The sequence below is a fragment of the Oncorhynchus gorbuscha genome, linkage group LG06 (genome assembly GCF_021184085.1).
Source record: "Oncorhynchus gorbuscha isolate QuinsamMale2020 ecotype Even-year linkage group LG06, OgorEven_v1.0, whole genome shotgun sequence".
In the NCBI taxonomy this organism is placed as follows: Eukaryota; Metazoa; Chordata; class Actinopteri; order Salmoniformes; family Salmonidae; genus Oncorhynchus; species Oncorhynchus gorbuscha.
The window spans coordinates 17,127,791-17,271,969 of NC_060178.1; the positions used below are offsets into that span (position 1 = coordinate 17,127,791).

Below are 144,179 nucleotides of genomic sequence, written 5' to 3' on the forward strand. Positions count from 1 at the left end.
TTTTTATTGAACTTTTTCTGATTCATTTATATAGTTATTAAATGTGCCACTGGTTTGAGTCTATTACAACATCTTTACAAGAACAAAACGCTCAGAATAAGTACAGTTCTAAAAGCAAGATAACTACTTCAATGAAAAACCCAAAAAGTCAACCAAAATATCCTTCAGAAATACTTAGTTATTGTTCAGTCAGTGTCTCAACTCTTCAAACAACAGCTATGGACAAGTATGTCACACAAAGTATGCCATTTTAAATCAAATAAATAATTAGTAAGTGTACTGTCATGTACTAAAAACGACTAAACAAAATAACAAATATCATTCTATACACCAGGGGTTCTCAAACAGGGTAGGTGGACCCCTAGGGGTCCCTGGTGTAATGGCAAGGGGTCCATGAAATAGAAAAGTGTAATGAACGTATTCAGCAGCACAAGGATTCCACTAACTTTACATATAATATAGAGGGGGTGGAGGTCCCTGAGGACCACTCAAAACCTTGCCTGCCTTTCATCAAAATATGCAGGGGTTCCAGTACTTCAAAAAAGGTTGAACCACTGCTATACACACCACTGAACAAAAGAACCGAACCTATGTTTGAGGGTTTCAATGGATCCAACAAATTGCTGGCAGATATTTTCCCTCAAGACTGTCCAGCCTGTCTTCATGTACATTACAGACAAAATTCTGATCAGCACCTCAACTTGGTCAACCAACCCCCGCACCTCCACTGGAAGCCTCCTGAGGACCTCTGCTGCCTCAACTGCTGCTACAGGGGTATTTGTTGCGAAAGAGAGGCAACTGCACTGAAAGAGAATCTATGTTCAGCTCAGGGTACTGATATAGAGACTCATCCAATTCCCCCGTGAGAAGCACTCTTTCCAACTTTTACAGAATATTTAGAATGTCCTGGTCAAAACGGTCGCCAAAATGAACCTCCACACCATCCAGCACTTTAAAAAATTCTGCCCTATAGTGATCCACTGCTTTGCCAGCAAATCTTCTTGAGTGTGTCTCAATGGATTCAATCAATGTTGTTGCTTTCTCATACAGTGCAAGGTAGCTTTTGTCATTTCTGCTGTTTACCCCACACGCTGGATAACTGGACACTGATTGGATTTAGCTGATGTGCTGTTGCAGTTACACAGTGGCGGTGGGTTTGGCAGTTTTGATGTGCTGTGCATTTTACAATGGCTTTTCTCCAGTTCCTAAATCCTGCACTAATGAAGGCAGCATCTGCTCTTTGGCCAAAAGATGGCTGGCTTAAAACCCGTGGCTACAGTGAAAACAACACTCCTTTTATTGATGGATTATAATGTAGCCGGGGGAAATCGCGAAACCATCTCTCTTGAAACGTCAACACTCTGTTGGCAAGAGTTTGCGGTTCTATAAATTGTGGGTGTGGCTGATATGGTTTTGTGCCATCACTGAGGTAACTGGACAATTCTGTGCCACTGTCCCCTATACTGGTGCTGCTGGCAACAAGGTTGACACCTGGTCCTGTCGTGGCTGTGCCACTGTCCTCTATACTGGTGCAGCTGGCAACAAGGTTGACACCTGGTCCTGCCGTGGCTGTGCCACTGTCCCTTATACTGGTGCAGCTGGCAACAAGATTGACACCTGGTCCTGCCGTGGCTGTGCCACTGTCCCCTATACTGGTGCTGCTGGCAACAAGGTTGACACCTGGTCCTGCCGTGGCTGTGCCACTGTCCCCTATACTGGTGCTGCTGGCAACAAGGTTGACACCTGGTCCTGTCGTGGCTGTGCCACTGTCCCCTATACTGGTGCAGCTGGCAACAAGGTTGACACCTGGTCCTGCCGTGGCTGTGCCACTGTCCCCTATACTGGTGCAGCTGGCAACAAGGTTGACACCTGGTCCTGCCGTGGCTGTGCCACTGTCCCCTATACTGGTGCAGCTGGCAACAAGGTTGACACCTGGTCCTGCCGTGGCTGTGCCACTGTCCCCTATACTGGTGCAGCTGGCAACAAGGTTGACACCTGGTCCTGCCGTGGCTGTGCCACTGTCCCCTATACTGGTGCAGCTGGCAACAAGGTTGACACCTGGTCCTGCCGTGGCTGTGCCACTGTCCCCTATACTGGTGCAGCTGTCAACAAGGTTGACACCTGGTCTTGCCGTGGCTGTGCCACTGTCCCCTATACTGGTGCTGCAGGCAACAAAGTTGACACCTGGTCCTGCCGTGGCTGTGACACTGTCCTCTGAAGTCTCTCTCCCTGGCTCTTTCCCTTTTACCACCCTCACTGCCTCACAGTCTGTCTCCTAGAAAATAAATAAGGTGTTTTCCGTACTCCTAACTACCAGTACCCAAAACTGCACAATTAATCACAACATAAATACCTTTGCCTTAAACAAATTTTAGTTCAGTCACCAGTTTAAGTTGAGAGTGGGGGTATCCATGGCATTTTCCAACTATGTGTTGATAAAAGGTGAGATGTTTAGGTGAGCGAGTCGGTCAAGGATCAGTTCAGACGAGGAGCTAAAGTTTAACAATCTGCAGTTTATTCAGAGTAAAAGTATTGTGTACAGCGTATACGGGCTCTGTTCTTTGAACTCAGAGGGAGTCAGAAAAAGAGAGCCCCTAATTTAGACAGCATACATGTTTTATACAGTACAGAAAGTAGGTTGATTCTGGAAGGTCTGGTCCTCGGATTGGTCCAAACCCGGACGTTGTCTCTCCTTATTGGTCCAAGGTTGTTGTTGCCATTGTCTCAGAATGTTCCTGCTTAATGTCTGTTTTGTGTTGCTCAATAGTTTGCATGTGTCAAAAAGCAGATACGCCCAAGATCCCTTGAGGCTTAATGCTGGGTGTGTGGTTCTAAAAGATCCCTTGAGGCTTAATGCTGGGTGTGTGGTTCTAAATGTGAATGTATCTGGGTGGGGTGTGTGTGCTTGTGTCTGCAAGTCAAGGCTGTGTCTCTTCCTCCCAATGTGTGGGTGTATGTCTTATCTGTGTGTCCTCGGCAGTTAGTGTGTGTGTGTGTGTGTGTTCCTGTCATCAGCAGTTATGTCCTCACGAGATGCAGCTTCTCCAGTCTTGTGGTTTGGCCCTCTTCCTGTTTTCGTGACTATGTGTGGAAACATTTGCAGAGGCGCACCCAAAACAGTTTACAGCAACATTATAGCAAACATATTAGTAATCTCCGTTTGTTTATGCCCTTTGTTACTAAGGTCTGAAGCATTAGGTATAGAGGCCTGTCACGGCCTTCAAGCATATGTATGGTTATCAAAGTATTATTTACATATGTCCCTATTTTACAAGTCAAAAAAAGGTAGAACCTTTTATAATGTTGCCAAACAAAGACTCAAAAAACTTACCTGAGACTCCCTGTCTCTGCCCATCTGTCCCCAGCTCTGCTGTCTGTGTGCCCTCTGTTGCCTGATCTGCCTAATAACATCATTGTGAAACGTTACCATTAGCATTTCACTTCTTTCTAATGAACATTTGATCAACTAGTCTTAGGCTACTAGGGTTCTTGCTTTGCGTTTTGGTGTACCGAAAAATAATCTGATGTCTGTCTTTTTACTTTTTTCTGACATTTTTCTACCTGGCAGGCTGGCTATCTGCGCAAACACACACACAGTGTGTAGGTTATTTACAGTAGGAGATGGGCTTATATCATTTTATCTTCTATCATTCTATATGGGCTTCGATCTAAAAGGTAGCTAGCAAATGTGAAACGGATTGCAGTGACAAGAGTTGACAGCTGTATGAGTTCATGAGTTCACCATTTACACAACATATGCTGCAACCTTTTGTAATTTTAATATAGTTTGTTTCATATTGTCTGGCTTCCAACAATAGCTGAATTTGCAAAGCTAGCGAGCACCAATTCCGCATCTGTGATTCCATCTTTGACGACGCCACATAATTGGAATAGGTACTAGCTAGTTTAATAGTTCATGTTTGCCCGCCAGCTCTGCAAATTCAGCTAGTGTGTGTGTAAACCCTGCCAACATAAAAAACATTGCTATGGCGCGATTGACTGGAATAACTTCACGTCAGTTACATGCATTGAGTGCCTTTCAGGAAGTAGATACGAACTCTCTGTTACCTGCCAGATAAGGAACTGGCAGTGGATCAAACCATTGTGAGGCAAAGGGCGGTGGTCGCAATCCTTTGAAACTTAAAAACACGCTATTAAGTGTCTATAATCAGCACAGGTGCTTTCATTGCGTTTTATTAATTTAATTGAAATTACATAGTTATGCTTACAGTGATATATTGGGGGGGACAAATCATATTTTTCCCAGGATGGGGGGTTGTGTCCCCCCCGTCCCCACTAGGATTTCCGCCTATGTGTGGCTTGAACCAAACCTTCCCCGTTTTTCAACTGGTCTTTCAGTACAGCCAAATATTATGACTATACTAACAAGCATTTCGCTTGTATGCAACCAATACAATTAGTTGGCTCCCGAGTGGCGCAGCGGACTTAGGCACTTACAAGCACCCTGGTTAGAATCCAGGCTGTATCACAACTGTCCGTGATTGGGAGTCCCATAGGGCGGCGCACAATTGGCCGAGCGTCTTCCGGGTTTGTTACTAATTGAGCTGCTGAGTTAAATAATGTGACGACCCTGGGTTTATAAGCGCGGAAATCGACTCTGCCGCATGAGCATACTTTTGCGGCACAATCGATAGCACGCCGGACCTCGGGCTAGAAGGTCGAGAGTTCGAGACCTGCTCCCTGCCTGTTTCAATAAAATAAAATATTTTAAATTTGAGATACATGTCTCTCCCAACATACATGGCAAGTCAAGAAAAGTCATTGTAACTTGTCCACACTGCAAAATGAAGTTATTAAATAAGAAAAACTTCAAAACACATTTACGAAGAAAGCATACAGGTTGCTTTGAAACAGTGTCCAAGGAAAGAGTTTTGGCATGTGAGTGTATTGATGTGAGAAATGGTGTGTTTGAAGTTGAAAATACATTTTATGGACCAGCAACATCCATACATGTGAAAAATACTTGGGCTAATTCAGTTCCAACTGTGTTCAAAACTGTTATGCATGCTGGAGTATAAAAAAGGTGTTGAATTTTACTTTTTCTTCACTTTCACATACACTGTGTTCACAGAAACATTGCTCGGATCTTGTCCCCTGGACCTTGGAGGACTTTTGGTGTGGATGATGTTCAGGTTAGATATTCCTTTAAATTATTCCACTGAACTGTACCATTTGATTGTCATTCCAGCTCACAGATCACTGCACCTGTTCATCGCCCATCTGTATACAGCCCATGTAATCAAATCAAATCAAATTGTATTTGTCACATACACATGGTTAGCAGATGTTAATGCGAGTGTAGCGAAATGCTTGTGCATCTAGTTCCGACAATGCAGTAATAACCAACAAGTAATCTAACTAACAATTCCAAAACTACTGTCTTATACACAGTGTAAGGGGATATAGAATATGTACATAAGGATATATGAATGATGGTACAGAGCAGCATAGGCAAGATACAGTAGATGGTATCGAGTACAGTATATACATATGAGATGAGTATGTAAACAAAGTGGCAAAGTGGCATAGTTAAAGTGGCTAGTGGCTAGTGATACATGTATTACCTCATCCCCATACTTTATTTATTTATTTTGCTCCTTTTGCACCACAGTATCTCTACTTGCACATCCATCTTTTGCACATCTACCATTCCAGTGTTTAATTGCTATATTGTAATTACTTCACCACCATGGCCTATTTATTGCCTTAACTCCCTTATTTTGCCTAATTTGCACTCACTGTATATAGACTTTGCCTTCTTTTTTTTCTACTGTTAGAGTCGTTTCAATTCGAATCTGGTATCAAGATAAATATGACAATGAATCACCGATTGTATACTATGTATTTTTTATTAGCTAAGCAATAAGTGGTAAATGCAATTTTTGTATATACGGGCTCTCTGTCCCACCTCGCAGGGCAAACAGAGAACTGACTAAATATACCCTGACAGAAATAGTTCCTGCTTCCGAGCCGGCCTGTCAGAGTAGAGACTGGGCGTGGTTTAAACTCACCCAGCCTATCGTTGATTGTTGGTGCAGTGGCTCGTCCCAGCCCCCTAAGCTCTTCAGTTGATAGATGTAACTGTTGCTGTGAAGAATATCTATGTGCTCATGCTCGATACCGTTATCTCGTTCCTGGCTCCTGTCATCTAACAAAAGACTGTTTGTTCTCGCAACACTACGTTCTGAATGTGCCCCCCAACTCATTGCACAGTTCCTGTCTTCATGTTATTCTGTATTTTTCCATCATGAGAAAGGCCCATGGCTCTGAAACTGTTAACAATGTTTCAAGTCAGCTATGTTGCAAAACACATACATACATCCACACAAGCCAACAGCAGATAATATTCAATCACATATATGGTAACGGGCTATAGTGCATAACACAGAATCCTCATACTACTGTGTTATTGACTGAATGTTTTGTTCATTCCATGTGTAACTCTGTGTTGTTGTATGTGTCGAACTGCTATGCTTTATCTTGGCCAGGTCGCAGTTGCAAATGAGAACTTGTTCTCAACTAGCTTACCTGGTTAAATAAAGGTGATATAAAATCAAATAAAAAATTGAAAATTGTACCTTGTTCACACCACAGGGCCTACCAAAGCAAGGTTTCTCAAACAACTATGGGGTGTTTGTTGTGATGGTAAGATGCTATTCAGTATACTATTTTCTGTTGAAACATATGAAAAGTTATTATTATTTCTGTGCTTGCAGCATGCAAAGCACACAATTGTTCATACTTTTTCTTGTTTATTATTTTTGACACTTTTTGGGACCTGTTTTTACGCTACATACACAATTCATACATCAACCTCCTGCAGAGCTGGACGCTGATGTGACATGCTGTGACTTCTTGGGGGCGAAGTCTTCTACACCCTGAAATATACAGTGGAGCAAAAAAGTATTTAGTCAGCCACCAATTGTGCAAGTTCTCCCACTTAAAAGGATGAGAGAGGCCTGCAATTTTCATCATAGGTACACTTTGTCATGTTTTGTCATTTATTATCTTGTCTTGTCCCTGTGCTTCCCATTCTATTCGTTTCCCTCTGCTGGTCTTATTAGGTTCTTTCCCTCTTTCTATCCCTCTCTCTCCCCCTCCCTCTCTCACTCTCTCGCTCTCTCTTCTCTCTATCGTTCCGTTCCTGCTCCCAGCTGTTCCTATTCCCCTAATCATCATTTAGTCTTCCCACACCTGTTCCCGATCCTTTTCCCTGATTAGAGTCCCTATTTCTCTCCTTGTTATTCGTTTCTGCCCTGTCGGTTCCTTGTCTAGAATTCACCGTGCTGTGTTTGTGTATCGCCCTGTCGTGTCGTGTTTTCCTCAGATGCTGCGTGGTGAGCAGGTGTCTGAGTCTGTCTGGTTCTAGTGCCTTCCCGAGGCAACCTGCTGTTCACCTGCTGTTCAAGATCGAGTCTCCAGTTTGTCCTCGTCATTTCGAGTGAAAGTTGTGTTTTTTTGATTGTATTTACTTTACTGGATTAAAGACTCTGTTTTCGCCAAGTCGCTTTTGGGTCCTCTTTCACCTGCATGACAGAAGGAACCGACCAAGGAATGGACCCAGCGACTTCAGACGCTCGTTACACTGCCGTCGAGATCCAAGGAGCCATGCTCGGCAGACACGAGCAGGAATTGTCTGCTGCTCGCCATGCCGTGGAGAACCTGGCCGCTCAGGTTTCCGACCTCTCTGGACAGTTCCAGAGTCTTCGTCTCGTGCCACCTGTTACTTCCTGGCCTGCCGAGCCTCCAGAACCTAGGGTTAATAACCCACCTTGCTACTCCGGGCAGCCCACTGAGTGCCGCTCCTTTCTCACGCAGTGTGAGATTGTGTTCTCTCTCCAACCCAACACATACTCTAGAGAGAGAGCTCGGGTTGCTTACGTCATTTCACTCCTTACTGGCCGGGCTCGAGAATGGGGCACAGCTATCTGGGAGGCAAGGGCTGATTGCTCTAACAAGTTCCAGAACTTTAAAGAGGAGATGATTCGGGTTTTTGACCGTTCAGTTTTTGGTAGGGAGGCTTCTAGGGCCCTGGCTTCCTTATGCCAAGGTGAACGGTCCATAACGGATTATTCTATTGAGTTTCGCACTCTTGCTGCCTCTAGTGAGTGGAACGAGCCGGCGCTGCTCGCTCGTTTTCTGGAGGGACTCCACGCAGTGGTTAAGGATGAGATTCTCTCCCGGGAGGTTCCTCCAGATGTGGACTCTTTGATTGCTCTCGCCATCCGCATAGAACGACGGGTAGATCTTCGTCACCGGGCTCGTGGAAGAGAGCTCGCATCAACGGTGTTTCCCTGCTCCGCATCGCAACCATCTCCCTCCTCTGGCTCAGAGACTGAGCCCATGCAGCTGGGAGGGATTCGCATCTCGACTAAGGAGAGGGAACGGAGGATCACCAACCGCCTGTGCCTCTATTGCGGAGTTGCTGGACATTTTGTTAATTCATGTCCAGTAAAAGCCAGAGCTCATCTGTAAGCGGAGGGCTACAGGTGAGCGCAACTACTCAAGTCTCTCCATCAAAATCCTGTACTACTTTGTCGGTCCATCTACGCTGGACCGGTTCGGGTGCTACATGTAGTGCCTTGATAGACTCTGGGGCTGAGGGTTGTTTCATGGACGAAGCATGGGTTCGGAAACATGACATTCCTTTCAGAGAGTTAGATAAGCCTACGCCCATGTTCGCCTTAGATGGTAGTCATCTTCCCAGTATCAGATTTGAGACACTACCTTTAACCCTCACAGTATCTGGTAACCACAGTGAGACTATTTCTTTTTTGATTTTCCGTTCACCGTTTACACCTGTTGTTTTGGGTCATCCCTGGCTAGTATGTCATAATCCTTCTATTAATTGGTCTAGTAATTCTATCCTATCCTGGAACGTTTCTTGTCATGTGAAGTGTTTAATGTCTGCCATCCCTCCCGTTTCTTCTGTCCCTACTTCTCAGGAGGAACCTGGCGATTTGACAGGAGTGCCGGAGGAATATCATGATCTGCGCACGGTCTTCAGTCGGTCCCGAGCCAACTCCCTTCCTCCTCACCGGTCGTATGATTGTAGTATTGATCTCCTTCCGGGGACCACTCCTCCTCGGGGTAGACTATACTCTCTGTCGGCTCCCGAACGTAAGGCTCTCGAGGATTATTTGTCTGTGTCTCTTGACGCCGGTACCATAGTGCCTTCTTCCTCTCCGGCCGGGGCGGGGTTCTTTTTTGTTAAGAAGAAGGACGGTACTCTGCGCCCCTGCGTGGATTATCGAGGGCTGAATGACATAACGGTTAAGAATCGTTATCCGCTTCCCCTTATGTCATCAGCCTTCGAGATTCTGCAGGGAGCCAGGTGCTTTACTAAGTTGGACCTTCGTAACGCTTACCATCTCGTGCGCATCAGAGAGGGGGACGAGTGGAAAACGGCGTTTAACACTCCGTTAGGGCATTTTGAGTATCGGGTTCTGCCGTTCGGTCTCGCCAATGCGCCAGCTGTTTTTCAGGCATTAGTTAATGATGTTCTGAGAGACATGCTGAACATCTTTGTTTTTGTCTATCTTGACGATATCCTGATTTTTTCTCCGTCACTCGAGATTCATGTTCAGCACGTTCGACGTGTTCTACAGCGCCTTTTAGAGAATTGTCTCTACGTAAAGGCTGAGAAGTGCTCTTTTCATGTCTCCTCCGTTACTTTTCTCGGTTCCGTTATTTCTGCTGAAGGCATTCAGATGGATTCCGCTAAGGTCCAAGCTGTCAGTGATTGGCCCGTTCCAAGGTCACGTGTCGAGTTGCAGCGCTTTTTAGGTTTCACTAATTTCTATCAGCGTTTCATTCGTAATTTCGGTCAAGTTGCTGCCCCTCTCACAGCTCTTACTTCTGTCAAGACGTGTTTTAAGTGGTCCGGTTCCGCCCAGGGAGCTTTTGATCTTCTAAAAGAACGTTTTACGTCCGCTCCTATCCTCGTTACTCCTGACGTCACTAGACAATTCATTGTCGAGGTTGACGCTTCAGAGGTAGGCGTGGGAGCCATTCTATCCCAGCGCTTCCAGTCTGACGATAAGGTTCATCCTTGCGCTTATTTTTCTCATCGCCTGTCGCCATCTGAGAGCAACTATGATGTGGGTAACCGTGAACTGCTCGCCATCCGCTTAGCCCTAGGCGAATGGCGACAGTGGTTGGAGGGGGCGACCGTTCCTTTGTCGTTTGGACAGACCATAAGAACCTTGAGTACATCCGTTCTGCCAAACGACTTAATGCCCGTCAAGCTCGTTGGGCGTTGTTTTTCGCTCGTTTCGAGTTTGTGATTTCTTACCGTCCGGGTAGCAAGAACACCAAGCCTGATGCCTTATCCCGTCTGTTTAGTTCTTCTGTGGCTTCTACTGATCCCGAGGGGATTCTTCCTTATGGGCGTGTTGTCGGGTTAACAGTCTGGGGAATTGAAAGACAGGTTAAGCAAGCACTCACGCACACTGCGTCGCCGCGCGCTTGTCCTAGTAACCTCCTTTTCGTTCCTGTTTCCACTCGTCTGGCTGTTCTTCAGTGGGCTCACTCTGCCAAGTTAGCTGGTCATCCCGGTGTTCGAGGCACTCTTGCGTCTATTCGCCAGCGCTTTTGGTGGCCGACTCAGGAGCGTGAAACGCGCCGTTTCGTGGCTGCTTGTTCGGACTGCGCGCAGACTAAGTCGGGTAACTCTCCTCCTGCCGGTCGTCTCAGACCGCTCCCCATTCCTTCTCGACCATGGTCTCACATCGCCCTAGACTTCATTACCGGTCTGCCTTTGTCTGCGGGGAAGACTGTGATTCTTACGGTTGTCGATAGGTTCTCTAAGGCGGCACATTTCATTCCCCTCGCTAAACTTCCTTCCGCTAAGGAGACGGCACAAATCATTATCGAGAATGTATTCAGAATTCATGGCCTCCCGTTAGACGCCGTTTCAGACAGAGGCCCGCAATTCACGTCACAGTTTTGGAGGGAGTTCTGTCGTTTGATTGGTGCGTCCGTCAGTCTCTCTTCCGGGTTTCATCCCCAGTCTAACGGTCAAGCAGAGAGGGCCAATCAGACGATTGGTCGCATACTACGCAGCCTTTCTTTCAGAAACCCTGCGTCTTGGGCAGAACAGCTCCCCTGGGCAGAATACGCTCACAATTCGCTTCCTTCGTCTGCTACCGGGTTATCTCCGTTTCAGAGTAGTCTGGGTTACCAGCCTCCTCTGTTCTCATCCCAGCTTGCCGAGTCCAGCGTTCCCTCCGCTCAAGCGTTTGTCCAACGTTGTGAGCGCACCTGGAGGAGGGTGAGGTCTGCACTTTGCCGTTACAGGGCACAGACTGTGAGAGCCGCCAATAAACGCAGGATTAAGAGTCCAAGGTATTGTTGCGGCCAGAGAGTGTGGCTTTCCACTCGCAACCTTCCTCTTACGACAGCTTCTCGTAAGTTGACTCCGCGGTTCATTGGTCCGTTCCGTGTCTCCCAGGTCGTCAATCCTGTCGCTGTGCGACTGCTTCTTCCGCGACATCTTCGTCGCGTCCATCCTGTCTTCCATGTCTCCTGTGTCAAGCCCTTTCTTCGCACCCCCGTTCGTCTTCCCTCCCCCCTCCCGTCCTTGTCGAGAGCGCACCTATTTACAAGGTACATAAGATCATGGACATGCGTTCTCGGGACGGGGTCACCAATACTTAGTGGATTGGGAGGGTTACGGTCCTGAGGAGAGGAGTTGGGTTCCGTCTCGGGACGTGCTGGACCGTTCACTCATTGATGATTTCCTCCGTTGCCGCCAGGATTCCTCCTCGAGTGCGCCAGGAGGCGCTCGGTGAGTGGGGGGTACTGTCATGTTTTGTCATTTATTATCTTGTCTTGTCCCTGTGCTTCCCATTCTATTCGTTTCCCTCTGCTGGTCTTATTAGGTTCTTTCCCTCTTTCTATCCCTCTCTCTCCCCCTCCCTCTCTCACTCTCTCGCTCTCTCTTCTCTCTATCGTTCCGTTCCTGCTCCCAGCTGTTCCTATTCCCCTAATCATCATTTAGTCTTCCCACACCTGTTCCCGATCCTTTTCCCTGATTAGAGTCCCTATTTCTCTCCTTGTTATTCGTTTCTGCCCTGTCGGTTCCTTGTCTAGAATTCACCGTGCTGTGTTTGTGTATCGCCCTGTCGTGTCGTGTTTTCCTCAGATGCTGCGTGGTGAGCAGGTGTCTGAGTCTGTCTGGTTCTAGTGCCTTCCCGAGGCAACCTGCTGTTCACCTGCTGTTCAAGATCGAGTCTCCAGTTTGTCCTCGTCATTTCGAGTGAAAGTTGTGTTTTTTTGATTGTATTTACTTTACTGGATTAAAGACTCTGTTTTCGCCAAGTCGCTTTTGGGTCCTCTTTCACCTGCATGACACACTTCAACTATGACAGACAAAATGAGAAAATAAACTCCAGAAAATCACATTTTAGGATTTTTAATGAATTTATTTGTATATTATGGTGGAAAATAAGAAATTGGTCAATAACAAAAGTTTCTCAATACTTGTTATATACTTGTTATATACCCTTTGTTGGCAATGACAGGTCAAACATTTTCTGTAAGTCTTCACAAGGTTTTCACACACTGTTGCTGGTATTTTGGCCCATTCCTCCATGCAGATCTCCTCTAGAGCAGTGATGTTTTGGGGCTGTTGCTGGGCAACACGGACTTTCAACTCCCTCCAAATATTTTCTATGAGGTTGAGGTCTGCAGACTGGCTAGGCCACTCCAGGACCTTGAAATGCTTCTTACGAAGCCACTCCTTCGTTGCCCGGGCAGTGTGTTTGGGATCATTGTCATGCTGAAAGACCCAGCCACATTTCATCTTCAATGCCCTTGCTGATGGAAGGAGGTTTTCACTCAAAATCTCACGATACATGGCCCCATTCATTCTTTCCTTTACACGGATCAGTCGTCCTGGTCCCTTTGCAGAAAAACAGCCCCAAAGCATGATGTTTACACCCCCATGCTTCACAGTAGGTATGGTGTTCTTTGGATGCAACTCAGCATTCTTTGTCCTCCAAACACGACAAGTTGAGTTTTTACCAAAAAGTTATATTTTGGTTTCATCTGACCATATGACATTCTCCCAATCTTCTTCTGGATCATCCAAATGCTCTCTAGCAAACTTCAGATGGGCCTGGACATGTACTGGCTTAAGCAGGGGGACACGTCTGGCACTACAGGATTTGAGTCCCTGGCGGCGTAGTGTGTTACTGATGGTAGGCTTTGTTACTTTGGTCCCAGCTCTCTGCAGGTCATTCACTAGGTCCCACCATGTGGTTCTGGGATTTTTGCTCACCGTTCTTGTGATCATTTTGACCCCACGGGGTGAGATCTTGCGTGGAGCCCCAGACCGAGAGAGATTATCAGTGGTCTTGTATGTCTTCCATTTCCTAATAATTGCTCCCACAGTTGATTTCTTCAAACCAAGCTGCTTACCTATTGCAGATTCAGTCTTCCCAGCCTGTTGCAGGTCTACAATTTGGTTTCTGGTGTCCTTTGACAGCTCTTTGGTCTTGGCCATAGTGGAGTTTGGAGTGTGACTGTTTGAGGTTGTGGACAGGTGTCTTTTACACTGATAACAAGTTCAAACAGGTGCCATTAATACAGGTAACGAGTGAAGGAAGAAAAATAAGAAGTTACAGTTCTGTGAGGTCTGTGAGAGCCAGAAATCTTACTTGTTTGTAGGTGACCAAATACTTATTTTCCACCATAATTTGCAAATAAATTCATTAAAAATCCTACAATGTGATTTTCTGGATTTTCTTTTCTCATTTTGTCTGTCATAGTTGAAGTGTACCTATGATGAAAATTACATTCCTCTCTCATCTTTTTGAGTGGGATAACTTGCACAATTGGTGGCTGACTAAATACCTTTTTGCCCCACTGTATGTATAAATAGTGAAATTCTCATCACTAGTGGATGTGTGGTGGTGGTGCCTAGTTGGTGCCAAGTTCTCCTGCAGAACTTTCCCATGCCATTACTCTTGAACGTTATAAAAACGTTTAATTTACATCCTTAAAATCACTTGTTTCACTGTAGCCAGACTGACCTGAATATATTTTCATATTGAATGTACATGTATGTCATTCACTCACTAAGGTCTGAAGAAGAGAGGTTGACAGATCGAAAAAGACGGCAAATACAAAACACACTACAGGTAGGAGGTATCACACGATGAGTGGTATAGTCATAAACCAATGTTGACCAATGTAAACCAATGACTTCATTGTAAAGGGTTTAAACACTGTTTCCCATGCTTGTTCAATGAACCATAAACAATTAATGAACATGCACCTGTGGAACAGTCCTTAAGACACTAACAGTTTACAGACGGTAGGCAATTAAGGTCACAGTTATGAAAACTTAGGACACTAAAGAGACCTTTCTACTGACTCTGAAAAACACCAAAAGAAAGATGCCCAGGTTGCTTGCTCATCTGCGTGAACGTGCCTTAGGCATGCTGCAAGGAGGCATGAGGACTGCAGATGTGGCCAGGGCAATACATTGCAATGTCCATTCAGTGAGATGCCTAAAACAGTGCTACAGGGAGACAAGACGGACAGCTGATCGTCCTCACAGTGGCAGACAACGTGTAATAACACCTGCACAGGATCGGTACATCCGAACATCACACCTGTGGGACAGGTACAGGATGGCAACAACAGCTGCCTGAGTTACACCAGGAATCAATTTTTTTTATTTGTCACATACATATGTTTAGCAGATGTTAATGCGAGTGTAGCGAAATGCTTGTGCTTCTAGTTCCGACAATGCAGTAATAACCTACGAGTAATCTAACCTAACAATTCCACAACTACTACCTTATACACACAAGTGTAAAGGGATAAAGAATATATACATAAAGATATATGAATGAGTGATGGTACAGAACGGCATAGCCAAGATGCAGTAGATACATATGAGAGTGCAGTATATACATGAGATGAGTAATGTAGGTTATGTAAACAAAGTGGCATAGTTTAAAGTGGCTAGTGATACATGTATTAAATAAAGATGCAGTAGATGATATAGAGTACACTATATACATATACATATGAGATGGGTAATGTAGGGTATGTAAACATTATATTAAGTGGCATTGTTTAAAGTGGCTAGTGATACATTTTTTACATCAATTTCCATCAAGTTAGATTAACAATGATCCAGGGTTTTACCAGCCCTGGTAGCACAATCGATGTGTTGATAGAATTTAGGGAGTCTTGTTTTCAGATTAGCCTTGTCAAAATCCCCAGCTACAATGAATGCAGCCTCAGGATATGTGGTTGCCAGTTTACATAGAGTCAAATACAGTTTGTTAATCGATGTGTCTGCTTGGGGGTAATATATACGGCTGTGATTATAATCAAAGAGAATTCCCTTGGTAGATAATGCGGTCAACATTTGATTGTGAGGAATTCTAAGTCAGGTGAACAGAAGGACTTGAGTTCCTGTATGTTGTTATGATCACACCACGTTTCGTTAATCATAAGGCATACGCCCCGTCCCTCTTCTTACCAGAAAGTTGCTTGTTCCTGCCGGCACGATGCATGAGGAAACCAGCTGGCTGCACCGACTCTGATAGAGTTTCTCGAGTGAGCCATGTTTCCGTGAAGGAAAGAACGTTACAGTCTCTGATGTCTCTCTGGAATGCTACCCTTGCTCGGATTTCATCTACCTAGTTGTCAAGAGACTGGACATTGGCGAGTAGTATGCTAGGGAGTGGTGCGCGATGTGCCCGTCTCCGGAGCCTGACCAGAAGACCGCTTAGTTTTCCTCTTTTACAACGTCTTTGTTTTGGGTCGCCGGCTGGGATCCGATCCATTGTCCTGGGTGGAAGGCAAAACACAGGATCCGCTTCGGGAAAGTCATATTGCATTGACGTTGCTATTATATTCAGTAGTTCCTCCCGACTGTATGTAATGAAACCTAAGATTACCTGGGGTACCAATGTAAGAAATAACACGTAAAAAAAACAAAATACTGCATAGTTCCTAGGAATGCGAAGCGAGGCAGCCATCTCTGTCGGCGCCGGAAGTACCGACAGAGATGGCCGGAGCGCACAATCCCTCCATCAGTGCTCAGACTGTCTGCAATAGGCTGAGAGAGGCTGGACTGAGGGCTTGTAGGCCTGTTGTAGTAAGACAGGTCCTCACCAAACATCACCGGCAACAACGTCAGGTCCTCACAAACCCACTGTCGCTGGACAGGACTGGCAAAAAGTGCTCTTCTCTGATGAGTCGCTGTTTTGTCTCACATGGGGTGATGGTCGGATTTGCGTTTATCTTTGAAGGAATGAGCATTACACCGAGGCCTGTACTCTGGAGCGGGATCGATTTGGAGGTGGAGGCTCCGCCATGGTCTGGGCCGGTGTGTCACAGCATCATTGGACTGAGCTTGTTGTCATTGCAGGCAATCTCAAAGCTGTGCGTTACAGGGAAGACATCCTTCTCCCTCATGTGGTACCCTTCCTGCAGGCTCATCCTGACATGACCATCCAGCATGACAATGCCACCAGCCATACTGCTCATTCTGTGCGTAATTTCCTGCAAGACAGGAAGTCAGTGTTCTGCCATGGCCAGCGAAGAGCTCGGATCTCAATCCCATTGACCACGTCTGGGACCTGTTGGATCGGATGGTGAGGGCTAGGGCCATTCCCCCCAGAAATGTCCAGGAACTTGCAGGTGCCTTGGTGGAAGAGTGGGGTAACATCTCACAGCAAGAACTGGCAAATCTGGTGCAGTCCATGAGGAGGAGATGCACTGCAGTACTTAATGCAGCTGGTGGCCACACCAGATACTGACTGTTACTTATGATTTTGACCCCCCCTCCCCCTTTGTTCAGGGACACATTATTCCATTTCTGTTAGTCAGATGTCTGTGGAACTTGTTCAGTTTATGTCTCAGTTTGTAACGTCGTTCGTTTGTTGTATGAAGAGAGTCAGACCGAAATGCAGCGTGTAGGTTACTCATGACTTTAATGAAAATAATCGCGGTACATGAAATAACTGTATATGAAAATAACAAACGAAACGTGAAACCTATTACAGCCTATCTGGTGACTACAACACTAAGACAGGAACAAACACCCACAAAATACAACGCGAAAGACAGGCTGTCTAAATACGGCTCTCAATCAGAGACAACGACAAGCACCTGACTCTGATTGAGAATCGCCCCAGGCAGCCAAGCCTAACTAGACACACCCCTAATCAGCCGCAATACCAATTACTACAAACCCCAAAACGAAACACAACATATAAACCCATGTCACACCCTGGCTTACCCAAACATATACCAAAAACACAAAATACAATGACCAAGGCGTGACACAGTTGTTGAATCTTGTTATGTTCACGCAAATATTTACACGTTAAGTTTGCTGAAAATTAACGCAGTTGACAGTGAGAGAACGTTTCTTTTTTTGCTGAGTTTATGTTTATCAGCATCATAAAGCTGATTGTAGCCTATTTCAACCACATAAAAAATAATCCAAGCGCGGAACTGAAATCTTATTAGAAACATGTTGGTTAATTTCCACACCTTTCTATTTCCTTACAACCGGTCAAACAGATATAATTTGGAAATTTTGCTCATAATATGTTTCCCCCCTTTTTTTGTGCATTTTCTCCCCGGTCCCTAAACATTTTTGCTCTGTGAAAGAAGCAGAGATGACAGAGCTTTATGAATGTAACGTATAAGCTGGGAGTCAGGAAGCAGGTGCAGTAGGGGAGTTTAATAATGAAATGAACCGATGAACAAACATTCTCTTTATTTTCAACTCTCAATTTTTAAGCATTTCTCTTATTGAATTAAACGGTTGACATTGTTCTGTTTGCCTCCATGGATGGAAGGATTTTTTTCTGCCCATTCTCAAAAGCATTTGGCTATTGATGTGTAGGCTATTTGGTGCTTGTACAGTTAGGCCCTAAAGTTTAGGCTTACAGACTAATGCCAAATAGTCTAAAATAATTAAAGGAAAAACTTCAATGTAGCCTATCGATATAAATTGCAGAAGAATGATACATTTATTGATTTTTTTAAAGTTATTGTTTTCTATTTATTCAACCCACCCTTCATCCACACATTTATTTGTTATGAGTAAACCCGTGCATCACTACTGCCTGCCTCACCTGGAACAACTTTAGATATCCCCGTTTTTTTACTGTCAAAAGACAACAATAGCCACAATTTCTGCTTAAGATGGAGCAAACTTTATATATAACATTTATATATAACATGTATTAAATAATTTGCTTTTCACCGCTCTGCGTTTCATAATCGTCTTTTAATTCGCAAGTGGCTGAATGTATCTCACCGAAGAAAGAATCATAGTGAGCCCATCTATCTGATGCTGTCTGGTGTTGGATTCGGGGTAAACTTTGAACATTGAGATATTAAAGACATGATAGATCAGATGCATAGTATATAAAGGAGTGAGATCTGTAGAAAGACACATTCCACAGCCACTGTGGAATGTGCTGGGTGGACGGGAGAGAGTCACGGGAGTGCGATAGGAGATACGAGAGGACACCTGTGGATTAGGCAAAGGAGGGGTTGAGGTCAGTAGGTCAGATCAGATCCCCTGAAGGGAGAAATAATGGTTTATTATCCTGTTACCCTCTTCATTTCAAACCATAAGATGTAAGGATTGGAGAGAAGGATGGGTGTCTAAAGTTGAGTATCCCCATTTTTTTACTGTCAAAAGACAACAATAGCCACAATTTCTGCTTAAGATGGAGCAAACTTGTGATGATGGGAACATGTCTTTGTCTGAATTACAGCTGTAATGGGCCTTTGGGAAGATTTAAACTTGGTTAGGCTTCTCTAGTGTCTGTGAGTTATTTACTCTGAAAAATTAGAACCTGACACTGGTTAAAAAGAGTATGACATTGTTGCCGCCTGTAGCATTGAATTCAATAGCAAGGGAAGCCAGTGAGCATTTGACCTCTCTTGATAAAAAAGTATTAAATAATAGCCAATCAGCATTGAGCTAAACTGCATGAGTTCAACTGTGAATGGTCTTAGTCCGCCCCCCAAAAAATGTCAAGGGAAGCCTGTTTGGTTTTGGCTTCACACCAATCACATGACATCAAAAGCAAAACGTCATTAACAGAAAACAACGTGAATTGTTGCATCTTGTTGTGTCGTTGTCCTCCGGTGGCTAGCTAACTTTCTAAAATCATCCGTTTCCTAAATAAGCCATGGATGGAGATAGGGATTTGGACTTGGTGTTCCGGCCAATGATTTTAACGGCGATTCTGATCCAACCATAAAATCCTTGATTGTGCCCCTTACCTGAGAGGATGGAAGTTCAATATGTAGCAAGATGTAGTAGTACAATGTTAACTAGCTAGCTGGCTCATCGTTCCCTATGAAAGTAAGCTAGGCTAGTTAACCAGCCTTTTAGTCAGGTAGCCTAGTCTAAGACAACAAAAATTAAAAGCGTGGAGACTACTCTATGACAGTCATATACCGTTTTGGCAACATGAAAGAGAGGAGGATGGTATTGGCATTCCTCTACAAGTAGAGTGAGTCAACATGTTTTTTCTACACATATGCACACATACACACAGAAATCACTACCATGGACAGCCACATGATATTTAGGTTATGTTGATTGAACTAAATTGTTTTTGTTATCTTTAAGTTGTCCATGTATTATACTCACCATAAGTGATTTGATGATGTTGAAATGTTGAAGTTCAAATGGTACTGGAATGATGTTTATGGAGGCAACTCCGTTTTTTTTCTACTTGCGGTAACTACATGGTTCTAAATCAATAGTTGTTAAGTAGTCCGAAAATTCAGAAACATTAAGTTACGTCATGACACGTCACAATTTAACATACAGCGTCAGAGGAGTCAGTTTTTTTTCTAAACGTTTCTCTAGTACTATCGGGCCATTACCATGGCAATCAACACTTAAATAGAAACGTAGTTCACACCCCAGATGGTAATGCAACACAATCGCTACAGTCCTATTAGTTTTAATTGCAGCCTCGTTTGAATGCTGCGGTTGCGCAAATATGTACAGAATGGGGTTAGTCAACATTACATGTCTAAACAAAAGACCCCAAGTTAAGCATACTGTTTGACAGCTAGCTGACGTTATGTGGCTGGCTCAGTAGCTGACATTACGTGTATGACTTGTGTAGTAATATTATCTCAGAAAGCCATTTGCATTGCTAGTTAAAGCCTCATTTTAACTAGCTAACGTTGAACCTATTTGGTTAACTTTAGCTAGCTACGACAATTGCTTTGTATTGCTGGTACTCTATGAATTGGGATTATGGTTCATTGTTTAGCTAGCTAGCTAAATAGCTAGCTACATGTTTAAACAAAAGACTCCACTTCGCCAGATGATTACATGACCCATCAAGTTAGCCAGGTGTGTCTGACGGTGATTACTGCCATCCATTTTATTATAATGTTAAAATACATGTATCTGGAATTTGTCGTTCAGCATCAGTAGAACACGTATGACTCTCTTCCACCAGTCATACAAGGAGAATGGTCTAATGCCTTCCATCAAAAATACACACCATACATTGCTGCTACTATTTTTTTTCCTGCTGCTCAGCTACTTTACCCCTTATTGTATGCACCTGATCTATCACCAGTATCACTGATATGGTTATTGATATTGTTCTTGTACATACTGCATTTTAAGTATTTCTTTCCCCACTGGCATTGACACTTGTTCTTTTTTTCTGTTTACCTGGAATTTCTCCTTATTGTAGGCTACTACTTTTACCATTTTTAGTCTTAATATTTACTACACTACTCTCTGTTTAGCATGTGACCTCACATGTGAATCCTTAAAGAGATGGGTGGGGCTAAAGTTTAAGAGGGTGTGAACAATGCTGAATGGGTGTAGACAAAGAAGAGCTCTCCAGTAGGTGTACCAAAACATTCAAGGGCCATGTTCTCAGAAGTGACGTTACAAGTTTATCAAAGCAGACTTTCCCATTGTTCCTCAAATGCAGTGTATGATATACCAGTTTGTAGCTCTATGTCTCTGGATAAAAGAAATGTAAAAAACACCATTTCAAATTTTGCTATATAAGACTGAATCAAGGAAAGATGTTGCTCTCTGGTTTTGTGATGAAACAAATGTGTGATTGAATTTATTCTGTCCACTGTGTGACTGTTGTCTTCTTGTTGTCTCAGCCTTATATATCACGGTTGCATATAAACTAACGGATTATAGAGCAGCAAATTATTATTATGTTTTTTCCTTCCCTAATGATTTTACCCACTGCTACAGCAGGATGCGATTGTATCTACTTTAAAACATGGGTCATGTTTGAGAGCATCAAAACCGTGATGTATCATGGGTAAATTGTGACTGACTAACTACAAATAATACAAATAATAATGAGTCGTTATTTATGATGCAAGGTGATTTGTTGATCAGTCGGCAGTCTTCTCCACTGTCGAACAAGCCCATGGTTTTATATTATGGTGCTCTGCCCACAGAGGGGCTCTGTTCCTAGTGGTTTACCCCCCTACCTAGGTATCCAATAGCTGATAAGAATACCATACATGCTCCCCAGCCATTGGGAGCACAGGGCTAGACCCTACAATCAGCCCCCGTTATCTTCAGCTCGACTGATTGATAACAAGAACTACACTCAAGACGATCTCCTCCACTGCTGAATTAATCTTCACTGTGCCGTCTAAATGAGCAAGTTATTTCCTCCTCCAAAAGCCCTCTCATGTGCTTCGGACCCCCACAACTTAAGTTTCGTGTTCCTCGGTGTGCAGCATGCTCGAAGTGTAGTGGCGGACCACTACAGGCCGGCCTGTGCCCAAATGCTGTTAAAAGACCGGCAGCAGCGGCTAGAATGGATACGGGAACTGGACACCACTGTCAATGAACCCGTTCTTAGCTCAGGCTAAACGTCAATGAACCCCAACTGTCAATGAACCCGTTCTTAGCTGAGGACTCTGGCGCTGATGGTGAAATTGATGACCGTGATGGGAATGCCGGTGATGTCCAAACGGATGACTTACCGCCACTGACCCAAGTACCCAGGCCCTCCTCCACCTTCAGGCAGCCTGTATGGCCAGTAGAACAATGAGCGCTCTGACATCTTCATCCCAAAAATAATTTCTGCACTCATTTGAGATCATTTCTACACTGCCTTGTAAGGGCTGCACGATAAGGGCCAAAAAACGAGGCCTTTTTTTTAACCAAATGATGCAATTGCAATTTGACTTGAGATTTAGATCAAAACACCTGGGGGAACTGTTGGAGTCATGGAAATAGAATGGTTATTATAATTCTATAGTTAGAAGATAATAGTGGATACAGTGTTGTTTGACATTACAACAAATTAATATGCATGAGAAGAGTTATTGTGACAGGGCAAGAACCAAAGTGTTGGTCAGTGTCTCCTAGGGGACCCTATAATCTTTGGCTACATTCAATGTTTTCTTTGAGCTACTTCATGTAGCTGACTTATTTATGCTTTGCCTATTCCAATTTGATTTACAAGATACTGTTGCAAAAACAACATGTTGATTTAGGTCGACACCATCACTGGTATCAGGTTGCCTCGTCTGGTTCACCAACTACTTCTCAGATAGAGTTCAGTGTGTCAAATTGGAGAGCCTGTTGTCTGGACCTCTGGCAGTCTCTATGGGGGGCCACAGGGTTCAATTCTCGGTCGACTCTTTTCTCTGTATACATCAATGATGTCCATCTTGCTGCTGGTGATTCTTTGATCCACCTCTACACAGTCGACTCCATTCTGTATACTTCTGGCCCTTCTTTGGACACTGTGTTAACCTGTCTGTTAACGGGGTTCTGCTAGCGGAACAAACGTTACTCGCTCTGAGACTTGGTGTAGTTGTTTCCCTTGCTCTGCAAGGGCCACAGCTTTTGTGGAGCGATGGGTAACGATGCTTAAAATGTGGCTGTTGTCGATGTGTTCCTGGTTCAAGCCCAGGTAGGGTCGAGGAGAGGGACGGAAGCTATACTGTTACACTGGCAATACTAAAGTCCCTATAAGAACATCCAATAGTCAAAGGTATATGAAATACAAAGGGTATAGAGAGAAATAGTCCTATAATTCCTATAATAACCTCAACCTAAAACTTCTTACCTGGGCATATTGAAGACTCATGTTAAAAGGAACGACCAGCTTCCATATGTTCTCATGTTCTGAGCAATGAACTTAACCTGTCTAGGACTGGGAACCCCTCGCCAACAGCCAATGAAATTGCAGGGTGCCAAATACAAATCTCATAAATCTAATTTCTCAAACATACAAGTATTAGGCACCATTTTAAAGATACAATTCTCGTTAATCCAGCCACAGTGTCTGATTTCAAAAAGGCTTTACAATGAAAGCTCCACAAATGATTATATTAGGTCACCACCAAGTCACAGAAAAACACAACCATTTTTGCAGCCAGAGAGGAGAGAGAGGAGTCACAAAAAGCACAAATAGAGATAAAATTAATCACTAACCTTTGATGATCTTCATCAGATGACACTCATAGGACTTCATGTTACACAATACATGTATGTTTTGTTCGATAAAGTGCTTATTTATATCCAAAAATCTCATTTTACATTGGCTTGTTATGTTCAGTAGTTCCAAAACATGCAGTGATTTTGCAGAGAGCCACATCAATTTACAGAAATACTCATTATAAATGTTGATGAAAGTACAAGTGTTATGCATGGAACTTTAGATACAGGGCTTTCTCCTATAGAGCTGCATTCTTATGGAATGGTCTGCCTACCCATGTGAAAGACACAGACTCGGTCTCAACCTTTAAGTCTTTACTGAAGACTCATCTCTTCAGTAGGTCATATGATTGAGTGTAGTCTGGCCCAGGAGTGTGAAGGTGAACGGAAAGGCTCTGGAGCAACGAACCGCCCTTGCTGTCTCTGCCTGGCCGGTTCCCCTTTCTCCACTGGGATTCTCTGCCTCTAACCCTGTTACGGGGGCTGAGTCACTGGGTTACCGGTGCTCTTCCATGCCGTCCCTAGGAGGGGTGCGTCACTTGAGTGGGTTGAATCACTGACGTGATCTTCCTGTTTAGGTTGGCACCCCCCTTTGGTTGTGCCATGGCGGAGATCTTTGTGGGCTATATTCGGCCTTGTCTCAGGATGGTAAGTTTGTGTTTGAAGATATCCCTCTAGTGGTGTGGGGGCTGTGCTTTGGCAAAGTGGGTGGGGTTATATCCTGCCTGTTTGGTCCTGTCTGGGGGTATCATCGGTTGGGGCCACAGTGTCTCCTGACCCCTCCTGTCTCAGCCTCCAGTATTTATGCTGCAGTAGTTTATGTGTCAGAGGGCTAGGGTCAGTCTGTTATATCTGGAGTACTTCTCCTGTCTTATCCGGTGTCATGTGTGAATTTAAGTATGCTCTCTCTTATTCTCTCTTTCTTTCTCTCTCTCGGACGACTTGAGCCATAAGACCATGCCTCAGGACTACCTGGCATGATGACTCCTTGCTGTCCCCAGTCTACCTGGCAATGCTGCTGCTCCAGTTTCAACTGTTCTGCCTGCGGCTATGGAACCCTGACCTGTTCACCGGACGTGCTACCTGTCCCAGACCTGCTGTTTTCAACTCTCTAGAGACAGCAGGAGCGGTAGAGATACTCTTAATGATCGGCTATGAAAAGCCAACTGACATTTACTCCTGAGGTGCTGACTTGTTGCACCTCGACAACTACTGTGATTATTATTATTTGAACATGCTGGTCATTTATGAACCTTTGAACATCTTGGCCATGTTCTGTTATAATCTCCTCCTGGCACAGCCAGAAGAGGACTGGCCATTCCTTATAGCCTGGTTCCTCTCTAGGTGTCTTCCTAGGTTTTGGCCTTTCTAGGGAGTTTTTCCTAGCCACTGTGCTTCTACACCTGCATTGCTTGCTGTTTGGGGTTTTAGGCTGGGTTTCTGTACAGCACTTTGAGATTTCAGCTGATGTAAGAAGGGCTTTATAAATACATTTGATTTGATTTGATAGTATACAAGAATGGTCTGAATGAGAAATCATAATTTAGACCTTGAGGATGAATGGTATTTAATCTATGAATCCAAAACATCTCTTATTGTGAGAGCATTTTTTAGGGAGGTTGCCACCTCTGGTGGATGTAACCTGTTCTAGGCCCACAAAGTGCAAAGAGGAGAGTGGACCTTGTTTGGCTTTGTTGTAACGAGAGCCCGGGGATGATGTTACATTCCCGGGCCAAGATTTACAGTTATATTATTGACGGCACCCCCTTACAAGCTATCCCAAGAACAAATAACCTGCTCTCCTTTTGCGACTGGGATGCCCTGACAGGGGGTCAGGAAATGGAAAACAGATGCCTTGTGCAAATCACCAGACTGCCTGTGTATTCCAGGTGAAGAGAAGTCAGGAATTTGAACTATTTGTAACAAAGGAAAATGGTGCAAATAGCACAAGGACAATTATACACGGTTTATGAACAATGTACATTTGAAGTCAGAAGTTTACATACACCTTAGCCAACTACATTTAATTTAAACTCCGTTTTTCACAATTCCTGACATTTAATCCTAGTAAAAATTCCCTGTTTTAGGTCAGTTAGGATCACCACTTGATTTTAAGAATGTAAAATGTCAGAATAATAGTGGAGAGAATTATTTATTTCAGCTTTTATTTCTTTCATCACATTCCCAGTGGGTCAGAAGTTTGCATACACTCAATTAGTATTTGGTAGCATTGCCTTTAAATTGTTTAACATGGGTCAAACGTTTCGAGTAGCCTTCCACAAGCTTCACACAATAAGTTGGGTGAATTCTTTTATTTTTTAAACTTTTATTTTACCTTATTTATTTTACCTTTTTACCTTACCTTATTTAACCAGGCAAGTCAGTTAAGAACACATTCTTATTTTCAATGACGGCCTAGGAACAGTGGGTTAACTGCCTGTTCAGGGGCAGAACGACAGATTTGTACCTTGTCAGCTCAGGGGTTTGAACTTGCAACCTTCCAGTTACTAGTCCAACGCTCTAACCACCCATTCCTCCTGACAGAGCTGGTGTAACTAAGTCAGGTTTGTAGGTCTCTTTGCTCGCACCTGCTTTTTCAGTTCTGCCCACACATTTTCTATTGGATTGAGGTTAGCGCTTTGTGATGGCCTCTCCAATACCTTGACTTTGTTGTCCTTAAGCCATTTTGCCACAACTTTGGAAGTATGCTTGGGGTCATTGTCCATTTGGAAGACCCATTTGCGAACAAGCTTTAACTTCCTGACTGATGTCTTGAGATGTTGCTTCAATATATCCACATAATTTTCCTGCCTCATGGCGCCATCTAGTTTGTGAAGAGCACCAGTCCCTCCTGCAGCAAAGCACACCCACAACATGATGCTGCAAGCCTCCCTCTTTTTCCTCCAAACATAACAATGGTCATTATGGCCAAACAGTTCTTTTTTTTTGTTTCATCCGACCAGAGGACATTTCTCCAAAAAGTACGATCTCTGTCTCCATGTGCAGTTGCGAACCGTAGTCTGTCTTTTTTATGGTGGTTTTGGAGCAGTGGCTTCTTCCTTGCTGAGCTGCCTTTCAGGTTATGTCGATATAGGACTCGTTTTACTGTGAATATGGATACTGTTGTACCTGTTTACTCCAGAATCTTCACATGTCCTTTTGCTGTTGTTCTGAGATTGATTTGCACTTTTTACACAAAAGTACATTCATCTCTAGGAGACAGAACGCGCCTCCTTCCTGAGCGGCATGACAGCTGCGTGGTCCCATGGTGTTTATACTTCGAATCAAAATCAAATCAAATTTATTTATATAGCCCTTCGTACATCAGCTGATATCTCAAAGTGCTGTACAGAAACCCAGCCTAAAACCCCAAACAGCAAACAATGCAGGTGTAAAAGCACGGTGGCTAGGAAAAACTCCCTAGAAAGGCCAAAACCTAGGAAGAAACCTAGAGAGGAACCGGGCTATGTGGGGTGGCCAGTCCTCTTCTGGCTGTGCCGGGTAGAGATTGTAACAGAACATGACCAAGATGTTCAAATGTTCATAAATGACCAGCATGGTCAAATAATAATAAGGCAGAACAGTTGAAACTGGAGCAGCAGCACAGTCAGGTGGACTGGGGACAGCAAGGAGCCATCATGTCAGGTAGTCCTGGGGCACGGTCCTAGGGCTCAGGTCCTCCGAGAGAGAGAAAGAAAGAGAGAATTAGAGAGAGCATATGTGGGGTGGCCAGTCCTCTTCTGGCTGTGCCGGGTGGAGATTATAACAGAACGTGGCCAAGATGTTCAAATGTTCATAAATGACCAGCATGGTTGAATAATAGTAAGGCAGAACAGTTGAAACTGGAGCAGGAGCATGGCCAGGTGGACTGGGGAAAGCAAGGAGTCCTCATGTCAGGTAGTCCTGGGACATGGTCCTAGGGCCCAGGCCAGTTGAAACTGGAGCAGCAGCATGGCCAGGTGGACTGGGGACAGCAAGGAGTCATCATGTCAGGTAGTCCTGGGGCATGGTCCTAGGGCTCAGGTCCTCCGAGAGAGAGAAAGAAAGAGAGAAGGAGAGAATTAGAGAACGCATACTTAGATTCACACAGGACACCTGAATAGGACAGGAGAAGTACTCCAGATAAACAAACTTGCTCACTATACTATACTTGCTCACTATTGTTTATACAGATGAACGTGGTACCTTCAGGTGTTTGGAAATTGCTCCCAATGATGAAACAGACATGTGGAGGTTTACACATTTTCTTTTGAGGTCTTGGCTGATTTCTTTTGATTTTCCAACGATGTCAAGCAAAGAGCCACTGAGTTTGAAGGTAGGCCTTGAAATACATCCACAGGTACACCTCCAACTGACTCAAATGATGTCAATTAGCCTACCATAATCTTCTAAAGCCATGACATCATTTTATGGAATTTTCCAAGCTGTTTAAAGGCACAGTCAACTTAGTTTATGTAAACTAATGACCCACTGGAATTGTGAAACAGTGAATTGTAAGTGAAATAATCTGTCTGTAAACAATTGTTGGAAAAATTACTTGTGTCATGCACAAAGTAGATTTCCTAACCGAATTCAATTTGAAATTTGACCGAGATTAACAGATGCCTTGACACCTACAGTATACTTGTTAAACGTGTTAACCCTCGCAAGGCTGCAGGCCCAGACGGCATCCCCAGCCGCGCCCTCAGAGCATGCGCAGACCAGCTGGCCGGTGTGTTTACGGACATATTCAATCAATCCCTATACCAGTCTGCTGTTCCCACATGCTTCAAGAGGGCCACCATTGTTCCTGTTCCCAAGAAAGCTAAGGTAACTGAGCTAAACGACTACCGCCCCATAGCACTCACTTCCGTCATCATGAAGTGCTTTGAGAGACTAGTCAAGGACCATATCACCTCCACCCTACCTGACACACTAGACCCACTCCAATTTGCTTACCGCCCAAATAGGTCCACAGACGATGCAATCTCAACCACACTGCACACTGCCCTAACCCACTTGGACAAGAGGAATACCTATGTGAGAATGCTGTTCATCGACTACAGCTCGGCATTCAACACCATAGTACCCTCCAAGCTCGTCATCAAGCTCGAGACCCTGGGTCTCGACCCCGCCCTGTGCAACTGGGTACTGGACTTCCTGACGGGCCGCCCCCAGGTGGTGAGGGTAGGCAACAACATCTCCTCCCCGCTGATCCTCAACACGGGGGCCCCACAAGGGTGCGTTCTGAGCCCTCTCCTGTACTCCCTGTTCACCCACGACTGCGTGGCCACGCACGCCTCCAACTCAATCATCAAGTTTGCGGACGACACAACAGTGGTAGGCTTGATTACCAACAACGACGAGACGGCCTACAGGGAGGAGGTGAGGGCCCTCGGAGTGTGGTGTCAGGAAAATAACCTCACACTCAACGTCAACAAAACTAAGGAGATGATTGTGAACTTCAGGAAACAGCAGAGGGAACACCCCCCTATCCACATCGATGGAACAGTAGTGGAGAGGGTAGCTAGTTTTAAGTTCCTCGGCATACACATCACAGACAAACTGAATTGGTCCACTCACACTGACAGCGTCGTGAAGAAGGCGCAGCAGCGCCTATTCAACCTCAGGAGGCTGAAGAAATTCGGCTTGTCACCAAAAGCACTCACAAACTTCTACAGATGCACAATCGAGAGCATCCTGGCGGGCTGTATCACCGCCTGGTACGGCAACTGCTCCGCCCTCAACCGTAAGGCTCTCCAGAGGGTAGTGAGGACTGCACAACGCATCACCGGGGGCAAACTACCTGCCCTCCAGGACACCTACACCACCCGTTGTTACAGGAAGGCCATAAAGATCATCAAGGACATCAACCACCCGAACCACTGCCTGTTCACCCCGCTATCATCCAGAAGGCGAGGTCAGTACAGGTGCATCAAAGCTGGGACCGAGAGACTGAAAAACAGCTTCTATCTCAAGGCCATCAGACTGTTAAACAGCCACCACTAACACTGAGTGGCTGCTGCCAACACACTGTCATTGACACTGACCCAACTCCAGCCATTTTAATAATGGGAATTGATGGGAAATGATGTAAATATATCACTAGCCACTTTAAACAATGCTACCTTATATAATGTTACTTACCCTACATTATTCATCTCATATGCATATGCATATGTATATACTGTACTCTACATCATCGACTGCATCCTTATGTAACACATGTATCACTAGCCACTTTAACTATGCCACTTTGTTTACTTTGTCTACACACTCATCTCATATGTATATACTGTACTCGATACCATCTACTGTATGCTGCTCTGTACCATCACTCATTCATATATCCTTATGTACACGTTCCTTATCCCCTTACACTGTGTATAAGACAGTAGTTTTGGAATTGTTAGTTAGATTACTTGTTGGTTATCACTGCATTGTCGGAACTAGAAGCACAAGCATTTCGCTACACTCGCATTAACATCTGCTAACCATGTGTATGTGACAAATAAAATTTGATTTGATTTTTGACCGTTGCATATTGTCTGTACAAGTGTCTGTAGCACATCTGAGCCACTGCTAATTGCGTTGATTAGTTCAGGTTTTAGTTTTGTTTGGCATGATGACCTTAGCCTATTCGTTTGAAAAGATTTGAGCATGCACTTTTTATTACTTTAACCACAGCCAATCGCTTCAGAACAAGGTTACTCAATTGAGGGTGGTTGAGGAGTAACCACACTTGATCGCTTCAAAATAAGGTAACTCGATATAGTGCAGTTATTACAATGGGGGTTGCCATAGAAGATAGCAACTTGATTATGAAAGGGAAGAGTAGAGTGTAATAAATACACGATGAGTAACGATAACTTGGCTATATACATGGGGTACCATTATACATGGGGTACTAGTACCATGTCGATGTGCATGTGTACAAGCTAGTTGAGGTAGATATGTACATATAAGACATATAGGCCATCCATATACACTGCTCAAAAAATAAAGGGAACATGAAAATAACACATCCTAGATCTGAATGAATGAAATATTCCCAGATGTGCTCAATTGGGTTCAGGTCTGGGGAACGGGCGGGCCAGTCCATAGCATCAATGCCTTCCTCTTGCAGGAACTGCTGACACACTCCAGCCACATGAGGTCTAGCATTGTCTTGCATTAGGAGGAACCCAGGGCCACCCGCACTAGCATATGGGCTCACAAGGGGTCTGAGGATCTCATCTCGGTACCTAATGGCAGTCAGGCTACCTCAGGCGAGCACATGGAGGGCTGTGCGGCCCCCCAAAGAAATGCCACCCCACACCATGACTGACCCACCACCAAACCGGCCATGCTGGAGGATGTTGCAGGCAGCAGAACGTTCTCCACGGCATCTCCAGACTCTGTCACGTCTGTCACATGTGCTCAGTGTGAACCTGCTTTCATCTGTGAAGAGCACAGGACGCCAGTGGCGAATTTGCCAATCTTGGTGTTTTCTGGCAAATGCCAAATGTCCTGCACGGTGTTGGGCTGCAAGCACAACCCCCACCTGTGGATGTTGGGCCCTCATACCACCCTCATGGAGTCTGTTTCTGACCGCGGACGCAGGCTCAGTTCCTGTTTTCGTGTTCTAACCTAAAATTAACTGTTTGCAACACTTCTTCTATGCATGTGTCAATGGTCTAAATACCATTTACGCCTAAGATTAACCACAGCCTCTCAGCTAGTCACGCTACATGTTGCACAACCTGTATTTCAGCTTCAGCTCAAACAAAAACCTGAATAGCAAACAAAACATATTTTCAATTCCCACAATATCTATAGATGAAAGTTGAGGGGTTCGATGGAAGTGAAGGGAGAATTGTGAGGAGGGTAATTCAGTACCTGCTGTAGCACTGTACAAGATTGAGTGTTAATTTAATCCCAAGGGAAGATATGGGGATCATCACATTACACAACTATATCCCCATCTCTCCAGTATGCTATTGTGAATGTGGTGATATATATGTCTGTGTGATTTTAATGATAATTCTAATTATAAACTGGGTGGTTTGAGCCCTCAATACTGATTGCCTGACAGCCGTGGTATATTTACATTTACATTTAAGTCATTTAGCAGACGCTCTTATCCAGAGCGACTTACAAATTGGTGCATTCACCTTATGACATCCAGTGGAACAGTCACTTTACAATAGTGCATCTAAATCTTAAAGGGGGGGGGTGATACTTATCCTATCCTAGGTATTCCTTAAAGAGGTGGGGTTTCAGGTGTCTCCGGAAGGTGGTGATTGACTCCGCTGTCCTCGCGTCGTGAGGGAGTTTGTTCCACCATTGGGTGGCCAGAGCAGCGAACAGTTTTGACTGGGCTGAGCGGGAGCTGTACTTCCTCAGTGGTAGGGAGGCGAGCAGGCCAGAGGTGGATGAACGCAGTGCCCTTGTTTGGGTGTAGGACCTGATCAGAGCCTGGAGGTACTGAGGTGCCGTTCCCCTCACAGCTCCGTAGGCAAGCACCATGGTCTTGTAGCGGATGCGAGCTTCAACTGGAAGCCAGTGGAGAGAACGGAGGAGCGGGGTGACGTGAGAGAACTTGGGAAGGTTGAACACCAGACGGGCTGCGGCGTTCTGGATGAGTTGAAGGGGTTTAATGGCACAGGCAGGGAGCCCAGCCAACAGCGAGTTGCAGTAATCCAGACGGGAGATGACAAGTGCCTGGATTAGGACCTGCGCCGCTTCCTGTGTGAGGCAGGGTCGTACTCTGCGGATGTTGTAGAGCATGAACCTGCAGGAACGGGCCACCGCCTTGATGTTGGTTGAGAACGACAGGGTGTTGTCCAGGATCACACCAAGGTTCTTAGCGCTCTGGGAGGAGAACACAATGGAGTTGTCAACCGTGATGGCGAGATCATGGAACGGGCAGTCCTTCCCCGGGAGGAAGAGCAGCTCCGTCTTGCCGAGGTTCAGCTTGAGGTGGTGATCCGTCATCCACACTGATATGTCTGCCAGACATGCAGAGATGCGATTCGCCACCTGGTCATCAGAAGGGGGAAAGGAGAAGATTAATTGTGTGTCGTCAGCATGGCAATGATAGGAGAGACCATGTGAGGTTATGACAGAGCCAAGTGACTTGGTGTATAGCGAGAATAGGAGAGGGCCTAGAACAGAGCCCTGGGGGACACCAGTGGTGAGAGCGCGTGGTGAGGAGACAGATTCTCGCCACGCCACCTGGTAGGAGCGACCTGTCAGGTAGGACGCAATCCAAGCGTGGGCCGCGCCGGAGATGCCCAACTCGGAGAGGGTGGAGAGGAGGATCTGATGGTTCACAGTATCGAAGGCAGCCGATAGATCTAGAAGGATGAGAGCAGAGGAGAGAGAGTTAACTTTAGCAGTGCGGAGCGCCTCCGTGATACAGAGGAGAGCAGTCTCAGTTGAATGACTAGTCTTGAAACCTGACTGATTTGGATCAAGAAGGTCATTCAGAGAGAGATAGCGGGAGAGCTGGCCAAGGACGGCACGTTCAAGAGTTTTGGAGAGAAAAGAAAGAAGGGATACTGGTCTGTAATTGTTGACATCGGAGGGATCGAGTGTAGGTTTTTTCAGAAGGGGTGCAACTCTCGCTCTCTTGAAGACGGAAGGGACGTAGCCAGCGGTCAGTGATGAGTTGATGAGCGAGGTGAGGTAAGGGAGAAGGTCTCCGGAAATGGTCTGGAGAAGAGGGGAGGGGATAGGGTCAAGCGGGCAGGTTGTTGGGCGGCCGGCCGTCACAAGACGCGAGATTTCATCTGGAGAGAGAGGGGAGAAAGAGGTCAGAGCACAGGGTAGGGCAGTGTGAGCAGAACCAGCGGTGTCGTTTGACTTAGCAAATGAGGATCGGATGTCGTCGACCTTCTTTTCAAAATGGTTGACGAAGTCATCTGCAGAGAGGGAGGAGGGGGGGGGGAGGATTCAGGAGGGAGGAGAAGGTGGCAAAGAGCTTCCTAGGGTTAGAGGCAGATGCTTGGAATTTAGCGTGGTAGAAAGTGGCTTTAGCAGCAGAGACAGAGGAGGAAAATGTAGAGAGGAGGGAGTGAAAGGATGCCAGGTCCGCAGGGAGGCGAGTTTTCCTCCATTTCCGCTTGGCTGCCCGGAGCCCTGTTCTGTGAGCTCGCAATGAGTCATCGAGCCACGGAGCGGGAGGGGAGGACCGAGCCGGCCTGGAGGATAGGGGACATAGAGAGTCAAAGGATGCAGAGAGGGAGGAGAGGAGGGTTGAGGAGGCAGAATCAGGAGATAGGTTGGAGAAGGTTTGAGCGGAGGGAAGAGATGTTAGGATGGAAGAGGAGAGAGTAGCGGGGGAGAGAGAGCGAAGGTTGGGACGGTTGGGTGAGAGCGAGAGGGAAAAGGATACAAGGTAGTGGTCGGAGACTTGGAGGGGAGTTGCAATGAGGTTAGTGGAAGAACAGCATCTAGTAAAGATGAGGTCGAGCGTATTGCCTGCCTTGTGAGTAGGGGGGGAAGGTGAGAGGGTGAGGTCAAAAGAGGAGAGGAGTGGAAAGAAGGAGGCAGAGAGGAATGAGTCAAAGGTAGACGTGGGGAGGTTAAAGTCGCCCAGAACTGTGAGAGGTGAGCCGTCCTCAGGAAAGGAGCTTATCAAGGCATCAAGCTCATTGATGAACTCTCCGAGGGAACCTGGAGGGCGATAAATGATAAGGATGTTAAGCTTGAAAGGGCTGGTAACTGTGACAGCATGGAATTCAAAGGAGGCGATAGACAGATGGGTAAGGGGAGAAAGAGAGAATGACCACTTGGGAGAGATGAGGATCCCGGTGCCACCACCCCGCTGACCAGAAGCTCTCGGGGTGTGCGAGAACACGTGGGCGGACGAAGAGAGAGCAGTAGGAGTAGCAGTGTTGTCTGTGGTGATCCATGTTTCCGTTAGTGCCAAGAAGTCGAGGGACTGGAGGGAGGCATAGGCTGAGATGAACTCTGCCTTGTTGACCGCAGATCGGCAATTCCAGAGGCTACCGGAGACCTGGAACTCAACGTGGGTCGTGCGCGCTGGGACCACCAGATTAGGGTGGCCGCGGCCACGCGGTGTGGAGCGTTTGTATGGTCTGTGCAGAGAGGAGAGAACAGGGATAAACAGACACATAGTTAACAGGCTACAGAAGAGGCAAAGGAGATTGGAATGACAAGTGGACTACACGAGACTACACGTCTCGAATGTTCAGAAAGTTAAGCTACGTAGCAAGAATCTTATTGACTAAAATGATTAAAATGATACAGTACTGCTGAAGTACTGCTGAAGTAGGCTAGCTGGCAGTGGGTGCGTTGTTGACACTACACTAATCAAGTCGTTCCGTTGAGTGTAATAGTTTCTACAGTGCTGCTATTCGGGGGCTAGCTGGCTAGCTAGTAGTGTTGTTTACGTTACGTTGCGTTAAAAGAACGACAATAGCTGGCTAGCTAACCTAGAAAATCGCTCTAGACTACACAATTATCTTTGATACAAAGACGGCTATGTAGCTAGCTATGTAGCTAGCTACGATCAAACAAATCAAACCGTTGTACTGTAATGAAATGAAATGAAAATGTGATACTACCTGTGAATGCGACCGGGTTGTTGAGTTATATTCAGAAGACGTTGGCTAGCGTTGGCTAGCTGTTGGCTAGCTAGCAGAGTCTCCTACGTTAAGGACGACAAATAGCTGGCTAGCTAACCTCGGTAAATTAAGATAATCACTCTAAGACTACACACTCTAAACCTAAACAACACAATTATCTTGGAACGAAGATACGAAGACAGCAAAGACAGCTATGTAGCTAGCTAACACTACACTGATCAAGTCGTTCAGTTGAGTGTAATAGTTTCTCCAGTGCAGCTAATCAGTGGACGTTAGCTAGCTGGCTAGTGAAGATATCAGACCGTATACCACAGGTATGACAAAACATTTTATTTTTACTTCTCTAATTACATTGGTAACCAATTTATTATAGCAATAAGGCACCTTGGGGGTTTGTGGTAACTCCTTCTGTAATAAATAATTGCCAAGTATGTACTGAAAAATTCACAATAATAAGCCTATGTTTATTCTGCTTATTGCTCTGAGATGCATAATACATGAACTGGAAAATCTCCCATAATGGCTACTTACTTACATGTCAAAATGTGTAGAATTGTAGGAAGTTAGCGGTTTCCCCGGGGGAAAAAACGATCTGGATTATACCTCTACTGCTATTCAATAAAATTAGACTGGTTTGGGTTTCTCCACGACCAATATGGCTGCCATTTTCACTCCATTCTGGAACTTTGAGGGTTTATGACATAGTAATTTAATAGGATCTGTCACGTCCTGACCATAGAGAGTCCTTATTTTCTATGGTGGAGTAGGTCAGGGCGTGACTGGGGGGTTCGTCTAGTTTATATTTTCTATATGGGGTTCTAGTTTTGTTTTCTTTGTTGATGTTTGATGTCTGGCTATCGTTGTCTCTAATTGGGGATCATATTTAAGTAGCATTTTGTTTTAGGCCAATTCTGGCTTTTGAAGCTACCATCCTCTCATCGATGGAAAGGTTCTGGGCAGGCTGAAAATAGGTATTGCAGGCCTCAACGATGCTGGGGTAGAGAGGTTTTATTTTGCAGAGCCTATCAAACTTTCCTGTGCCTCTCGTCTTCTCGTTGTCATCATCAACTTCTGGGTCACTGATATGAAGCGCCCGTGAGATTGTCAGAAATCTTTTGCATGACATGACAGTGGAGGGGAAAGGCAGTTGATAAAGGGGAGCAGTTTTCCAGTAGTCTTTCAGGGTTTTCAGCTTCACAAGACCCATGTAAATGACCATTGACAGGTAACAAAAAAGATCTGACATGGAAATGGGCTTCCATCCCTCTTTCTTGCCTTCCTACTTCTTAGCTCCGTACTTATTTGTGTTCAACACCAGGGAATCAACAACTGCCGAGGTGAAAAACAACTGAAAAAGTTGCATGGGGCTGTACTTGGAGGTCATGTCCAGCTGAGGTCCTGATGGCCTTTTTGGTCTGAATACTGGAAGTGGTGGGGCCACATTTATCTCTTCCCCACCTCCGCTTCTTTGTCACAGACTTCACACCTGGCAAGGCGGGGTAGGTGTGGATCCGGAGACAGCAGGGGTCCGGCTAGATGATCCAGCTCCTGTGGGGAATGGGCACCGTGGCAGTGGGGGCTCCCAATCAGAATTGGAGGGACTGTGAAATAAAGACACAGACAGGCAGATTATATATAGGGTAGGGAACCTAAATCACTAAGGTGAGGTGCTGTTCCTTTCCATGTTTAGATAAAATACATGTAAAAAATATATAATATATACAGACACAGACACATATTATATAGAGTAGGGAACCTAAATCACTAAGGTGAGGTGCTGTTCCGTCCCATGTTTAGATAAAATACATGTAAAAAATATCTAATATATACAGACAGACATACACACACCCACAATTTAGAGCCATGTGTACTTCACACATTTCATTACTGATTATATATATGTCAAATAAAATAAAAATATCTCCATAACAACTCAAATGAATAATATTTGATATTATTAATTTCAAACAACGGCATGAGAGTTACATACCAATCGAGAATTGGGTCTTCTCCATGCAAAAACATTTCTTCAAATTGGGAGTTCAAACTTGTCTCACAATCTGACAAATCTTCTAGTAACTCTGTCACTTTCTCTATCATTTTCGTCAATAATATCATGTAGATCTGTATACCTGGACTTTGCCTTTGATTTTCCAGATTTACTCGCCATAATTCTTTCAATAAAATAGCGGAAAATGATCTCGACTCAATACTGCTACGTGCAAACAAAGTGGCTCCTTCAGGTAGAAATTTCAATGGCGAATGGCTGTGTTACGCTCGACTTTCGTTCAAGAGCTGGCCTTGCCAGATATAACCATTAGATATTGCCGTTTTCCTCAGCTCATTGGCTATCCACCAAGACAGATTTCAAGACGATTAGTGGTCATTGGGCAGAAATACAGTCAATCAATCAAAGAAGCACCAGTCATATCATCGGCGCGCAATGAGGTCATTGTTTGGTGTGTTCAAATCAGTTCCTTTCGGTCAATACGTCCTGTAAAAAGAATCATCAGGTATGGTTGTGTTACTAACAGACAGAGGATTGCAATGAAACCATGACTAGATAAACGTAAATTTAGTGTGAGTAATTACATTGAATGTTTCGTTGAAAGTTGAAGGATACGTAATTCATGACACAAGCCGTTTCCAAAATGCTATAAAATATGATTTCATCAAACAAAACGACCATTTATTGTGAGGATTGGACCTCTTGTATTGCCAAAAGAAGAAGATCTTCAAATGTAATGGATTATTTCTGACTTTGTGACGCTAATGCTTGGTTGGAAAATGCTAGTAATACTTGTGTGTGCGGCCCGCTGTCGTCAGATTTTCGTATGGTATGCTTTCGGTGAAAATAATTTTTGAAATCTGACACAGTGGTTGGATTAAGAAGAAGTTAAGCTTTTAAATTATGTTAGATACATGTATTTACAAGAACGTTTAATATTACGAATGGTGTATTTAGAATCTTTGCGCTCTGCTATTTCACCGGATGTTAGCCAGGTGGGACGCTAACGTCCCACCTAGCCTAGAGAAGTTAATGGATTTCACCTTTTGAGTTGTCTCGCTGAAAATGTCTTACTCTTTAAAATGACTGCTCGACTTGTTGACTGCTCGATCCACAGAACAGACATTGTGGGCGAGGTTAGGAAGGCAGTGCTGCACGTGTAGCGCAAAATTTTATGTGGCGTCATCACGTCATGTACCTACATTATATACATCGGTTTTGCACATCGCCGTTAAATTAAACATCGGGCCGATACCGATGTTGGCATTTTTAGCTAATTTCAGCCGATTCCGATATGTTCACCAATATATTGTGCATCCTTAATTCAGATGCAAACCTCAAAATTGAGAAGTGTAGACAAACGGAGATACAGTTGTGGTTCTACAGTCTTTAATGTCACAACATAAAATGCAGGTAGACATGAGGCAGGGTTCCTACACCTTCTTAAACATCAAATTCAAGGACTTTCCAGGCCCAATTCCCTCAAAACGAAAATGGCATAGTTTGAGACACAGATCAAGGTTAATTAATTATTGTTACAACACTGACGTCCGTGCTGAGGTTGAGAGCATTTATGTCATCGGTCTTCTAATCTTCCCTTTAAGTTCATCTATTTAAATCTATCAATTCTTTCCTCCTGTTTTTTTGCTCATCCATTCCTCTGTCTCTGTTCTTCTTGATGTGTCACGTACCTCTATCAGCAGAGGTCTGTCAATGCACACATTATGTATGCCACCCACCCCTCTTATATGGTCAACTATACATCTCTGTGCTACATATGAATCTTCCTTCAAGTTCTCCACTTCAATCTGCCGATTGATGGAGAATCCACTCCCTACTGAGGCTTGTCCATGTGACAGTAAGAGGCGTTAGAGGAAAGTCTCCGTAGATTTCTGAGCTCTTTGTCCTTTGACATATACTCAGCTAAAAATGTGTCCACGATCTCTTGGGCGGGATCAACCCTTTACAAACTGAGTGTTTGGGCTTGGACAATGTCATCAATAAAATATGAGTACTGTCAAATAATGTCATCACAATCTTCTTCCTTCACCCGATGACTCCTTACAAGGTAGGCGAAGGCCTTAAATTTGGCTGTACACGGCATATTTCCATTTGTGCCTGCCATTTCCCTTGGAACCAAGAAAGATGCGAGACCAGAGATTACTTCAATGGAGATCTCAATGAGTTTGTTAACCGTTGTGAGCATACACTTCTTGCAAACGATTTTGAAGTCCATCAATGTTTCTGTCCAATTTTCTTTCCTGCATTCAAGTCTCACAATTCTTCGAGTAACAAAGCCGAAGTCGATGTGATTAGACGACTGGCTCACCTCAACATCAAGATGTTTTTGAGGGGTCTTCGCTTCTTTCATGAGGTCTGGCTTTAGGAATCTGCTCATCAAGCTCTTAAGCAGCTTGAACAAGTCTGCAGAGAAAAATGGCACCATGGGCTTCAAATCAAATGTATTTGTCACATACACATGGTTAGCAGATGTTAATGCGAGTGTAGCGAAATGCTTGTGCTTCTAGTTCCGACAATGCAGTAATAACAAACGAGTAATCGAACCTAACAATTCCACAACTACTACCTTATACACACAAGTGTAAAGGGATAAAGAATATGTACATAAAGATATGAATGAGTGATGGTACAGAACGGCATAGCCAAGATGCAGTAGATACATATGAGAGTGCAGTATATACATGAGATGAGTAATGTAGGTTATGTAAACAAAGTGGCATAGTTTAAAGTGGCTAGTGATACATGTATTACATAAAGATGTAGTAGATGATATAGAGTACACTATATACATATACATATAAGATGAGTAAATGTAGGGTATGTAAACATTATATTAAGTAGCATTGTTTAAAGTGGCTAGTGATATAATTTCCATAAATTCCCATTATTAAAGTGGCTGGATTTGAGTCAGTGTGTTGGTAGTAGCCACTCAATGTTAGTGGTGGCTGTTTAACATTCTGATGGCTTTGAGATAGAAGCTGTTTTTCAGTCTCTCGGTCCCTGCTTTGATGCACCTGTACTGACCTCGCCTTCTGGATGATAGCAGGGTGAACAAGCAGTGGCTCGGGTGGTTGTTGTCCTTGATGATCTTTATGGCCTTCCTGTGACATCGGGTGGTGTAGGTGTCCTGGAGGGCAGGTAGTTTGCCCCCGGTGATGCGTTGTGCAGACCTCACTACCCTCTGGAGAGCCTTACGGTTGTGGGCGGAGCAGTTTCCTGTATCAAGTGGTGATACAGCCCGACAGGATGCTCTCGATTGTGCATCTGTAAAAGTTTGTGAGTGCTTTTGGTGACAAGCCAAATTTCTTCAGCCTCCTGAGGTTGAAGAGGCACTGCTGCGCCTTCTTCAGGACGCTGTCTGTGTGTGTTGACCAATTCAGTTTGCCCATGATGTGTACGCCGAGGAACTTAAAACTTGCTACCCTCTCCACTACTGTCCCCTCGATGTGGATAGGGGGGTGCTCCCTCTGCTGTTTCCTGAAGTCCACAAGCATCTCCTTTGTTTTGTTGACGTTGAGTGTGAGGTTATTTTTCTGACACCACACTTCGATGGCCCTCACATCCTCCCTGTAGGCCGTCTCGTCGTTGTTGGTAATCAAGCCTACCACTGTAGTGTCGTCCGTAAACTTGATGATTGAGTTATAGGCGTGCATGGCCACGCAGTCATGGGTGAACAGGAAGTACATGAGAGGGCTCAGAACGCACTCTTGTGGGGCCCCAGTGTTGAGGATCAGTGGGGTGGAGATGTTACCTACCCTCACCACCTAGGGGCGGCCCGTCAAGAAGTCCAGTACCCAGTTGCACAGGGCGGGGACGAGTTTGGAGGGTACTATGGTGTTAAATGCTGAGCTGTAGTCGATGAACAGCATTCTTACATAGGTATTCCTTTTGTCCAGATGGGTTAGGGCAGTGTGCAGTGTGGTTGAGATTGCATCGTCTGTGGACCTATTTGGGCGGTAAGCAAATTGGAGTGGGTCTAGGTTGTCAGGTAGGGTGGAGGTGATATGGTCCTTGACTAGTCTCTCAAAGCACTTCATGATGACGGAAGTGTGTGCTACGGGGTGGTTGTCGTTTAGCTCAGTTACCTTAGCTTTCTTGGGAACAGGGACAATGGTGGCCCTCTTGAAGTATGTGGGAACAGCAGACTGGGATAAGGATTGATCGAATATGTCTGTAAACACACCAGCCAGCTGGTCTATGCATGCTCTGAGGACGCGGCTGGGGATGCCGTCTGGGCCTGCAGCGTTGCGAGGGTTAACACGTTTAAATATGTTACCCACTTCGGCTGCAGTGAAGGAGAGTCTGCAGGTTTTGGTTGAGGGCCATGTCAGTGGCACTGTATAGTCCTCAAAGCGGGCAAAAAAGTTATTGTTATTTAGTCTGCCAGGGAGCAAGACATCCTGGTCCGTGACGGGGCTGGTTTTCTTTTTGTAATCCGTGATTGAATGTAGACCCTGCCACAAACCTCTTGTGTCTGAGCCATTGAATTGTGACTCTACTTTGTCTCTATACTGATGCTTAGCTTGTTTGATTGCCTTGTGGAGGGAATAGCTACACTGTTTGTATTCGGTCATGTTTCCGGTCACCTTTCCCTGGTTAAAAGCAGCGGTTCGGGCTTTCAGTTTCACACAAATGTTGCCATCAATCCACGGTTTCTGGTTTGGGAATGTTTTAATTGTTGCTATGGGAACGACATTGTCAATGCACTTTCTAATGAATCAGCGTATTCGTCAATGTTGTTGTTGGAAGCAATGCGGAACGTATCCCAATCCACAATCGAAGCAGTCTTGAAGCGTGGAATCAGATTGATCGGGCCTGTGTTGAACAGACCTGAGAGCAGGAGCTTCTTGTTTCAGTTTCTGTCTGTAGGCAGGGAGCAACAAAATGGAGTCGTGGTCAGCTTTTCTGAAAGGAGGGCGGGGGAGGGCCTTATATGCGTCACGGAAGTTAGAATAACAATGATCCAAGGTTTTACCAGCCCTGGTTACGCAATCGATATGCTGATACAATTTAGGGAGTCTTGTTTTCAGATTAGCCTTGTTAAAATCCCCAGCTACAATGAATGCAGCCTCAGGATATGTGGATTCCATTTTGCAAAGAGTCAAATAAAGTTAGTTCATGGCCAGCGATGTGTCTGCTGGGGGGGAATATATACGGCTGTGATTATAATCTAAGAGAATTCCCTTGGTAGATAATGCGGTCAACATTTGATTGTGAGGAATTCTAAGTCAGGTGAACAGAAGGACTTGAGTTCCTGTATGTTGTTGTGATCACACAACGTCTTGTTAATCATAAGGCATACGCCCCCCGCCCCTCATCTTACCAAAGGATGTTTGTTTCTGTTGGCGCGATGCGTGAAGAAACCAGCTGGCTGCACCGACTCCGTTAGCGTCTCTCGAGTGAGCCATGTTTCCGTGAAGCAAAGAACGTTACAGTCTCTCATGTCCCTCTGGAATGCTACCCTTGCTCGGATTTCATCAACCTTGTTGTCAAGAGACTGGACATTGGCGAGTAGTATGCTAGGGAGTGGTGCGCGATGTGCCCGTCTCCGGAGCCTGACCAGAAGACCGCTTCGTTTCCCTCTTTTACGACATCGTTGTTTTGGGTCGCAGGCTGTGATCCATTCCGTTGTCCTGGGTGGAAGGCAGAACACAGGATCCGCTTCGGGAAAGTCATATTCCTGGTCGTACTGATTGTGAGTTGACGTTGCTCTTATATTCAGTAGTTCTTCCCGACTGTATGTAATGAAACCTAAGATTACCTGGGGTACCAATGTAAGAAATAACACGAAAAAATTAAATAAATACTGCATAGTTTCCTAGGAACGCGAAGCGAGGCGGCCATCTCTGTCGGCGCCGGAAGTTGTTGTTAAGGTGTACATCAAAATCTAGGTGGGACTATGAGTAAAATGACTAATTTATATTTGGTCCCATCCATGGAGACCTGAACCATGTTTTTCTTTGGTAGATCTTCGGTGCTCTTCTCAGACCGCTTTAAGGTCCAATGCGGTTGCATATCCCATAAATTTAGAATCATAAAAACTCGTCACAACTGTCCTCGTCCCATAAACGGACGTGGAATTCACACTGCTTTGACTGTTTTCCTGTTAAGGCTCTTGTCAAAGAGAGATAGTCCTCCTCCCTAGTATTTTTAGACAAGTGTTTGAAATGAGGAGCCAAGCCATGTGTGCACATATAGCTGGACTTTCTTGCCCTGCATGTGAAGGTCTTGGCTATTGCACTGTCTGGGAACGTCGCTGAGAACAGCACACCTAACAGTAAAAATAAATAAAATATTGAAATCAAACACATTTCTGTTTCTAGCGTGTGTGTACGTGAGTTTCACAGAGAGAGAATATGAAATATAAAAACAAATATAACATGCCCATAAAATGTATTTAAAGTTACAGGTGAGTTTAAAAACCATGCCACTCACCTGTGTGTTCACTACAGTGGAAAGAGTAGTGAGACTCCATCATATTCAGACACCACAATGTCTCAGCCCACAATGTGTCCTCTTTGGGAACGCCAGTTATGACAGACTGTCTTGAGGTGGTGAATGTGGTAGTAGTTGTAGAAGATTGTCTAGGTGGTGATGTAGATGACGATGACTTTCCCACATAGTTCAATAGAGTGGGAGCTATAAGAAAATTAATGTCCAAGTCTGATGAATGACTAGCTAACTGGCATTAGTCATGTAACGTGTCACTAATGATTCTAGTTAACGTCCTTTAACTAAATGTAAACTTTCAGCTAACGTTAGCAAACTGTAAATCATTTGAAATGTTCACTGTCCAGCTCTGCTTGCCGCAAGTTGGCTAACTTAACGTGAACTGAGCTAACGTTAGCTAGCTAGCACTATATTGACAGGTGTGATTCTGTGGGAGAACTGACTGACACATCTAGATAACAACATAGCAAACGTTAATTTGACCAAATAATTCTGTAACGTTAAAGTTAATTTACCCAACCACGAAGAGACGGAATAATCTAGCTAACTAATTAACGTTTAGTTACAAAGTATGGTTGTTGTATTCCTTTCTACATGTTACCAGGGGTAGGACTTTTAACTTCGAGTGCCATCCTGTGTGATGCTCTAGCAACATGGCTCGTCACAGTTGCTTTTGCCCATAGCGTGAACTTTTATTAATTTTATGCAGGCTCTGCATCGATCCATATGGATGTCTTTAACATATGGATGATCTTTAACATATGGATGATCTTTAACAAGCCAGTCTTTGTAAATGTCTTTGGTGAGCAACGAGTCCTTGAATTGACATTTTCCAGGCATAGCTGAAGGTTCACTTAATGTTAGATTTCTCGCTTGCTTGCCACTGTTTAACCTGGATGATTGCACGCACGTGACTGTCACACTTTCTAGGCAGGTGACACGTGAAACAAGGATGCACAGAAGGCGGGAGACACATGCAGACAGTGCAACGTATCCTATTACTGACATTACGTTAACAAAAAAAATCGAATAAGAACTTCAATTTCTATTCTTGCACAAAATATATCAATTAAAGCCCTTTCAATGGCCAAAGTATATTTATATTTATTTTCAAAAACCTTCAAGGCCTTTGATTTTTTTCACAAACATTCAAGGACCCATGGGAACCCTGATCCATATTCTCCAATTTTGGTGGGAAAAGACCCTTTGTTATACTAATATCTCTCCCTCCATACAGCTTGGCAAGGGAAGGTATTTATGATCATCATAAAACTGGCCAACAGACCCAGGAGAGGGGGGTCTTCAGACCTTTGCCTAGCGGGAACCCCCAATCTCCATTTTAGGACTGGCAAGTATGAGGTTTCTGTGTTATGCACTATAGCCCGTTACCATATGTGATTGAATATTATCTGCTGTTGGCTTGTGTGGATGTATGTATCTGTTATGCAACATAGCTTACTTGAAACATTGTTAACAGTCTCAGGACCATGGGCCTTTCGCATGATGGAAAAATACAGAATAACATGGAAGACAGGAACTGTGCAATGAGTTGGGGGGGGCGCATTCAGAGCGGGGTGTTGCGAGAACAAGCAGTCTTTTGTTAGATTACAGGAGCCAGGTGCGAGGTAACGGTATCGAGCATGAGCGCATGGATGTTCTTCACAGCAACAGTTATATCTATCAACTGAAGCGCCAAGAGGCGGGGATCCGCCTGAGCGCCTGCAATAGGCTGAGCAAGTTTAAACCACACCCAGTCTCTACTCTGACAGGCCGGCTCGGAAGCCAGAACTACTGTCATCAGGGTATATTATAATATCTTTGTCAGGAACAAGTCAGTTCTCTGTTTTGCCCTGCGAGGTGGGACAGAGAGCCCATATATACAAAAATTGCATTTACCACTTAGCTAATAAAAAATACATAGTATACAATCGGTAACTCATTGCAATATTTATCTTGATACCAGATTCAAATTGACGCAACTCTAACACAAGTCATGACAATAATGCAGTGTCTTAAGTGGTGCTGTATTATTACATGGGTGGAGAGATTAGGGTAAAAACTTTTGAAAAAACTAAATGGAGACTGGCATCACGCTTACATTTTTATTAAAAGGACCAACAGAATAACTTTACAGAAATTATAAAATAGTTAAATAATTGCATGCCACTTACAATTGTTTACAACAGAGTTTAGAGTACAGATGTCAACATTCAACTACTTTTGTTTTTATTGCTTTACAAGGTCGTCAAAGAGGTCACCAATTCCCTAGACAGACATTTCAGCTTATATTCATCCCCCCCATAAAACAAAGATTGTAGTGATAGACAACATGGAGGGGGGAAAAGGATAACACTTTATTTGGATAGTCTCTAGAGCATCTACAGATGGACTATCAGTAACATTTCAAATATCTACTAACCCTAATCTTAACCCTTACCTTTGCAAGCGGTTACTTATCAACCATGTATGTTGTTTCCCTCTTGTAAGTGTAGTGATGGCCACGGTTATTCCAATAACTGAACGGACGTTAGAATTAGATTACTTTGAGAGTATTAATTTTTGATAAAGAAAATAGGCAACACAAAAAGTTAAAGGTTTGGTCTAAAATGAACATTGTTACATAGCCTACAATGATTTTAATAAACAAGTTATGACAGTTAATAGTGCGCCCCATAAAAAAGACACTGGTAGCCAACGTGAAGCTTGTTGTTATTGTTGTTGGTCAATCAAAGCGGCGCTATAGTCAGAGGCTCTATGTAGCAAGAGATTTATAATCAATGCAAAATGGAATTAACATCACAGAATTAAGTTGGCTAAATGAAGAGTCCTCTACAACGAGCAACCATCAGGTAGGCTGTGGAATCTGAAAGGAGTTGTCGATAATTAGCTTTGCTACTTTAGCTAGCTTTTTTACATCGATTTTATGGATTCAAGACAGGCACTACCAGATGGTATGACAGACAAGCATGTTGCTGCCATAGGTTATCTAACCTGCGTCAGTCTGTTTGGCTACTCGCTCTCCCGCCGTGCCACACAGACTGCCACAAACACACACCAGTCCCTGCCGCCCCAACAGGCTCTCGAGTCGCACGAGTAAGTCTCCATTGAAGTTTTAAAATATATTTTTCTTTAAGCACATTTATTTAGACTATCCAGATATTATTCGAAAACTGAAATAATTTAAAATGCCTTCCCTGCTGTAGAGCATATGCAGATGGACAATACAGACTATCCAAATAAAGTGACTGAAAATCTTCAATTAACAAAAAAGCCAAATAACTTGTCTCCTATTCAGTTCTTTATCGTGACCAGAACATAAAACTGATTCTGATTCAAACCCACCTATGCAAGTTCTGCATACACTCCCCTCTCTTTCAGTCTTCCCATCACTATCTTTTGACCTGAGTGTACAGTAACGCTGTAATCTCTTCCCCACTTCAAACGTGTTCCGATTGCAAACGGGGGAATTCCGGAACCTACTCAAGAGAACTGGATCTGCTGCACTCCGGGAATCTGGAAGAGGGAAATGAGGATACCTAGTCATTTGCACAGCTGAATGCTTTCAACCAAAATGTTTATTCTGCATTTAACCCAACCCCTCTGAATCAGAGGTCAGGGGGGGTTGCCTTAACATCAACGTCATAGGTGCAGTTATTGTTGGGGGTTAACTGCCTTTCCGGCTCAGGGTTTCAACCTTTCGGCTACTGGCCCAACGCTCTTAACCGCTAGGCTACCTGCCGCCCAGAGAGAGAGAGCAGAACTAACATGTAGAGATCTTTGTTTCTCACTTCTTTATTGTCAGCTGCAAGCCATGTTTAGACATTTATGATACGATTTATTGATTAATCATGGTTTAACAAGTCCCGGGGTGCACAGTTGTGTGTACTTGTGGTGGTGAGTCAGATGGCCCCTGTGCACATGGTTGTGTCCCCACAGAGGTGCGGGACGGGACGCCTGTGCCACTGCAACCAGCGCCCGCCTGATGGTGCAACTCATCACTCTCACGTGTTTGGTCTTAATGAGTACATGAAGCGTGGAGAGTAGACTCAGGAGCACGCTTACCTGTTGGTACGAGGTGGTGTAAACCATGACATTCTGTTGTTGTCCATCAGCAGTTATTATTCCAGCAGGCAACTGGTTCGCTGCAAAAGGAAACAGATTTATACTTCAGATTATGCAGTTACCAATTCCATTAAGTAACATTCTGTCAATCACTGTTACCCACTGTTAGACATTAATCAAATACATTTTAAACAGTGTAAAGTACTGCATAAATTCTGATATGATAACATGAATAAGTATATTTCAAGATAGAATCCAACAGGAGTGTACTGTTGGATTCTAGCTTGAAATATACTTATTCATGTTATCATATCATAATTTATGCAGTGCTTTACATGTATAAGAAACATACAGTACCAATCAAAAGTTGACACCTACTCATTCAAGGGTTTTTCTTTATTTTTTTTACTATTTTCTACATTGTAGAATAGTGAAGACATCAAAACTATGAAATAACACACATTCAATCATGTAGTAACCAAAAATATGTTAAATCAAAACATATTTTATATTTGAGATTCTTCAAAGTAGCCACCCTTTGCCTTGACAGCTTCGCAGACGCTTGCCATTCAACCAGCTTCATGAGGTTGTCACCTGGAATGCATTCCAATTAACAGGGGTGCCTTGTTAAAAGTTAATTTGTGGAATTTCTTTCCTTCTTAATGCATTTGAGCCAATCAGTTGTGTTGTGACATGGTAGGGGTTGTATACGTAAGATAGCCCTATTTGGTAAAAGACCACATCCATATTATGGCAAGAACAGCTCAAATAAGCAAAGAGAAACGACAGTCCTTTACAATAATTCATGAAGGTCAGTCAATCTGGAAAATCTCAAGAACCATTAAGTGCTATGACGAAACTGGCTCACATGAGGACTGCCACAGGAAAGGAAGACCCAGAGTTACCTGCTGCAGAGGATAAGTTCATTAGAGTTACCAGCCTCAGATTGCAGCCCAAATAAATGCTTCACAGAGTTCAAGTAACAGATACATCTCAACATCAACTGTTCAGAGGAGACTGCGTGAATCAGGCCTTCATGGTCAAATTGCTGCAAAGAAACTACTATTAAAGGACACCAATAATAAGAAGAGACTTGCTTGGGCCAAGAAACACAAGCAATGGACATTAGACCGGTGGAAATCTGTCCTTTGGTTTGATGAGTCCAAATTTACATTTTTGGTTCCAATCAACGTGTCTTTGTGAGACGCAGAGTAGGTGAACGTATGATCTATGCATGTGTGGTTCCCACCATGAAACATGGAGGAAGTGTGATGGTGCTGGTGTCAGTGATTTATTTAGAATTCAAGGCACACTTATCCAGCATCGCTACCACAGCATTATGCAGCGAAACGCCATCCCATCTGGTTTGCGCTTTGTGGGATTATCATTCGATTTCATCAGGACAGTGACCCAACACCACCAAGCTGTGTACAGGCTTTTTGAGGAGAGTGATGAGTGCTGTATCAGATGACCTGGCCTCCACAATCACCCAACCTAAACTCAATTGAGATGGTTTGGGATGAGTTGGAACACAGAGTAAAGGAAAACAAGCCAACAAGTGTTCAGCACATGTGAACTCCTTCAAGACTGTCATCAAGTCAAAGGGTGGCTACTCTGAAGAACATAAAAAATATATTTTGATTTATTTAACACTTTTTGGTTACTACATGATTCCATATGTGTTATTTAATAGTTTTGATGTCTTTACTATTATTTTACAATATAGAAGTAAAAATAAAGAAAATCTTGAATGAGTAGGTGTATCCAAACATTTGACTGGTACTGTCAAGGAAGGGTAAAGAGGAACTTAGTGTGTGGAAAGTTACTGAGTGAGAAAAAGGAAAGTGCAGAAAGTTCATATTCAGTTCAAATACACAGTAGTCAGGAAGTATTCATACCCCTAGACTTTTTCCTCATTTGTTACGTTACAAACTTCTTTTTTTAAATGTCCTTAATCTACACATAATGACAATGCAAAAACAGGCTTTTAGAACAGGCTTTCCCAAAAATTTTTTTTTTTTTTTAAATAATATGTATAGAAATATCACATTTACATAAGTATTTAGACCCTGTACTCAGTACTTTGTTGAAGCACCTTTGGCAGCGATTACAGCCTTGATTCTTCTTGGGTCTGACAATACAAGCTTGGCACACCTGTATTTATGGAGTTTCTCCCATTCTTCTCTGCAGATCCTCTCAAGCTCTGTCACGTTGGATGGGGAGCATCGCTGTCCCAAAGCCACTCCTGTGTTGTCTTGGCTGTGTGCTTGTTGTCCTGTTGGAAGGTGAACAGTTGCAGTTTGATGTAATGAGAGCTCTGGTGCAGGTTTTCATCAAGGATCTCTGTACTCGGCTCCGTTCAACAACACTTCTCTGGTCTGAAAAGTCCTTTAGGTGCCTTTTGGCAAACTCCAAGAGGACTGTCATGTGCCTTTTACTGAGGAGTGGCTTCCATCTGGCCACTCTACTAAAAAAGCCTGATTGGTGGAGTGCTGCAGAGATGGTTGTCCTTCTAGTCTACAGTCGTGGCCAAAAGTACCACGAAATTGGGGTGAAAAATGGTATATATAAAAAAAAAAATTTAAAAAAAGTTTGCTGCTTCAGTGTCTTTAGATATTTGTCAGATTTTACTATGGAATACTGAAGTATAATTACAAGCATTTCATAAGTGTCAAATGCTTTTATTGACAATTACATGAAGTTGATGCAAAGAGTCAATATTTGAATTGTTGACCCTTCTTTTTCAAGCCCTCTGCAATCTGCCCTGGCATGCTGTCAATCAACTTCTGGGCCACATTGATGGCAGCCCATTCTTGCATAATCAATGCTTGGAGTTTGTAATAATTTGTGGGTTTTTGGTTGTCCAACTGCCTCTTGAGGATTGACCACAAGTTCTCAATGGGATTAAGGTCTGGGGAGTTTCCTGGCCATGGACCCAAAATATTGATGTTTTGTTCCCCGAGCCACTTAGTTATCACTTTTGCCTTATGGCAAGGTGCTCCATCATGCTGGAAAAGGCATTGTTCGTCACCAAACTGGTCCTGGATGGTTGGGAGAAGTTGCTCTCGGAGGATGTGTTGGTACCATTCTTTATTGATGGCTGTGTTCTTAGGCAAAATTGTGAGTGAGCCCACTCCCTTGGCTGAGAAGCAACCCCACACATGAATGGTCTCAGGATGCTTTACTGTTGGCATGACACAGGACTGATGGTAGCACTCACCATGTCTTCTCCGGACAAGCTTTTTTCTGGATGCCCCAAACAATCGGAAAGGGGATTCAGAGAAAATGACCAGTCCTCAGCAGTCCATTCCCTGTAACTTTTGCAGAATATCAGTCTGTCCCTGATGTTTTTTCTGGAGAGAAGCAGCTTCTTTGCTGCCCTTCTTGACACCAGGCCATCCTCCAAAAGTCTTCGCCTCACTGTGAGCGCAGATGCACTCACACCTGCCTGCTGCCATTCCTGAGCAAGCTCTGTACTGATGGTGCCCCGTTCCCGCAGATGAATCAACTTTAGGAGACGGTCCTGGCGCTTGTTGGAATTTCTTGGGTGCTTATGACAGTCACACAAGACAAGTTTGTATCAGTAAAAAATACTAGCATATAACAATGGATAATTATTTATGTAAAAAACAGCATAGTATGTAATTAATTTCTTCCATATATAGCAAGTATTTCAAGCTAGAATCCAACAAAAGTATTACAATGTGGAAAAGGGGAAGGGGTCTGAATACTTTTCAAATGCACTGTATTATTGTTGAATATGAATGTCCGAGGGAGGCAAAGTGCAACAGTCTAGTTTCAGTTCTTGATTAGGCAGGCCAGTTGCTGCGGAACCAGGACTATGGGTTCTAGGGACTAGGGATGAGGAACTCAACTCGATTGAAGGTCAACAGATGAAGAGAGAAGATACTGCTGGAAAGGGGCCCACATTGAAGAACATCTGATTACAGTCCTATCGCACACATACATACTCACTTCCACGAGGGTCCTAGAGTTAGGCAGGGCTATAACTCCAGTAAGAGGAACCTACTGTGGTTCTAACTAACACCAAAGAAGGACATGTTCTCTTAGACATGAAAGGTCCTTCCGCCTAGTCGGAAGGTATAAAGATGCGTTTGTGTGACTTGTATGTCGTCTTTGCAGCTGTATGACCCAGTGGTTGTATAAACTTGGTTTGAGCTTTTTTTATTCGTCCATGAGTTTTTTACTGTTTGTTGAAAACTTAACAATCCTCAGGTTAAGAAATTGCCTGGGGCCCAGGGAACTGCAGTAAATAAGGCCATCATGGCAACTAGACCATAAACTAGCTGATGATCCTGTAACATGAATAACAAAAGAGTACATGTATGCATTCAGCACCTCTCATCTAGGACTAATCCTAGAGCTTTTAACAGTGTTGGGGATAACAGCAAATGTTAATGAATTCTATTGGGATTGAGACCCCATTTACCGAAGCTGTCGTCTGTGAGTTCTTCTCCGAGTCCCTCTGTTACAGATATGCCGCCGATTCCCTTCTCCCCTTTCATCGCCTACAAAGAGAGAGAGAGAGAGAGAGAGAGAGACACATTGAGAACTTGCTAGGGTTATGAATTGAGCTGTATTTCCACCTAGAAAAGACACAGCGATAACAAGACCTTTGTGTTTGAGCCAAGGCCCAAGCATAGTGCATAGCATAAGAACTCATACACACCAGTCTGGAGAGCATGGCATAAGCTATTGCACTTGGCGCACACACACTTCCTCTCACCTCTCTGAACTTCTGTAGGTAGAGTTTGAGTGGCTCCACGTACATGTCGAAGCCCAGGGTGGACATGGCAAACAGGATGTCCTCTCCGTTGATGGTCTTCCTCTTCTCCTGGTGACAGCGCTCACTGGCCTCCGACGTGATGAAGCTGATGAACTCGCTCACACACTCCTGAACACACTCCTTGGCATCTTTCGCTATCTGGACAGGATTAATGGGGGAAGGGGGATTTAGGTTAACATGCAGCCAAAGGTTGATGTGGATACTACATTCAGGGCCGGTTTCCTGGACACAGATTAGGCCCAGTCCTGAACTAAAAAGCATGGTCATTGGAGAATCTCCGGAAAGTGTGTCCTGGGAAATCTAACGCAGTGTTCACATATAAATCAATATTAGGCTTTACAATAATTTACAAAAATACCTGTTTAAAACGACAAAACATTTGATATAAACAACAAGCAAGCGTCTTTAAAAAGAACTTGCAGTGTTTTGTGTTGGGATTTCTGTATCTGTGTCTGTTGATGGATTTGGTAAAAAAAAAAACAGATGGCCCGGTCAACCCGTCCTGTGCAATTTATCAGGCATTGAAGATGAACTAAAGTTGGCAGCAAACCTTTGAGATGTTTACCACCTGTAACTAGGGAGTACCAAGAGTTTCAAGGACATGTAGCCTACTGTATGAAGTAGAATCCACAGTAACTGGAAGGGTGTGTATTATCAGTGTGACTGGTTGATGGCCAAGAAATGGACACAGCAATAAACCCTTTGTGTTTGGGCTAAGGCAGAGGAGAAATACATCCACACTGGCAAGTATTCAGCCTTGAAAGATGATACAAATGCAGTGCGTCCTTGGTGACTTGAAAGGCGCTTCTGTGCTTATCAAATGGAGCATTTCCATACAGGATTTACCCCAGTGTTTTACCCAAAAGGCTCAGACTTTTCCGTTTCCATCTACGCGGGCCGGCTCCCGTGTCTCACTGAGCCATGGCTCCGGCTGACCTGCTTTAACTTGGCTCTAAAGGCAGGCCACTGGTACTAGGGCTGGGTGGTATACTGTATTTTATGATATACCGGTATTGATGCAGGGACTGGTTTGAGTTTTTACTTTACCTTCTATACCGGAATTTAAATGTTTGGTTTGTTAAATGTGATTCGCCATGTGTAATGTCCATTTTTATAGTTTACTTCGCTACTTGAGACACCTCTCTCCTCGCCACTCTCCATACAGACCTAGCCACGCCCCTTGTCACTCAAGGAGCGCATTTGATGTTCCTCAACCACGAGACACTTGCGTTCAGGCTACATGGTCAATGCAGCAAATGCAACAATGTTGATGACAATAATGCTGTTTTCACTTTGCTTCTTAATATAAATCCACTAGCGTTCTATACTGACACTATTAGTTTGTGTTTCTTTACATCAGCAAACAGCTAGTTTGTCTTTTCTTAGCAAGTTGCCCTTGAATCTTGTGAGACGCTAATTGTTAGCCGCTAATGCTAATATCTAGCTAGCTAATAAATGTACTGAGTAAGAGCAAACATAGATAGCTAATACAGCCTGATAATACCAGTGATGGTGTAGACCTAAATCAGTACGTTGTTTGTGCAACAGTATCTTCTAAATCAAAGAGGAATCGGCGAAGCAAGAAAATGTTAGCTAAATGAAGTAGCCAAGAGAAAACAAATCTATCTAGCCAAAGCTTATAGGGTCCCCTAGGAAACACTTATCACAAAAACTCTCCCTGGCATTTGTGTTAACAATGTATTCAAAGTACCCACTATTATATTCTAACTATAGAATTATAACAGTCATCTATTTCCACGATTCCAACAGTTTTGCTCGAATTCGCAAGTCAAATCACAATTGCAACATTTGGTTAAAAATAAGTCCAATATTATTTGCCCATATCGTGCAGCCCTACGTGGCAGTGTGGAAATTCTCAATTGAGCAGTGGCGTAAAGTACTTAAGTAAAAATGTTAAGTCGTTTTTTGGTGTATCTGTACTTTACTATTTTGGACAACTTTTACTTCACTAAATTCCTAAAGAAAACACTGTACTTTTTACTCCATACATTTTCCTTGACACCTAAAAGTACATTTGAATGCTTAGCAGAACAGGAAAATTGTCCAATTCACTCACTTGTCAAGAGAACATCCCTGGCCATCTACTGCCTCTGATCTCTGATCACTAAACACAAATGCACAAATTATGTCTAAGTGTTGGAGTGTGCCCCTGGCTATCTGTAAATAAATAAATAAATAAATATATTTAAAAAATGGTGCCATCTGGTTTGCTTAACATAAGGAATTTGAAATTATTTATACTTTTACTTTTGATACTTAAGTACATTTCATCAATTACATTTACTTTTTCAACCAAATACTTTTACTCAAGTAGTACTTTACTGGGTGACGTTCACTTTTGTAATTTTCTATTAATGCATCTTTACTTTTACTCAAGTATGACAATTGGGTACTTTTTCCACCACTGCAATTGAGTGCAGGAAATGCAGAAATTATAAAAGTGCTAAAATTGATTTTGGTTGAAGTTGAATTGAACAGTATAAAACAATCATAATGGAGACAGACTCAGAGAAATAACTTAGAATGTATGTATGCTTTGCCACCCTAGGATCACTCACTACTCAAAGCAAACTTTGAACTTTTATTATTCAAAATCCCAAAATACCGTCCAATGGTCCAATTTTTTTTTTTTTAAACACCATGATATAATATTTTGGCCATATTGCCCAGCGTTAACTGGTACTTTCACCTATCATTTACATAACAATGGCTAACTGTGAACTAACACCTTCTCACAGAGCAACCGTTTTAATTATGCAGAGGTTGTTGATTCCGCTCTGTCGTGGAAATATTTGCTCAATCATATTTCTCAGATACCGGAACTTGTGAATACAAATAGACTTTATTACAAAGTAACAAGCCAAGCTGGTCCACGATCAACCAACTTTCCAGCCTCGGCACACACTTTCTATAGTTTTCATCCTTACGTCACACACATAGTAACTCCTCTTTATGTTAATGACTCATCCCCTCTGGCATTTAGCCACCATTATCTTTTTGCCTTGCACTCACTTCAGCTTGGTTTCCATGTTCTTATTGGCACAGACATTAGGGCATAGATTATATTGGTGGCATAACCATAGCAATAGTGCAAAAATAAACAGACATGCACAATCCCAAGAAACATGCATGTCTAATGGTGCTGAAGTAATACAAACCTTTGCTCCTAATGCATGTCTAATGAATCTCACTGGACTACATAATGGTTTCTTATAGCCTAATGACCCACACACACATATAATGGTTAAGCTTGCATTGATTCTGCTTAAAGTAAGATGTATAATGTGCACACATGTACTAGAAAATTACCAATACTCTTCACAAGTCCTCACTTTCAGCCCCATCTATGGAAACACAATTTCACTAGTATAACATAAGGGTGGTATAACAGTCAAAAAGCAGCAACGGTGTACTCAGTCTAAGTGTTTCCTCTACCATTGCATAGGTCGGATGAGTCCCTCTCACTTCAAAATACTTAGCCTCAAATTGGTTATGATAGTAATTAAACGTGTTAAATGTTAGCCGCCAAAATACATGACCAATCATGCTTATCGGTATATAGGTTAATTTGCATCATTTTGTGGAATTAAATTGGCACGTGCATTTTCGTTAGTCATCATGCATTTCATTTATCACACGCACACAGCATACAGAGCCTAGTTTGAGGAGTAGAATAGTCTACCACCTGTCAGACAGCGTAAGAGTAGCTCCTCAAAAAGCCTGTAGGCTACTGGAGTGAAACCTTCTTTTGTAATCCCAGTCATTGCGCAACAAATAACAATTCTAAATGCAATCGGGTGTTAAAAACACGATTAAAAGGAGCTATTTTATTTCTCAATCTCAACGCTCCTTCCATTCGGATGCATAGGCTATAGCCTGCCTACCGTTGACCTTCACCGCGTCACCCACCACTTCGCAATGGGAGAAGTTTAAGGCAGTATAATTGTTTGAAACCTGAATTTACTTCACTTCAAAAAAGGAAGCATGTCATACCTTGCTTCAAAGTAGCATTGTGAAAAATCCATCCATAGAAAACAGAGGGAATTATTTTATAAAGACTTCCTAATGCCATTAACCAGAATTTATCTCCTGTTCTATTGACTTTCTTTTGTTGTCCAGAAGCTAAAAGGCACAATCCTAGACATATTAGCAACCCATCATAGCAGTTGCTAGTAGATTCCCCCTCTTTCTACACGGAACTAAATGCATCGTGTAAAGTGTTGGTCCCATGTTTCATGAGCTGAAATAAAAGATCCTAAAAAGGTTCCATGAGCATAAAAAGCTTATTTCTCAAATGTTGTGCAGTTTTTTTATTTTTTACATCCCTTTTAGTGAGCAGTGAAGCTGATTAAACAGGATGGTCATTACACAGGTGCACCTTGTGCTGGGGATAATAAAAGAACACTAAAATGGGCAGCTGTGGGAGCGTGCAATTGGCATGCTGATTGCAGGGATGTCTGTGGCGGAAAATTAGTCATGCTATCCCGTGTTTTATTACTTAGAGAATATTCTCATTATATGCAAGTGTTTTTTTCTAACCTGATACAAACTTGTCTGTGTGACTTAGGCATAAGACTGGGCGTATAGCTAAGATCTGTTTGGAATCGCCCGCAACAGGTGACAGATCCTGTGTTTTTACTATCTGCAGAAAGTCAGCTGTAAGGGAAACTTGCAGAAAGAAGCACATTTTAGTGTGATCTGTGGCAAATGCAGTTACAGTTGAGCCCTCGTGCCATCTTAATCTGCAGACAAACCAATCGCTTTTTACACACTATGTTCTGCCCGTTTCCACACATCTGCTAAACTGCCACGAAGACAAATAGGTTGTACTTCCTATAAAAGCCGAGAGCAAACTCTGCAATATTGAGTGATTGTTGATTGCTTCATTTTTGCTAATCTTATAATAAAGTTAGTTTCTGTTTGAGGAATCTAAGTCTCCCTCTACCTTTTATATAATTTTTTGACAATAGGCATGCTATTGTTTTTTGATGTTTCCATTAAGCTCTTAATGAAAAATGTCCGGTCCTTGTAGTATCAGAGAGGAAGAAACCATGCGAAAGGTTTTACTCTTGCCCAAATCTGTCCAAAATAAGAGCAATGCGTTTCTATGGGAATATTTTGGGCCTAAGCTTCACCTGCCTTCCTGCCTTGGGACTCCCCCCATTGTTAGGGCGGAAACATAAGCATCTCGTCATTATATACAGATCTGCAATAGTATTCTCTGTTGGTCACGTCATTTGACTGTTTGAAAAAAAAAAAAAAAAACATTGACTGTTTAATGAGGGTCAGTCTGCAGCAAAATTATACGAAATTTGCATCCCTAATAGTCATTTAGGGGTGTTGGCAGCCCTAGATGAGTCTGTGGTCTATGTATCTGGCTTTGTTGCTGTTTCAATCTCGAATTATGTAGATTTATGGACTCACAGAATCCAAATAAATACCTGTTAAAAGTTAAATAAAAAGCAAAAAACAAGCAAAGCAAGTCACGCTCCATACCTTTCCTGTCTGTGGAACAGCGTTCTTCATGATGCGAGCCACGTTAGCGATGGGGAGGTAGATGTCCTGCTCGCGGAAGTTTTCCTTGCTGCCGTTACCTTCCTCATGGTCATGCAGGCTCTCATCACCGTCATCTGTCAGGGAGAGGGGCATGTTACATCTACATATTCTGCCTATAAAAATCTTCTCTACCTCTATTCACCAAGCAAGTTTAGTCTGATTGAGATCAAGTCTACATGGGACTTAGTCAATGTCAAACATTGTCATTTAGAATTACTACAGTAAGTAAGCCTGATTATTTGTGAAGCGTCTTTGAAAGGTGGGAGTGCCCATGTCCGTATCTTTATATAGGGGTGCTCTGATGGTGTCCTGTATCATTGCGATAGCATGTTATTCTGAAAAGGGGGTTGGGGACTGTGCGCGACGACTGTGGGAGGGGTGTACCTCCGACTACAGTCAGTGGTTGTATTTGATTAACATTGTATTAAAAAGTAAGGGATTCCATCAAACAGGCCGTGATTGGGAGTCCCATAAGGCGGCGCACAATTGGCCCAGCGTCGTCCAGATTTGGCCGGTGTAGGCCATCATTGTAAATAAGAATTTGTTCTTAAAACTGACTTGCATAGTTAAATAAAGGTTAAATAAAAAATAACAGGCATGCAGAGGACAGAAAAAAGGAACACAGTGGACAAACAAAGGAACACGGCAGTGGAGGCTGCTGAGGAAGGACAGCTCATAATGGCATGGAAAGGAGTGAATGGAATGGCATCAAACCAATGTTTGATTCCGCTCCAGCCATCACCACGAGCCCGTCCTCCCCAATTATGGTGCCACCAACCTCCTGTGGTACACAGTAAGGGTTTAAGAATTTCAATTTTTAGAAGTATAGCCTGACAGCGACTGCATGTAGTCGGAGATACAGTCCACACACTCGCCTCCACTAAATTCCATTAATGTAGAGTTGAGAGACTCAGCTAGAGAAGAGGGTGCTTCTGTTCTATATCGCGGAGCTCCGCCCAACAAGGGGAGCTCTGCTCCTAGTGGTTTACCCTGCTGCCTAGGCAGCGAACAGCCTGAGAGAAAATTATGCACACACCTGCAGCCAATAGGAGTACAGGTGTCCCTATATAAGGGGATGCTTCCCCACAATCAGCCTCCCATAATCTTCAGCAACAGGACTGGACTGAAGAAGCCTAGAAGAGAGAAGTCTCAGGACGAACCCGCTGTCGATATCCTGGTCTCGACGTCGTCCTTTATGAGCATGCCTTATCCACCCCCCAAAAGCTATTTTAAGAGCTCAGTGTCGCTGCTCCACTATGGCAGCTACAGACCCACACAACTTATGTTTTGTGCGCTTGGGTTCACAGCACGCTAGGGGCAGCCTCACAGATTCCCCGGAATGCCCTTGCTGTGCCCTCCTTTCTTTAAAAGTGAAGAAACAGCAGTGGGCGTTTATCAGGGTAGAACTCCCTCTGGAGGACGCCATGTCTGTGCTAGCCTCAGGTTCTGAAAAAAGGCACCCTACTGACCGAGGCTGAAATGATTCATAAAGAAAGTGTTCCATCTGACTTTGTCACAAGAGAACCCTGGCTAAGCCGGACGCTGGAGAAGGGTTACACCATCCTATTCTACAGAACTCCACCCCCATTTACGGGCGTGGTGGAGACAGTGACGAAGAAGTCAGAGAAAGTAGTCGCTCTTGTGAAAGACATTACGGAACATTTGGCGAAGGAGGCAGTCACAGTAGTTCCAAGAGCAAACGAACAGCGGGCTATAGTCGCTCTACTTCCTAGTGCCAAAGAAAAAAAAGACGGGAGGAATGAGGCCAATATTGAATTTACGTACTCTCAACGAGAGCGTAGCCAAACGAACCTTTAGAATACTTACGACAAAACGTCTGCTGGAATGTATCCACAACAAGGACTTTTGTATAAGCGTAGACCTAAAGGAAGCATACTTTCATATGCTGGTGCATCCACGTCACAGGAAGTTTCTGCATTTCGCCTTCCAAGGGGTGGCGTACGAGTATGCGAGGATGCCATTCAGGTACGCCCTGACACCTCCCATCTTTTCCAAATGCATGGAGGCGGCATTGGAACAGTTGCGTCATTCAAGGATAAGGCTACTAGTCTACCTAGACGACCTACCGGTTCTCGCCCCGTCAGCAGAGCTGGCGATCGCACACGACACAGACAGTGATTAATCTCACAAGTCTGGGGTTCGCTGTGAATTGGGAGAAGAGCGCGCCTGGGCCCAGTCATCAGATTGTCTACCTGAGCTAGACACTGACCATGAAGGCTCGAATTTCGGATCCTCGATGGGCTGCCTTATTGCTAGCCCTACAAAGGTTTGATCCGAACCGCACGGTGACTGCGCATTCCGTCATAACACTTGGGTCTCATGTCGTCTGCCCACTCGGTGGTTCCGCTGGGACTTCTGCACATGCGCAGAACACAGCGATGTTTTGCCCAACTACGACTGGACCCAGTGAGGCACCAACATCAGTTGTCGCTCAGTTCTCGCTCAGAGCGGACCTGAACTATTGGAGATCTGTGTGTCCCGGCGCAAGTGGCCCCAATGGGCAGTGTGTCTTCCTACATTCCAGTGTTTACAGAGGCTTGTCTGACTGGATGGGGAGGGACATGTCAAACTCGGGCGGTCGGAGGTGTGTCCCCTCCCTCGGGACACCACATCAACCTCCTGGAGTTGGGGACAGTTCTACTGATTCTGACCCATTTTATGTCTACCCTATGGATTCATGACGTGTTGGACTGGTCAGACAACCGAACCAGAGTAACCTACATAAATCGCCAAGAACGAGTGAGGTCTCCTGCACTCCACTGGCTGACGGAGGAATTGAGGCTGTGGGCTCACGAGCACCTTCACTCGTTGGCAGCAGCACACATTCCAGGCTATCAGAACATTGGAGCAGACCTCATGTCTCGAGGGGTTCCTAGAGATGACGAGTGAGCTGCACCCCAACATTGTTCTCCAAATATGGGAACGGTTTGGGAGAGCCGAGGTGATCTGTTCGCGTCACGTGTGAACCAGCAGTGTCCCCTATGGTTATCCCTACGAGCCCAGGACAAACTGCAACTAGATAGACGCCTTTGCGCACCAACCGTGGCCAGGTGTTCTCCTGTATGCATTTCCACCACTGTCCTGCATTCTCCCACTGCTAGCCTGTGTGAGAACAGGAGGCTTGTCAATCATATTGATAGCCCCCGATCATCCAGGGGCTTCGTGGTAAGCAGAGATGACTCAAATGTTGATTTCGCCATCATGGCCAATTCCACCGAGAGGATGCGATGTCTCAGGCGGGAGGCATGATAGAGAAATTGCCTCTAATCGGCCAACCACCGAGGGTCTGGCCTGAGAGGGACAGGTTAGAGCGCTGTGGGTCATCTGATTCAGTAATCAGAACCAAACAGGGCCCGCGTGCCAGTTCCACATCCAGGATGCATGCCAGCAGATGGTGTGCCAGAGAATGGGGATCCTGTATGCTGTCAGGTCGAAAGCATGCCCTCTTTCCTACAGTTCATGTTTGACAAGCAGCGCTCACCCGCTGCCATTAATGTGTTTGCGGCAGCGCTTTCAGCTTGTCATGAGGGGTTTGGCAGAGACACCATCTTCAGCCACCCTCTAGTGCAGGGGTGTCAAAGTCAAATGGACGGAGGGCCAAATAAAAAATTTAGCTACAAGCCGAGGGCCGGACTGTTCGAATGTTCATTGAAATTTTTTTAAATGACGCATATAGTCTAGTGAACCTAATTGAACCTACTGAAAACCTAACAAATATATTCCAATATGATCAGATAAATAAAGCAATATTTTCTTATGGCTCTGTCAGTAATCTTTAATTTTCAACAGACACAAAAGACAAATTTCCTTTATATAAAAATCCCCATAACATGAACATTAAATGAAAGAAACCGGTATTCAAGGCACCATCAGTAGCCTATATTTTCTATTTTAGCAAAAGTGGGCTAAATTTACTTCAAAGAAAAAAACAATAATAGCAATTTTCTATCATCCACTCAACTGAAATATTTTAAAAATATAATTGGATTGAAATACAATAAAATAAAGTGCAAAAATCTATTAATCAAAAACAACACTTTGTTTAAGGAGAAGTAACATGCAGTGAAAACAAATATTAAACTTTAACTTTTAAACTTGAACTGAGTAAAAACTCTAAATATGTGATTGCACAGTAATGTTCACTTGTTTGAGGTTGAGGGTGATACTTGGTGGTGTCCCATCTTTTCCACAAGTTCATCAATGTTCGGGGTAAGGCTCTGAGCTGAGGAAATCCTCAGAATTGAGTGGAGGTGTTCAGCAGTAAGTCGACTTCTGTGTGATGTTTTGTTCAAGTTCATCAAAGAAAACAGTGGTTCACACAGGTATGTGCTGCCAAACATAGACAACGTTTGAGCAGCCTGGATGCGCAGCTGGGGCATTGTGTCGGGGAGGAAACGGGCGAACTCCGCAGCACCCACTGCCGCATATTTTGCCCTCAGTGCATCATTGCATTGGAGGTCAATCAACTCCATTTGGAGGTTTGGTGGTGAGCTTTCCACGTCAACAGCAAATGGGTTACCGAGCAGTTCCAACCTGCTTTTTTGTGCTTCAAAGTCAGCAAATCGGCGTCGAAAGTCAGCGGCAAGCATACCTATTTTATCAGCCAACTGTGCGCTCGGGAACGCACTGGTAGAGAGCTTCTCTTTCATGGTCTGGCAGCTGGGAAAGTGGCTCAAATTTTCTTTCCGCATCTGCGTCTCCCACAGAGTCAGTTTGGTTTTAAATGCCTTCACTGTACTGTACATATCAGAGATGACACGATCCCGACCCTGCAGCTGCAAGTTCATTGCATTCAGATGACTCGTAATGTCACACAGAAAAGCCATTTCACACAGAAACATTTAGTCTCGGAGTTGTGTTGTGTCTTTCCCTTTGCTGTCCAAGAACAGACAAATCTCCTCACGAAGCTCGAAACATCTTTGAAGCACCTTTCCCTGGCTTAGCCATCGCACCTCTGTGTGATAAGGCAAATCACCATGCTCCGTTTCTAACTCCGTCAGAAATGCCTTGAACTGGCGGTGATTCAAACCTTTGGCTCTGATAAAGTTAACTGTGCGCGTGATGATGCTCATTACATGCTCCATTTTCAAGGCTTTACCGCACAACGCTTCCTGGTGTATGATACAATGATAAGCTGTCAGCTCACCTGTCGCGTTTTCCTCTTGCATCTTTTCCCGTATCTTCGCAACCAGTCCGCTCCTGTGTCCACACATCGCAGGTGCTCCGTCGGTTGTCAAACCCACGAGTTTTTCCCAAGGCAGCTCCATCTCATTTACACATCTTGACACCTCTTCATACAAATCATGCCCCGTAGTTGTGCCATGCATAGGACGTAAAGCCAAAAACTCCTCTGTCACGCTTAGGCTGGAGTCCACTCCGCGGATGAAAATTGACAACTGGGCAATGTCAGAAATGTCGGTGCTCTCATCCACAGCCAAGGAATATGCAATGAAATCTTTTCCCTTTTTCACAAGCTGCTCTTTTAGATTGATGGACAACTGGTCTACTCTCTCGGCAATGGTGTTTCTGCTCAGACTCATATTTAAAAAGAGTTGCCTTTTTTCTGGGCAAACTTCGTCACAAACTTTAATCATGCAGTTTTTGATGAAATCCCCCTCCGTAAATGGCAGGGCTGATTTAGCGATCTCTTCTGCCAAAATAAAACTGGCCTTGACAGCAGCCTGGCCTTGTGATTTGGCTTTTTTGAACAGAGCCTGTCGAGATTTGAGGCCTCGTTTTAATTCCTCTGCCTTTTGTAGCCTTTGTTCCATGTCCATATTCTTGTTTTTGTCCGCGTGTTTCGTTTCATAATGTCGTCTCAGATTATACTCTTTCAGTACCGCCACACTTTCTCCACACAGAAGACACACAGGTTTTCCAGCTACCTCCGTGAACAAATACTCCGACTCCCACCTTGTTTGAAACCCCCGGTTCTCAGTGTCCACCTTCCGTTTTGCCATTTTTGATGGGTATCTGAAAGTTAATTTTACTGTGATGCTGACAACTGCTGTGCCAATAAATATTGAAATGAAGCAGCCTACTGCTCGGTGCGTCACCGTTGCATTGTGGGAAATGTAGTATTGGTGCGTGTAAAAGATCTGCGGGCTGCCGGCTTGCTGCGGTCTGCGGGCCGTTTCTAATAATAAATCAAGATCATCCCAGGGGCCGTAAAAAACCTTCTCGCGGGCCGGATGTGGCCCGCGGGCCTTGACTCTGACATATGTGCTCTAGTGAAACGGTTTCCATTGGGAACGCCGCGATTTAGGTCAACACCTAAAGCCACGCTGCCCCAGTGGGAATTAACTTTGGTACTTGAGACACTCTGTGAGACGCCGTTCGCGCTATTGAATCAAATCCCCCTCAAGATAATATATAATAATAATAAATGCCATTTAGCAGACGCTTTTATCCAAAGCGACTTACATTCATGTGTGCATACATTCTACGTATGGGTGGTCCCGGGGATCGAACCCACTACCCTGGCGTTACAAGCGCCATGCTCTACCAACTGAGCTACAGAAGGACAAGATGTTATCTCTAAAGACAGTGATGTCACTTGCTTTGACTACAGCCAAGCGCGTCAGTGATTTTTGTGCTCTTTCGACAAGACACGACTGCCTTGCCATCAATAGCGATTTGAGCGGAGCGGTGTTAAGTCCCAACCCAGCATTTATGCCGAAGGTTATTAAGAGCTCATAAAGTTCACAGACTGCTGAGCTGTCGGCCTTCGCCCTCCTCCCCATGCAGAGCAGAGAGGAGAGGCTTCATTGACTGTGCCCGGTACGGGCCTTGGCGTGCAGCACATAGTGATGATTAGGTCATCGCCTCAGTGTTTATGTCACTGTGCTAGTACACCACTTTCAAAACAGCGGCTGTCACATTGGCTTCGCAAAAGCATTGAGACTGCTTATGAGGCGCAGGGCGACCACTGCCTCAGGGCGTAAGAGTAGCGGCGTCTACGGCCCTTTTCAGAGGAACCTGGGTACAGGATAATTGTGCAGTGGTCGTCACCGTCTCCTTTTATCCGATTCTACCTGTTAGACGACATCTCTAACTCTCTAGCTTGTTCTGTACTCAGCGTGGCTAAAGGGAGAACTTGAGTTAAGAAAAGATGCAGAACGACTGGGCATGGTTCCCATTAGGTCCACTCTTTTTGTCAAGGAGAGAGACATGTGCGACATGACCTTTGTCTGACACTGTCAGTACAGCTGGGAATATCTAGACTGCCCAACAGAGTATCACTGTGTTGGGGCGGAGTGAAGAGGCAAATGGCACTGTAACTAGTATTACTTCACTATTAAACCGGTCAATGAATTTGATAAGAATATTGAGGTATCATCCACCTGCTGAGGCAGAATAGTTGGCCCAAATTCAGTTGTTATCTGCCCACGAATCACTGGCTTAACTGGTGTTACAGTACTATTAGACCCATATTTTAATATTGACAGTTATGAGTTCATCTATCTGCTTGCCCCTAGTCATTGGCTGTGCCTCTCGACTGAGTAGGGCGGATTAGAACAGAGGACGCAGTACATTGTGACAGTCTGTTTTCACAGTGTGTTACAGTACTGTGGGATTTGGTCGCAGCCACTGCTGGGCCCGACCTTTTCATTAAGTGTTAGGCTCGGCAAGGAGTACATTTTGGAGCATTGCGTTCCGCCTTAAACCACTAGGAGCAGAGCTCCACGATACAGAACGATAGTTATCGGAGTTGTAAATCCAGTTCTATGAGTGGAGCGAAGCCCCATAGGACTTTAGGCCCTGCCGACCCCCAGTCCCGCTGAATATTTTTTTCCTGGAGGTTGATTGTGGGGAAGCATCCCCTTATATCGGGACAGCTGTACTCCTATTGGCTGCAGGTGTGAGCATAATTTTCTCTCAGGCTATTCACTGCCTAGGCAGCGGAGTAAACCACTAGGAGCAGAGTGCCTCTATGGGGCTCCGCTCCGCTCATAGAACTGGAATTGCAACTCCGGTAACTATTGATTATGGTGCTTGGTCTGTGAAGGGAGTTCCACCACTTACCATCCTGTGACTGAAGGACGTAGTGGCTTCCTGTCATGTACTCCCCTGGCATGCCCAACTGAGAGGCATCTGTGGTTGATCCGTCTCCCTCCATCTATAAAACACAGACAAAGACAGAATTTATAACCCTGTTCTTTTGAGATCATGATTTAAGAAATACATAAAGGATTGACTCTATGCTAAAGTATTTCGGTTTTAGCTACATTAACTAAACACCGCCTGGATGAACTATCCAAATAGTCAATCAAAAACTGAACGCACAGGTTGTATCTAACTAACATTAGCCATGTGCACCACACTGTAGGCTGGACAGTTAATTTTTAACAATGCTCTTTTCTGATAAAAACTAGTTCATTGCATCCGCCGTGGAGCCCAGTTTCATATTACCATATGTTCCAGCTGCCTGCAGTAGTTTTGAAGTAATCACAAAAAAACAGGCCTTATTTTAGGGCATTTTTCACCCTGCCAGCTCCTATTAGTTCTATTGAGCATCATGGCACCAACTCGTCTTCAGAACTTCTATTCCCAGCTTATTGTTTTACCATTGCCTGCTTTGCTATTGCTTTCTATGGAGACCTGCCCACGTTGTTGATAGTTAAAATGTAAACAGAAAATTACTCATGGAACTCTGAGGTTATTCCATTGTTTACTATAGGGAAATATGGGCATGTTTGTCTATCTCCCCAAATATCTGGCAATGTGCATTTTTTAAAAATTGGATAACATTTGAATCATGATAATCCCCTCTTTCTAATTAAAATCAAATCTAATTTTATTTGTCACATACACATGGTTAGCAGCACTAATTATGTAGTGCTGGACTGTGTATTTCGTTGTCATCAAACGCTAGTGTTATATAAATTATCATATATCAAGCATTACTAGCTGGCCAATGTTCTGGTTAAACCAGTTATCAACTCTGGCCCCAGTGTCCTCAGCCAAGTTTAGAGCCTACGTGCAACAACATGATTATCCTTGCACAACACAGCCCAAGGGAAGGACACATGGCTGCCATCACGTTCCCCTTTGTTCCCGCGTTGATTGACAACTAGCCAGCGGGCAAACAAAAAAAGCCAACGCTAGCTAGCCAACTGGCTAGTTAGTACTACTAGTTAGCGTAACTGGCTAATGTTGTACCCAGATAAACGGGGGAGAATAGTTATTTTTTACCTAAGACATGGCTACAGTAGCTAGCTATATAGACGAAAACCCGGACACAACTTTAGCTAGTTACAATAGCTACCTAGCTAACGTCAGCTATGCTAACAGCCTACTGTAGTTCGCGATAGCAATGTGCGGTACCTAAATGTTAGTTATTAACCTTAGCTAGCTAACCAACTCGCATACAAAGCAAAAAGACAATCGATGAGTAACTCACGATTTCGCAAATTCGTCATGTTTACAGACTATTCAAGACATCCCGTCGACTTCAACAGTCGGATTTGAGCAACCCCATGGTAAAACATAGCCTGTTAGATGCATTTGAGTCTTTGTGGAGGGCCTGCTGTGTGACGGGGAGACCATTTACTAGCGAGTCCTAGATAGAATGACTCAACTCGCAGTGTTAATTTCTACTTTCCCGCTGCTAATTCCCTCTCACGCTACCATCAAAGAAAGAGTCAAACGCGGAGATTTCGATTCGAGGTAACGAGAAATCGGATAGCAATCATTGGCCAGAGCCAGGCACAAACCTCCGATACTGCCCTGGTTGGTTAGCTTCTCAAAACGGCCGTGTGGTTGGACAGAAAATGGCTGCGAAGGAACCAGTCCCAGCTCGAAGCTCTGAGTCCCAAAAGCACTATCTTACTTTGCCGCTAGAGGAGCAATGTTATCAAATCATAGTTCATTTGTCACATGCGCGGAATACAACAGGTGAAGCAGACCTTAGTGAAATGCTTACTTACAATAGCTCTAACCAATAGTACAAAAAAGGTATTAGGTGAACAATAGGTAAGTAAAGAAATAAAAACAGTAGAAAGCCAGGGAAAAACAGTAGCGAGGCTACATACAGACACCGGTTAGTCAGGCTGATTGAGGTAGTATGTACATGTAGATATGGTTAAAGTGACTATGCATATATGATGAACAGAGGAGCAGTAGCGTAAAAGAGGGGGTGGTGGGTGGTGGTACACAATGCAGATAGCCTGGTTAGCCAATGTGCGGGAGCACTGTTTGGTCGGGCCAGTTGAGGTATGTACATTGTATGTATAGTTAGTGACTGTATATATGATAAACAGAGAGTGGCAGCGTAAAAGAGGGGTTGGGGAGGCACACAATGCAGATAGTCTGGGTAGCCATTTGATTGCCTTTTCAGGAGTCTTATGGCTTGGGGGTAAAAACTGTTGAGAAGCCTTTTTTGTCCAAGACCTGGCACTCCGGTACCGGCTGCCATGCGGTAGTAGAGAGAACAATCTGTGGCTCGGGTCTTTGACCAATTTTAGGGCCTTCCTCTGACACTGCCTGGTGTAGAGGTCCTGGACGGCTGCTTAGCCCCAGTAATGTACTGGGCCGTACGCACTACCCTCTGTAGTGCCTTGCGGTCAGAGGCCAAGCAATTGCTGTACCATGCAGTGATGTCACCATGCTCTCGATGTTGCAGCTGTAGAACCTTTTGAGGATCTCAGGACCCATGCCAAATCTTTTTAGTTTCCTACAGGGGAATATGCTTTGTCGTGCCCTCTTCACAACTGTCTTAGTGTGTTTGGACCATTCTAGTTTGTTGGTGAAAATAGAGTACTGTCTTCACTTGTACCTGAAATGTAGACTACTCATCAGACTGATGCACCTGCTGAGGCAGAAACAACTATTGTATGTTAAACTATATGCAGGAGAGAGTAAATTAATTAAATATCAACCAAATGAAATCCTATTTTTCTTTATTAGACAGATTGGACTCTTTCTCAACTCAAAACAATGTAATAACATACAACAGTCACACAATAAGTAAGTAATACTGCAATATTATTGATTCACATTGTGAAAACTCACCCATGTATGTAGATTAAAGGGAAATTATATTCTATAACAGACATTTTAGAAAACATGTATATTACATATTATGTTACAATTAAAATGCTGCCTGCCCACAATATTGAACCAAATGTACATCACCCTCATTTTCGTTGGCACAGAATGCCTATAGAAGTACCCCAGGTGAGGAAATTCAGCAGAAAAACTCCAAACAGGGGGTTGGATACAGACCTCCATTGAGAAAGAAACCCTGCAATTAAAATAATTCTGCTGCCAGATTTTAGTAGAGCCACCTGCTTTTTCCTAAGGCCTTACATTATCTCAGGCCTTGCTTGAATGCGTCCAACCTTACTTTAAAAACAATCACAGATCCAATAGGGCTGGATTGGTGAAAGCAGTTGAAATGTCTGCTTTCACCCAGGCAGAATGAAAGGAGAATGGGAGAATATGAGGCACCCAGGGAGTCAGTCTCCAGAGGGAACTTTCTCCCCTACAAGCCAGAGCAGGAAGAAGGCCAGAACCAGGAGGGCTGTGCCCAATAGATCCGCCAGAGCAGTGAGGTAGGGGATGGAGTAACTGTCAGGGTCTTTGCCTGTCCGCCACAGACAAGGGATCATCCAGTCAGCAATACATAGCAGTGTGAAGACCTAACAGAAGGGAGAGAGAAAGATTCAGCCCTTTATTATAAACTGGGTGGTTCGAGCCCTGAATGCTGATTGACTGTCAGTAGTGATATATCAGAACAAAACCATGGGTATGACAAAACATTTATTTTTACTGCTCTAATTACGTTGGTAAGCAGTTTATAATAGTAATAAGGCACCTCTGGGGTTTGTGATATATGGCCAATATACCACTGCTAAAGGCTGTGTCCAGGCACTCCGTGTCACTTCGTGCGTAAGAACAGCCTTTAGTTGTGGTATATTGGCCGTATACCACACCCCCTTGGCCCTTATTGTTTAATTATAGTATCAGTGTTAATGAAGGAGCAGAGGAGAAAGAATCCACTTATGACTACTGAGACACAGACATTGACCAAACTGATCACTCTTGCTTCCTGATTTACCTGTAGGAGGGCTACAGCTAGGAAGAAGATGATGAAGACAGGTGTGGGAGAGGTGCTGCCCTTCATCAAGTGGATTGTGTACAGGAAAATCAGGTGACCCGGTACGACCAACAGGAGCAGCACCTGTGCAGAGCGATGATTGGCTCCTGTCAGAGGTAGATATGGTTAACTGACAGAGAATACACCTGACAACAGAACATTTAATTCCTTTTGTGTTCACAGGTATGTTAAAGGCACTGGTCATGTGCATGAGCTTGTCTACATGTGCGTGTCATTACCTGAGCCACAGAAGGTCCTGCAGGGGTTGTAGCAGCTCCTGCGATCCTCAGGAACCTGCCTCGGTGGGCAGTGGTGGTACAGATCAGTGGCTATACGACTGGACTGGATGGCAACCAGGTTCCCCCCAATACCTAGATTGAGATGAAGAATACACAAAAATCATACATTTGGAGAGATCTTGTGACTTACCATTTTCTTGAAGGTTCCTGAATGTATGCTTCTAAAAATCCAGATCCTTGTCTCACCATTCATAACTGGCGTGTAGACTATCATTCCCACCATGTTCGGGTCTGATACAGTTGTGTCCAAGATGAGTCCTCCGATACTAGAGAAAAATACTTATTAAAGGATGGTATTTCCATTTGAATGCTGTGACTGGAATTCAGGGGCACGGAACAGGGAAGCAGACCTGCTGATGACCATGGCAGTGATGATTGGTTCCCAGCCTGTGTAGAGTAGAATGCGACTTGCTGGGTTTCTGGAGGAGACGACCACCCACAGAGGGGTCAGTCCGAGGAAGAACAGACACACCAGGTACGACACATAGGGATACAACTCTGTGGAGACAGGGAAAGGAGCAGACACACACTAGCTAAACAAATATAGTTGATAGCTAGCCAGGTGAGTCAGAGCTGTAAATGTAGCTATGACATTCCAGTAAATGGGCCCAGACTGCCCCCTAGTGCCCCGAAAGCTAAACCTCTTGATTTATACCTATGCATTCATAGAGCCCCTGGCTCAGGCAGGCCAGGATGGCCAGGGTGATGAGGTCACCAAAGCTGGCAGCGATGGGCGTGGCCACGTTGTCTGGGTTGATGCCAATCCTCTTGGAGCCGGTGATCACTCCAACCATGATGATCCCTGGGAGAAGACGACACAGTCGAGTCAGATTCAGGCTACTGTTCAGTTGCACAACTCTCCAACCAAGGTGCATGAATTGAGCAGCCAAGAGTTGAACGGATAAAAGCAATGTGGTGACAGCTGGGAGAAGCGTCAGACTGGGGGAAGGGACAAGGGACTGTAATGGCCTACAGTGGTATTATTCACTTCCGCTTTTATCAAGTGGTAAATGCAAATCAAATATCTGTAAACACAGATGGTCAAGTTGAATTAGTTGATACATATTTACATTCCAAGGCAGATAAAATAGCATGTTATTCTGTGGACTGATCAGTACCCATCATTCCAATGAAAATGAACCACATGAATAATTCATTTTGGTGTCCTAGCAAGATCACAAACTCTGCCTTACAGAGTCAGGTCTGCCTTTCAGATCCCAAGCATTGGTTTGATTTGAGTCATAACAAAATGGTTTTGCAACAAAAAAGGTCTGATACAGAAGAAACCTACAATGTCAGTTGTAGCTAAGCTTCCTGGTTTTCAGATGATTATATTCTGTACGTCTCAAATAGAAAGAGCATTCAGGCTTTTCCAGGGATACAGCAGAAGTATAGTTTTGCAATTAAGTTGGAATAATTGTACATATAAATGGATGAGTAAGAGATAATGTGCCTCAGAGAGAGGTTATGGTAGTGTATGTAGAAAAAAATACTACAGTATACTATGGTCTAAATACTGTAGTAGTATTACTATATATATATACTATAGTATTCAATGTACGGTTTTTGCAGACTTTACTGTAGTGTTCACTGTAGGACAGCAGGTAGCCTGGCGTTAAGGAGTGTTGCGCCACTTGCCCTTGAGAAAGGCAGTTAACCCTAATTGCTCCAGGATCTCTCAGCGGGAGTGAAATATGCAAAGAAAAAACATTTCCATATTACACCTCACATCTGTACAGGTTACCCACTTATACATAAAGTGAAGAGGGCACGACAAAACCTATTCCCCCTCAGGAGACTGAAAAGATTTGGCATGGGTCCTCATGTCCTCAAATGGTTTTACAGCTGCACCATCGAGAGCATCCTGACGGGTTGCATCACTGCCTGTTATGGCAACTGCTCGGCCTCCGACTGCAAGGCACTACAAAGGGTAGTGCGTACGGCCCAGTACATCACCGGGGCCAAGCTTCCTGCCATCCAGGACCTCTATACCAGGCGGTGTCAGAGGAAGGCTCTGAAGATTGTCAAAGACTCCAGCCACCCTAGTCATAGACTGTGCTCTCTGCTACCGCATGGCAAGCGGTAATGGAGTGCCAAGTCTAGGTCCAAGAGGCTTCTAAACAGCTTCTACCCCCAAGTCATAAGACTGAACAGCTAATCAAATGGCTACTCAGACTATTTGCATTGCCCCCCCCTTTTACGCCGCTGCTACTCTCTGTTATTATCTATGCATAGCCACTTTAAAAATCTTACCTACATGTACATAAATACCTCAATTACCTCGACACCGGTGCCCCCGCACATTGACTCTGTACCGGTACCTCCTGTATATAGCCCCACAATTGTTATTTACTGCTGCTTTTTAATTATTTGTTATTCTTATCTCTTACTTTTTTTGGGGGGGGGGTTTCTTAAAACTGCATTGTTGGTTAATGGCTTGTAAGTAAGCATTTCACTGTATTCTGCGTATGTGACAAATACAATTTGATTTGAAACAGGAGTATATATTATATAGTGTTTTTGCGGACATGACTGTAATATACTATAGTATTTACTAGTGATTGCCATTAATTACATATGTTCATTGCTGTTATTGCCCGTTATTATTTGCACCTTTGTGTCCTTTTAGATAAACCATACTACATACAACGCCAACCAAGTCTCCATTCAAGACAAGCATCTCATGTCTACAACTGTCAATCATTCCCTGCCATGTATCATCTCCATTACCGGAATCTAGAAAGACTTTTAAACTGAACTGCATCTCTGCCTCCAGCTGCTCAGTAGATGGGCATCACCGTAACCCTCACCTAAACCTCAGTGTTTCCCTTGGGGACCCTTATTGTTGGAGGACATGTATAAAAGCACCCCGTGGTCATGTTCAGGTGAGAGCGTTTTAATGTATATGTCCTTTGTGTGTACAGGTTGTATGGTGTTGCTGGTGGTTTATTTCTGCGAGGAACCATTTTGTGACTATGTTGTCTTGAAGAAATGTTTGGGGTGTCGTCGATTGTTCTAAATGGTATATGTTGACTTTGACCATCAGTGAGTTTTTCCCTGAGTGACAATATGTCTGATTTTCATTATGTAAGGCCACTGCAATCATGGCCTTCTATTTGAAGTCACTTTGTTTGGAGCGGCGTTGCTGGTTTGAGGTACAGGCTGTGCGTTGCTGGTTTGAGGTACAGGCTGTGCATTGCTGGTTTGAGGTACAGGCTGTGCCCTCCAAAAAGGGCCCTGTCTAAGTAAAGTAATTTCTATTTCTACAATATCTATTGTTTATGTCAATTCTGTGGTTAACTGTTCTTTCTTTTGTACCATCAGAAGTACAGTATTGTTTGTCACTGTTTTTGGTAATCTTCTGAACTAGGTCAATGGAATTTCTGTGAAAGCACTCTTGTATTTCAGAAAGCTGTCTAGTGGAAGTAACAGATCTACGAAGTCATTTTGGTGTACTCTTGTTAATGTGTGTTATTTATCTGTGTCAAACAAGCAAACCTAATCCTCAGCTTTACTAAACTTTGCTTGTTCTTTATCTGCCTTTGTAGTGTTTTCCTTTAATGGGTCTAGAACCTGTGTCTAATTTTTAGATGTTACAATTTCTCATAACTTTTGCCCCAACTGAATAGGTGGCCTATCATGAACCTGTGTGTCTTATGTTCTGGTTTAGTTGTTCCCCTAATTAAACAGTAACTGGGGTAGTCTTGAAGTTGTGCCAGTTTAGCTAACTAACCCTAGTCGGCAGTATGCTACAGTCATGTCTGCATTACATTTTTACATTTAAGTCATTTAGCAGACGCTCTTATCCAGAGCGACTTACAAATTGGCTGCAAAAACATTACAGTGAATGCTACAGTATATAAATATACTACTATATTTAGACCATAGTATACTATAGTATTTTGTAATGTGGGTTAGCTGTAAATGTGTAATATGTTGGATGTTTGAACTAGGACCCCTTTTTTTGGATTATTCTCATCAAATTTCTAAATGCATTGTATCCACATTTGTGCTTATATTGTGTTTTTAAATAGTCAAATAAAAAAATTAATCAAGGGATACTACAGTGTAGAGTATAGTATTCTACAGTATACTAAACAATTATATAGAAAGCACTACACGATCGAGGGCATGAACTCCCTAAGGCCAGCACGTTCAAATCAACAACGCATTGACAAAGCTAGCTAGCAGTCCAATCGATCCAAAAATTCTAAAGTAAGCACTACATGCTCGAGGGATACTACAGTCTACCCAGTGTGGATTATATGATTCTGCACACTACTACAGTTTACTACAAAATTATATAGAATTCTACATTAAGTACTGTAATGAAGTGCTATTTCCTATGCAAATGACCAGCTTACTGCTATTGCATTGCTATAACTGAGACAACACATAGCAACGTATTTTCACAGTAAAAACATGTTAGGGCTCATACAGGATATCTCTCACACACACACTCACTTAAATCATCCACAACACTGTCAAAACAGGATACATCCTAGCCACAGGTGATAACCGTCAGTTCGGCCACACCATCCCGTGACTGCAAGGACACACAGACTTGCCAAGACAGGAACGCACACATATACACACACTCACCCCCTCCCCTGGGGATGGGCTCCAAAGACAAAGAACTCTTCCAACTGCCAATGGGACGCCGACACCAGTCTGGAGGGAACTGCCAATCGAATACCAGCAACCTACCAGAGGCCTGATCTACCAGAATCTATCTACGTCATACCCATGTATAAAATGAACTGCACACAATGTGTCGGGGCTCTTTTCAGAAGGTTCCCTATGAGCTAGACGAATGAGAGTCCGTGCAGCACGCTTTGCCAGATATCTTTACTCTATAAAATAAACTGCCTTTACTATACCTGATCCACCTTGTCCAGTGTTTCAACTTGGTCTCATGTATCGATTCATCAACAGTACTATAGTATTCTGTAGTAAAAATGTAGTATTTTTTTATTTGGGCTTCCTTATAAGGAAGAGACTATCACCTCACACTAAGATGCTAGTGAAAAGGGCCTCTCTCCGCATGGAGGAATTGGCATGCATGAACCTGTGTAGGAGAATGAGAGGTGCAGTGGGGATAGACAGGAACGGATAGCTCCTCCGTTCCTGTAAATACCTAGCTAGCTGTTTGAGCCGTGACCTAAAACCCATTGTACTGTAGGTATGATGTGGGTTAAGGGTATGGACAGGTCTCGCTGTTCACCTTACCCTGCAGCAAGGAAGCAAGGAAGGCAGTAGTTACGCTGGCTGAGCAGAGGAGAGCAGCGTGGTTGAGAAGCATATCTCCCTCCAGTACCCAGCCCAAGACCACCGCTGCCAGGGCAGCCAGTAGACCCAGCACTGTGGCCTGCATCTGGAGAAAGAAAAACTCTTTGTACAATAGGCATTTGTTAAGTCTAAGAAGTACAAATAAAGGTTTGGGGGACATATTTAAAGTCACTTTCCAGTGAAAATCTCACTTTTAAAGTTAATATTCTATTACCTCATAAGGTACTCGTATTTGTGGCCAAAGCATAAATTGGAGAGAAAAAAAAACACTTCAAGACCCCACCTCAAACAGACCATTTCAAAAATGGGCGATGTCCTCCTGAGGAGGACAAGCAGTCCACTCACATCAATGACTCACACCATTTTGTTGTTAGGGTACGCCCACACCATTCCAACACAGAAAAGCTTATTTTTTAACATAACTAATTCACTTTTTTTTTAATGAATACTTTTCACTCATATTGTAATTCATTATAGATCATATGTCATAGAAATCTGGAAACACTGGACAGTATCAGCCATAAAGTAAATCACCTGTTTTAGTGCCAGGTTCCCAATAATCAAACTCCATTTCTCTTTGGCTGTCTCCATTTCCCCCACATTCACCTGACAAGGACAAAATCATGAATGTTATCTTTTCTCAGTGTAAAATCCCATACTTAGTCTTGACTAAAGCATCAACATATCTGTGTCATGACTATGACCATTTATTAGGCCTGACAGCTAGGACATGCTTATTGAAAAGCAGGCTTCCTGGAAGCCTGTTTCAGACATAAAGAAGCAGATGGTGGAAAATATTTACTTTTAAACTCAGGCAAAACAGAAATGCTAGTTCTAGGTCCCAAGAAGCAAAGAGATCTGCTGAATCTCAATGGTTGTACAGTCGTCGCAAATAAACTGTAAAGGACCTAGGCGTTACTCTGGACCCTGATCTCTCTTTTGACGAACATATAAAAGTCTCTCTACAGTGGCTTTGTGTTAAGGCTAGGGCTGATTTCAAGCTTTTACTGCTAATCTACAAAGTATTACTGTCACTGTGTGTTCCCTCTCCGGCCTCTAGGTCACCAGGCTGCTTGTTATGGCGCTCACCTGTCACCATCGTTACGCACACCTGTGCATCCTCAGAATCACCTGGACTCCATCACCTCTCTGATTGATTATTTTCCCTGTATCTGTCACTGCCCTTGGTTCTTTCCTCAAGTGTTATTGACTCTGTTTTCATGTTGGTGCGTTGTTTGTGTTACGTGTTTCATTTATTTAAAACACTCACTCCCTGAACTTGCTTCTCGACTCTCAGCGCACTCGTTACAATTACATGGACTTGCTCCTACCTATTTCTATGAGTTGGTCCTGCCGTACATACCTATACGTACGCTACGATCACAAGACGCAGGCCTCCTTATTGTTCCTAGAGTTTCAAAGCAAACAGCTGGAGGCTTTCTCCTATAGAGCTACATTTTTATGGAATGGTCAGCCAATAAATGTGAGAGACATAGACTCGGTCTCAACCTTTAAGTCTTTACTGAAGACTCATCTCTTGCGCGAAGGTGAATGGCAAGGCACTGGAGTGGCGAACCAGCCTCGCTGTCTATGCCTGGCCGACTACCCTCTCTCCACTGGAATTCTCTGCCTCAGACCCTGTTATAGGGCCTGAATCATTGGCTTGCTTGCGCTCTCCAATGCCATCCCTAGGACGGGTGCATCACATCATGCCAGGCTTTTTTTGCTATACTTGACTTGAGTGGGTTGTCCATGACGTGATCTTCCTGTCCGGTTTTGTGCACCCCTTGGGCTCTTGTGGTGGGAGAGATCTTTGTGGGCTATACTCAGCCTCAGGGTCACAATCTAAGGGTAGTCTGTTGATATCCCTTTGGTGGCTGTGCTTTGGCAAAGTGGGTGGAGTTATATCCTGCCTGGTTGGCCCTGTCTGGGGGTAACTTTGAACGGGGCCACAGTGTCCCCCCCGTCTCAGTTCCCAGTATTATGCTGCAATAGTTTATGTGCTAGGGTCAGGGTCAGTCTGTTTAATCTGGTGTAATTCTCCTGTCGTATCTGATGTCCTGTATGATCGTAAGTATGCTCCCTCTATAATCCTCTTTCTGACTCTGCTAGTCATCTATGAACGTTTGAAAATCTTGAATATCGATCTGGCCTTAATGGTCAAGTACTCTTATAATCCCCACCCCGCGCAGCCAGAAGAGGACTGGCCACCACTCAGAGCCTGGTTCCTCTCTAGGTTTCTTCCTTGGTTCCTGCCTTTCTAGGGAGTTTTTCCTAGCCACCATGCGTCTACACCTGCATTGCTTGCTCTTTTGGGTTTTAGGCTAGGTTTCTGTATAAGCACTTTGTTAAACTGCTGATATAAAAAGGGGTTTAAAAATAAATGTGATTGATCTTTCTCTCTCATAAACTTATTAACACCGATATTCATACTGTATGATTGATGAGTGGGAGAGCGTCAGTGTCACGAATGCTGCCGAAATTGGTCCCTCTCCTTGTTCGGGCGGCGGTCGACGTCACCAGTTTTCTAGCCGACACCGATCCACTTTTCATTTTCCATTTGTTTTGTCTTCATTGTACACACCTGGTTTCCATTCCCATAATTATATGTTCCTTATTTAACCCTCTGGTTCCCCCATGGTTTTGTGTGTGTTTGTTCGTTGTAAGTTGGTCTGTATTTGTGAGCTTGATTATTTTTCCTTCTTGGAATATTTGTTGTTTTTAGTAAAGTAATGTGAATTACTCATCTCTGTGTCCTGCGCCTGACTCTGCCTTACCTGCTACACCTAGACGCCAAACAGTCAGTTACTAGAGCGGGTTAGGCATTCTAGAATCAGAAACAGAATATGCTCTCATGCCAGTCAGCAGATTAAGTCGTGGTCAAAAGTCCAATAACACACCACACATCCTGTATGCACAATAGACGGTTAGGGAGGGTAGATTCAGAGTCATATATGCAGTATAGGTTCTAGTCAGATTAGTCCAGTCTTGTACTGCAGGAAGTTGTCCAGTGCCATTTTTTCACAGGCAGGTGAGGACTTTCACACAGGGACAGAGAACTCACAATACAAGGGAGAAACAATGTAAGGAATGGACTTCCCACTGTGTTGGTGTATGGATTAATTGTGTGTGTTTATGTGTGTACTAACTGCTGTTGAAAGTCTGGAAGCCAGGGTCATCTCCAGGTTTCCTTTCAGGCCCAGTAGAGCTGGCACCAGGATGAAGATCTCTGTGACTCTCTGGAACACCTCCCAATGCTGCCACAACAACACACAGTGGAATAATACACCAAAATATAATGCAATAGACTGACGCACGATGCAGTGGACACACCAACACCAGAAAAACTAGACAGACCAACACACAATGCAACAGAATCAACATACAAACACACAATACAATACATGAACCATGCAGTAAACACACCAACACATAATGCAAGAATAGATAAACAAATACAGAAACCTTGCAATTTATAAGTACCTCACCTGAACTACGTCCAGTAACATCCCAGCTGACACCGTCCCCAGTCCAGCCAGTAGGAAGGGCACCAGTATCTGCAGAACCATGGACCTGACAGACTCACTGGGCATCTCTCTGACACCATCCTGGGCACTACAATCCTCTGGGTCCTTCTCCATAACTTCCTCATTGACCTTGGAGCCAGGCATGTGTCCATTGGGGAAAAGTGGGTCTGTCTCAGTGTATGGACAGAGTTCATTAAAGATGTTGCTGTTGGATGGGGACTGAGCTCTATTTGGGAGTCGTTGGTGACCCCCTGGATGTTGTGCATCTGGGGCTGGGCAGGACCCATAGTGGTGCCTGTTGTGTTTTCCTGCACCCACGCTGTCACTCTGGGCCAGTTGGTCATCCTGTTGCCCAGTGTTGGCCATCAGAACAATGAAGTGTCCTGAGGGAGTTAGACACTCCTTCTGGTACTCCGAAGAAAGGGTAAGTTGATATGACTGGGTCAAAGAAAACCAGCAGGAGGTAATTAGACAGTTACAGTATATATCATCCTTGATATTGATGTTATCACTGAACACTCATGGTACTAGTCATGAACTGCTGGCAAAAAAAATAAATCAAAATAAATTAACTTGTTGCTGTGTAAGAGGTGTGGCAAAGGTAGGCTTAGTGTGTAATTTAACACACCTGCGACGCACAGACGCAGATAAATGACAGATACATGCCATCTCTACACATGAACATATAAGACAGACAAGCATACAAGAGAGTCGTGGCTATAGCACAGCAAATGCGTAACATCTGATGCTTGTATGGTTTAATTCGTTAGGTATTCTCCCACATACTCAGGGGTTTTCCATGCCATCACAAAGCCACCCCTTGTCAGACATGGAAACGATGTGAGGCCTCATGGTGCTAGCAGTCACACAATTACCAAACAACTTTAGGGAGATATTTAATTCATTATCTGGTAAGTCCAAATTGCATAGAAATATCTCGTCGTATCCAGCACTGTGCATCTGAAAACGGCAGACAATTCACCAGGAAGTATTCAAAGTGACTGTGCGTCTATATGGAATTGAGTGAGATTGACCAAATCAATGGCTTGTTATTCTGTAAGTAATTAGCAGTTATCCACACATTTGGTCTGAAGATGAAAACATGTAAACACACAAACTGTAGAGAGAAAAACACTTACAAGTTCCAAGTGGCAGTACGTTAAGAGAAACAGGTGACTTACCTAAAGTGTGAAACCACAGCATATTAGAGATATGAGAGATGAAGAAATAGATTTTGGAGAAGTAGATACTCCTTCACTCCGCTTATTCTGTCCGTGAGTTCTTTTCCTCCTCCCTGAATGGCTGAAGCTCCTTCATAGCTAAGTCATTGCTCTCTCTCTTTCACTCATTCACACAGACACACTGTGAAGAAATCCCTCCTGATGATGCAACCTCCAAAGTATTCCAAACAGAGGACTTTATTGATATAATGCGGATTGGAATGATCTACACAGGAATAGAAATAAGAATGAATATGTGATCACAAACCTAATAGCAGAGAAGAGTACCACTGAATAGAACAGTATGAATGGATTAATTATAATAAGCAACAACAACCAAAATAGCAGGAGTAAAGCACTGTATAGAAAATAGTGGACTATTACGCAGTAATAGGACTGTATTACACAGTAATACATGAGAGAAAAGGGCTGTATTAGGAACGCAATAGATTATTAAAAAGCATTAGAAAAGTGTGACTAATTATAGCAGACAATAATCACAAGGACAACACCAGGAGGAAACAAAAATATGCCGAGAACTGAGGCCTATATTTATACCCTTGTGAGAGCATGGATCGGGCCAACTGACCAATAGGAATCTAGAAACAGAACATAGGGCACGCACAAGGGTGAGGTGCATGGCTACTTAATTATTGCTTAAGGCCACAATCTATCGGTCTGACTTGAGGGGGGAGAGAGGTGAGGATGGGCTAGGCGTCTGGGAGCCACCAAACAAATAAACAACCAAGATACCCATAATTTCCAGGAGGGGGTATTCTTGCACACAGACAAGCACACACACAGTTCTCCTTCCACATGGGGATGTTTCAAAATAAAAGTATGCCTGGTGTAGGCCTGGTGTAGGCAATGCTGTTATGACAAACAAAATAATGAGAGATGTTACCGGTAGTTAAGAATAAATCCCCCTAAAGTTGATTTCCGCGGAAATGTAATTAGCATAATAAAAAAATCCACATCAGAATCCGTCAATTTAAAATAGAGATGGATGCGTCTCAATCCACCGCATCCGCCGATGTTGCACTTCCGCACCTGGGGTGAAAGGTGGCAGAGCTAGAGCAGTGTCAGACCTTGAGCCATCCCAAAAATCAAATCGGTCTTCTCACTAAAACGCCTGAGGTATCCCAACAAATTGGCCTACAAACTATTAGTTTGTACGTGCCTCTGGAAAGATTAGTCTCTCACGAACATCTACGTGTCGGTTGTTTTTACTCTAGGATGCCCCAGAAGACATGTCTGAAGGTCTCCCTATACCAGTTTTAAAAATGAATGGAAGTATATATGGAGATAGTTTAGTGCCAAAAACAAGGGTTTAACCCTCCTGTTGTGTTCGTTTCATGTTAATTCATTCTGTGTTCCCGGTCCAAAATGACCGCCCCATTATAGCTGATTATAAATCCATAATAATACATTTATTATCACCTAATGTTGTGTTAGATCGTTTTATCAACTTAAGTTCTTGTGAACATTACAAGTTTTGAACTTCTATTTGCTATTTATGGCCTGTAGGCCTCATTGACCTGAGCTCACACATCTCGTTTTTGAGTATACCAGAGCTGCGAGAAAAGCATCTCCACTGTCAGTTTCCTGGCCTTTCTCCTCCTCACCAGTGTCATGATCAAAGATATGATCAAGAGCCTCACATACAGTATATCGTTTGGTCATTGTGCTGCCACAGAATGAATTGTGAGCAAGGCCTCAAAAAAGCTTGATTTACCAGAGCTGCGAGAAAAATTCTATATACAGTGCCTTGCGAAAGTATTCGGCCCCCTTGAACTTTGCGACCTTTTGCCACATTTCAGGCTTCAAACATAAAGATATAAAACTGTATTTTTTTGTGAAGAATCAACAACAAGTGGGACACAATCATGAAGTGGAACGACATTTATTGGATATTTCAAACTTTTTTAACAAATCAAAAACTGAAAAATTGGGCGTGCAAAATTATTCAGCCCCCTTAAGTTAATACTTTGTAGCGCCACCTTTGCTGCGATTACAGCTGTAAGTCGCTTGGGGTATGTCTCTATCAGTTTTGCACATCGAGAGACTGAATTTTTTTCCCATTCCTCCTTGCAAAACAGCTCGAGCTCAGTGAGGTTGGAAGGAGAGCATTTGTGAACAGCAGTTTTCAGTTCTTTCCACAGATTCTCGATTGGATTCAGGTCTGGACTTTGACTTGGCCATTCTAACACCTGGATATGTTTATTTTTGAACCATTCCATTGTAGATTTTGCTTTATGTTTTGGATCATTGTCTTGTTGGAAGACAAATCTCCGTCCCAGTCTCGGGTCTTTTGCAGACTCCATCAGGTTTTCTTCCAGAATGGTCCTGTATTTGGCTCCATCCATCTTCCCATCAATTTTAACCATCTTCCCTGTCCCTGCTGAAGAAAAGCAGGCCCAAACCATGATGCTGCCATCACTATGTTTGACAGTGGGGATGTGTGTTCAGGGTGATGAGCTGTGTTGCTTTTACGCCAAACATAACGTTTTGCATTGTTGCCAAAAAGTTCAATTTTGGTTTCATCTGACCAGAGCACCTTCTTCCACATGTTTGGTGTGTCTCCCAGGTGGCTTGTGGCAAACTTTAAACTACACTTTTTATGGATATCTTTAAGAAATGGCTTTCTTCTTGCCACTCTTCCATAAAGGCCAGATTTGTGCAATATACGACTGATTGTTGTCCTATGGACAGAGTCTCCCACCTCAGCTGTAGATCTCTGCAGTTCATCCAGAGTGATCATGGGCCTATTGGCTGCATCTCTGGTCAGTCTTCTCCTTGTATGAGCTGAATGTTTAGAGGGATGGCCAGGATGGCCAGGTAGATTTGCAGTGGTCTGATACTCCTTCCATTTCAATATTATCGCTTGCACAGTGCTCCTTGGGATGTTCAAAGCTTGGGAAATCTTTTTGTATCCAAATCCGGCTTTAAACTTCTTCACAACAGTATCTCGGACCTGCCTGGTGTGTTCCTTGTTCTTCATGATGCTCTCTGCACTTTTAACGGACCTCTGAGACTATCACAGTGCAGGTGCATTTATACGGAGACTTGATTACACACAGGTGGATTGTATTTATCATCATTAGTCATTTAGGTCAACATTGGATCATTCAGAGATCCTCACTGAACTTCTGGAGAGAGTTTGCTGCACTGAAAGTAAAGGGGCTGAATAATTTTGCACGCCCAATTTTTCAGTTATTGATTTGTTAAAAAAGTTTGAAATATCCAATAAATGTCGTTCCACTTCATGATGGTGTCCCACTTGTTGTTGATTCTTCACAAAAAAATACCGTTTTATATCTTTATGTTTGAAGCCTGAAATGTGGCAAAAGGTCGCAAAGTTCTAGGGGGGCGAATACTTTCGCAAGGCACTGTATTATTGAAACAATGTTGTGATTGTTTGTGAGAATGCCAACAGGAGTGGTTCCCGTGGGGGAAAGATTCTATTGGGGAAAGGTTCCCGTGGAGGTTGCCATGGAGGCCAAGAAGGGGAGTGAGGTGTGTGTGTGTGTGTGTGCTCAAACACACATGCACCTGTGCATTTTATACAGTTGTTGTAGTCTCACCCATTTATTTCTAACGACCAGTCATTTTTGACTGGGAACACCACAGGTGTACAAAAGTTAAATAAAACATTTATTTTTATGATTTATGAAAATCATCTAAATGTATTTTGTGTGTTCAGATGCTCTGTGTGGACAAAGTCATGAAACCTTATGACAATCAGATTACAACATTTTTCAGAGAGAAAACGTATAAGTCGGTCCAATTTGACCAGAACACAACAGGAGGGTTAAATACATGTAAATAAATATTAGATTAGTTGGGGGGACTATGTGTTGTTCCATGTAGTGAATCTGTTATTCGATGTGTTTGCATGGGCTAATAGCAGTAAGGACAAATTCAATGTTTCATCAAATAATTTTAAAAAATATATATAAAAAAATAGCTAAATGACCTTGTTAAAACAATTCCATATAGCTTAGTAGACCCCTGCCTTTTTGTTGTCACAGCCTTATTGTTTATCACGGTGGAGTATGAACAAATGGCTTATAGAGCAAACAACTCAAATATCACAACATAGGTTGTAGTATGGCTTTTTACTGGCTTGGCTTGGCTTCCCCAGTGATTTTACCCATCCACTGCTCCAGGGCTACGGATCTTTGGTAGGCCTAATAATCTCATACCATTGTGTTAAATAACCTATGGTATGATCATGACACAATAAAATAGGCGATATACATTTAGGACAAAAAACATATTTCTTATTGTGTTGTATGGATATGTAATTGTCCATGAATAACCACAGTGTATATCAATTTGAGTAGTATCCCCAACACACCTGTACCAAAGACAGTACAGGTTTAGAAACTCTGCGCCTGTACAGTATTTTGTAAAAACTACATTACCCATAAACACCCTGAAGTCATGGGGCAAATCATGAGATTCACATTCACTTTCTCCAACGGTTACCGCTAACATCAGTGGAGCAATCGCACTGCGATGGCGGTGGAGGCGATTTCTCCTGACTGGGAATTCGATAGATTTGATGATGGGTCTACGAGTAAGTAGCTTTTAGTTGGCTTTTTAACTATCCGGATAGAAAAGTGTGATTTGCTTACCGGTGAAATTCTCATGGGCTTGAAGCCAGGCATATTAGCTTGAGTTGCTAGCGATCTACGTTAGCAAGTTGTCTGGCCCAGCTTCGCTTTGCCTGAGCTGCAATGTTTTTGTTTTCTTACCAGACGATAACGTTAAAGCGCCTGTCAAATGTCAGAAGTTAGCTAGCCAATTATTATAGTTTGCGATGGTTGGTTTAAACGTCTTGCTAATCCTAGTGTTGTTGTTGCACAATACTGGCCAGCAACAGGCCGTCATGTTGAATTCAGTATCTAGGTAACCATTGCCTCACACAGCTAGATTTTCAGGAAAGATATAGTGCACGTTTGACCCATTAAAAAAAGCAATAACGACCAATTATGTTAGCCACGTAGCTAGCTAACTTAGACACATAACTCTCACCTCCGCATCAGCTAGCAATTAATTTATGTGATTGACAGTTGAGTTGACAGGAGGCTATAGTACAGGCATCACAGTAGTGCTGTAACTTAAAAGCTCATGCATTCAAAGTGTATCCTCTTTCTTCCGGATTTACATTGCTGGGCTGCTAATCTTATGATCATGTCTTGTCTGTTGTCCCTCCAGAGATCCATACGGAGGTGCAGCAGAAGAACTATGGGAAGTTTCTGGAGGAGTACACCTCTCAGCTGAAAGGCATTGAGGATGCTCTCGACGACTCCATAGGAGACGTGTGGGACTTCACCCTGGACCCCATAGCCCTGAAGGTATTTCTCCCTCTCTCATCCTAACATTCACTCAGGTTAACTTTCCAGAGACATTGTCCTGCTGGAACTGAGTCTGGGCCAGTTTTCCAGTGCTCGTGTTTTGGCTGCAGTCAGTGTCATGACTTGGGGATCATGTTGACTTAGAATGAAGTGACCTTCAGTGATGTTGATCTCCATAATAGAATGAATAGAACAGACAGCTCTATTGATGTCCATTGTCCATTCTCCATTCTTCTATGTGGATTCTATGGGGACATGAAACAAAACAATTTTTTGATACTCTTCCTCTTTCAGCTTCTCCCATATGAACAGTCCTCGTTGTTGGAACTGATTAAAACTGACAACAAGGTAAATGAAGCCAAGATAAACTTTCCTCAGACATTTGAATTATGAAACTGTAATAATAGTTAATTAAGCCAGAAATATATTTGTTTCATGTATGTTATTATGTTAGGGAAGTATTGTAAATTCCTAGCAGCAAAATGCTATGAATTTGCTGGCTGTGATCCAAGAGATCATAATAAAGTCTTGCAATTTTACTAAGAAGGGAACGGGTCTAAGATTGCAACTCAAATGTACAAGTGTGGAGTTGATATTCTTTTGGTCTTTGCTCTCCACAGGTTCTGAACAAAGTCATTACAGTGTATGCAGCCCTCTGCAGTGAGGTTAAAAAGCTGAAGTATGAGGTAAGCTTGATGTTTCTTCATTGATTAAAGGTCTTGTTCAACTTTAATTGCACACTGTGTGTGTGTGTTTGCACATGCAAATATTTCAGGAAGTCTGCTTGGCAGCGAGTCATTGCAACAGTTTTTGATATACACAACTTACTGTATTGTATATGCCTTTGTCTCCCTCTGTAGGGGGAAATCAAGTTTTACAATGGCTTGCTGTACTATGGTGAAGGAGGTAATCATCTATGATTTATGTAGCTTTATTGAATTATTGTTATTTTTTGTCTAAGTGTGTGTGTGTTTGTGTGTGTTTTCCAGTGTCAGACAGCTGTGTGGTTGAAGGAGAGTCACAGGTTCAGATGGGCCGGTTCATCTCCTTCTTTCAGGTCAGTAGTGAGAGTAAAACTGAGTAATTACCCAGGGGAGATTTATTGTAGTTCTAGGAATGTCCCTCCCTTTATCTCTCAATTTCTCCTCTTCATTCTCCGCTGTAGGAGCTGTCCTGTTTTGTGTCGCGGTGCTTTGAGGTGGTGGTCAACATTGTCCATCAGCTGGCGGCGCTCTACAACAGCAACAAGTAAGACATAGACTCATCTTGGCACCCAGAACCAAATCTCATGTGGAGAAGCACATATACACCCCCATGCAGACACTCACACACTCACCCATGCAGACATACACACACAGACACACACTCACCCATACAGACACACACTCACCCATACAGACACTCACACACTCACCCATACAGACACTCACACACTCACCCATGCAGACACTCACACACTCACCCATGCAGACACACACACACTCACCCATGCAGACACACACACACTCACCCATGCAGACACACACACACTCACCCATGCAGACACACACACACTCACCCATGCAGACACACACACACTCACCCATGCAGACACACACACACTCACCCATGCAGACACACACACACTCACCCATGCAGACACACACACACTCACCCATGCAGACACTCACACACTCACCCATGCAGACACTCACACACTCACCCATGCAGACACTCACACACTCACCCATGCAGACACTCACACACTCACCCATGCAGACACTCACACACTCACCCATGCAGACACTCACACACTCACCCATGCAGACACTCACACAATCACCCATACAGACACACAATCACCCATACAGACACACAATCACCCATACAGACACACAATCACCCATACACACATGTACTGGAGCTTTATTTTTTTTACTCTTATTCATCTTTCAGGGGAGTCACAAAAATCATTGAGTCGTCTGGAGTTCATTTTCAGACAGTGTATGAGCACCTGGGGGAGCTGTTGGTGGTTCTGCTCACTCTGGATGAGATCATGGAGAATCACGGCACCCTGAAAGACCACTGGAAGATGTACAAGAGGTACAAACACACCGATGCATGATGATATACAGAAAGATAAAGGCGATACATTTATTTAGTCCCTCTTCCTTCCTAGGTTACTGAAGTCAGTGCATCATAACCCTGGGAAGTTTGCCATCCCAGAGGAGAAGCTGAAGCCGTTTGAGAAGCTGCTTTTTAAGCTAGAGGGACAGCTGCTGGACGGCATGATATTCCAGGTGGGTACGCCCTTCAGTGGTTTCATGTTGGTGGCATCACTTCCTGGTGAGGGTGACTTGGGTCTCATTCAATATGCCCCCCGCACATTGACTCTGTACCGGTACCCCTTGTATATAGCCTCGCTACTGCTATTTTTACTTAATACTTATTTTTCTTTAAACTGCATTGTTGGTTAAGGGCTTGTAAGTAAGCATTTCACTGTAAGGTCTACACCTGTTGTATTCGGCGCATGTGACAAATCAAATGTTATTTGAATATGCATGAAGGTTTCAGATTTAGTTTCTGAACACCTTGCTGAAAGGGGGTACTACTACTACTCCTGAACTCACCCATCTGTCTGTGTGCGTTGGCCAGGCGTGTGTGGAGCAGAGGTTTGACGACCCAGGAGAGGGAGTGTCTGTCTCTAAAAACAGTGCCTTCGCTGAGGAGTTTGCCCTCAACATCCGCACCATATTCACCAACGTGGAGTCAAAGATCGGTCAGTCTCTTTGGTCCAACACATTTCAGCGTTGTTTCCTGGACAGAAAATGAAGCTTGAAATCTGATGTGTATATTTAGTTAGTGTGTCTGGGGTCTGTTTTAGGTGAGCCCTCAGAGATAGACCAGAGGGATAAGTATGCTGGGGTCTGTGGACTTTACGTTCTTCACTTTCACATCTTCAGAACTGTCGACAAGAAGCTCTACAAAGCCCTGCTAGACATCTGCAAAAAGGTGTGTGTTTGACTTCAGGTTCTGTAGTTGAATTTGTGTGTGAACATACATTGAACAAAAGTATAAACGCAACATAGACATATTAGCAACACATCATAGTAGTTGCGATTAGATTCCCCCTCTTTCTACACTGAACTAAAATATAAATGCAACATGTAAAGTGTTGGTCCCATGTTTCACGAGCTGAAGTAAAATATCCTAGAAAGGTTCCATAGGCACAAAGCTTTTCTCTCAAATTATTCTGGACAAATTTGTTTACATCCCTGTTGGTGAACATCCCTGTTGTGGCATATCAAGAAGCTGATTAAACAGCATGATCATTACACAGGTGCACCTTGTGCTGAGGACAATAAAAAGACAATCTCAAATTTGACATTTTGCCACTGATGTCTCAAATTGAGGGAGTGTGTAATTGGTATGCTGACTGCAGGAATGTCGCGGCAGGTAGCCTAGTGGGTAGAGCGTTGGGCCAGTAACCGAAAGGTTGCTGGATCGATTCCCTGAGTTGACAAGGTAAAATCTGTCATTCTGCCCCTGAACAAGGCACTTAACCCACTGTTCCCTGGTAGGCTGTCATTATAAATAACTGACTTGCCTTGTTAAATAAATAAACATTACATTCACAACTGCAGAAAATGTGAAACTACGCCAGCCCAGGACCTCCACATCCGGCTTCTTCACCTGCAGTTTGGTCTGTGACGAGCCACCCAGACAGCTGATGAAACTGTGGGTTTGCACATCCGAAGAATTTCTGCACAAACTGTCAGAAACCGTTTCAGGGAAGCTCATCTGCATGCTTGTTGTCCTCACCAGGGTCTTGACCTGACTACAGTTCGGCGTCGTGCCAATCATCCGTCACAATCACCTCATGTTTCAGCATGATAATGCACTGCCCCATGTCGCAAGGATCTTTACATAATTCCTGGAAGCTGAAAATGTCCCAGTTCTTCCATGACCTGCATACTCACCAGACATGTTACCCATTGACCATGTTTGAGATGCTCTGGATCGACATGTACGACAGAGTGTTCCAGTTCCCACCAATATCCAGCAACTTCGCACAGCCATTGAAGAGGAGTGGGACAACATTCCACAGGCCACAATCAACAGCCTGGACTGGTTTTCTGATCCATATTTATATTCCCAGTCTTGTGAAATCCATAGACTAGGGCCTAATGAATTGATTTCTATTAACGGATTTCCTTAAATGAACTGTAACTCAGTAAAACCTTTTAAATTGTTGCATGTTGCGTTTTATTTTTGTTAGGTATTTTTATCTTGTGGGAGTGCGGTGGTTTAACCCTTCTCAATCCTTTCCCCTTTCTCTTCCTCTCACATCTTTCCCGCTCTCTCCCTTCTCATCCTTTCCGGTCTCTCCCTTCTCATCCTCTCTCCCTCCCTCTCCCTTCTCATCCTCTCTCCCTCCCTCTCCCTTCTCATCCTCTCTCCCTTCTCATCCTCTCTCCCTTCTTATCCTCTCTCCCTCTCTCTCCATTCTCTCCTCCTCTCTCCCATCTCTTCTCATCCTCTCTCCCTTCTTATCCTCTCTCCCGTCTCTTCTCCTCCTCTCTCCCTTCTCCTCTCCCCTCAGGTGCCTGCAGTGACTCTGACGTCTAACATCATCTGGTTCCCTGACACCTTCCTCATGGCCAAGGTCCCGGCTGCAGCCAAGCTTATGGACAAGAAGAGTGTTCAGAGCGTTAGAGCACAGAGAGACTCATATCTGCAGCAGAGAGCACAGACTCTCACCAAGTAGGTCCATCAGGCAATCCATCACATTTACAAGATTTGTTTTGCTTTAAACCCTAGATTACAGTTGAACATGAGGGGAGTCATAGTCTGTTTCCTGTGTCCTCTGAGTTAACATATACAATACCAGTCAAAAGTTGGAACATACCTACCGTACTCATTCCAGGGTTTTTCTTTATTTTGTCTAATTTCTACGTCGTGGAATAATAGTGAAGACATCAAGACTATGAAATAACATATATGGAATCATGTAGTAACCAAATAAAGTTTTAAACAAATCTAAATCTTTTTTTAAATTTGAGATTCTTCAAAGAAGCCACCCTTTGCCTTGATGATAGCTTTGCACACTCTTGGCATTCTCTCAACAATCTTCATGAGGTAGTCACCTGGAATGCATTTCAATTAACAGGTGTGCCTTGTTAAAAGTACATTTGTGGAATTTCTTTCCTTAATGTGTTTGAGCCAATCAGTTTGTTTTGTGATAAGGTAGTGGGGGTATACAGAAGATAGCCCTATTTGGTAAAAGACCAAGTCCATATTATGGCAAGAACAGTTCAAATAAGCAAAGAGAAGTTTCTTGTTGCTTATCAGGCCTACCACTGTTGTCATCAGCAAACTTGATGATTGAGTTGGAGTTGTGCATGGCCACACAGTCATGGGTGAACAAGGAGTACAGGAGGGGGCTGAGCACGCACCCCTGTTGGGCCCCCGTGTTCAGGATCAGTGTGGTGGTGGAATCAGGAAACAGAGGCCCTTTAGAGTAATTGCATTATGACAAACTGTGTTGTGTGTGATTTCCAGAGGATAGAAGGGAAGAAATCCATATTATGGCAAGAACAGCTCAAATAAGCAAAGAGAAACGACAGTCCATCATTACTTTAAGACATGAAGGTCGGTCAATCTGGAAAATTTCAAGAACTTTGAAAGTTTCTTCAAGTGCAGTCACAAAAACATTCAAGCACTATGATGACACTGGCTCACATGAGGACTGCCACAGGAAAGATCCCAGAGTTACCTGTGCTTGAGTTACCTTATTTCTTGAACTGCACTGTTGGTTAAGGGCTTGTAAGTAAGCATTTCATGGTAAGGTCTACACTTGTTATGTTTCGGCACACGTGACAAATAAAGTTTGATTTGCTGCAGAGGATAAATTCATTAGTTACCAGCCTCAGAAATCGGCAATTAACTGCACATCAGATTGCAGCCCAAAAAATGCTTCATAGAGTTCAAGTAACAGACATATCTCAACATCAACTGTTCAGAGTAGACCTCGTGAATCAGTGCTTCATGGTCGAATTGCTGCAAAGAAACCACTACTAAAGGACACAAATGATAAGAAGAGACTTGATTGGGCCAAGAAACACGAGCAATGGACATTAGATCACAGGAAATCTATCCTTTGGTCTGATGAGTCCAAATTTGAGATTTTTGGTTCCAAACGTCGTGTCTTTGTGAGATGCAGAGTAGGTGAACGGATGATCTCCTCGTGTGGTTCCCTCCATGAAGCATGAAAGAGGAGGTGGGATGGTCTTGGGGTGCTTTGCTGGTGACACTGTCTGTGATTTATTTAGAATTGAAGGCACACTTAACCAGCATGGCTACCATAGCATTCTTCAGTGATACGCAATCCCATCTGGTTTGTGCTTAGTGGGACAATCATTTGTTTTTCCACAGGACAATGACCCAACACACACCTCCAGACTGTGTAAGGGCTATTTGAACAATAAGGAGAGTGATGGAGTGCTGCATCAGATGACCTGGCCTCCACAATCATCTGACCTCAACCCAATTGAGATGGTTTGGGATGAGTTGTACCGCAGAGTGAAGGAAAAGCAGCCAACAAGTGCCCAGCATATATGGGAACTCCTTCAATACTGTTGGAAAAGCATTCCAGGTGACTACCTCATGAAGCTGGTTGAGAGAATGCCAAGAGTGTGCAAAGCTGTCATCAAGGCAAAGGGTGGCTTCTTTGAAGAATCTCAAATATGAAATATATTTTGATTTGTTGAACACATTTTATTTTTTTTAAATGTTTTTTGGTTACTTCATAATTCCATATGTGTTATTTCAGAGTTTTGATGTTTTCACTTTTATTCTACAATGTAGAAAATAGTCAAATAAAGAAAAACCCTTGAATGAGTTACTTTTTAACTGGTAATGTACATGTATGATTTCTCTCTCCCTGTCAGGGATGTTCAGTCTTACTATGTGTTTGTGACGTCCTGGATGATGAAAATGGAGGCCATCTCGTCGAAGGAGCAGCGCAACGACAAGCTGTCAGAGGACCTCAGTAGCAGATGTAACGTCTTTGTGCAGGTGTGGACTGACGTTATTAACTAACCATTCAGAAACTGCTCAAACGGTACCAGGGGGATGATTTTATGTCATATATTATTTTCCATATCTCCCCTGCAGGGTATCCTGTATGCCTACAGTATCGGCACCATCATTAAGACTACCATGAACCTGTACATGTCCATGCAGAGACCCATGACCAAGGCCTCCGTCAAAGCTCTCTGTAGACTGGTCGAGCTGCTCAAGGTGTGTGTGCTAATTTGTTGTGCATTGTGATAAATAATTGTAGATGAAACATTGTGAATGTATCAAACACAACAGTTTAATGAGTGATGTCACTTCCTCCCTGGTCAGGCAGTGGAGCACACGTTCCACAGGCGGTCCATGGTGGTGGCTGACTCTGTCTCCCACATAACCCAGCACCTGCAGTCCCAGGCCCTCAACTCCATTGGCACCGCTAAGGTAAACACTACTCTCATCTCAATTTGGGATCTTTTTTTTTGTAGGGAAATTCAATTTACACGCAGTGGATTACAGAAATGCAACATGTATACACCTCATATTCACATCTGACAAAGAAATACATTTCTATCATTTTTTCCCATCAGTTTGAATATGTTTCTCTTCTGTAGAAAAGAGTGATCTCTGACAAGAAGTATAGCGAGCAGCGTCTGGATGTGCTGTCATCTCTGGTGATGGCAGAGAACGCTCTCAATGGGCCCAGCACTAAAGAGCGCCGCCTAGTGGTCTCCCTGGCCCTCAGTGTGGGAACACAGATGGTATGACCATTATTCAAGTTTCTGCTGCCTAGGGTTGCAAAATTCTGGTAATTTTCTACAAATTTCCAGGGTTTCCAAGAATCCCAGATAGAATATTCCTAGAATCCGGAGGGAATGAGCAGAAAATCCAGGAATCTTCCAACTGGGAATTTGGTGAAAATATTTACGTGAACTGAAGGTTATGTTGCAATGGTAACCTCCTCCAAATTCTTCCAGAAAACCTTCAAAGACGAGGAGCTGCTCCCGCTGCAGTTGGTGCTGAAGAAGCTGGACCTGATCAGTGAGCTCAAGGAGAGGTGAGGGGAACACACTGCCCGATAAAGCCTAGGCATTAGCTATAGGACCGAACACAAGTATTCAGTTCTATTTAAGCAAACTAAAAAACCCAGAAACTGTTTTTTTGATAAACGTAAGTATATGAATGTGATGTACAGGTATCTAATATATCACTGCTCTCTGATCAGGGTGAAGGTCCAGTGTGACTGTAGTTTCCTGTACTGGCACAGAGCTGTATTTCCCATCTACCTGGATGATGTGTATGACCACGCTGTAGATGCTGCACGGATACACGTAAGCACTGAACACACTTCTATTCTCTCAGCTTCAAGCGATATCCTTACTCTCACTTTCATAACATACTACCCATAAACATTATCAACTGCCAGCACTTCTCTACCAATATGTAGCTCGCTGTTCTGCTTCTCATTGGTTCCTGTTGTCACTTTTGCTGCATTGATTGGTCCCCTTGGCTGTCCCTTATCCTGGTCGTTGGATATGTTTCGCCGGTCCTGCTGTCACTCCTACCTGTGACCGTTTATGATTGGCTCGTGCAGTACATGTTCAGCGCCCTGAGGGACAGCGTACCCACCATGCTTCACGCCAAACACATGGAGTCATGTGACCAGCTACTGGAGAGCTACGACACAGAGATCATGGAGGTGTTCAATGAGGTGAGGAGGGGAGAGGGAGGGAGAAGCAACTGAGAGGAGAGGTGAGGTAGCTTAAAAAATATATATATATATATACATACATACACACACACTGACAATTGTACTTACCTGGATTTCTGCATACATTGGTCATAAAATGTGATCTTACCTTCATCTAAGTCACAATAATAGACAAACTCAGTCTGCTTAAACTAAGAACACACAAACAATTATACATTTTAATGTCTTTATTGAACACACTGTAAACATTCACAGTGCAGAATGCAAAAAGTATGTGAACCCTTGGATTTAATAACTGGTTGACCCTCCTTTGGCAGCAATAACCTCATTCAAATGTTTTCTGTAGTTGCGGATCAGACCTGCACAACGGTCAGGAGGAATTTTGGACCATTCCTCTTTACAAAACTGTTTCAGTTCAGCAATGTTCTTGGGATGTCTGGTGTGAACCGCTCTCGAGGTCATGCCACAGCATCTCAATCGGATTGCTTCATTTCACCGACAGATAGCCTTACATTCTCCTGCAAAATGTCTTGATAAACTTCAGAATACATTTTTCCGTCAATGATAGCAAGCTGTCCAGGCCCTGAGGCAGCAAAGCAGCCCCAAACCATGATGCTCCCTCCACCATACTTTACAGTTGGGATGAGGTTTTGATGTTGGTGTGCTGTGCCTTTTTTTGTACATCAGTGGCTTCTTCTGTGGTGTCGTCCCATGAACACCATTCTTGTTTAGTGTTTTACGTATCGTAGACTCGCAAAAGAGATGTTTCCATCTTCCAGAGATTTCTGTAAGTCTCTAGCTGACACTAGGATTCGTCTTAACCTCATTGAGCATTCTGCGTTGTGCTCTTGCTGTCATGTTTGCAGAACAGCCACTCCTAGGGTGAGTAGCAACAGTGTTGAACTTCCTCCATTTATAGACAATTTGTCTTAACATGGAATGATGAACATCAAGGCTTTTAGAGCTACTTTTGTAACCATTTCCAGCTTTTTGCAAGTCAAACATTCTTATTCTTAGGTCTTCTGAGATCTCTTTTGTTCGAGGCATGGTTCACATCAGACAATGCTTCTTGTGAATAGCAAACTCAAATTTAGTGAGGTTTCTTTCATAGGGCAGGGCAGCTCTAGCCAACCTCTCCAATCTCATCTCATTGATTGGACTCCAGGTTAGTTGACTACTGACACCAATGACCTTTTTGAGAAATCATTAGCCTAGGGGTCTTTCCAACCTGCACTGTGAATGTTTAAATGATGTATTCAATATAGACAAGAAAAATACAATAATTTGTATGTTATTAGTTTAAGCACACTGTGTTTGCCTATTGTTGTGACTTAGATGAAGATCAGATCAAATTTTATGGCCAATTTATGCAGAAATCCAGGTAATTCCAAAGGGTTCACATACTTTTTCTTGCCACTGTATATATATGAATTAATTAATTATACAGTACCAGTCAAAAGTTTGGACACACCTACTCATTCCTGTTTTTTTTCTTTCTTTATTTGTACTATTTTCTACATTGTGGAATATAGTGAAGACATCAAAACTGAAATAACACATGAATCATGTAGAAACCAAAAAAAGGGTTAAACAAATCCAATTATATTTGAGATTCTTCAAAGTAGCCACCCTTTGCCTTGATGACAGCTTTCCACCATCAAGCAACTATGATGAAACTGGCTCTCATGAGACCCGCCACAGGAAAGGAAGACCCAGAGTTACCTCTGCTGCAGAGGACAAGTTCATTAGAATAACTGCACCTCAGACTGCAGCCCAAACAAATACTTCACAGAGTTCAAGTAACAGAAACATGGTTTCTACATGATTCATGTGTTATTTCATAGTTTTGATGCCTTCACTATTATTCTACAATGTAGAAAATGGTCAAATAAAGAAAAAACCTAAAATGAGTAGGTGTGTCCAAACCTTTGACTGGTCCTGTATATCTATTCCCTGTATAAATCTCACCCTCCACCTCCCTCCCTTCATCCTTTTCTTCTCTCAGCATCTGTTGGACAAGCTGTGTAAAGAGATAGAGAAGGACCTGCGTCTGTCTGTCCACACACACCTGAAGCTGGACGACAGGAACCCCTTCAAGGTGGGCATGAAGGACTTGGCCCACTTCTTCTACCTCAAACCCATCCGCTTCTTCAACCGCTTCATACACATTAAAGGTAGCTACGCACTGGATGGGCCCCTGGGATACAGCACTGTGGTGTGTTTGCGTGTGTGGTGGGTGCGTGCTTTTGCAAGTCCTTTACCAAGATGTGTGTTCAGTCTATTCTATGCATAATTGTGTGTGTCTTTGTCTCAGAGTATGTCTCACCGATTGTGTCGTCCTCACAGCCTATGTGACCCACTACCTGGATAAGACGTTCTATAACCTAACCACAGTGGCTCTGCATGACTGGGCCACCTACAGCGAGATGAGGAACCTGGCAACACAGCGCTACGGACTCATGATGACAGAGGCACATCTGCCCAGCCAGACCCTTGAACAGGTGTGTGTGTGTGTGTGTGTGTGTGTGTGTGTGTGTGTGTGTGTGTGTGTGTGTGTGTGTGTGTGTGTGTGTGTGTGTGTGTGTGTCATTTGATGAAGTCTGCTGAAGCCAGGATTTAATCCGAGCGGCTTTTCTGGCTATGCACTCTTTAAACGCAATGTTCCCTCATTCGCCGGAGACTGTATTCATGGTAAAAGCTACCTAGGCTATGCCGGCTCAATCGGAAATGACCTTTTAAATGGTGTTAGGTTCTAATTCTCGGAGTGAAACACTCAACAGACATTCTGAAAGATTAACCAAGTGTAATTCTTCCCAGAGGGTCAATACAGCTGCATTCAGACAACATGTTTCCACCACCACAAGTATATTACTCCAATTTAGGCTCTTCTCCTTCTCTCCAATCCTTACATCTTTTATGGTTTGACAGGAAGACAAAGTGATAGCGTAATAACCATTGTTTCTCCCTTAAGGGGATCTGACCTGACCTCAACCCCCTTGATGCCTTATCCAAAGATCTCTACCCGTATCCCCTCTAGAAACCCTGCGACTTCCTCCCGTCCACTCAACACATTCCAAAGCCTCTGGCTCCTACAGATAACCATTAACTTCTGATGTAAAAAACAGTCTCTTTCACTCCTCAGATACTATACTGCTGAGTATAACAATGTACCAAGTTTAACCCAGAATCTAACAATGGCGAATAGTCGACACAGTGCTATCTGATTGAATCCTGGCCTAAGTGTCCTTTTGCTCTGGCCAGGGACTGGATGTGTTGGAGATCATGAGGAACATCCATGTGTTTGTATCCCGCTATCTCTACAACCTCAACAACCAGGTAAGCTCTGTCTCTGTCTCTCAATCCTATCTGTTCTGTCTGTCTCACCGGTCTGTCTCACCAGTCTGCCTGTCCCTCAGATCTTCATTGAGAAGACGAGCAACAACAAGCACCTAAACACCATCAACATCCGCCACATCGCCAACTCCATCCGCACACACGGCACGGGCATCATGAACACCACAGTCAACTTCACCTACCAGTTCCTGAGGAAGAAGTTCTACATCTTCAGTCAGTTCATGTACGACGAGCACATAAAGTCCAGACTCATCAAAGACATCCGCTTCTTCAGGGAGACCAAAGACCAGTCAGACCAGAAGGTAACGGGGCCTGTTGTGAAGTCATACATTCATGACCGGTCTTTCCCTTTAGCTTTTAGGGAATAGAAGAACTAGTCACAAACGAACGGGAGTGTTGCTCCCAGTCTGACATTTCCTCTGACTGTATTGCCATATCTATATGTCTGTGTTATGTTTGATCTAGTACCCGTTTGAGAGGGCAGAGAAGTTTAACCGTGGCATCAGGAAGCTTGGCATCACCCCAGACGGGCAGAGTTACCTGGACCAGTTTAGACAGCTGATTAGCCAGATCGGTAATGCCATGGGCTACGTGCGCATGATCCGCTCTGGAGGACTTCACTGTTGCAGCAGCGCCATCAGGTACCAAACACAGGGCATTGATAGTATTTATAACTAGTATTTTTAAGATATGGAATGTTCTACACTGTGTTTCCCAGGTTTGTTCCAAGTTTGGAGATTTAGTGACGTAAGGGTTATGGGTAATGTCGTTTTTGGAGATGTAGTACTGTAAAGATGGTTGTGGGTAACCTAGTTCTATAGTAAATGGTGAACCATAAACCCACTTGTGTATTGTGTGTTTCCCAGGTTTGTCCCTGACCTGGAGGATATAGTGAACTTTGAGGAGCTGGTGAAGGAGGAGGGGCTTTCAGAGGAGACCCAGAAAGCTGCCAGGTATGCTTGTGTGCACCTGATGATGTATTTCAATTCACACAGCTTTAACCAAAACAATTGCTCTCTATGGGCTAAATCAAGTCTTCTTATCTCTTCTGAATGTGTCTTCCTCTCAGCCTGCTGGACTCTGTGCTGGGGGATCTGACCAGCAACTCTGCCGAGGGGACAGAGTACTTCAAGATGCTGGTGGGAGTGTTCGCCCCCGAGTTCCGCAGCATCAAGAACATGCACCTGAGAAACTTCTACATGATCGTACCTCCTCTGGTGTGTCCTTTCACTCCTCTCTCTATTCATCTTTCACCCACTCATGTCTGAGCACTTCATCTCTGTCTTTCAGACATTCACCCATCTCTGTGAGCAGTCTGTCCATCCTTCTCTCCTTTGTTTATCTCTCACTCGCTCCCTGTCCATCTAACTTTCTGTTCTGAAGCAGCAGATACCTTCTCTTATACAACCTTTCCTTTTCTCTCCTTCAGACGGTGAATTTTGTGGAGCACTCCATTGGCTGCAAGGAGAAACTCAACAAGAAGAACAAAGGAGGGGCAGCCTTCACAGATGATGGCTTTGCCATGGGTGAGTCAGTGTGGTATGATCTTTCACAGATCACTGTATGTAGTAGGATAGGATAAAACTTTCACATTAGTTGTTGATGATTTTCACTGATCGTTGTTATCTCACTCTCACCTCATCTCTCTCCCTTCCTCTTCTCCTCTTGCTCTTTCTCCTTCCTCCCTCATACCCTCCTCCACCCTCTCCATCCTCTCCCTCCTACCCCTCACTCTCCTCCCCATCCCCCCATCTCCTTCCTCCCTCTCTCTCCTACCCCTCCCTGTCCTCTCCATCCCCCCATCTCCTTCCTACCCCTTCCTCTCCCTCCTACCTCTCCCTCTCCACTCTCCTGCCCCAGGTGTGGCCTACATCCTTAAGCTGCTGGACCAGTACTTGGAGTTTGACTCCCTCCACTGGTTCCAGGCGGTCAGGGAGAAGTACATGAAGGAGATGAGTGCTGTGGTGAAGGAGCAGAATGTCCAGGCCACCAGTCAGGATGAGAAGCTCCTGCAGACAATGAACCTCACCCAGAAGAGACTGGACATCTACCTGCAGGTACATGGCTGACCACTGACCTCCGATCTAGGGTTAGATTATTCAACGTCAAGTCCAAGCCTTGACAATCATGAGGGTTTGACAATATCTGATCCTGGACCAGTGATTATGGGGAATGGGTATCCTACCTACTGCTGCAAAAGGAGAGGAGGGGAATATGAGCTTGGCAGCTTTGTGTGTAGACACTGAAATAATCAATCCAACCAACCACTCAATCAGTAATGCCCCGTCTCTGTTGTCTCCTACAGGAGTTTGAACTGCTTCACTTCTCCTTGAGCAGCGCTCGGATCTTCTTCAGAGCTGACAAGACGGCCGCCGAGGAGACCCAGGAGAGGAAGGACAGAGGTCAGGGGTCATGAGGGTGGGCAGGTAGTCTTGCCGAGGGCAGCAGGTAGCCTAGCGGTTAGTGTTGGGCCAGTAAACAAAAGGTTGATTATTCACTTAGGTTGAATCCCAGAGCCGACTATCGTTTAACCTGCCCTTGAGCAAGGCATTTAACCCTAATTGGCGCAGGAGGTTAGGGCTGCAGGGTTATCAGCTCTTAACCAACCATGCTATTTTTTTGTTTTGCGTTGTACGTAACTTGTTTTGTACATAATGTTGCTGCTTCCGTCTCTTATGACCGAAAATAGCTTCTGGTCATCAGAACTGAGATTGCTCACCTCAAACTAGACGAGAGTTCTTCAATGAGTCGGACGGGAGGGATATACTACTACAGACACCCGACCAGGCCCAGATTCCCGGGATTCGCTGGAGAAGGAAACTGAGGTTTTGTGGAATAAGATCAGGGTGCCTTGTGAGGATCAGGCAACGAGAGGCTAATCTGCCATTGCCTTCTGTCCTGCTAGATAATGTTCAATCGTTGGAAAATAAATGGAATGAGATGAAAGCACGTACAGTGGGGAGAACAAGTATTTGATACACTGCCGATTTTGCAGGTTTTCCTACTTACAAAGCATGTAGAGGTCTGTAATTTTTGTGATGGGTACACTTCAACTGTGAGAGACGGAGTCTAAAACAAAAATCCAGAAAATCACATTGTATGATTTTTAAGTAATTCCTTTGCATTTTATTGCATGACATAAGTATTTGATCACCTACCAACCAGTAAGAATTCCGGCTCTCACAGACCTGTTCGTTTTTCTTTAAGGATCCCTCCTGTTCTCCACTCATTACCTGTATTAACTGCACCTGTTTGAACTAGTTACCTGTATAAAAGACACCTGTCCACACACTCAATCAAACAGACTCCAACCTCTCCACAATGGCCAAGACCAGAGAGCTGTGTAAGGACATCAGTGATACAATTGTAGACCTGCACAAGGCTGGGATGGGCTACAGGACAATAGGCAAGTTGCTTGGTGAGAAGGCAACAACTGTTGGCGCAATTATTAGAAACTGTAAGAAGTTCAAGATGACGGTCAATCACCCTCAGTCTGGGGCTCCATGCAAGATCTCACCTCGTGGGCCATCAATGATCATGAGGAAGGTGAGGGATCAGCCCAGAACTACACAGCAGGACCTGGTCAATGACCTGAAGAGAGCTGGGACCACAGTGTCAAAGAAAACCATTAGTAACACACTACGCCATCATGGATTAAAATCCTGCAGTGCACGCAAGGCCCCCCTGCTCAAGCCAGCGCATGTCCAACCGTGAAGCATGGAGGTGGAAACATCATTCTTTGGGGATGCTTTTCTGCAAAGGGGACAGGATGATTGCACCGTATTGAGGGGAGGATGGATGGGGCCATGCATCGTGAGATCTTGGCCGACAACCTCCTTCGCCCAGTAAGAGCATTGAAGATGGGTCGTGGCTGGGTCTTCCAGCATGACAACGACCCGAAACACACAACCAGGGCAACTAAGGAGTGGCTCCGTAAGAAGGATCTCAAGGTCCTGGAGTGGCCTAGCCAGTCTCCAGACCTGAACCCAATAGAAAATCTTTGGAGGGAGCTGAAAGTCCATAATGCTCAGCGACAGCCCCGAAACCTGAAGGATCTGGAGAAGGTCTGTATGGAGGAGTGGGCCAAAATCCCTGCTGCAGTGTGTGCAAACCTGGTCAAGAACTACAGGAAACGTATGATCTCTAATTGCAAACAAAGGTTTCTGTACCAAGTATTAAGTTCTGCTTTTCTGATGTATCATACTTATCTCATGCAATAAAATGCAAATGAATTACTTAAAAATCATACAATGTGATTTTCTGGATTTTTGTTTTAGATTCCGTCTCTCACAGTTGAAGTGTACCTATGATAAAAATTACAGACCTCTACATGTTTTGTAAGTTGGAAAACCTGCAAAATCGGCAGTGTTTCAAATACTTGTTCTTCTCACTTGTATGTCCTACCAACGGGACATTAAAAACTGCAATATCTTATGTTTCACCGAGTTGTGAATGAACGACGACATTAAGAACATACAGCTGGCGGGTTATACACTCCATCGGCAGGACAGAACAGCAGCCCCTGGTAAGACATGGGGCGGGGGGCCTATGCTAATATGTGAACAACAGCTGGTCCACAATATCAAAGGAAGTCTCAAGGTTTTGCTCGCCTGAGGTAGTGTATCTCATGATAAGCTGTAAACCACACTATCTACCTAGAGAGTTTTCATCTGTATTTTTCTTACCTGTCGACATACCACCACAGACTGATGCTGGCACTAAAACCGCAGTCAATGAGCTGTGTCTTCTGACATTTTCAACCTTTCCCTGTCTGAGTCTGTAATACGAACATGTTTCAAGCAGACCTGTGCCCAAGAACACGAAGGTAACCTGCCTAAATGACTACCGACCTGTAGCACTCACGTCTGTAGCAATGAAGTTCTTTGAAAGGCTGGTCATGGCTCACATCAACACCATCATCCCAGAAACCCTAGACCCACTCCAATTTGCATACTGCACCAACAGATCCACAGATGATGCGATCTCTATTGTACTCCACACTGCCCTTTCCCACCTGGACAAAAGGAACGCTTATGAGAGAATGCTGTTAATTGACTACAGCTCAGCGTTCAACACCATAGTGTCCTCAAATCTCATCACTAAGCTAAGGACCCTGGGACTCCCTCTGAAATCCTCACTCTGGATCCTGAACTTCCTGACGGGCCGCCCCCAGGTGGTAAAGGTAGATAACAACACATCCTCTACGCTGATCCTCAAAACGGGGGCCCCTCAGGGGTGTGTGCTCAGCTCCCTCCTATACTTCCCGTTCACTCATGACTGCACGGCCAGGCACGACTCCAACACCATCAAGTTTGCCGATGACACAACAGTGGTAGGCCTGATCACTGACAACGATGAGACAGCCTATAGGGCGGAGGTCATTGTGGACTACAGGGAAAGCAAGACCGAGCATGCCCCATTCTCATCGACGGGGCTGTTGAGCAGGTTGAGAGCTTCAAGTTCCTTGGCGTCCACATCACCAACAAACTACCACAGTCCAAGCACACCAAGACAGCGGTGAAGAGGGCACGACAAAACCTATTCCCCCTCAGGAGTCTGAAAATATTTGGCATGGGTCCTCAGTCCTCAGTTTTTACAGCTGTACCATTGAGAGCATCCTGACGGGTTGCACCACTGCCTGGTAGGACAACTGCTCGGCCTCCGACCGCAAGGCACTACGGAGGTAGTGTGTACGGCCCAGTACATCACCAGGACCAAGCTTACAGTTATTCAGGACCTCTATACCAGGTGGTGTCAGAGGAGGGCCCTAAAGGTTGTCAAAGACTCCAGCCACCCTAGTCATAGACTGTTCTCTCTACTACTACAAGGCAAGCGGTACCGGAGCACCAAGTCTAGGTCCAAGAGGCTCCTAAATAGCTTCTACCCCCAAGCCATAAGACTCCTGAACAGCTAATCAAATGGCTACTCAGACTATTTGCATTGCCCCCCCCCTCCCCGGAATGCTGCTGCTACTCTCTGTTATTATCTATGCGTAGTCACTAGTAACTCTACCTACATGTATATATTACCTCAATTACCTCGACACCGGTGCCCCTGCACATTGACTCTGTACCGGTACCTCCTGTATACAGCCCCGTTATTGTTATCTACTGCTGCTCTTTCATTATTTTTGATTTCCTTCTCTTTTTTTTCTTTTACTGCATTCTTGGTTAAGGGCTTGTAAGTAAGCGTTTCACTGTAAGGTGAAAATAGAAAATTACACCTGTTGTATTCAGCACATGGGACGTATAACATTTTATTTGATTTAATTGCTCCAGGGTCGTTGTCAATAATGGTTGACCCCTAGCCATGACACAACTCTCCAAGGTTGTCTCGGGGGAGTTGGATATGCAAAAAAACACATTTCATTTTCACATCACACACTTGTACATGTGAAACAGAAGAAAATCCTCCCCCCCCCCCCCCCATTTGACCTTTTGAGGAGGGTTCACTGGGGTGAGGTCAATCGTTTTTTATTTAATTTTCTATTTTATCTTTATTTAAACAGGGAGTCGCCATTGAGACCAGGGTCTCTTTCACAAGGCAGCCCTGCGCATACAATTCATGAGACAAAATTTAATCAAAATCAGATCAGTACAACAACAATCAAGAAAAATAGCCACATTCCTCAGAAGATTGTACCTCAATCAATAATTTATATAATAATTCATATTTATATTTTGAGGAGACATGTGGAAATACATTTTATATTCATGTAATGATGGTTGTGTTTTGCATAGTGGCTTTATAAAGAGAGTACCAATGCAATTTACAGGAAGATCAGCTGATGTTTATGCCATCAGCCAATGGTGAATAATGTTATGTAAAAATGACAAGTCTTTATTTGTGTCTTTCAGAAGCGGCTGCCAAAGCAGTGCCCACATGTACAGATGGCTCTGAACTTCTAAGGGACTGCTAAGGGACACGCATGAGTTCATTAGGTCATAGTTCAAATATCAGTTCTGGGACTAATCTGGATGACAGGGTTACCCCACTGGAGGAGGACAAGGTGGGGGGAAAACAGGGCAGAAGATTACTGTCATGTCCTGTGACACGAGGGAAAGTTGAAGACTGGAGTGTGTTCTTAGAGATATGGAAGCCCCCCTTAGCAGAAAACAGGACAATGGTGTAGAAAATTCCATTCTTTGCCCCTGAACTACTGGTCCTTTTTAAGCTCTGGATTGGTCCTGGGAGGCTCTGGTGATAGAGGCAGAGAGGGTTCTAGTAATGATTTGCTTCATGTAATTCTGGTCCCATGTCTGCGAAGCATCTCATGATTATGCCCCCATGGAGGTGTCTCATCGTTAATAAAATGTAATCTCTTTCTCAAATGCTCAAACACTCGCTCTTTCTCTCTTTTGTCGATCTCTTTCTCTGTATGTATGGATTAGCTACTTTGTGGTGTTAACTGGACTGCTTATCATTTATTTTTGGGGAATGAGTAGTTAATGTCAGGCAAAATGTTATTTCTTTTCTGTGGCGACATTTAATTGGTTGTAATAAATAATGAGACAGAGGTTTGTCTTCAGACTGTTTAATCAGCCTGAATAGACTAGATGTCAAGTGGCATTACATGCCAGAGATTATTTTGATATGATCAAATCAGCAGCTCTGTAATTAATGACCCTGATATCAGGGAGATGATGATGTAATCCATTACATTGATGGATTTGTATGTGTGTGTACATGTTACTTTCCACTTTTTGTCCTTGGACATAATGCTGACGCTCACGTCTAAATCCTAACATGTCTGCTTCCTCTTCTGCAGTGCTGACATCGTAGCCTTTGTCCGTATAATGTTGAGCAATCACAATGAATGAACACACAGGATAATCGGATGTTCTTGCAGAAGAGAAGAGTGATTTGTTGTGGTAGTGGTATTCTCTGTAATGTCTCCATAGAATATTATGACGTGTGTGCATCACATTTGACTTCATGAATGTTTTCAAAGACAGACATGACTTAGTAGACATTTTATGTTTATATGAAATTCTATTGGATTTCACTCCTTGCCATTGTGATTTTCTTTAAGTTCAGGCCAGGGTGCCTTTTTGATTGTTCAATGATGACTGATATTGTGTTTGTTTCTATACATAAAATACTGGTTGAGAAGATACTTCATAACTACAATGACGAGTAGAAAAAAGACCAACTCCCTTTACTATTTGGTTACAGTCCATTTAGAGCTTTTCTCAATGTCATTTTATGACGCAAAGCACTTAATCTTTTATGTTCAAATCAATATTTTCCTTTAAACACAAAGGGTCCCTGTATCATCATAAAGATCTATGTTTCCTTGTTGCTTGCTGTCATGTTAGTAAAGGACTTGTTTTATTGTCAACCAATGGTACTGCTAATATGGTTTTGATGTTTGCTTGATAGCCCTGTCTGCTGAGTATTTCATCTGTTAAAGCAGGGTCTTTGAACATGCCAAGTCATGATGTCATAGAGTCCTGTGTTTTGGGCAATCATGTCACATGACCTGGATTTGAACCTTTTCTAAAAAGCTGTTTTTCAAACTGTCCCCTTTTTATGTAAATTCTTCCAGTACCATCCTCAGACCTTTGTTTTAATTTTTGGTGTAATTCTAATTTCTGTAAAAGGCTTCAAATAAAGGTTCAGATCTTGGTCATGTTACATGATAGCAGTGTTGGAAAAAGTACCCAAACATTGTACTTTAGTATAAAAATATTTTAATAGAAAATGACTCGAGTGAAAGTCACCAAGTAAAATACTACTTGAATAATAGTCTAAAAGTATTTGCTTTTAAATATACTTATGTATCAAAAGTAAAATAATGAATAATTTCTAATTCCTTATATTAAGCAAACCAGACGGCATCATTTTTTTATTTTAATCTACGGATATTCGGACACACTCCAACACTCAGACATGGTTTACAAACAAAGCATGTGTGTTTTGTGAGTCCTCCAGATCAGAGGCAGTAGAAGACCAGGGATGTTCTCTTGATAAGTGTGTGAATTGGACAATTTTCCTGTCCTGCTAAGCATTCAAAATGTAACAAATACTTTTGGGTGTCAGGGAAAATGTATTGAGTAAAAAGTTGGTTATTTTCTTTAGGAATGTATTGAAGTAAAGGTATTAAAAAATATAAATAGTAAAGTACAGATACCAAAAAAACAACTTACATTAAGTAGTATTTTTACTTTACAACACTGATGATAACCTAAAACACAGGGCCGTAGACCATAAGTGCACATTGAATAGAGAAATGTAGGCAAGGTTGATCCCTCAGGCTTTGTTTTTGGTTCAACGACATGCCTACAAGTGTCTGTCCACCTTGATAATTTGATCTGAACTACATGCACAAAATTATGCTTTGATTCTATTATTGAATGAAGATGAGTTATTAAGAGAGAAAAAATATTTTGATGAAATGGTAGCTATAAGTGATAACTAAAATCTAAGGGACCAGTTCTGAGTGACTTTTGACCAATCAGACTAGCGCTGAAAAAGATCTGGTGTTAAAAGATCTGTGATTGGTCAAGAAAACAACATTTGGTGGAGAAAAAAAAAGCAGAATTCGACTGCCTGTGTAAACGCAGCCATTGCGAGTGACAGGGTTGGGGTCAGTAAGAACTTTTGGGGAGAACTGTGACCCTAATCCTAACTGTAGAAGAGAGAAGTAGGTCAATGGATTGGTTTGATACCCAGGTTGGTTCATTTCAGCCATCAGCTTGGCATTCTAATTCCAATGTCTTGTTTATGTTGATTAACCTGTAGTAAATCCAAGGCATTTGTGTTTAATAACCATGATCAGTGTATTGTATACTTACAGATACAATGTCATGGTAATAAAAGAGATTTCTAAAGAAATGCATTGTGTGTTTACTAATCTCTCACGAACACACTGCATCTGACCAAATTACGCAAGATTTTAGTTCTGGGTTAACTGAGGTTGTGTTTACTTGTATAATTCCTCATTAGGCATAGGCACTAATCACAAACCAATTATGACTTCAAGAAATATCCTCTATTTTGTGATTATCACATCTCTGTTCAAGAATGATCTATTATCAGCCTAGACCTGTATTAGTTCTACCTATTCCGACCCAACTCCTTCCTTCCACACCACTGGCCCAGAGATGGTCCTGTCTGTATCAGCAAGTCAGTAATACACTGGTTATATACAGGTCATACAGATTCAACTCAGAGGACCATTGGTAGTTGTAAATCGTTTCGTATACACTGAGTGGACAAAACATTAGGAACACTTTCCATGACAGACTGACCAGGTGAATCCGGGTGAAAGCTATGATCTTGGCAGTCTAATGGTTAGAACATTGGGCCAGTAACTCCAAGGTTGCTGGTTTGTATCGCTGAGCTGTCGATGTGCCCTTGAGCAAGGCACTTAACCCTAATTTCTTCTGTAAGGTGCTCTGGATAAGACCATCTGCTAAATGATGTAAATGTTAATGTCACTTGTTAAATCTACTTCAATCAGTGTAGATGAAGGGGAGACAGGATAAATCAGGATTGTTAAGCCTTTAGACGTGGACTGTGTGTGCCACTCAGAGGGTGAATGGGCAAAACAAAATATTTGAGTGCCTTTGAATGGGGTATGTGCCAGGCACACAGGTTTGAGTGTCAAAAACTGCATCGCTGCTGGATTGTTCACGCTCAACAGTTTGCTGTATGTATCAAGAATGGTCCACCACCCAAAGGACTTCCAGCCAACTTGACACAACTGTGGGACGCATTGGATATGGGCCAGCTTCCCTGTGGAATGCTTTCGACACCTTGCAGAATCCATGCCCCAACGAATTGAAACTGTTCTGAGGGCAAATGGGGGGTGCAACTCAATATTAGAAAGGTGTGCTTAATGTGTTGTACACTCAGTGTAAATTCAGTGTCAAATGTGTTTGGTTCTCATTAAGAATGCCCCCCCCTCTTCCCTCAGAAACCAGACAACAGTAGTTCAGGAAAGCCTTTTTTGCTTTATTAAAAAGAAGCTTTGAACGTCAGAAAATACAAGATTGGTCTGTATGATTTTTTCCCCTTCAAATTATTATTCATTTTTCCTTTTCTTATGAAAGGCTGCTGTTTAAACAGCTTTGAGTGAAATGTGTCCGTCTGTCCTCTTGCTTTGGACTTTAGGGGTGGATGTCCTTGTTTTTCCTGAGAATCAGGCCTTTCCTTGTTTGTCTTTTTAATTTGTATTTCTTCGTAAGTGCCCACAGTGCCGAGTATGATGCCCTGTCCAGCAGATCCAGAAATGTCCTGTTTTATCTACATATTGTACTCCATGCTGACCTCCTAAAGATGAGGTACAAGGCAGGGCAATTTTTTCCTCCAAAATAGATGCCATATATATATGTATACACATACATATATATACACATTCGTACATATATATCTTTATTCATGTGATGTTCAAAATGTTTTTTTTTTTTAAATGTACACGTTTACAAAATCGTAACAAAGACTGGAAAGTGTTTTGCTCGCTCTGGAACAATGAAGCTGGGTAGGTAATCTAACAACACTTCACTAAAACGGTCTCTGATTTGTATATTGAAGCCAGACAGAAAATACCAGTCAAAAGGAAGGAAAGAAAGGGATGTGGGGCCAGTGGAGAAGAAAAGAGGGAATGTACAAGGGGAGAGATGGAGAGAAAGAAGTGGAGAGACATTTGTAGACAGGCTACTTATCTATCCAAAACAAAATATGAGGGAGTGTTTTCACATTTAAAAAAAAGCACAAACAATCTTTGTGTTCTTTTATTACTAAATAATGCAACAATGAACATTGCACTTCTTCCGTCCTTTCGTTCTCACGTGTGGGATGGTACTTGTTGGCTTAGCCTTCCCCACCTTTCTCTGTTCTTAACACTTGGGGGTTGGGGGGGGGATGAGGCATAACCCTTGTTCTGTCACTGTAAAGTGTGTCGGTATTGTCCGTTTTCCTACCTTGGACCAAACAGGCTTCTGATTCAGAGACGTAAACAAAACACAGACCCTGGTCAAAAACAAAACAAAAACGATGAAACGAAAGGAATAAAAACAGAACAAGTGGAGGTGTTTGGGCAGCACATAATTTGGGAAAGGCAGGGCTCAATTTTCCCCACCCTTACGCGGTGGTGAGCGCCTTCTCTGAAGTCATTTTAGCCAGATCCTCAAGGAATAAAAACCAGGATGGACGCCTGGGCTGCAGTGCACCATCCTCTTCAGGCTGGGAGGAGGGTATGCAGGGACAGCGGTCCCCCTGGGACTGTACTAGGCCTCAGAAGGCCTGCTGAGCTGGGTTGTAGTTGAAGGTAGATGGGACGTGGGGCCTCTCTTCTAGCTTTTCGTACTCCAGGTGGAACTCCTGGATAGATAGAGAACACATAATCAGCAATGGAGACGGAGGATTCCTGTTGAGTTTATATTGCCTGAGTGAGAATAATGATCATCAATATCAAGAGCTGAAAACTCAGAGTGACAGACATCACCAGTAATAGAGATACACTTTTTGTATCTTGAACCAACGTTAAACACGTACAAGTTCCTAAAAATAAAAAAAACTCAGATGTCAAGCACGTAACTCCATCCAAGGAGATTCACAACTCAAAACATACATGTAAATCTGAATAGCACACGCAGCACTTTCTCTTCATGTTAAGTGTATTGATTGAGGGTAGCAGATACTAAAGCCAATACCTTTACCTTGGCTACCTTCCTCCAGTTAAGACAATCAAAGAAGTAGTAGGTCCCCCTCTCATAGGTGTTGGTCTTTAGTGTGGGCTCCATGCCCGGCGCCCGCGTGATCCACACCCGCTCCTCTTTGTGGTACCGCCAATCCCGGTTAAAGCTGCACCAACACGAGACAGGCAGGAGAGAGAGATGCCATTAACGCAGTGAGTCAGTAAAGAAAAAGGCACAAATAACTCCTCGATAACAACATATAGAAACTATGAACAACTACTGAAAGAAACCGATAAGGTGATCCTGGGAATTAATGTGTGCTATTGAATCCTAGTCTTATTTAGATAAGATCCATGTTCAAAGACACCTCTCTCAAAGACACCCCTCTCAAAGACACCCCTCAAAGACACCCCTCAAAGACACCCCTCTCAAAGACACCCCTCTCAAAGACACCCCTCTCAAAGACACCCCTCAAAGACACCCCTCAAAGACACCCCTCTCAAGGGTGCCTACATGAAAGTGCCTTCAGTAGTGATAGTACAGGACTTACAGCTCTACTGCTGCCAGGAGCTGTAGCAGGTCTCCTCCGTTCATGTAGTACAGATAGAACAGCAGGTCTTCACCGTACCGCGCCAGTTTAATAGCTGCCAGCTGAGGAAGAGGAGAGATGGCTTTATCAACACCATCATTTGGTTTATCCAATTATGACATTGTGCTTTCTTCCAGAGTATAAGATCAATACCACTTGAAAGGGGATTACTGATTTATCACTTACCTTGTCCCTTATGTGGATGTTGGTTAAGTACTCAGAGGGGACGTGGAAGTCTGAAAGATAGGAGGCACCAGGGTCACCAACAGGCTTAGTGTGGGGTATGTGTGGGTGGTCAGGGTAATGTCTTACCAATGTCTTGAGGTCGACACGGTGCTGATGCCCAGGGGGAGGCAAACTTGGGGTACAGGTTTCTGTCAGGAGAGGAGGGGACATGTTACTATCAACAGACTTAAGATGAATAAAAACATCTAACAAAACATTGATTTTGACTTCTGTAGCCATTCAATCTAATGTTCAGACAGAGCAACCATCTTACTCTGGAGAGTTGAGGTTGAGTCCAAGCGTTGTGAGGTCACTCCCCAGTGCCAAGTGCACCATGCCCGGGTCCGTCTCCGCTGCTCGGATAAACGTCAGCAAGCCAATCATCCCAAACTGGTCCGTCACCATTCCCCCGGGAATGTTCGTCACCCGCCCTACAGATGTGGAAAAATGTACAGTGAGGGAAAATAATAACCAAGTAGAGCTTTCCCTACAGCTAATGCAAATGTGGACCATACCAACGGTCATGCAGGAACCATGTCAAAACCCACTGAGGTACCCAGGTTGAGACCGAGAGGTGTGATTGGTTGAGCGGGCTCACCGTCAGGTAACACCTGGATCCCTTTCTTCTGGCTGTTGTTCTGTGCTGAGCTCGTCTTGTCTCCGGGGAACTTAGGACCGTCTGCACTGGACGTGCTCTTGCCTGTAGAGTTTAGGTTCTGCACAATGCAAAAAACAAATGAATGAATAATGTATAAGCCACATGACATCGTGGAACATTGCTTTGAATATAGGATGTCCACTCTACTAATTATATGGTGACAGACTTGAATATGCAGTAGTTGTTGTTGCTCAACATAAGGAGGCCTTGTATGGTTGCCTGTCCATTTCAGCTTCATCCATGTATGGCATGACAACGACCAATGAAAACAGACTGACAACCAGGCTAAAGGCAGCCTGTCTGTCTGTCTGACTCACTGTTTTGCTGTCATCGTTGCTCAACGTGGGGTCCTTGTAGTTGGGACCAGGCAGTGCAGGAAAGTCCTCGTTGTGGATGGAGAAATCCTGCGTCGGCTCGTTCGATGGCTTCGTCACCATGCCAACTGATGAGGTCATGAGATGAAGAGAAGAGGCTTCTTAAATAAATCACCACAATGAGAAAGAAGTTTAGCCTTGGGTTATATATACACACACCATTGGAGAAGGCCTTCTCCCTTTCTTCATCACAATTTGCCACAGTTTATATTTGAAGAGAGACTGAAGTGGGCTGAGTATTTACACTGAGAATGTGTCTAGCAGTGCTGACTGGCCCACAGTAATATGACGAGTCAATGATGCTTTGACATGTGCATTGCCAAGTTCCCTTTGCATCCAAGCCAAGTGCATTACAATGAGCCCTTCTTTCTAGTGCACTACACTGAGCCCTTACAATGGGTAGCCCTCCTAGTCTAGTCCACTATTATAAACCCTTACTAGTGCACTAAACAGAGTTCTTACCATAGGGGGCCCTTCCAGCTAGTGGGTTGAGTAACGGTGTTGGGTTTGCGCTTCCTTCCCTCCGACTCCTGTCTGCTAACGCAGGGAAGTCAGACAGGTCTAGCCCCGTCACGTTTTCACTGCCGTCTGTGAGGGGCAGGTTAAAGACTTGTAAGAAAGTAAAATGGTGTTACTCTTCATGCTGACAGTGTCTTATAGTATGTGAATGAATAGGTAAAGTGGATGTTGTAAAAACTTGATGACATAAAGCCTACAGGTAAACTGGGACGAATGTGATGCATCATTGGATGGCCAGACTGAGCATCAGATTAGAGGTCGACCGATAACAATCGGAAATCTGTATTTTTGGACACCGATTTGGCCAATGTTTTTTTTTTTACACCTTTATTTAATCTTTATTTAACTAGGCAAGTCAGTTTAGGAACACATTCTTACTTTCAATGACAGCCGAGGAACGGTGAGTTAACTGCCTTGTTCAGGGGCAGAACGCTAGATTTTCACCTTGTCAGCTCGGGGGATTCAATCTTGCAACCTTACAGTTAACTAGTCCAACGCAATAACGACCTGCCTTTCTCTCATTGAACTCCACAAGGAGACTGCCTGTTACGCGAATGCAGTAAGCCACGGTAAGTTTCTAGCTCGCATTAAACGTATCTTATAAAAAAATAATCAATCAATCAATCATAATTACTAGTTAACTACACATGGTTGATGATATTACTAGATATTATCTAGCGTGTCCTGCGTTGCATATAATCTGACTGAGCATACAAGCATACAAGTATCTAAGTATCTAGCAGTGGTGGTTGGCAGAAGCAGGCGCGTAAACATTCATTCAAACAGCACTTTCTTTGCATTTTGCCAGCAGCTCTTCGTTGTGCTTCAAGCTTTGCGCTGTTTATGACTTCAAGCCTATCAACTCCTGAGATGAGGCTGGTGTAACCGAAGTGAAATGGCTAGCTAGTTAGCGTGCGCTAATAGCGTTTCAAACATCACTTGCTCTGAGCCCGTGGTTGTTTCCCTTGCTCTGCATGGGTAACGCTGCTTTGAGGGTGGCTGTTGTCGTTGTGTTCCTGGTTCGAGCCCAGGGAGGAGCGGGAGAGGGACAGAAGCTATACTGTTACACTGGCAATACTAAAGTGCCTATAAGAACATCCAATAGTTAAAGGTTAATGAAATACAAATGGAATAGAGGGAAATAGTCCTATAATTCCTATAATAACTACAACCTAAAACTTATTACCTGAGAATATTGAAGACTCATGTTAAAAGGAACCACCAGCTTTCATATGTTCTCATGTTCTGAGCAAGGAACATAAACGTTAGCTTTCTTACATTGCACATATTGCACTTTTACTTTCCTCAACACTTTGTTTTTGCATTATTTAAACCAAATTGAACATGTTTCATTATTTATTTGAGGCAAAATTTATTTTATTGATGTATTATATTAAGTTAAAATAAGTGTTCATTCAGTATTGTTGTAATTGTCATTATCACAAATAAATTCAGTAAAAATAAAAATAGGCCGATTAATCGGTATCAGCTTTTTTAGTCCTCCAATAATCGATATCGGCATTGAAAAATCATAATCGGTCGACCTCTACATCAGATAGCTGGTTATTTTGAAGAGACACACAACTAACCTGTGCCATTGAAGATGTTGCTTGATAACGAGTTGTTCATCCCAAACGCCTGGTTCCGGTTCATCCCGAATCCCGACATGCTACAAAAATACAGAGGAGAATTTTAGCCTCCAACTGGATCACCTTCATATTCAATCATCACGAAAAACGATTGATGATTTAGACATTTAAACAGAGAGTTGAGAACAGCAGATCTTTCAGTTGTATTGCCAGCCAGACTGTGTGACTGTACCTGTTGATGGTGAAGGGCTGCCGTGCAGGCTGCTGTTTGGGCATACAGATAATGCTGGGGGGGCTGCGGTTGGGGCTGCCCAGCCCTGAGCTGCCCATGCTGTTGGTCCTGCCGCCGCCCATCCCGATGCCCTGGCCCACCTGGGAGTGGTTCAGCATGTTCCTCGAGTTCATCGGCAGGATCCCCCTGTGGAGGAGACATCACAGGTTAGAGTTAGACTAATGGGTGAACAGAATGGCTTGATATGAAGCCAGGTGATTATTTTTTACTAATAATGTCCTGTCCTGCTCTGGAACTACTGAACTGAACAGCTAACTAACTAACAGCAGAATAATGATTCCATGGCATTTAAACACATTGACTTATGTGGTCTCTCGGTCTCAAGAATCTCTTTCTCCAGCATCTCCATCTTACACACACCTGCTTGGCGAGGGTGGGGTATGGAGGGACATGGTGGGTACCCCAGTGGTGGGGGTGATATGGCTCGGTAGCGGAGTGCCTTGCGTTAAGCTGCGGTTTAACTGAGGCGTGTTGTTGCCCATGCCCCTTATCGAGAAGCCTAGTGCACCTGCAACAGGAGAAATAGAAAGAGTCAACATGGGACTCTTATCAACTTCCAAAGTGACCAAAATATTGGATATTTCTCATAGTGATATTTTGAGATCAACAAGAAGTGTTGAAGTCTGTTTTGAATTGGCTATATTTAAATCGGGTACATTTACAGGGTAATTATTCTAAATTGATCAAATAGCTCCAGGTATTTTTTATTTCACCTTTATTTAACCAGGTTGGCAAGTTGAGAACAAGTTCTCATTTACAATTGCGACCTGGCCAAGATAAAGCAAAGTAGTTCGACAGATACAACAACACAGAGTTACACATGGAGTAAAACAAACATACAGTCAATAATACAGTATAAACAAGTCTATATACAATGTGAGCAAATTAGGTGAGAAGGGAGGTAAAGGCAAAAAAGGCCATGGTGGCAAAGTAAATACAATATAGCAAGTAAAATACTGGAATGGTAGTTTTGCAATGGAAGAATGTGCAAAGTAGAAATAAAAAGAATGGGGTGCAAAGGAGCAAAATTAATTAATTAATTAATTAAATACAGTTGGGAAAGAGGTAGTTGTTTGAGCTAAATTATAGGTGGGCTATGTACAGGTGCAGTAATCTGTAAGATGCTCTGACAGTTGGTGCTTAAAGCTAGTGAGGGAGATAAGTGTTTCCAGTTTCAGAGATTTTTGTAGTTCGTTCCAGTCATTGGCAGCAGAGAACTGGAAGGAGAGGCGGCCAAAGAAAGAATTGGTTTTGGGGGTGACTAGAGAGATATACCTGCTGGAGCGTGTGCTACAGGTGGGAGATGTATGACTTGACTACAAAATTGTTACAGACCAAAATGTATTACAGCCTCAGTAGAAAAGACCCTGAAAACCACAGACAGAAATGTAAATGAACAGATGCAGCCAGCTTACTCTGTGGGCCATATAAACTGGCCCCAAGCTGGGATAGTTGACCTGATGACGACGGTGAGGGAGACGAGAGCATCTAGGAGGACAAGGAGAGAGATAAACCACAAAGTGAGAGGGAAGGACTGGAAACAAGAATACCAGCAGATGACAATACCATTATCAATAATACATAATCGCACATTAGGGCAGTTCGTATATCATTATTTACAAATCACAATAGAATTACACTGTAATTGGGGTATTCAATTTAAAGGATAATAATAATAACAACATCAATGCCAAGACAAGTTATAGTCATATAGGATGATGGTGTAGTCTAAATTTCCCTAAATATGAAAAATAACCATAAACAGATTTACATTATAGAAGGACGTGAAAACAATTTACTTACTTCAAGTTCAAAGGGAGCTGTAGTAGGGATGTGCGATCGAGCAGACAGAGCACTTACGTCTTTGTCCGACCGATGTGGGTACATGGACGGCTGGCTGTAGTACATGTTCTCATCAGGGTAGTCACTTTCCACCCCCTCTACAAACTTCTTTCTCGTAGCACTGAACATGCCGTTTGTCACCTGCAGAGAATGGAAGGAAGGAACAGGTTTAAATATCTCAATTCCTCAACAGTCCATAGAAATTGAGACTGTCGACCAGCATGTCTGGATCCACTGTCCACACTGTTCATATCAGATTTTTAAAACGATAATGGTCAGGACATGAGAGAAACACACAAGCCACGCAGTAGTGTTAGTCCTATGACTATGGTTTACTACACATTCAGTTTCAACTGGTCCGACATCACATCTCACTACCAGACAACACGCCCACACCTTGCGCAATGTGTGCATACCAATGCTTGACTTGGAATTAAATAGGTTCCTGTACTCATTTTGGGTGCCGGTACTGTTTAAATTTAGGTGCAGGAGCTCCACAATAGTTGAGAGGTAATGTACTACAGTATAAGACGAACAGGAGCTCAAGCAGTAGACAATCTGAGGTGCTGGTTACTCAGCTCCACTGAGCTCCTGCCCAAGTCAAGTACTGGTGCATACAGTGTGCCTTACAAAACTAATTTACAATCGCGTTTATAGTGTTGTTGATTTTCCACTCACTGTTATCATGCTGGTGTGTGAAAATGCATTGGTCAACATACAAAAACTGTGTCCATCCCTGCAGCGTTGCCTCAGAACAATTCAACAAGCTTCTGCTCAGGTGACACTATAAGGTTCAGTTATTATTCTCTACACCAAACTTTCCGTAAAGCATTTTGTGGCTAACGTTAACTAAAAATACAGCGCGAGTCTGATTAGTTATAATGACAGTTAGTTCAACAAGCATCACTAGACTAACGTTAGCTAGCTAAATCCCTCCAATTCAACAACCCTTGTCAGGCAGTCTGCTTGCCTATAGGTAGCGATGTGCAGGTTGGGCCTGTTGTTTCTCCTATCCAGTTCCCAGTACCTTTCGGTCTCAATTTACGCTAGGAGCCACAGACAAAAACAGAGCGCAGAAGACTTTTCGAATTCAAATCTGCCAACCCGGTCCAAAACACACCAAACCGAATGACAAGGACAAAAAATATTAATGTGTTGTGATGTGACGATTTGAGTCGGACCAAATGGGTTTATATTTGAGGGAAAAATACTGTAAAAACCTCACCGCATTAATTTCCCTTCTCCTCGTAGCTAGATCCAAGATGGCTGTGTATTCAGTATTCCACAATCGAGAATCCTGGGTGAATAGCCTTTGCCCTCTGACCTCTCCACAACCTCCTTACCATTTCCGCACACAAATTTTGAACGTTCTACTTCTGTGGGTACAAAGTGACTAATACATTACAGGATGCATTTGAATTGTCTGCAGTATTATTTTTCTAGTTACATATATTGTTGGGTGAACCCACTATCGGTATAAAATTATCAGTGTATCAACAAACTCAGTAGGTAAACAAATACAAAAATGATAATACGCCACTCTCATTTATATTATTTTCAAAACATAGAGGCAATGAACCCAGGCATAAGTGATATGACATCACGGTAGTAGCCTATACATCAGGGATCATCAACTAGATTCAGCCGCGGGCCGATTTATTCTTGAGTGGATGATCAGGGGGCTAGTGGTGCACGACTCCACGATTTTTGGAATCGACTCCTGTGGATGGAGTTGAAAGGAATCGATTCTTACTCAAAACGCGCTGAAACGGATGCGAACACACGTACATACAACCTCATTATTGCGGAGTCCTACTAGGAAAACTACATTTGCGTTCTAGATGACTGACATGAGCATGATGCTGCCCAGTTGCTCATCAATTTAGTCTATAAAATGCCTGTTTTGTTTGAATATAGAAGGTGATGTGTAGGAACTAGACTATTTCATTGATATTTCTGCTGTGTGCAGCCTTGACCGATCCCATGGGATGATGTGTTGCACTCTACGATGATAAGCCTTTTCTTTGCCATATTATAGCCCTATTCCGACGTGTATTACTAATGAGGTTGGTTTTGTAGTTATTATCCAAGTATGTGCATTATTTATTCCAGAGGACGATTCACACAGGATTTGTTTTTTCAAAACTGTAATTCAATGTTTATTCACAACCATTCAAAACTTTGGGGTCACTTAGAAATGTCCTTGTTTTCCATGAAAACATACAGAAAATGAATAGGAAATATGGTGAAGATGTTGACAAGGTTATTAATAATGATTTTTAATTGAAATAATAATTGTGTCCTTCAAACTTTGCTTTCATCAAATAATCCTCATTTGCAGCAATTACAGCCTTGCAGACCTTTGGCATTCTAGTTGTCAGTTTGTTGAGGTAATCTGAAGAGATTTCACCCCATGCTTCCTGAAGCACCTCCCACAAATTGGATTGGCTTGATGGTCACTTCATATGTACCATATGGTCAAGCTGCTCCCACAACAGCTAAATAGGCTTGAGATCCGGTGACTGTGCTGGCCACTCCATTATAGACAGAATGCCAGCTGACTGCTTCTTCCATAAATAGTTCTTGCATAGTTTGGAGCTGTGCTTCGGGTCATTGTCCTGTTGTAGGAGGAAATTGGCTCCAATTAAGCACCGTCCACAGGGTATGTCATGGCGTTGCAAAATAGAGTGATAGCGTTCCGTCTTCAAGATCCCTTCTACCCTGTACAAATCTCCCACTTAACCACAACCAAAGCACCCCAAAACAATCACATTGCCTCCACCATGTTTGACAGATGGCGTAAAACCCTCCTCCAGCATTTTTTTCATTTTTCTGCGTCTCACGAATGTTCTTCTTTGTGATCCGAACACCTCAAACATAGATTTGTCTGTCCATAACACCTTTATCCAATCTTCCTCTGTCTGGTGTCTGTGTTGTTTTGCCCATCTTAAACTGTTATTTTTATTGGCCAGTTTGAGATATGGCTTTTTCTTTGCAACTCTGCCTAGGCCAGCATCCTGGAGTCGCCTCTTTACTGTTGATGTTGAGGCTGGTGTTTGCGGGTACTTTTTCATGAAGCTGCCAGTTGAGGACTTGTGAGGCATCTGTTTCTCAAACTAGTTGTGCATCGGGGCCTCCCACTCCTATTCTGGTTAGAGACAGTTTGCGCTGTTCTGTGGAGGGAGTAGTACACAGTGTTGTACGAGATATTCAGTGTCTTGTCAATTTCTCACATGGAATAGCCTTGATTTCTCAGAACAAGAATAGACTGACAAATACTGATTCTCCAGATACTCAACTAGTCTAAAGAAGGCCAGTTTTATTGCTTCTTTAAATCAGCACAACAGTTTTCAGCTGTGCTAACATAATTGCAAAAGGGTTTTCTAATGATCAATAAGCCTTTTAAAGTTATAAACCTGAATTAGCTAACACAACGTGCCTTTGGAACACAGGAGTGATGGTAGCTGATAATGGGCCTCTGTATGCCTATGTAGATATTCCATTAAAAATAAGCCGTTTCCAGCTACAATAGTCATTTACAACATTAGCAATGTCTACACTGTATTTCTGATCAATTTGATGTTATTTTAATGTACCAAAAATGTGCTTTTCTTTCAAAAACAAGGACATTTCTAAGTGTCCTCAAACGTTTGAAAGGTAGTGTATGTCTAGACGATAATAGGCTACACTGATAACTCGTGCTTGGCTGCCAAATGTATGGGTCTCCCCATAATATTTAAATTGATGAAGTGTGATCCTAATCATTATTTTAATGATCTATGGTAGACTTCCTACCTCTACAATTTCTGTTTAATTTGTCAATATTAAATTTTTATTCATTGATTTACTGGCCACCATTACTGTGGTTACATATTCAGTGTTTGTATTGACCAGCAAACCCACTGCAGCCTACCTCACTAGCCTACACCTCACTCTCCATCCCTGCTTTGGACAATTAATAGCATGACTCTCGTACTTTGCCCTTTTCATTTATGGTTGATATTAATGACGAAAGGAGATATTATCTGTCTCTCTCCTATTGTGTATCACTATTAAATACTTGAAAAATAAAACAAACAGGCAAAATAAGTACTTAAAACTACCAATTATTGTAGATAAATATTAATGAAAAGGGTAAACATAACACTGGACTGAACCCACTAATTGTCGAACTAATATTAATGTACAACAATATAGAAGATAAATGACTAGAGGTTATGCAATATGGGTGTATATCCACTGCATGCTTCTTAGGTGTGTAATTAAATAACCCACCCAATCTACCTACCTCATCATAATATTGTTTTTATGTACTTTTCTGCTCTTTTGAACACCAGTATCACTACTTGCACATCATCATCTGCTCATCTATCACTGCAGTGTTAATCTGCTAAATTGTAATTACCTTGCTACAATGGCCTATTTATTGCCTTACCACCTCATGCCATTTGCACACACTCTATATAGACTTTCTTTTTTTTCTATTGTGTTATTGACTATGTTTGTTTCTTCCATGTGTAACTCTGTGTTGTTGTTTTTGTCGCACTGCTTTGCTCTATCTTGGCCAGGTCGCAGTAGTAAATGAGAACTTGTTCTCAACTAGTTTACCTGGTTAAATAAAGGTGAAATAAAAAATAAAAAAATTAAATGACATGACCAAGGAGCTATTGCAAATTTGAAACTATGAAAAATGTACGTTACACCGCGTAATTTTACAGTACACAAACAAGAGTGTGCAATATAGAAGGGTAGTCAGTGGACATTAGATAACATGACCAAGAAGCTATTGAAATTCTACATTTTGAAAAATTATTTTAAAATCTTGTGAGATGAAAATGGACAAACTAAAGGGTGTGCAATGTGTAGGCCCACTGAGTTGACATTCTGAACCTTGTTTGAAGTAACTAGGTCACATGACCAATGAGCTATTGAAATTCTACAATTTGAAAAATGCATGTCAAACCATGTGAGATGAAAATGGACAACCTAAAGTGTGTGCAATACAGAAGGGTAGTCAGTGGACATTCTGAACCTTGTTTGAAGTCAGTAGATCACATGACCAAGGAGCTATTGAAATTTGAATGTAAAAAAAGTGTGTACTTTGTTTACGCTCCCTAACTAATTAAACGTGTAATACAAAATGCTGCTCACATTTCCACATGTTAATTAGCTTTGGAAAGCGAATTATTGTCCAAATCTTGAAAATAAGACCTGTGCAATATTGTGCGCAATTCCTCCAACATCATGACACTTATTTGGTGTCTGTGGCTCAAGTGGTTTGAAAGCTTTTGAGGTTCGAAAGCGCAAATATCCGTTGAATATCCAACTTGAAACGGTCTTTACATCGGTAGAGCAAATGTGTTTTATAATTGTAACGTCGGATAAACTTGGGAATGGAATTCTAAACACAGCGCTGTGAAAACAATAAAGAAGTCAGAGTTTGGGAAACACTGAGATCCTATGCACAATGTAGCCTCATCATATGTCTAATATTTGGCCTAACGTGGAAATGCAATGCATCAACTGAACGCAACTAAAGGATCTAAGGATACTGCGTGTTTAAACTTCATTAAAGGGGACAACTTATAATGGGATGAAATGTTTAAAACGCATCTAAAATGTAGAATTTGCACATGTTCAATTAAAAATGGGTCAATATGCTGAAATGGATGACTGTGTTTTAAAGCATTAAAGAAGTTTAACAATCAAAAACAACTGTGTCATTGTAAAATGAAGGAACTAAAAGTGAATGATGGCGGATGAAATCCCACATAAGACCCCACTGGAGAGGGCAGAAGAGCATTTAAATTCACTCTATGCAGCCCGGAGAGGCAAACTTGGAGTGTGTACAGGCAAAATGAATAGAGCTGGTCACAGAAGAGGAACAGGAAAATGAGAGCATTAACTATTATCAACCAAGAATGAGGACTTATGAACATTTCCTGGAAGAGGTGGAAATATGGAAAAAAAAGATGAAGTTGAGCCACAAACACTCATTGAACCACACGACAGCATTTCCAATGTGTCAAAAACATCAAATAAAACAAAGTATTCTAAGGCTGCTTCCTCAATGTCCTCTGCACGTCTAAAAGCTGAGGCAGAACAAGGAGCTCTACTAGCTTGCTTGACAAGCATCATTACAGGACAAGCATGCATTGGAACTGGAGAAAGCTCAACTGAAGGCTAGGATGGAAAAAAAGGCACTGGAAACAGACATAGCAGCATATAATACCAGACTGAAGGTCCTGGAGAGTGGTGAGTCAACTTCTCAATCCCATGCCGTGGCAGCCCATTTACTAAGCCAAGAAGATGGAATGAACTCTTATTTTGAGAACCAGGAACCCGAGGTCTATATGGAACCTGAACCATCACCTGTTTAGTTTGCTGCATTAGGTGCAGTTCCAAAGACCCCATTACAAAGGGTTTTACAACAACCGACAACAAAGCCATCAAAATCTATTCAGAAAACAGTCATAAACCACACCCTTCAGCAGCCAACAGCAAGGTCTATCAATCAACACAGAATCAACACTGCGGGTACCAGCCATAATACCAGCCTTGATAACCTCTCTACTGTCATGCAAAAGCAGAATTAAATTGCTGACCCCCATGTACAACAGCACAAACAGGCCACACTCCCTGCAGTAGCTGTAGTGGCAGATTGTGACCCTGAAAACCCTCTAAAAGAACAAACATTCAAAGTAAAGAGACCAGGCATCTACCCTTCTGATGCTCCCAGCATCGCATGTGTATTTTGTGCTGGTGAGCATTTATTGGTTGACTGCCAACAGGTGAAGGCCCAGCGACACAAATCCAAGGTTGAGTTTGAGATCAAAAAGTCTTTGTTTTTGCTGTTTGATAAGAGGACACTTAAGAAAATAATGTAAAAGAAGGATGACCTATCAGAGCTGTCAAAGAAAGCACCCATTATCCGGCACATTGAAGGAAGAGAGAGATGTAGATTTCAAAAGGCAGATACGAGGGGTGTAGCAGTAAAGCGGGAGAAGACTGTCAGCAGTGCTCTTGTTTCACTGGAAGCTGGTGAAGATACTAGGGCCGGTACAGATTGTGCACTTGCGCCAGTTCGAGTAAAGATGGCAAATGGAAGCAAGTCTGTTAACTTATGTGTTTCTCGATAATGGTAGCTCAGCAACATTTTGTACAGAGAGACTGAGGCAGCTGAAAGCTAAAGGCAGTGAGACTGAAATTCTGCTATGCACAATGGGGCAGGAGAGTTGTACCAAGAGCTTTGAGATATCTGGATTAGTGATTGGCAATGTGGAAGGCGACACATTTCTTGCATTACCAAATGTCTACACCCAGAATAAGATCCCAGTGACAAGAGAGAACATTCCCACTCAGAAAGATCTCAAAAGGTGGCCATACCTGAAAGAGGTTCAGTTGAAGGAGATTGATGCCGACGTAGAACTCCTGATTGGCGTAAATGCTCCAAAGGCAATGGAACCCTGGCAAATCATAAATAGCCAAGGCAACCAAAACCCTCTTTGGATGGGTGATGAATGGTCCTCAACAATTGTACCATGGCAGAAGAATCTTGGCGTCCTACGATGATGGTCAATCGTATCTCAATGGCCGACCTAGGGGTTCTTCTTGTAAATCAGTACAACCATGACTTCCCTGAGAGAGAGTATGAAGAGAAAAGTGAGATGTCAGCTGAGGATCGTAACTTTATGGAGATAGTATCAAGCTCCATAACCCTCAAAGACCGTCATTACTACTTACCGTTGCCCTTTCACAACAAAGATGTAGTCCTGCCAAACAATCATGACATGGCAGAGCAGAGCAGCGGGCTCTAAATATTATCAGGAAGTTCAAGAAGGACGAAGGTTACGCTGCAGAGTACAAAGGCTTCATGGAAGATGATGATAACAAAAGGTTACGACGAGAAGGTACCACAAGAACAGCTCCTCAGAGAGAAAGGCAAGGTATGGTACATACCACAGGAACAATACGAGTGGTGTTTGACTGTTCATCATCCAATAGGCACATCTCTCAACAGTAAACTCCAAGAACCTGATCTGAAAAACATGCTTATAGGAGTCTTGCTAAGATTTCGGCAAGAGCACATTGCCATGATGGCAGACATCGAAGGAATGTTCCATCAAGTACGTGTCCATGAAGATGACTTAGACTTCAAGCGATTCCTATGGTGGCCGGACAGTGATACTAGCAAAAGACTACAAAAGAGTACAGAATGAGGGTACATCTTTTCGGTGCTATATCCTCTCCAAGTTGTGCAAACTTTGCATTGTGAAAAACTGCAGAAGACAACTGTGAGAGGTACGACAAAGATGTGATTCAAACAGTGAAGTCCAACTTCTATGTTGATGACTTCCTCAAGTCAGTGGCCACAGAATGACAAGCCATAGCTCTCACAAAAAAAGCAAATTCTTCAAGAGCTCTGCAAGCTAAAGTGTGGATGGGACGAAGTCATCCCTGAAGAACACTCTGTTTCATGGAAGAGATGGCTCTCAGAGCTGGACCAGCTGTCCAGATTCCAGATTGATAGGTGTGTGGTGCTTGAGAACTTTGGTCAAGACCGCACAGCTGCATCACTTCGGTGATGCAAGTGAACAAGGTTATGGCACGGCAAGCTACCTTAGGTTTACAAACGGAATGGAAAAGGTCCACATTGCATTCATACTGGGGAAATCAAGGGTGACTCCACTCAAGCAGATGATGATCCCCAGACTGGAACTTGCCACAGCAACATTGGCAGTGTGAGTGGACAGGATGTTAAGGTTGGAGCTCCAGATTGAACTTGAGAAGTCAACTTTCTGGACAGATAGCCAGTCTGTGCTAAAATACCTCCACACCGATACCAAGAGATTCAATACCTTTGTGGCTAATAGGGTTGCTATGATCTGTGACCTATCGGAAGCAAAACAGTGGAGGTGTAACGTATGTTGTTTGAAGGAGACCAAGGCGCAGAGTAATTTGTGGTCATCATATTTATTTAAATGAGAACCAGCAACAAATTAACAAAGTGAAACCAAAACGACCATACCGTTCCGTAGGCTACAAGAGCTGTACAAAAACTAGATCCCACAACATAGGTGGGAAAAAGACTACCTAAGTATGATTCCCAATCAGAGACAACGATAGACAGCTGCCTCTGATTGGGAACCACACTCGGTCAAACACAAAGAAATACAAAACATAGAATGCCCACCCACATCACACCCTTCTTGACATCTTTGGAACTCTTCAACTCAGACTTTGTATAATTTGTATATACCTATGAACTGTAATAGTTCTCTGGTATAGAATGTTATGTGTATTACGTTTGAATATTAAGTAATTGTTGTGCATTAAGAGCAGTTAACAATTAGGGGCCAGTATGTTGGAGACGATTTGGACATATTTGTATAAAAGACAGAACATACAGAGCTCCATGTACGTTTGTGTAAATATATGAAATATTAATGTACATGATGAAATATTAGGTACGTACCTTTATGATTTATATTTACCTGATTGAGATATATTCATTTATTATTAGTGTAACTTAGTTACTTGCCCATTCATTGTACTGTGGTAAGTGTGTTAGAATAAAGGCAGGAAGTTGGGCCTCCTGTGGGGAGGAGACTATAGTCTTTTGACCATCCAGACAGGTCATATTATGTATTTTCCATGTCAAGTAATCTATGCTTTAAGTTGATTGGAGAATCAACTTTTTGTTGCACCACATCCCTGGATCTCATTGAGTGTTTTGGCCGTTTGGAAACCTTGAATGTGGACTGTATGCGTACGAAACAACTCCGCTTTCAGGCTAGGGCAGTGGCTATGATAAAGAGGAAAGGAAGCCACTACACCATTCTTTATTGAACTTGCGTGAGACATTGCAAATCAATAAATAGCTAAATACAGCATTGTGAAAGTCTACAGCCTACATCTTTGTCAGAAAAATTCTATGAGAAACCTATCATTAGCATCACTATATCCTGTTCCTTAATTGTTTGAAACCTGGACGTTTTACTTCAAATTATGAGGCATGTTTTACCTTGCCAAAATCCTACCATAAAAACCTGGTGGCAATTATTTTTTTATTAAGACTTACTAATATGTGTTTCCTGCTCTTTTTTAAAACTTGTTTTAATTGTCTAGCTGCCAAATCCATTATCCAAATCATATTAACAACCCATGATACTTGTATCTTTAAATCTTTCCTCTTTCTAACTAATATTTCCATCTGATATTTCCATCTTTGTCCGACAAGAAACCCCTTGCATGTGCCTTGCGTATTTTGTGTTTTCTGGAAATGGCATTTTGGAATGTTCACGTGTAACCTACTGCCATGCTGTACATTGCTGCCCCTACAATGTGAAGAAACAATAGTTTGGCAAATAGTTTCCTCCGTTACAAAAATACTGAATCTTAGGAGTCAAGCTTGACATCCAGAAATCCGAGTCGAAGGGCAAGGAGTCGGGGAATCTATTATTTTGGAGTCAACTCCCCACCATACATGGGACCAGAACATAATTACCAATCATTAGTAGATTGCAAATTGACTGCAAGAAGCCCAAACAGATAATACTTTACTAAACACAATCATTTCGACCTTGCTTACTTTTGGGGAACCATGCTATACATGATATCATATTGCATCACCATATCATATTGATACAGTATGTCACTCACTAGCTACGAATCACCTCCACTAATGAATGTCAATAAGGATTCAAAAAGTATTACCTTATATCTATTCTATTTCTAACATTTGAAAGCATCTGCAAGGATTCTCCATCATTCCACTGTTCTATGTGTTATGCATAACACGTTGTATCATTTCATTTGTGCCATAGGCCCATCGGTTAACAGAGCAGGTTGGAGAGAAGTTGTCCTCTCCAATCTCTCTACAGTATTACATCCTATAGAGGGACCACCATATCTCCCACATTCTCTCTCTCATCAGTCGGTACCATATTTCTAAGCCACCAGATGAAGAGTAATGTGCTGCCTAGAGAGGAGGGCTGGAGCTAAAAACAGTCCATTAGAGCACAGTCTGCCCCCCCCCCTCCCCCAGGCCTGATAAGGGAAATTAAATTCCTGCCCTTTATCTGGAAAATAGCCCCTAATGAAGGTACAGGAGATAATGTAGGAAATTCACACTTCAGAGTGTACTAACGAGACAACAGATGATACCACCTTCCAGATTGCAGAGAATTACGTAACAGGGTTATATAATTGAAAATGGCTCCCATGCACATGCTAGAGTAAGAACAGATTAAGTCACATAATGTGACCAAAAAACAAGCTTAAACTCACTCTACAGTGGAGGAGAGTGGGGTAAGTTGAGACAAAGGGGGAAGTTGAGGTGCCTTTGTTTCTATTTATTTGTCATCTTCTTTTTCTTCTTCTATGGTATTATGGCGGTCAGCAAACAAATGTTAGAAGTGCATGCCACCACCTACTGGATAGGTGAAAACTGATCAACTTTAATGAATAAATAACAGGGGAAGAGGAAGGGTGAACAAAAACTTCACTCCTTCAATCTGATTCAAATGTCGTCTCAGATCCCTACACAGGTTCAGGAGCCTGAGAGGGGTTGAACCTCTTCATTCAGTATTCCCTGTCACGTTTCGGCCATGAAGTCCTGATGATCCCAACATATTTTTGCCGCCTTCACAATGATTTCTAGTTTCTTTGATTGTTTTCTTTGTTTGTCCAGTGCAATTTATCACTTGTGCGATAAACACAATAAAGTCTACCTTCTTCACTGTTAGTATCCCAGGATCCCTCTGATGAATGACATTCAGAGTGGCATCCACTCTCATCTTATATCCACTTGCTCCTTCTGCTACTTGCACTGCCTCCACATAGGAGACCTGCTGGATAGCCCTGATCCTAGCTAGCTACTACAACCGCTTTAACCCTATCAGGGCAATCTGGAGCGTGATTCCCATTACAATTACAGGACCGTGCTTCCTCAGACTCTTCAACAAAAACAAATACTTGCCACATGTCCAAACGTTTTACAATTATAACACTGAAGCAGCTTTTGTACATACTGTCTTCACTGAATATTTCACATTCCCAAATGTTATATGAGTCAGTAGAAAAACTTAATCAAACGACAGCCAAACTGATAGGCTTTCCAACTTCTTTCCGTCAATCATTGGGATTAAAAGAAGTGCATCTCCCACTCCAGGTATATTCTCCCTAATCCACAAAGCCTCAATGTAGTACGAGACGTCAGAGATGACACCTTTATTCGGTGCCCTACTCTGAAAATCATAGCATTCCACATCATACGTTAATAGTTTGTAGAGCCACAGCGCTCTTTCTGTTCTCTTCACAGGAAATCAACATACCGCTTCTGGTTACCCTGACCAAATCCACTTTCCCAATGTGTTCCTCACCATCTTTGAGACCACGAACGACCGGGTCACCTAAAAAAAACACCCTTGCTGGTGAAACGCACTCCAACAATATATTCATCTTAATTTCCAACTTTAGACCGTTTATTTCCATTTTTCTTTCTCACCATTGTTCACTTATCATTCTCATCAACTCCACTCGCACCAACATCTGCTTCCACACACAGTGCTTCCACCATCACATGCATTTGTAGGCGGTTTAACTTACCCTGTCATGCGGCTCAACTTACCCCATACGTAAGTTGTAACAAGAGAGCACTTTTTTGGACAAGCTATGTTTTCAAAACTGTAATGTTTACATGAATTCTGATTATGTCCAGGGAAATACAACATCCTGAAATATATGTAGATATCTTTGATAGAAAGAATACTATATTTCCCTTGACAGAGTGATGCTGAATGTAAAAATAGCTCAACTTATCCCACTCTCCCCTATGCAGTCTGGCTCTGGACTGATTGCATCCCATTTTAATCTTCTTTAAAAGGAATTGAAACAGAAAGACTACATACAGTACACTTCCCAGAAGCTCAGTAACCCCAGTCACCAGCTGTGGCTAGGTGTCCATAGCCCTCACACACTCACAGCTCACACCAAGTCAACGTGTGAGCTAAGCAGACAGGACTCCATAACTTGGGGTTGACAAAGCCCAGGCCACTCTGGCATTTACATCCCCCTGATATGCCTCTTTACTTTTTTTGGAGGCTGTTACTTAATTTTCCACTCCATGCAGCAAACATTTCAAACCACCCGATGATTTAAAGCTTTTCCAGCTTGACCAAAACACTCTCTGGCTCTCTTACATGGCTGCTTGCAACACTGCCATAGTTCAGAAACATGACAGCCTCTGGTAACAGTCACAAATTCTGCACATTATTTAAGAGTGAAAGGCCACTTGTGTGGCGATGATAAAGACTTGGCTCCCAGGCTGTGGGAGGGCTTGTAGATGGACGGAATGTAGATGACCTCCCGTGCTCTTTGATCACTTAACACCTCTTATACACTTATCAACTGACTACATTCTGTTCTGCAGAACATAGACCCCCCCCCCCTTGCTCTCTCACGTTATACAGAGGGGGAAAGTCATTAAGCACAAATGGGGAGGAGTGAGCAGCTCGTCATTTGCTACTGCTTAAGAGCCTAGGCAAAGCTCAGAGCCACAGACAGAAAGAGAGCGAGCCAACAGAGGTCTGTGCAAGGGTCTGGGAATATCGGCAACACCTTCATTAGGTGGGATACAACACTGACATACCACTATTTGGGGGAAAGCTGGCAAACATAATTTGGAAGTCTTATTGTGAGAAGGATCCCCTCAATCCACACGACTCTCTAAAGTAGGTGTTTTTATAGAGACCGTCAAGTATAATCTACAGCTTTGTGGGGGTCACAACATGCATGGACTGGTAGTTTGACATTGGAATTGCCTTTCTGGGTTTCAGTCAAGTTGTAAGGGATTCAGTCATCTAGTCATATTTCCAGTGTTATTCTTGTTGTTTTTTGTAAAATGGCATCAGACTTGACAGCTTCTACTGCTAATCATGACAGTTAGAGAATGGACTTTCCTGGACATTCTTCCATGAGCTGCTCACTCCCCCCTCAGCTCTGTGGCTGAACCAGAGTGGGTGTAGGGCAGCATCAGGGAGACTCAGGCTGCTCATGATGGGGAACGTCATACGTGGCGCTGTGGCCTTCATCCCCTCCGAGCGCTGCCAGCGTTTCCTGGTGGGTGACCTGAAGGAGATGCCTCTCGATCGGACACTAGACCTGAGCAAACTGCAGCTGCGTCGTCTTCCTGTGGCTGCCTGCCTGTTCAATGAGCTGGTCAAGCTCTACCTAAGTGGCAACAACCTGAGCACCCTACCTGCAGACCTGCAGGGCCTGAGGAAGTTGCAACTCTTAGCTCTTGACTTCAACTGTTTCGAGGAGCTGCCTGCGGCTGTGTGTCAGCTACCTCAGCTTAACATCCTGTATCTGGGCAACAACCAGCTCTGGTGCCTCCCCCGGGAGCTGGGCGAGCTGAAAGAACTTAATACCCTGTGGTTGGAGACTAACTGTTTCACTCAGTTCCCCAGTGTGGTCTGCGACCTCCCCAACCTCAAGACGCTCCATCTGGGGTACAACCAGATAAGCAAACTGCCCATGGAGCTCGGTGGGTTAGAGGAGCTGAGGAGTATCTGGCTAGCCGGGAACCAGCTGTGTGAGTTCCCGCCAGTGTTGCTCGCCATGCACCTTCTGGCCGTGATCGATGTGGACCGCAACAAAATCCGCCGCTTTCCTGGTCTGTCCCACTTGCAGGGGTTGAAACTGGTAATCTACGACCACAACCCCTGTGTGAACGCACCTGTGGTCGGGGAGGGGGTCAGAAGGGTTGGACGCTGGGCAGACAGCTCGGATGATGAAGAGGATGGTGAGGATGGGTTGAAAGTGTGTGAGACTCTGACTGAGGTGAAGGAACTTGCCTCCGAGGGACAACTGGACTCACTACTTGAAAAGGGTTGTGGAAGCATCTGACCTTCAACCGTGGCTAAACTGGGGAACAGGATGCCAGTCAAGTGGAGCACTTACTGGAGAATGACCACTTACTGGAGAACGGCCAGCAGCCAGGCCTGATGGTGTTTTGTTCCAAATATGGTCAGGCCAATGATATGGACCTAAACACAGATGACAAATAATAAGCTGTTACGATTGGTTTCCATCATGATGAAACATGGACCTCACGAAGAGGAGGAGGAATCTGATGTGAAGTTCTCTACTTTTACATCACTGTCTGCAGACTTGAAGGATTTTCTTTTGCTCGTATTCAGTTAATTTTACAGGTTATTTTCTAATTCAATTCATTTCTGGAGACATGAACCCCAGGGCACACTACGTCATTTCAACATGGAAATTGGGGTAATATTGTTGAGACGTTGATCAATGAGATTTCAACCTTTAATCACCCACTCAAAATGACAGAGAGAAGTTTGTTGTATTCCCAATGTGTTATCACTATGGCACAACAAAATTCCAATAGAAAAACCATGTCTGATTTTTTTGTTTTGTTGTCATCTAAAATGTGTTATCACAGCACTTTAAACCATTTTAAAGCACAACAAAGTTAGAATGAAAATACAATGTCAAATCTTTTGTATTTATACAACAACTTAATGTGTTATCACTGTGCTTCATCTAATAGCAGAACCAAATGACTTGGATTGCAGTTGAGATTACATTAAAAGTACATATTGCAAGTGACCAATGCTGTTAGAGATTCTGCACAGATAATTTAAGCATTTGTGAAGAGCTCCACAGACCTGCGACCTTTGCATCTTGAACAAGCATGCTTTCTATGATTACAGAAGAAGACATTTATAGTTACATCAGCGTAACCTCAACATGTGGTCATGGATGTGATAGTCATTTTAAGATAGTATTTATTCAATTACATTAGTTTGTAAGTTAGCAAAAACTTTAAGCTATTTACTGTCTTACAAAAGTAATGTTGAATTGTGTTTGGTTGACAACGCAACCAAATATCAATATTTAAAGGATATCTAATGCTTGCATAGTTTCATCTGAGCCACTGGCTAAATCATATGCTTAACATTTTATTTTTGGTTTAGTTGGAGATGTAAATCCAACATAATTTGTTAACTTGTCAACAAGTTAATAGGCTATTTACTGTATTGCAAAAGTGATATTGAATTGTGTTTGGTTGTCAACGCAACCAAATATCAACATTTGAATGAGATTTACAGTGGGGGAAAAAAGTATTTAGTCAGCCACCAATTGTGCAAGTTCTCCCACTTAAAAAGATGAGAGGCCTGTAATTTTCATCATAGGTACACTTCAACTATGACAGACAAAACGAGAAAAAAAATCCAGAAAATCACATTGTAGGTTTTGTAATTTATTTATTTGCAAATTATGGTGGAAAATAAGTATTTTTGGCCCATTCCATACATGCACAATTGGTGGCTGACTAAATACTTCCCCCCACTATATCTATCTTTTGTGTCACTGACGTGGTCTGACTTTAATTCCAGTCTGTCTACAAATTCTTAATTGATATGTTGGATTAAAGTCTCAAACAATAAACAAGTTAAATAATAGGAATACATTTAATGAAACTTTAAATGCACTTCAAATAAAGTTTGATTTAGTCCCATTCATTCAGATTTTTGGTTAAGATGGAAACATGAATCCCACATATCAATGATTCATTTATACATTACATTTTAAATCAACCAAAGCTTGAAACTCTAGGCCTTTATGTATTGTCTATTTTTAGTTGAATCCTGAGTTGAATTGAAACAATAGCGGTTGATTACTTAGCCTGAATAGTATCATTGATGATATGACAAAGAGTATGGTTACCCTTTAGAATGACTAAGAGCAACAGTGAATATATTTCATTATTAATAGATCTATCAATATCATGATAGCACATTGGTAGTCGTCACTGTCAAATATCAAAGCTAAGCAGGACTGGGCCTGCTTAAAAAAAACCTGGATGGGATATCAAATGAATAGCTGTTGTAGATAGGTCAAGTAAGAGGTGCTGCCCAGCCTATAGTTTTTTAAATTCTGATAGTGGATATACAATTGAAGATCTGACATTGTTTCAATGGTACAAACTCAACATGTGTTACACAAGGTTTGCATGTGTTAATTAAAATTACGACAATTGTGGTTGAAATTTCACCCTCAAAACAACAATTTACATTGATAAATGTTTTCAAATGATATGTATTTTCCATGTAGATTCGACATCACAATACGTTGACAAATTACATTGACACAATGTTGATTCAACCAGTCTGTGCCCAGTGGGAAGGAAATTCTGCCAGATGACTCTATTCATGAACCTTTGCTGGGGACAGCATACTTACTGTACAGTGCATTTGGAAAGTATTCAGACCCCTTGACTTTTTCCACATGTTACAACCTTCTTCTAATATGGATTAAATAGTTTTCATTCAGGATCTCTCTGTACTTTGCTCCGTTCATCTTTCCCTCTGTCCTGACTAGTCTCCCAGCATCTGCCCCTGAAAAACATCCACACAGCATGATGTTGCCACCACCATGCTTCACCGTAGGGATGGGTGTCAGGTTTCCTCCAGACGTGAGTGACACTTGGCATTCAGGCCAAAGAGTTCAATCTTGGTTTCATCAGACCAGAGAATCTTGTTTCTTATGGTCTGAGTCCTTTAGGTGCCTGTTGGCAAACTCCAAGCGGGCTGTCATGTGCCTTTTACTAAGGAGTGGCTTCCGTCTAGCCACTCTACCATAAAGGCCGGATTGGTGGAGAGCTGTAGAGATGGTTGTCCTTCTGGAAGGTTCTCCCATCTCCACAGAGGAACTCTGGAGCCCGGGTTCTTTGTCATGTCCCTGACCAGGGCCCTTCTCCCCCGTTTGGTCAGACGGCCAGATCTAGGAAGAATCTTGGTGGTTCCAAACTTCTTCCATTTAAGAATGATGGACGCCACTGTGTTGTTGGGGACCTTCAATGCTGCAGACATGTTTTAGTACCCTTTCTCAGAGCTGTGCCTCGACACAATCCTGTCTTGGCGCTCTATGGACAACTCCTTCGACCTCATGGCTTGGTTTTTGATCTGACTTGCACTGTCAACTGTGGGACCTTATATAGACAGGTGTGTGCCTTTCCAAATCATGTCCAATCAATTGAATTTACCACAGGAGGACTATAATCAAGATGTAGAAACATGTCAAGGATGATCAATGGAAACAAGATGCACATGAGCTCAATTTAGAGTATTATAGCAAAGGGTCTGAATACTTATGTAAATAAGGAATTTCTGTTTTTTGTCATGTATCATTATGGGGTATTGTGTGTAGATTGATGAGGGGGGAAAATATTTAATCAATTTTAGAATAAGGCTGTAATGTAACAACATGTGGAAAAAGTCAAGGGATCTGAATACTTTCCGAATGCTTAGTATGTACTGTATAGTATTGTGAGTAGGCATTATTTTCATAAAAAGATTGAATACAGATAATGTCATCATAGGCTATTATAATTCACAGAGGCAGTGTTGAGTCACTTTTTGAGTGACTAATCAGTTGACTAATGACTTTACATAGACCTACCTAATTTTCCACATTTCTCTAGCATATGAAAAACTGTTCCTACCTGCCAAGGATTATTTCTGTGAGGTGATTAATATCTATGATGGATGGCTAAAGTCAAGCTATGCACCTTTCATCCAGAGTTATGCATAATTTAGGTTATCTGACAGATAGGGCCGTATATTTGACTCAAATACTTTAAATGGGTTTTAATATTATCACAGGAGCTTCTTATCTATAATAAAATAAAATAAAAACAGCTGTATGAGACTAACTCTAGATATGACACACAAGTGGAATATTGTGTTATCTGAGACTGAGTAGTAGGCTACAAGAACAACAAATGTTGCCTAATCAAATCATGTTGAAGATTTTTTAGTTATCACACTTTGTTGGCAGTGCACTATTGTAAGAAAAGCTTGTGATGAAGTTATAATTATGATGATGGTGATTTTGGTCTTGAAATATAGCAAACACATGAATGTAATTCATTTAGACTCTACTACTTTAATCGAATCAAATGTTCACAAATTAAATGTATGTAATCTACGACTAACGCCTACAGGACTTCCGTATGTCATCTCCCCTCAATGATGTTCCCTATACACATGTAATATCAATATAAGAAATACACAGAAACAGGTCTTATAAAACAGCATTAGAACTTTTGTACAAATACCCTCCCTTTGACACCGGATGTGTTGTGGATAATTAAATAAATAAAAATTCAACGGTACAAACAGCAATGCCTTTGGCTCGGTGGGCTAGTGCATAGACGCTGCACCCATATACCTCAGTGGGACCAGAGACCAGCGATGGGAAAGAAAACTCGCACAGGAACAGGAGGACGCAGAACAATACTGCAGATTTTCCCACCTCGAAGCGGGGCCGTCTGTGGAAGAGAAGACTCTTTAGGTTCAGCATCCGAAGGTAAAAACACGACGACAATATCATATTTTATGTTTTGGTTTTCGGTCGGTGGATGTTTCGATCAAAATCGGGCCCATTTTTCGCTGATCACGCATTGTAGAAGCTAGCTAACTGGCCTAGCCGGTGGCGTAGCCTCGCTAGGTTGGCTAGTCAGTCGTTCAAAATGTAACGTTATGTTCCGGAAATGAATGCATTGTTTTACTACTTCACCATATTTAAATAACTAGTTCAGAAGCAATAAAGGCAACACTATAGATTTTGGGGTGTTTCGCGTTTTCTAAAGTGTTAACTAGCTAGGTAGCCTAGCCAGCTAACGTGAATATGTTAGGCTAACATATTGCGCAAATAGCGATTTGTTGTCTCGTGCGGCCTGTTGTCTGATTGTGACCAAACACGTCACACAAACTAGCACGATGACCATTTATACAAGTAGCTATGCCTATCAATGGTAGCTAGACTTGCTCTACAGAGCCCTCTGCTCAATCCAGGCCACATATCTAGCTAGCTCAATAAGCCATTTAACAATTGCAATTATGCGTGTTTTGCAGACGAGCAGGAGGGTAACGGGGATGAATACAGTTTTCTAAGAGAAGTGACCACAGAAATGAGGATGCCCGTTAAGGCCACAGGTAAGATGGTGCCTAAAAAAGTATTCCCATCCCTTGACTTGCTTGTTCCACGTTTTGTTACAGCCGGACAATTGATACAATTGAGATTTTGTCACTGGCCTACACACAATAACCCATAATGTCAAAGGGGAATTGTGTTTTTTCGAAATTTACAAATTCATTCAAAATGAAACGTTTACATTTTGAGTCAAGTATTCAGCCCCTTTGTTATGGCAAGCCTAAATAAGTTAAGGGGTAAATGTTTGTTTAACATGTAATAGCATAAATGGCATGGAATCAGTGTGTGCAACAAGTGTTTATCATGATTTTTGAATGACTGCCTCATCTCTGTACCCCACACATACAATTATCTGTAAGTTCCCTCAGTCGAGCCATGAATTTCAACCACAAAGAACATGGAGGTTTTCCAGTGCCTTGTGAAGATCAACTTTTTGGTAGATGGGTTAAAATAAAAAATCAGACATTGAATATCCTTTTGAGCATGGTGACATTTATTAATTACACATTGGTTGGTGTATCTATACACCCAGTCACTACAAAGATACAGGCGACCTTCCTAACTCAGTTTACTGGAGAGGAAGCAAAGCGCTCATGGATTTCACTATAAAGCATATGGTGACCAACTATAACATATTTAGTTTAATGGATGTAATAGAACTGAGGGTGGGTCAACATTGTAGTTAATCCATAATACTAACCCAAATGAAAGTGAAAAGGAAGCATGTACAGAATACAAATATTTCAAAACATGCATCCTGTTTGCAATAAGGCACTAAAGTTATACTGCAAAAAATGTTGCAAATAAAAAAACTTTATATCCTGAATACGATGTTTGGGTCAAATCCAACACGAACACGTCATGGAGTACCACTCTTCATATAGAGTTTTTAGGATTAAAAAAATTGGAATAGAACTAAGCATAGGAAAAAATCATAGAGAACCTGGTTGTTTGCTTTCCAATTCACCTTTCATTAGGACAATAACCTGAAACACAAGAAATCTACACTGCAGTTCCTCACCAAGATGACATCGAATGTTCTTGCTGTGCCTAATTACAGTTTTGACTTAAATCTGCTTGAAAATCTGTCAAGACTTGAAAATGGCTGTCTAGCAAAGATCAACTTGAGAGCTTGAAGAATTTTTTAAAGAATAATGGGTGAACTTTATATAATCCAGGTGTGCAAAGCTCTTAGACTTACTCCCAAACTACTCCCAACTCAGGGGTGTGAATACTTACATAGATTTAGGTATTTCATTTTCCCCAAATTTGCCAAAATGTTTAAATTTTCACTATCGTGGGGGGGGTTATTTAATGGATTTTGAATTCGGGATGTAACACTATATAGAATAAGTCAAGGGGTATGAATACTTTCTGAAGTCACTCTATGCCAAATTGGTGTGTGCGTCCTGGCACATCTGCTTGTGTGAATTTGGTTCAAACCCAGGTCTCCTGCCAGACAACTTTTGTCCTGCTGAGCTCAAGCCTATGCATTAGCTGGGGGGGGGGGTAACACAAGACGTCTTCAGGGCTGTTTACTAATCGCGCACACAAGCATAGTTGCCTATGTACATTACCTGACCAGTGACTCTGTGTTTCTCCTCAGAGGGTCTGTCCCTCTTGGGGGCCTATGAGGACAGTGATGACGAAGAGGATGCCGACCCACAGCCTCCCTCTGTCAGGACCCAACACCAGTCTGCAGATATACTCGCCAACTTCATGGCTGTGAGTATATCAATACTCTATTTCTGTTAGGGCTGTCCCTGACCCCACATTTGTTTTGGGTCAACAGTAGTCTGTTCTTTCAACCAATCGCGATTGTTTAAAAACAGGCTGTGTCTCTATATGGAGACAAAAAATATGTTTTAATAAATCAACTAAACTCATCAAAAAATAAACGTCCCCTTTTCAGGACCCTGTCTTTCAAGGATAATTTGTAAAAATCCAAATATCTTCATTGTAAAGGGTTTAAACACTGTTTCCCATGCTTGTTCAATGAACCATAAACAATTAATGAACAGTCACCTGTGGAATGGTCGTTAAGCACTAACAGCTTAGACGGTAGGCAAAACTTAGGACACTAAAGAGGCCTTTCTACTGACTTTGAAAAACACCAAAAGAAAGATGCCCAGGGTCCCTGCTTATCTGCGTGAACGTGCCTTGGGCATGCTGCAAGGAGGCATGAGGACTGCAGATGTGGCCAGGGCAATAAATTGCCATGTCCGTACTGTGAGATGCCTAAGACGGGGAAACGGGATGGACAATTGATCGTCCTCGCAGTGGCAGACCACATGTAAAAACACCTGCACAGGATCGGTACATCTGAACATCAGACCTGCGGGACAGGTACTGGATGGCAACACCAACTGCCCAAAATACACCAGTAACGCACAATAAGTGCTCTGACTGTCCGCAATAGGCTGAGAGTGGTTGGACTGAGGGCTTGTAGGCCTGTTGTAAGGCAGGTCCTCACCAGACATCACCGGCAACAATGTTGCCTATGGGCACAAACCCACCGTCACTGGACCAGCCAGGACTGGCAAAAAGTGCTCTTCACTGACGAGTCGCAGTTTTGTCTCACCTGGGGTGATGGTCGGATTTGCATTTATCGTCGAAGGAATGAGCGTTACACCGAGGCCTGTACTCTGGAGGCGGGATATATTTGGAGGTAGAGGGTCCGTCATGTTCTGGGGCGGTGTGCCACAGCATCATTGGACTGAGCTTGTTGTCATTGCCTGCAATCTCAGCGCTGTGCGTTACAGGGAAGACATCCTCCCTCATGTGGTACCCTTCATGCAGGCTCATGGTACCCTTCCTGCAAGATAGGAATGTCAGTGTTCGGCCATGGCCAGCGTAGAGCCCAGATCTCAATCCCATTGAGCACCCCCCCTCTGGGAACTGGCAGGTGCCTTGGTGGAGGAGTAGGGTAAGTTCTCACAGCAAGTACTGACAAATCTGGTGCAGTCCATGAGGAGATGCACTGCAGTACTTAATGCAGCTGGTGGTCACAGCAGATACTGACTTAATTTTTATTTTGACCCGCCCCCTTTGTTCATGGACGCATTATTCGATTTCTGTTAATCATGTCTGTGGAACTTGTTCAGTGTGTCTGTTGATGAATCTTATGTTCATACAAATTTACACATACTCACTTTGTTGAGTTTGCTGAAAATAAATGCTGTTGACAGTGAGAGGACGTTTCTTTATTTGCTGAGTTTATATGCACCAAGCTTGTCTGTTTTTTTAAGGGCACTGCTTGACATCATTAATACACACATGACTCGAGATAGACAGATGAAGATGACCAGAACCTTTTCCTTGCCCTCCTCCTGCTGGCCTTTGCTGATTCTGCCATTACGCTCCTGATGTTGCCTGTAATATGCTACACCAGGGGTTGGCAACCTTTCTCATGTAGAGTGGTAGAAACTAAATTGGCAATCTGGCTGCCACTTCTGATTATTCATATGCACACTTTTAACATGTTTAAAAAAAAAAAATGTTTTTATTGCCACCTAGGTAAAAATTGCCTACATAAAGCCAACACAAACATTGCAGGTAGAAAATATTCTGATTTAAAATATATATAATTCCTATGAATCATATTGGAGGTTTGTTCATTTTCGTTCAATCACATTCATCCCTCTACTCCTCCTGTCTGCATCAAACTTGAAACATTGTATCAACTGGGGCTGGCGACAGCTCATAAACATTGTATCAACTATTCTGGTACCTCAGTTTCCTTCTTCAGTGAGCTCCAGGCACTGCTGTATTTGCGCAAAGGATAAAAAGTAATCGGATATACAGTACCAGTCAAACATTTAGACACCTACTCATTTTTCTTAATTTACTGTTTTCTACATTTGTAGAATAATACTGAAGACATAAAAACTAACACATGGAATCATGTAGTAACCAAAAAAGTGTGTGGTGGCTTATTTCTGCTTTACCAAATGAGGAGTTAAACTTCACACACCAGTCAGTTATACTTAAACTACATCTTTAATAAGAGCTTTGCAATAGCATTTGACTTTCAATGATGAGCCATCTCTAATGAACCATTAAAAGTACAAAGATATTTTATAGCCAAGACACACCCCTCTCAACTTACATGATGAACCACAGATCTTAGGAACAGTTGAGAAAGGAGTATAACAGATAATATTCACTGTAAATTATCGTTCAGTTTGGTCCTTAAGACGAGGTTCTAATCTTGTTCCTGGTACTTCGTAGCACAGAACCATTACCTCATCCAATGGCATAACTTAATTGGCAACTCTAGATACTCGCATCTCAAGTAAACTCCCTCATGACCCCTCTCCTGGACAAGCTCACTGAGGGGAGTGAGCCTCTAGGTCATACACTATCCCAGGATAAGTGCAACATCAGAGAGGACATAAAGGGGTTCCAGACACTGCCCTACACCCCCCCCCCCCCCCCAATGCCAAAGGAGGGAGTGACTTGCTCACAGACATTGTTTTAATAGGTAAAGACACATTCACATATGAAGACAATGTTCCATCCTGTCCTCATCCCTTTCTGATATTCTGCATAGCACCAGAGACATTTAAAAGACAAGCCTGACCTCTCCCCTCTCTGGGCCCCAAGTGACTGAGCCCCAGCTGAGGGAAGAAATGCAACTGCCAAAACTAGAGTCCAAAGAAATACATTCTAATAAAGTATATCACATAAGAATATTGTGTAGATAAGACATCTTAATTACTTATGTTACCCAACTAATTCGGATTCATCCACCTCAAGAATCTCAAATCTATTTTGATTTGTTTAACACTTGAAAGTAGCCACCCTTTTACCTTGACAGCTTTGCCCACTCATGGTATTCTCTCAACCAGCTTCATGAGGAATGCTATTTCCAACAGTCTTGAAGTAGTTTCCACATGTGCTGAGCACTTGTTGGCTGCTTTTCCTTCACTCTGCGGTCCAACTCATCTCAATTGAGTTGAGGTCAGGTGATTGTGGAGGCCAGGTCATCTGATGCAGCACTCGTCACTCTCCTTGGTCAAATAGCCATTGTCCTGTTGAAAAACCAATGATCGTCCCACTAAGCGCAAAACAGATGGGATGGCGTATCACTGCAGAATGCTGTGGTAGCCATGCTGGCTAAGTGTGCCTTGAGTTCTAAATAAATCAGACAGTGCCACCATCACACCACCTCCATGCTTCACAGTGGGAACCACACATGCGGCAGCTCTGCGTCTCACAAAGAGACTGCATTTGTAACCGAAAATCTCATTTGGACTCATCAGACCAAAGGACACATTTCCACCGGTCTAATGTCCATGCTTATGTTTCTTGGCCCAAGCAAGTCTCTTCTTATTGGTGTCCTTTAGTAGTGGTTTCTTTGCAGCAATTTTACCACAAAGACCTGATTTCATGCAGTTTCCTCTGAGCAGTTGATGTTTGTTACTTGAACTCTGAAGCATTTATTTGGGGTCTGGAACTTCTCCTCAGCATCAGAGGTAACTCTGGGTCTTATCTGTTGCTGTCGTCATGAGAGCCAGTTTCATCATAGCGCTTTATGGTTTTTGCGACTGCACTTGAAGAAACTTTCAAGTTCTTGACTTTTTCTGTGTTGACTGACCTTCATGTCTTAAAGTATTGATGGACTCTCATTTCTCTTTGCTTATTTGATCTGTTCTTGATCGCCCTATTTGATAAAAGACCATCTATATACCCCCCCTACCTTGTCACAACACAACTGATTGGGTCAAATGCATTAAGAAGGAAAGACATTCCACAAATGAGCTTTTAACAAGGCACACCTGTTAATTGAAATGCATTCCAGGTGACTACCTCATGAAGCTGGTTGAGAGAATGCCATGCGTATGCAAAGCTGTCAAAGCAAAGGGTGGCTACTTTGAAGAATCTCAAAGTATATTTTGATATAACACTTGGTTTCTACATCATTCCATATGTGTTATTTCATAGTTTTGACGTCGACACTGTTTATCTACAATGTAGTAAAAATAAAGAAAAACCCTGGAATGAGTAGATGTTCAAACACAGGAATGTCTACTACAGCTGTTGGCAAATGTTTGTTAATTTCTCTTAGCCAGGGGTATACCACCTTGCATCCCACTGCTGGCTTGCTTCTGAAGCTAGGCAGGGTTGGTCCTGGTCTGTTTGTAGATGGGAGACCAGATGCTGCTGGAAATGGTGTTGGAGGGCCAGTAGGAGGTGCTCTTTCCTCTGGTCTAAAATAGTATCCCAAAGTCCCCAGGGTGGTGATTGGGGACATTGGTGCTGTCTTTTGGATGGGACAAATACCATAATCACGCCAGCCCAGGACATCCGCATCCGGCTTCTTCGCCTGCGGGATCGTCTGCGACCCAGACAGCTGATGAAACTGAGGAGTATTTCTGTCTGTAATAAAGCCCTTTGGTCAGGGAAAAACTTATCATTGACTGTGCCTAGCTCCCCAGTGGGTGGATCTGGCTCCCGAGTGGGTGGGCCCATGTCCACCCATGCCCAGTGACGTGAAATCCATAGATCAGTCCCTAATGAATTTATTTAAATTGATTTCCCTATGAACTGCAACTCAGTGAAATTGTTGTATGTTGCATTTTATATTTTTGTTCAGTAATAATTACGTTTCCACCTGATCAGAGCATGATATTTGTCCATTTCACACCGAGGTTCAGTGGCTATTGAAAGGGAGAGCGCTGGAAAGACTATTGTTCTCAATGGATGTAAAAACACTTAGTTTACTTGCTGTTTTGAGGTGAAGAGATTACTTTGAGAAGCTCCACGGGTCATTAGTTGTGAGTTAAGACTATCAGACATCCCCAAATGGGTTAATGTATACATTTGTGCGCAGGCCGTGTAGCCTAGGCCTACGGTTCCTTAACATTGAGAGGAGTGCTCCAAACAATCACTACATTGACAGGAGTGCTCCAAACAATCACTACATTGACAGGAGTGCTCCAAACAATCACTACATTGACCATTTTAAATTAAACTGAAACTTGTTTCTCACACGTGTAGTGTAGGTTGTGAGCTCTGCAAACAACTTGTCCACTCCGACAATGAGAATGGTAAAGGACGATAATGTATTAAATTGAGTAACATAATTCCCATAAATGAGTGTAAACAGATTAGAAATTAACTGTAAATGTACTACTGGTGATTATATGTAACAGTGAATGATACAATTCACACAATGAAGTTATGAAACAATTTAATGCGCATGAGTTGACTCAACATTTTAAAATGATACCTAAGACATGTTATCTTCACACATACCGTAGGACTAAGGAATATTCTCTCAAACGTGTCTGGTCCAAGGCAGTAGCCATTTATGGAAAACAATGCAATTTCACTTTTTGTCCTTTTTTATCAACTTGCTTGGCATGCCAAGGCAAAATCCCTCGCGGCACGCTCATGCCTTACGTTGCTGATGCCTGTCTAGAGTGATGTGCCATCCCCGCAGCCTCCGCAATGGATTAGTCTACTGATTCAGGTGCGAATCAGACGCTATACAA

General features: G+C 43.2%; 6 protein-coding genes, 1 long non-coding RNA gene and 1 other non-coding gene across 20 annotated transcripts in view; 4 read left to right on the forward strand and 4 right to left on the reverse strand.

Moving 5' to 3' along the window:
• Positions 1-45,628: 45,628 nt before the first annotated feature.
• On the reverse strand, positions 45,629-67,850 carry nfybb (nuclear transcription factor Y, beta b). 2 transcript variants are annotated; one of them, XM_046352525.1, is made up of 7 exons: positions 67,724-67,850; positions 66,033-66,126; positions 57,927-58,060; positions 52,350-52,547; positions 52,053-52,131; positions 47,603-47,682; positions 45,629-47,053 (listed from the first exon to the last, which is right to left on the reverse strand). In XM_046352525.1, exons 2-7 carry the CDS (start codon positions 66,124-66,126, stop codon positions 47,021-47,023), a joined length of 618 nt encoding a protein of 205 aa, XP_046208481.1. In that variant the 5' UTR covers positions 67,724-67,850; the 3' UTR covers positions 45,629-47,020. The 2 variants fall into 2 exon arrangements, with proteins under 2 accessions (XP_046208481.1, XP_046208482.1); XM_046352526.1 differs by lacking the exon at positions 67,724-67,850 and adding an exon at positions 67,411-67,666.
• Positions 47,434-47,546, reverse strand: LOC124038844. Its single transcript, XR_006839447.1, has one exon. It is a non-coding gene; the product is annotated as a small nucleolar RNA SNORD67 (small nucleolar RNA).
• A 69-nt stretch (positions 67,851-67,919) lies between the features above and the next one.
• LOC124037629 lies at positions 67,920-75,283 on the forward strand. The gene is made up of 3 exons (XR_006839219.1): positions 67,920-67,982; positions 70,075-70,223; positions 73,036-75,283. It is a non-coding gene; the product is annotated as an uncharacterized LOC124037629 (long non-coding RNA).
• Positions 68,892-80,886, reverse strand: LOC124037628 (solute carrier family 41 member 2-like). Its single transcript, XM_046352527.1, has 11 exons — positions 80,404-80,886; positions 79,184-79,660; positions 78,845-78,952; positions 76,230-76,301; positions 75,636-75,780; positions 71,062-71,208; positions 70,757-70,904; positions 70,593-70,672; positions 70,347-70,478; positions 70,069-70,214; positions 68,892-69,649 (listed from the first exon to the last, which is right to left on the reverse strand). Exons 2-11 carry the CDS (start codon positions 79,586-79,588, stop codon positions 69,467-69,469), a joined length of 1,566 nt encoding a protein of 521 aa, XP_046208483.1. The 5' UTR covers positions 79,589-79,660; positions 80,404-80,886; the 3' UTR covers positions 68,892-69,466.
• A 4,014-nt stretch (positions 80,887-84,900) lies between these two features.
• Positions 84,901-106,224, forward strand: washc4 (WASH complex subunit 4). Of its 2 annotated transcripts, none has more exons than XM_046352530.1 (30): positions 84,901-85,024; positions 85,666-85,805; positions 86,100-86,153; positions 86,426-86,491; positions 86,666-86,711; positions 86,795-86,862; positions 86,971-87,053; positions 87,741-87,887; positions 87,964-88,084; positions 88,440-88,563; positions 88,669-88,796; positions 90,388-90,548; positions 92,735-92,861; positions 92,961-93,086; positions 93,195-93,302; positions 93,473-93,619; positions 93,836-93,915; positions 94,084-94,189; positions 94,453-94,569; positions 96,575-96,743; positions 96,916-97,070; positions 97,831-97,905; positions 97,986-98,225; positions 98,389-98,564; positions 98,790-98,876; positions 98,993-99,140; positions 99,353-99,449; positions 99,784-99,980; positions 100,229-100,349; positions 104,781-106,224. In XM_046352530.1, the coding sequence occupies exons 1-29, from the start codon at positions 84,964-84,966 to the stop codon at positions 100,337-100,339; spliced, it is 3,465 nt and encodes a 1,154-aa protein (XP_046208486.1). In that variant the 5' UTR covers positions 84,901-84,963; the 3' UTR covers positions 100,340-100,349; positions 104,781-106,224. The 2 variants fall into 2 exon arrangements, with proteins under 2 accessions (XP_046208486.1, XP_046208485.1); XM_046352529.1 differs by having other exon boundaries at positions 100,229-100,325.
• A 3,421-nt stretch (positions 106,225-109,645) lies between these two features.
• On the reverse strand, positions 109,646-118,014 carry cnot2 (CCR4-NOT transcription complex, subunit 2). Of its 11 annotated transcripts, none has more exons than XM_046352541.1 (15): positions 117,881-118,014; positions 116,674-116,796; positions 116,229-116,301; positions 115,174-115,321; positions 114,754-114,939; positions 114,522-114,601; positions 112,876-113,022; positions 112,357-112,514; positions 111,980-112,097; positions 111,656-111,812; positions 111,469-111,530; positions 111,343-111,392; positions 111,118-111,218; positions 110,583-110,733; positions 109,646-110,250 (listed from the first exon to the last, which is right to left on the reverse strand). In XM_046352541.1, the coding sequence occupies exons 2-15, from the start codon at positions 116,782-116,784 to the stop codon at positions 110,164-110,166; spliced, it is 1,629 nt and encodes a 542-aa protein (XP_046208497.1). In that variant the 5' UTR covers positions 116,785-116,796; positions 117,881-118,014; the 3' UTR covers positions 109,646-110,163. The 11 variants fall into 11 exon arrangements, with proteins under 11 accessions (XP_046208497.1, XP_046208493.1, XP_046208496.1 ...); XM_046352537.1 differs by having other exon boundaries at positions 116,617-116,796; XM_046352540.1 differs by having other exon boundaries at positions 112,876-113,001; positions 116,617-116,796; positions 117,881-118,013.
• A 12,153-nt stretch (positions 118,015-130,167) lies between these two features.
• Positions 130,168-132,042, forward strand: lrrc10 (leucine rich repeat containing 10). The gene has a single exon (XM_046352543.1). It carries the CDS (start codon positions 130,711-130,713, stop codon positions 131,563-131,565), a length of 855 nt encoding a protein of 284 aa, XP_046208499.1. The 5' UTR covers positions 130,168-130,710; the 3' UTR covers positions 131,566-132,042.
• Positions 132,043-134,882: 2,840 nt separating this feature from the next.
• fnbp4 (formin binding protein 4) overlaps positions 134,883-144,179 on the forward strand; it is a 20,196-nt gene continuing 10,899 nt past the window's right edge. The window contains 3 exon segments of the mRNA XM_046352545.1: positions 134,883-136,053; positions 136,602-136,682; positions 138,287-138,405. Of these exon segments, the coding sequence (XP_046208501.1) occupies positions 135,939-136,053; positions 136,602-136,682; positions 138,287-138,405 (315 nt within the window). The 5' untranslated portion in view covers positions 134,883-135,938.

Coding starts and splice junctions, on each gene's coding strand:
- nfybb (XM_046352525.1), bottom strand. CDS start 66,126: ATGGAGGGAGACGGATCAACCACAGATGCCTCTCAGTTGGGCATGCCA. Junction 52,548..57,926: donor CTGTTCCACAGACAGGAAAG/GTATGGAGCGTG, acceptor AATCCTGTCCAG/ATAGCGAAAGATGCCAAGGA. Junction 47,683..52,052: donor ACTCACAGACGACAGCTTCG/GTAAATGGGGTC, acceptor TTCCTTTTGCAG/CGAACCAGTTGCCTGCTGGA.
- LOC124037628 (XM_046352527.1), bottom strand. CDS start 79,588: ATGGCCAACACTGGGCAACAGGATGACCAACTGGCCCAGAGTGACAGC. Junction 70,905..71,061: donor GGGGCTCTATGAATGCATAG/GTATAAATCAAG, acceptor CTGTCTCCACAG/AGTTGTATCCCTATGTGTCG. Junction 69,650..70,068: donor TAGCTGTAGCCCTCCTACAG/GTAAATCAGGAA, acceptor CCCTTCTGTTAG/GTCTTCACACTGCTATGTAT.
- washc4 (XM_046352529.1), top strand. CDS start 84,964: ATGGCGGTGGAGGCGATTTCTCCTGACTGGGAATTCGATAGATTTGAT. Junction 88,085..88,439: donor TGGACGGCATGATATTCCAG/GTGGGTACGCCC, acceptor TGCGTTGGCCAG/GCGTGTGTGGAGCAGAGGTT. Junction 99,141..99,352: donor ACATGATCGTACCTCCTCTG/GTGTGTCCTTTC, acceptor TCTCTCCTTCAG/ACGGTGAATTTTGTGGAGCA.
- cnot2 (XM_046352531.1), bottom strand. Junction 114,602..114,753: donor CAGCCCTTCACCATCAACAG/GTACAGTCACAC, acceptor GTATTTTTGTAG/CATGTCGGGATTCGGGATGA. Junction 112,515..112,875: donor AGCTGGAAGGGCCCCCTATG/GTAAGAACTCTG, acceptor GATTTATTTAAG/AAGCCTCTTCTCTTCATCTC.
- lrrc10 (XM_046352543.1), top strand. CDS start 130,711: ATGATGGGGAACGTCATACGTGGCGCTGTGGCCTTCATCCCCTCCGAG.